A 104,644-nucleotide genomic window follows, 5' to 3' on the forward strand; every position below is an offset into this window, starting at 1 on the left:
GTCGACTTTATGCTGGCTAGTATTCAAGAAAACCTCCAAACTTTTCAGAAGATCCTATTTGTTTAAAGTTTACACAGCTTTCAGGAATTTCTAATTTGTGCGATCCTCAGACAACGACAAATGCATTTCGTTGTTTACGTTGTCAGTACGTACATGTACGAGTATTCAGTGGTTTCTGTTATCAGTAGCAGATGCAGATATAGCTTTAAACAGGAGGAGAGGTGACCTTGGGGTCATTGCCAAGGGTCGATCGTTGACCCATGGGTGTGTAGGGGGGTTCTTTTTTTCATTGCCCCAAATTATTTGATTAAAAAAATGTTAATTCAAAAATAGTTTGGTACAGGAAAAGGGAAAAATCTAGTTTTCGACGACCTCGAATACTTTCCTCCTGTTGCCAATGATCGGCAACGTTAACGATATGATACTGTGGGATTTGCGTCAAGCCTTATCTGTAACTTAACCATTGCCTGCCCCCCCCCCCCCCGCCCGCACCATTTTGTCCTTACAGCTCCCATCCCCGCCCGCTTCAGCTCTCGGACCCTTCAGCTATATGTCAGTCTCTGCTATATTTCTATGGTGCACAATCAGATAATCAATCGTTCACCTTTGTTCGGTTCGCATCATATGACTAAAGTCAATATTTACAAATTTATGAGTGTTAATTGTAACGTTACGGCCTACATAAATCAGTTTACACTTGAACTTGGCAAAAGTCTTGTCGGTGTAGCGGGTAAAACTACTGCAAAAACTCTGAACTTGAAGAGTCCTGCTTATAACCAGCGTGCATAGTTAGTTATCCACGCATGGACTTATTACTGATATTTTCCCTTCTATGAAGATTTATCAATTGGTTACATCAGGGTAATATGGAAGCTTCAATCGGAGAAGGGACAGTCTGAGGAGAGGGGAGGGGGAAGGGGTGAAGGATATATTTATTAAAAAATTATCAATTCACTGATTGAACTTAGAGGAAGGTGTTTAATAAGTCAGAATAACATGTACATACGGGCATCCTCCGCTAATTGGTCGTGGAACTTGACCCCTCGTATATCTCATAAAAGGAGCGCTATGAGATCTAGTAGTTATTAATGTTTCATTCGCACGCCCCAGTGTTAAATAGATAGTATTTCTTAAGTCTAATCTCGTGTCAGATGTGACTTCTGTAAAAAATATAATTATGACTGATATATCATTTCAGGGACCAAACAGTAGCAAAGTTGAAGATTTGTAGATGTAAGTCTGCCCCTGGAGTTTTATTGGCATTGGAAAAAAATTGAAAGGTTTCAAAACAATCACTAGTTTTGGTTTAGGTGTCTTTATCGACGAATGACTTGTTTAGTTCGTTACTTTCTATAATTTATGTTATCTTTTACATACTATCTGTTCCCCTTTTACTTTCGATGCCTTCCACTACCTCACATCAAAGGCTGCGTAAGAGGACAACTGTTAATGGATGAGATGGCTGGGTAGGTGACAACACTATGATTCTATCGCCCCGTCCGGCACCCTCTTACACGTATAAGGCAATGTATTAACAGACAAATCACACCCTCACATCATCCAACAAGCCTCCGCTGTAGACTATACGCCTGTGCTTCTATTTTGAAGTCGAAAGCACTGACAATTAAACGATTTTAATGATTATGTAAAATTAATGTCTTCATATTTGGGATATAACGTTAATACATGCACTTATATTTTGTAATGAATAGATAGGATGTCCTCTCTCAAAAGTAGCCGTGTAACCGGCAATAATTAGAATTAATTGTAATGTATGTATTCTGAAGAAAAAAGTCGTTTCATATGATACACTTACAATGACTTTGAAGCAACTGTTTTTCTTTGTTATAAACTTGTTTCAGCAGGGGTCCCTGATCAACTTTTACTACGGTTCGCCATTTCCATAGTAGGATTCTTGGAGAAAATAAAAACAGCATGCGCTGTTTTTTTGGGGGGGGGTTGGAGGGGGTGGGGTAGGGGGTTGGAGGCAGAAGCCTTTCTTTCTCTCTCACTCTCTCTCTCTCTTTGATGGAGTAGGGTACTTTAATTAAATGTATTTGACAAATAACTTGACTACACTGCGACCTGAGTTATATACAGACAGTCGAAACAAACATAAATCAAACCCTTTGGCAAGAGTTTTTATGAAAAATATTTACTACATATTGTATAATCTATTGTAATAAAAATGAGAATAAATTTACATTAAGAGGTTCTAAAGAGTTCGATAATTCACAGAAAAGTTACTTTCGCTTCCCCTTTTTCTTTTCTTTTTATGGTTTGGGGAGAGGTGGTGAAAATCTATTTCCCCTTCCACATTAAAAGAGAAACTTTATATATATACCTCAAAGTAACACTCAATTTCACATTTCATCATCATCAAAGCCCACCAGCTGAATCGTGCAGAAGTGTTATCTAATTTGATCGACTTGGGGTGAATACGAAATGATATCGCAAAGCATGAAGTGTTTCTTGACTATCGTGTTGTTGTATATGGGCCAAGCAGCCTATGCTACCAAGGCAACACCTGATCGATGCTGCATCCAAGCTGAACAGTTTCAGGCTAGTTTTGGTGAGTTTTAATCTATATCTTGTCGAAATAGATAAATATCCGAATCAATGTATTGACTCATCACAAAAGTTAGCAACGGTTTAGATAACCTAGTCTAGTGCTTATAATAGGGCGGAAACCGTTGCTGTCATTGTTGAGACAATAAATTATGGTTGCTGGTGCATTAATGGATAAAGCGGGAAAACCAAGCTTTTAAAACTAATACTACTGAATGATTCATAGCGCACTATAGATAATCTATCAATGACCAATGGCAAATAAACGATCATTGTGATAATTTGATAATCTCTCCAGTATGAAAAAAGAAACTTGCATAGTCATATTTTAAACAAGCAGAACAGAAAATTTACAATATCTTTCAAAATAATTCATGAATTATGTCGACAAGCTACAGTCGTTCTCGATTCCAGTGGCAAATAAATCATTGAGAAGAACGACAATGCCACCAATTGCCCTGCTGTGGCATTCGATAAACACCAACAACAAACCTTTACATCACGTGATCAGATTCGACCTCTGCAGGGCACAATTTAATGGACATACATGACACAGGAACTGGGCCTGCATTACACAGTATGCTGGGCCTCCAGAATAAAGCTTACTGGGCCTATAAGGCACATTTTACTGGGCCTACAGGACACGTTATAATGGGCCTACAGGACACAGTAAACAGAGCCTACAGGACACAGCATACTGGGACTATTGGACATAGTATACTGGGCGGACATGACACAGTATACTTGGCCTGCAGGGCACAAATTGCTGGGCCTAGGGACCCTGCTGGCCGTGACTCATGCAGCCATGGTCAGACACACATGTGTATGCTTAAATTGTTCTTTCAGGTGTATTAAGAACATATCATCAGTACGAAGAAGGACTTTTTACTTGCGCCTTTGATTTCAAGAGTAACCAGTTTGGGTGTGATGTGGACTATGGCTCTCACCGATACAAAACATATCTACTGGTAGATAAGGTAAGGAAAAACGTATTATTTGATCGACAATAAAAATCTCATTCAACGAATATTGAAGAAACTTGCTGGTAGACTTCAGTTCCTCGGATTCGTATCTGTTTGCTTTTTTACGTTTGAGCTATTTGCTTGTTTCACCATGAAGGTTTTAAGTAGGTCAAATAGGTTTATTTTGATCCGGTTAATAAGTCATGCCTAAAACATAAAACAATATCGCTATTTTTACATAGACATTGTCAGAAGGGCTTTGAACATTCTCAATCTAATTGCACAAGACATGTAACCACATAAGTTTTTTCTTAACATTGCTACAGTTTTGTGTAAGTGATTGCTTGTTTTACAGTCCGCAATTCCTAACAATCTGTAACTTTAATCAAGCGACATGTTGTTTGTATTTCTTTCTTCGGATTTGTTTGATCGATATATCAGAAATTGCTATCAGTATCAACTACCATTGCAGCGATATCTATACATTTTCTCCAATTAACTGAAATTTTGAATACATAAAACGTGTTCGATGCTTTCCTATAACTAGACTCTTTTGAATTGAAATTTATTAATTTAAGAACAATCTTTTATCTTACTTCGGTTTTTATGTTTCCAACTGCAAATTGATTTAAATTCAGATGTTTTAACGTCTAAAAAAATCGAACTAAGTTATCTGCAAACCAAACTAGAGAAATATTCCGAACAGAATCCATGCACTCTTCTGTACAGAGTCGGCGGAAAAGGTCAGGAACCCCTGGGGGTGGGGGGGGGGGGAATAAACGTCGGTGGGCACTGAGACTTGCGACTTTGCATTGAGGAAGCAAACCGCAACATCACCTCAAAACGCCCGGACCAAACGGAACCTTGGTAATTTCTTTACCTCAACTCATTTTTTGATATATTTTCAACAAAACAGCAGCCTTTCATTATTTCTTATTTAATTTCCAACAAAATACATTTTCTAATTATTTTTGCTTATTTTTCCGTTTGTAAACAATTTGGCACTTCTCCATTACAAAATGTGGCAAAAGTGTTTTCATTATCGCATGGGGCATTTATAATTTATGGAAAAGGGACATTTTTGAGCTTTTTCACAAAACATTTTTGAGCTTTTTCACAAAACATGTGAAAACTCCTCTAACATCCCCCATCCCCAACCAAATGGGCTCGGCCGACCATGGTTCTGTCTAATCTTGCCTGTACAGTCTTCGTATTGTTTTCTATTGCATAACCAGGACGTTGAGTACATCGTTGAGGAGGATTCAACATGCTATAAACATGGGGCCGATCCGGCTCCTCTCCGATGTGTTCCAGGTAGGAATATTTATAATCTAGAAAGATGTTCCGCAAACTTGAGATGCGGAAGCTTTCCAAACGTCCGAAATTTATCTATAGTTTGTAGTCAGCGGTCGTCGATATTAATTGACTTTTTGGGGAAAACAGATATAGTTCTAGGAGCTACATTCGCAAGTATGAAATGTAAACAACAACTTTTTGTCTAAAAATTCCTTCAAGTGGTCGTATTGCGTGTGAAATCGGTTTATTGGAACGTCCATTCGTTGTTTTCATGCAGTAAAGTTCCTAAACGTGGTACATCATGTGCATTATTATCCAAGCACGGATTCAGTGGGTGTGCCCCCCCCCCCCTTTTTCAACCCAACCACACACAAAGCACAATATTGCGTGTAGACCTTGCGTGTGCACCATTTCACGTTTAGAATTGTATCCATTTCTTTGAGGGGGGCAGGGTAGGACCCTAACATAGGGGAGTAGTTGGCTTGAACGAGCTCAGGACCATACCCCTTCCTTTGTTAAATCCTGTTATCCAGTATCGTCGGGCATGAGGTAAGTGTCTACAGGGACCCTTCGGTCAAGGGGCCAGGAAGGTCACGGAACCTTCGTGAACAACTTCAAGTTTCTGATTTCGTGTTGTGCATGCCAGGCAAACTTCATAGAGAGGGGAGAGGGCGGCGAGCAAGGAATGAAATGAAGTATGGCAAATCAAAGCCACAATTCGTTGCAAGTATACATAAATGTATGAAGAAGAAGCAATCCTGCCCTTCATTCTTGGAAGTAGCCTATAAGCTTGATTATGATATTATACAGGTGTTCTGTTTTCTACAAATAAAGAGGCGTGTGTGGTCATTTTCTCCCTCGCTGTTTATAGATACTTTAAACTACGTCACATCTTTCGCTCTCGGGAACCAAGCTTTACTCGTTGATTCATGGAAATTAAACAGCGATGGCGGGTATGTAACTACCGGAAGAAAAGACTGCACACCTGTTTCTGTGACTTCCATAATAAAGGACTTTCAAGAAGGTTGGTTCTGCACCACTCTTAGTTTTTCGAGAAAAAAAGAAAGAAAGATTAATCATCCAAGGAAACAGGATCAAACGTCGGTTGTTGTTTGGTTTTCTAACAGCAAACCATTCTGGTGAACACGTTTTATTAACAACTACTGTATTATGGACACAGGTTTAAAATTAAGAGAGGAAAAACAATATGAAGTTTACTAAAAAATATTATAACAGGTGCATATATAGTCTCCATCATATCAAATTAGAGAGAGAATTAAACTCTCATCTCTTGTTTCCTGAAAGTTTACTGCATTCGGGATTTTACAAACGACGATACTAACCGGTCTCCAATCACTTTCTGCGTCTAACTAAATGATGGGAAACGTTTTTGCACTGTTCCCTCTACTTCAATTTTAATGGGTTAGATCTATTTACCCTAGCCTACCTTCTACGTTCCAAGTCACGTGGTTGAGGGAAATGAGAATGTACATATGTTAATGGAGACAGGTATGAGAGGAACGAGGTTCAACCTACTATACACTGTTACAGTATTTCTCTACCGCTCTACTACTGTTACTGTAATCTACTATACCTCTGTTACTGTTATATAAATCATTCGTGATAATAATATGTAAGCAACGCAAACAAGTTGAATGAAGTTCATGATTTTTTTCAAATTTCTCTAACAGGGTTTTCCACAATTATTGTAACAGTCATGAATTTTACCGACTCTGTCAGTGATCCAGACTATTGGTTTGTACCTCCAGCGTCATGCTCTAATGCGACTCAACAGGTAAGTCATCTTATGAAATTTGGAGCCAATATCAAAGTAGTATCCACCAGACCACCCCTCCCACGGCCCCCCCCCCCCCCTCGAAAAAGTCTTCACTCGTCAAAGTCAGCCTAATATCGTGTAAAAATGCTTGTAACTAAAGCATTTTTGTTTTGTTTTTTATTTGAAGTTACACTTTTTATTTGAAATGTTTTGTTCTCTTCTCGTCTCTATAGGTACCAAAACCATTTCTCAAACGACTGAATGTCTTGAAACGGCTGCGGGCAGCTACCTTCTTCCTGTAAAAGACAACGAATTCTCATATCAACTTTGATTCGTTGAATCATTTATATCGTAGCTATTTTAGAGCGCAAAAAGAAAAAGAAAAAAAAAGCGATTAAAGTAAAGTTAAGTTTGATTATTCTAGTTTTTCTTCCCGCTAACCGTTGGTGTATTTTCATGTTTTTAGAAACATTTGATGATTTCACTTTCTAGTTTTGACATTCATTTTACAGATAACTCGAATACTTTGTTTTATATACTTTTTTAAATAGAAGAACGTAAAAGTGTTTGCACAACATCCCTTCCCGCTCCCTCCTGATCATCAACCTTTCTGGGGGGAAAATCCTGAATAGTCCCATAAAAATTGATTTTCTCTTTGAAAGCTATAGTGTAACTAACCTCCTCTTCCTTATCTGGGCATGTCCAGTGCTCTCGATCTTAAATTACGTTGAAAGTGATTCAAAGTAAGTCTTTAAATAATAATGAACTTTGATTCCTGACGATATGATTTCATTTTCACATTGCTTTCGATTTCTATTAAAGTAATGTATTCCTTTATCAATGGCTTACTCTTTCGATATACACGTTTTGCTTTTTTTCTTTTGGTTTCTATAGTTTTACTCGTGACTTTTAACCAACAGCTTTTCTTTGTGTGACGACCAGATGAATGATATCTATCCAAGAAATATTGCCTACTTCGCTCATGCCAAGTTTACTTTATAATTCCGCTGATTTGGTCGAATAAGAAAGTGTCTCATAATACAAAATGGATGTTTCCTTGTTTTCGTTAATGCTTGTGATTAGAAAAGATTACAATCTGACATTTCTTTCGATATCTTAAATGTATTGTCTTTCTTATAGTTATGGCTTACACTTTTCGTATATTCGTTTTTCTTTTTTCGGTTTCCTTATAATCTTACTCTTGATTTTAACCTATATCCTTTCTGTGTGTGAGTTCAGACACGAATGTTATAGTTTTCCAAATTCAGATGATTCAAATAAGTCTCTGATGAATCGTGTTCAACGTTTTATAACATTATGAATCTAAACTATAGCGCTCGTTATGACACATTCTCACTAGAACTGAGTGGCACAATATCCCATCAAGAAAGCTGTTCCAAAACAACACTCATCTAGGTATAGATATTAGACGTATATAAGAGTAAACAAGTACAGAAAAGTTCATGTAAACACAACGTCACTTATAGATCCTGATGGTTTTCTGCATAAAAGTTACCAAATACTAAAGTTCACAATAAAATTTACCAAGGTTACGAAATCTTCCGTCTCTTCTGTTATTTTATTTTAATGTTTTTGAATCGTATTTTTTATTTAAGGTCGACTAAATAAAATACCCATGCGTACACGACGTTAAACCACAGATTTTTTTACAGAAATTGCTCATTAAGAAGCCTAACATACAGCACGACAAAAGTCGTTGTACCCTCCAAGCAAATGACGATGAAGATTAAATGTTTGTGATAAATGATATGCATCCTGTTTGAGTTGATGTAGCCTTTGTCAAGGCCTATCGGCCAATTTTTCTTTGCCAAATGCGCTGGGACGATTTTTACTATTCATCACGCCATGAGCGATTCGTCGTGTGATTGCGCCGGCCTCTACGCCTTGGACAAGTGCTGTTATTCATACACACATGAATAAACAAACCTAGCATGGTGAATGGCGTAACATAAGAAAAAACGATGACAAATGAGAATGAATTTATATTTATATGAAATGCAAGAGTTGAGAATTCCATGAAAAGTTATTTCGCTTTCGTTTTCTTTTTCTTTATTTTTTGGGTTGGGGGGAGGTGACGAAAATCCATTTCCCCATCCACATTACAAGAGAAACTATATATATACATCAAAGTATCATTCAATATCACATTTCATCATCATCAAACCCACAAGCTGAACCGTGCAGCAGTGTTATCTAGTTTGATCGACTTGGGGTGAGTACGAAATGATATCGCAAAGCATGAAGTGTTTCTTGACTATCGTGTTGTTATATGTGGTCCAAGCAGCCTATGCTACCAAGGCAACACCTGATCGATGCTGCATCCAAGCTGAACAGTTTCAGACGAGCTTTGGTGAGTTTTAATCTATATCTTGTCAAAATAGATAAAAATCCGAATCAATATATTGACCTATCACGAAGTTATAGCAACGGTATAGATAACCTAGTGTAGTACTTTACATGTACGGATCGAGCGGAAGCTGTTGCTGTCATTAACTGTTGAGACAATAATTTATGGTTGCTGGTGCATTAAGGGATCAAGCTGGAAAACCAAGATTTTAAAACTAATATTACTGAATGATTCATAGCGCACGATAGATAATCTATCAATGACCAATGGCAAATAAACGATCATTGTGATAATGTGATAATCTGCCCAGTATGAAAAGAGAAACTTGCATATTCATGAAAAATTTACAATATCTTTCAAATACTTCATGAATTATGTCGACAGGCTATAGTCGTTCTCGATTCCAGTGGCAAATAAATCATTGAGATGAACGACAATGCCACCAATTGCTCTGCAGTGGCATTCGAAAAACGTCAAAACACAAAACAAACCTTTACATCACATGATCAGATTCGGCTTCTACAGGGCACATTATAATGGGCCCACAGGACACAATATACTGGGCCCAAAGGACTCAGGATACTGGATTTGCAGGACTATTATAATGGGCCTGAAGGACTCAGTATACAGAGCCTGCAGGACACTGTATACTGGACCTACCGGACACAGCATACTTGGCTTAGGACACAGTATACTGGGCCTACAGGACACATTATGATGGGCCCACATGACACAGTATACTGGGCATATAGGACACTGTGTACAGCGCCTACAGGGAACAGTATAAATGGCCTACAGGACACAGTAAACTGGGCCTCCAGGATACAGCATACTGGGCCAACATGACACAGTTCACTTAGCCTGCAGGGCGCAGATTGCTGGGCCTACGGACCCTGCTGGCCGTGAATCATGCAGCCATGGTCAGACACATGTGTATGCTTAAATTTTTCTTTCAGGTGTATTAGAAACATCATATGAACAGTACGAAGAAGGACTTCTTACTTGCGCCTTTGATTTCAAGAGTAACCAGTTTGGGTGTGATGTGGACTATGGCCCTTACCGATACAAAACATATCTGCTGGTAGATAAGGTAAGGAAAAACGTATTATTGGATCGACCAGAAAAATTTCATTCAACGAATATTGAAGAAACTTGCTGGTAGACTCCATGTCCTCGGATTCGTATCTGTTTGCTTGTTTACGTTTGAGATTTTTTCTTGTTTCACCATGAAGGTTTTAAGTAGCTCAAATACGTTTACTTTGATCCGGTTAATAAGTCATGCCTAAAACATTATCGCTATTTTAACATAGACAGTGTCAGAAGGGCTTTGAACATTCTCAATCTAATTGCACAAGACATGTAACCACATACGTTTTTTCTTAACATTGCTACAGTTTTGTGTAAGTGATTGCTTTTTTACAGTTCGCAATTCCTAAACATCTGTAACTTTAATCGAGCGACATGTTGTTTGTATTTCTTTCTTCGGATTTGTTTGATCGATATATCAGAAATTGCTATCAATATCACCTACCATTGCAGCGATATCTATACATTTTCTCCAATTAACTGAAATTTTGAATACATAAAACGTGATCGATGCTTTCCTATAACTAGACTCTTTTGAATTGAAATTTATTAATTTAAGAACAATCTTTTGTCTTACTTCGGTTCTCATTCGAATTCGAACTAAGTTATCTGCAAACCAAATTAGAGAAATATTCCGAACAGAATCCATGCACTCTCCTGTACAGAGTCGGCAGAAAAGTTCAGTCGCCTAGGAAGCGGGGGGGGGGGGGGAATAATCGTCGATAGGCACTACTTTGCATTGAGGCAGCAAGCCGAAAAATCACCTCAAACGTCCGGACCGAGGACACCGAGGTTTGAACCAGGGACCTCAGGTACTGCAGACGTGCACTCTCCCGTTCTGCCACCTCACCGCTCTAGTACTCTCATCATGATATGATATGATACACCTCGTATTACGCTTCCACCCGAAGGTGCTTCAGCAGACTAAGGAAATCCTTAGTCGGAAATTATTGAGGTTCCAAGTTTTTGGGCGTGGAAGGACACCGGCGAAACTCGCCTTCTCTTTTCGAATAGTGCCCTGAAGTAACGAGGCAGGGGTGTGTAGTCCTGCTCCCGGGACCGCAATTTAACGTCCCCTCCGAAGGACGTGAGTACCGCTTTCCACGTGTAGCCACTTTCCTACCACGAGAAAGGAGCGGGGTGAAAATTGGTGTCAGTGTACTCTCATCATAGATACATAGACTTGTCAAGTCATTTAATGGACCTGACAGAGAATACCCAAATCTGAGGACACTGATTGGTCAATTTTTGTATGCCACAGTGTTGAGGCACAGAAGTTATGCCTTATGTGTGCTAGTTTATATAGTTCTTTTTTCATTTTAAAGGCTTTTAGGTTCTCCCTAATAATGAAAAAAGAATTAATTGTTGTCTCCTCTCAAATATATCAGGGATTCCATGAAGGAATTCTCTATGTATCTATCCTCTGCTTGCTTTTTTTAGGAAAAGAGATGCATCATATAACTAAGAATAGCAGTTTGTCTCTCTTCTTTATTCAACTCCCCCTATCCACAGGTAATTTGAATTGCCAACATTAAGATATGAACAGAACAAAAGGTTTGTCATATCAGTATTGCAAAAATATGGGACAAAATCATGGAAAATTGCTGTAAATGTACCATCATGTTTCATAGTGTGACCCATATATGTTCTACTGTGGTAAAATCATGGTACAATTATGGTAAATTTACCATAGTATAATTGCACCTTATAGTTTTACCCTATTTTTACTGTGGTTAATCATGGCACAATTGTAGGAATTTCACATATGTAGTTTATGTACCATATAAACTTACTATACTTTTACTACAGTAATATCATGGTAAAACTATGGTAAATTTACCGTAGTAAATGTACCACGCTTTTACCCTACTTTTACCGCGGTAATACCATGGTAAAACTGTGGTTAATTTACCGTAGTAAATGTACCGCACTTTTACCCTACTTATACCGCGGTAATATCATGGTAAAACTGCGGTAAATCTACCGCGGTAAATGTACCACACTTTTACCCTCCTTATACCGCGGTTATATCATGGTAAAACTGCGGTAAATTTACCGCAGTAAATGTACCACACTTTTACCCTACTTTTACCGCGGTAATACCATGGTAAAACTGTGGTAAATTTACCATAGTAAATGTACCACACTTTTACCGCGGTAATATCATGGTAAAACTGCGGTAAATTTACCGCAGTAAATGTACCGCACTTTTACCCTACTTATACCGCGGTAGTATCATGGTAAAACTGCGGTAAATTTACCGCGGTAAATGTACCGCACTTTTACCTTACTTATACCGCGGTAATATCATGGTAAAACTGCGGTAAATTTACCGCAGTAAATGTACCGCACTTTTACCATACTTTTACCGCGGTAATACCATGGTAAAACTGCGGTAAATGTACCACGGTTGATTTTACCACAATTTTACCACACATTTACCCTATTTACCATACATTTACCATAGTTTACCGCGGTAAAATTAGGGTACATTTTTTGCTGGGCGTTGAGTACATCGTTGAGGAGGATTCAACATGCTATGAACAACGGGCCGATCCGGCTCCTCTCCGATGTGTCCCAGGTAGGAATATTAATAATTTAGAAAGATGGTCCGCAAACTTGAGATGCGGAAGGTTTCCAGACGTCCGAAATTTATCTATAGTTTGTAGTCAGCGGTCGTCGATATTAATTGACTTTTCTGGAAAACAGATATAGATCTAGAAAAAGCTACATTCGCAAGTATGAAATGTAAATAACAAATTTTTGTCTAAAAATTCCTTCAAGGGGTCGTATTGCGTGTGAAATACGGTTCATTGGAACGTTCCTTCGTTGTTTTCATGCAGTAAAGTTCCTAAACATGGTACATCAGGTGCATTATTATCTAGGCACGGATTCAGTGGGCGTGCCCCCACCCCTTTTCAACCCAACCACACACAAAGCACAATATTGCGTGTAGACCTTGCGTGTGCACCATTTCACGTTTAGAATTGTATCCATTTCTTTGAGTGGGCCAGGGTAGGACCCTAACATAGGGGAGTAGTTGGCTTGAACGAGCTCAGGACCATACCCCTTCCTTTGTTAAATCCTGTTATCCAGTATCGTAGGGCATGAGGTAAGTGTCTATACAGGGACTCTTAGGTCAAGGGGCCAGGAAGGTCACGGAGCCCTCATCAACAATTTCAAGTTTCTGATTTCGTGTTGTGCATGCCAGGCAAACTTCATAGGGAGGGAAGGAGGCGGCGAGCATGGAATGGAATGAAGTATGGCAAATCGAAGCCACAATTCGTTGCACGTATACACATATGTATGAAGAAGAATACAATCCTGCCCTTCATTCTTGAAAGTAGCCTATAAGCTTGATTATGATATAATACAGGTATCCTGTTTTCTACAAATAAAGAGGCGTGTGTGTTCATTTTCTCCCTCGCTGTTTATAGACACTTTAAACTACGACACATCTTTCGTTCTCGGGAACCAAGCTTTACTCGTTGATTCATGGAAATTCAACAGCTATGACGGGGCTGTGGCGTATGTAACTACCGGAAGAAAAGACTGCACACCTGGTTCTGTGGCTATCGTTAGAGAGTTGGCCTATGAAGAAGGTTGGTTCTACCCCACTCTTAGTTATTCGAGAAAAAGAAAAAAAGAAAAGAAAGATTAATCATCCAAGGAAACAGGATCAAACGTCAGTTGTTGGTTGGTTTTCTAACAGCAAACCATTCTGGTGAACAAGTTTTATTAACAACTACTGTATTATGGATACACAGGTTTGAAGTAACGAGAGGAAAAACAATATAAAGTTTACTAAAAAGTATTATAACAGGTGTAGGTATAGTCTCCATCATATCAAATTAGAGAGAGAAAAAACTTTCATCTCTTGTTTCCTGAAAGTTTACTGCATTTCGGGGTTTTACGAACGACGATACTAACCAGTCTCAAATCACTTTCTGCGTCCAACTACATGATGGGAAACGTTTTTGCACTGTTCCCTCGATTTCACTTTTACTGGTCTAGATCTATCTACCTTAGCCTGGCTTCAGTCACGTGGTTGAGGGGCATGAGAATGTACACATGTTAATGGAGACAGGTATGAGAGGAACGAAGTTCAATCTACTATACACTGTTACTGTATTACTTTATCGCTCTACTACTGTTATTGTAATCTACTATACTCTGTAACTGTTATATAAATCATTCGTGATAATAATATGTAAGCAGCGCAAACAAGTTGAATGAAGTTCATGATTTCATCAAATTTCTCTGACAGGGTTTTCCACACTTTATGGAACAGCCATGAATTTTACCGACTCTATCAGTGATCCAGACTATTGGTTTGTACCTCCAGCGTCATGCTCTAATGCGACTCAACAGGTAAGTCATCTTATGAAAGTTGGAGCAAATATCAAATTAATATTCAACACACCACCCCACCCCCCCCCCCAAAAAAACTGTAAATAAAATCGTCACTTGTCAAAGTCAGCCTAATATCGTGTAAAAAAGGCTTGTAAATAAAGGGGTTTTGTTTATTTTATTGAAGTGTTTATATTTGAAATGTTTTGTTCTCTTCTCCTCTCTATAGGTACCAAAACCATTTCTCAAACGACTTAATGTCTTGAAACGGCTGCGGGCAGCTACCTTCTTCCTGTAAAAGACAACGAATTCTCATATCAACTTTGATTCGTTGAATCATTTATATCGTAGATATTTTAGAGCGCAAAAAGAAAAAGAAAAAAAAGTTTTAAAGTAAAGTTAAGTTTGATTATTGTAGTTTTTCTTCCCGCTAACCGTTGGTGTGTTTTCATGTTTTTAGAAACATTTGATGATTTCACTTTCCAGTTTTGACATTCATTTTACAGATAACTCGAATACTTTTTTATATACATTTTTTTAATAGAAGAACGTAATCGATTTTGCACAACATACCTTCCCGATCCCTCCTGATCATCAACCTTTCTGGGGGAAAATCCTGAATAGTCCCATAAAAATTCATTGTCTCTTTGAAAATAATAGTGTAACTAACCCAATCTTCCTTATCTGGGCAAGCCCAGCCCTCTCGATATTATATTACGTTGAAAGTGATTCAAAGTAAGTCTTTAAATAATAATTTGCTTTGATTCCTGACGATATGTTTTCATTTTCACCTTGCTTTCGATTTCTATTAAAGTAATGTATTCCTTTATTAATGGCTTACTCTTTCGATATACGCGTTTTGCTTTTTTCTTTTGGTTTCTATAGTCTTACTCGTGACTTTTAACAAACAGCCTTTCTTTGTGTGACGACCAGATGAATGCTATCTATAAAAAAAATATTGTCTACTTCGCTCATGCCAAGTTTACTGTATAATTCCGCTGATTTGGTCGAATAAGAACATGTATCATAACACAAAATGGATGTTTCCTTGTTTTCGTTAATGCATGTGATTAAAAAAAGATTACAATCTGACAATTCTTTCGATATCTTAAATGTATTGTCTTTCTTATAGTTATGGCTTACACTTTTCATATATTCGTTTTTCCTAATCTTACTCGTGACTTAAACCTAGATCCTTTCTGTGTGTGAGTTCAGACACGAATGATAGTTTTCCAAATTCAAATGATTCAAATAAGTCTCTGATGAATCGTGTTCAACGTTTTATAACATCATGAATCTAAACTAAAGCGTTCATTATGACATATTCTCACTAGAACTGAGTGGCACAATATCCCCTCAAGAAAGCTGTTCCAAAACAACACTCATCTAGGTATAGATATTAGACGTATATAAGAGTAATCACGTACAGAAAAGTTCATGTAAACCCAACGTCACTTATAGATCCTGATTGTTTTCTGCATAAAAGTTACCAAATACTAAAGTTCACAATAAAATTTACCAAGGTTACGAAATCTTCCGTCTCTCCTGTTATTTTACTTTAATGTTTTTTAATCGCATTTTTTAGTTAAGGTCCACTAAATAAAATACCCATGGGTACACGACATTAAACCACAGATTTTTTTTTACAGAAATTGCTCATTAAGAAGCCTAACATACAGCACGACAAAAGTAGTTGTACCCTCCAAGCAAATGACGATGAAGATTGAATGTTTGTGATAAATGATATACATCCTGTTTGAGTTTATGTAGCTTTTGTGAAGGCCTATCGGCCAATTTTTCTTTGCCAAATGCGCTGGGACGATTTTTACTATTCATCACGCCATGAGCGATTCGTCGTGTGATTGCGCCGGCCTCTACGCCTTGGACAAGTGCTGTTATTCATACACACATGAATAAACAAACCTACCATGGTGAATGGCGTAACATAAGAAAAACAATGACAAATGAGAATGAATTTATATGAAATGCAAGAGTTGAGAATTCCATGAAAAGTTACTTTCGTTTTCGTTTTCTTTCCTTTTCTTTTTCTTTATTTTTTGGGTTGGGGAGAGGTGATAAAAATCCATTTCCCCATCCACATTACAAGAGAAACTATATATATACATCAAAGTATAATTCAATATCACATTTCATCATCATCAAACCCACAAGCTGAACCGTGCAGCAGTGTTATCTAGTTTGATCAACTTGGGAAGAGTACGAAATGATATCGCAAAGCATGAAGTGTTTCTTGACTATCGTGTTGTTATATGTGGTCCAAGCAGCCTATGCTACCAAGGCAACACCTGATCGATGCTGCATCCAAGCTGAACAGTTTCAGACTAGCTTTGGTGAGTTTTTATCTATATCTTGTCGAAATAGATAGAAATCCGAATCAATATATTGACCTATCACAAAGTTATAGCAACGGTATAGATAACCTAGTCTAGTACTTTACATATACGGATCAGGCGAAAGCTGTTGCTGTCATTAACTGTTGAGACAATAATTTATGGTTGCTGGTGCATTAATGGATCAATCTGGAAAACCAAGATTTTAAAACTAATATTACTGAATGATTCATAGCGCACGATAGATAATCTATCAATGACCAATGGCAAATAAACGATCATTGTGATAATGTGATAATCTGCCCAGTATGAAAAAAGAAACTTGCATATTCATGAAAAATCTACAATATCTTTCAAATACTTCATGAATTATGTCGTCAAGCTATAGTCGTTCTCGATTCCAGTGGCAAATAAATCATTGAGATGAACGACGATGCCACCAATTGCTCTGCAGTGGCATTCGAAAAACGTCAAAAAGCAAAACAAACCTTTACATCACGTGATCAGATTCGGCTTCTACAGGACACAGTATAATGGGCCCACAGGACACAATATACTGGGCCCAAAGGACTCAGAATACTGGATTTGCAGGACTATTATAATGGGCCTGCAGGACTCAGTATACAGAGCCTGCAGGACACTGTATACTGGACCTACCGGACACATTTTTAGCTTAGGACACTGTATACTGGGCCTACAGGACACATTATGATGGGCCTACATGACACAGTATACTGGGCATATAGGACACTGTGTACAGCGCCTACAGGGAACAGTATAATTGGCCTACAGGACACAGTAAACTGGGCCTGCAGGATACAGCATACTGGGCCTACATGACACAGTTCACTTAGCCTGCAGGGCGCAGATTGCTGGGCCTACGGACCCTGCTGGCCGTGAATCATGCAGCCATGGTCAGACACATGTGTATGCTTAAATTTTTCTTTCAGGTGTATTAGAAACATCATATGATCAGTACGAAGAAGGACTTCTTACTTGCGCCTTTGATTTCAAGAGTAACCAGTTTGGGTGTGATGTGGACTATGATTCCTACCGATACAAAACATATCTGCTGGTAGATAAGGTAAGGAAAAACGTATTATTGGATCGACCAGAAAAATTTCATTCAACGAATATTGAAGAAACTTGCTGGTAGACTCCATGTCCTCGGATTCGTATCTGTTTGCTTGTTTACGTTTGAGCTATTTTCTTGTTTCACCATGAAGGTTTTAAGTAGCTCAAATACGTTTACTTTGATCCGATTAATAATAAATGCCTAAACATTATCGCTATTTTAACATAGACATTGTCAGAAGGGCTTTGAACATTCTCAACCTAATTGCACAAGACATGTAACCACATACGTTTTTTCTTAACATTGCTACAGTTTTGTGTAAGTGATTGCTTTTTTTACAGTAAGCAATTCCTAAAAATCTGTAACTTGAATCAAGCGACATGTTGTTTGTATTTCTTTCTTCGGATTATTTTGATCGATATATCAGAAATTGCTATCAATATCACCTACCATTGCAGCGATATCTATACATTTTCTCCAATTAACTGAAATTTTGAATACATAAAACGTGATCGATGCTTTCCTATAACTAGACTCTTTTGAATTGAAATTTATTAATTTAAGAACAATCTTTTATCTTACTTCGGTTCTCATGTTTCCAACTGCAAATGGATTAAAATTCAGATATGTTTTAACGTCTGGAAAAATTCGAATTCGAACTAAGTTATCTGCAAACCAAACTAGAGAAATATTCTGAACAGAATCCATGCACTCTTATGTACAGAGTCGACAGAATAGTTCAGTCGCATAGGAATGGAGGGGGGGGGGGGGAGTAAACGTCGGTGGGCACTGAGACTTGCGACTTTAAAATGCAATTGCATTGAGGCAGCAAACCGCAAAGTCACCTCAAACGTCCGGACCATACGGAACCTTGGTAAATTCTGTATCTCTACTGATTTTTGATGTATTTTCATTATTTTTTATATAATTTCCAACAAAATACATTTTCTAAGTAGTTTTGCTCATTTCTCCGTTCGTGAACGATTTGGCACTTCTCCATAACAAAAAGTGGCCAAAGGGTTTTCATTATCGCATGGGGCATTTATAATTTATGGAAAGGGACACGTTTGAGCTTATTCACAATACACATGAAAACTTCTAACATCCCCCATCCCCAACCAAATCGGCTCGGCCGACCATGGTTCTGTCTAATCTTGCCTGTACAGTCTCCGCCTTGTTTTCTATTGCATTACCAGGACGTTGAGTACATCGTTGAGGATTCAACGTGCTATGAACAGTGGGCCGATCCAGCTCCTCTCCGATGTGTTCCAGGTAGGAATATTAATAATCTAGAAAGATGGTCCGAAAACTTTGAGATGCGGAAGTTTTCCAGACGTCCGAAATTTATCTATAGTTTTCGGCGGTCGTCGACTATTATTTGAGTTTTCTAGGAAAACATATTTAGATCTAGAAATAGCTACATTCGAAAGTTTAAAATGTAGAACAACAAATTTTAGTACAAAAAAAACTATTACTTGGTCGTACGATTCTTGTGTTGTATACGGTTCATTGGTACGTTCATTCGTTGTTTTCATACAGTTCGTGGTATAAAGTTCCTACACGTGGTACATCAGTGCAGTGCATTATTATCGAGGAACGGATGCACCCCCCCCCCCTTCTTTTTCAACTCAACCCCACACAAAGCAGTTAACACAACTTTGCGTGTAGACCTTATTTATAAGTATGCCACAGAGTGCAACATTTCACGTTTTGGTATTGTATCCTTTTCGTGGGGGCTAGGGGTGGGACCATAACATGGGCGCTTGAACAAACTCAGGGCCATACCCTGTCCATTGTTAAATCTTTTGTTAAATCCTGTCCTTTGTTAAACCTGGAGCCTCCGTGAACACTTCCAAGTTGATAAATACCGACATACCAAGTTTCTGATTCCGTGTTGTGCATGTCAGGCAAACTTCATGGGGGGGGGGGGGGGGGAGGCGGCGAGCATAGAATGCTCGCCGGCGTAGAGTCCTTGGCGTTTCAACACAGTGACCCAACCTATAAGAAGTATTATAAATCGAAACCACGGTTCGTTCCACATATGAAGAAGAAACAGTCATGCCCTTCATTCTTGAAATTAAGCTTATAAGCCTGTCTCTAACATAATACAAGTGTTCCGTTTTCTAAAAAGAAAGAGGCGTCATGTATGTGGTCATTTTCTACCTCACTATATAGACACTGCAAAGTACGTCACATCTTTCGTTCTCGGGAACCAAGCGTTACTCGTTGATGCATGGAAATTCAACAGCTATGACGGGGATGTGACGTATGCAACTACCGGAAGAAAAGACTGCACACCTGGCTCTGTGGCTACCATTACAAAAGAGGAGTACTATGAAGAAGGTGGGTTCTGCTGCACATTTAGTTTATCGAGAGAAAAAAGAAAGATTAATCATCCAAGAAAACAGGATCAGACGTCAGGTTATTGTTTGGTTTTCTAACAGCAAACCATTCTGCTGAACAAGTTTTATTAACAACTACTGTATTATGGACATACAGGTTTGTAGGAAAAAACAATGTAACTTTTTCTAAAACAATTATAACATGTGCATGTATAGTCTTCATCATATCAAATTAGAGAGAGAATAAAACTCTCATCTCTTGTTTCCTGAAAGTTTACTGAATTCGGGATTCTACGAACGACGATACTAACCTGTCTCCAATCACTTTCTGCGTCTAACTACATGATGGGAAACGTTTTTGCACTGTTCCCTCTATTTCACTTTTACTGGAATATACCTATCTAGCTAAGCCTGGCTTCTACATTCCCAGTCACGTGGTTGAGGGAAATGAGAATGTACACATGTTAATGGAGACAGGTATGAGAGGAACGAAGTTCAATCAACTATACACTGTTACTGTATTACTGTACCGCTCTACTACTGTTACTGTAATCTACTATACTCTGTTACTGTTATATAAATCATTCGTGATAATAATATTAAGCAACGCAAACAAGTTGAATGAAGTTCATGATTTTTTTCAAATTTCTCTAACAGAGTTTTCCACACTTTATGGAACAGCCATGAATTTTACCGACTCTGTCAGTGATCCAGACTATTGGTTTGTACCTCCAGCGTCATGCTCTAATGCGACTCAACAGGTAAGTCATCTTATAAAGTTGGAGCAAATATCAAATTAGTATTCCCCACACCACCCCCCCCCCCAAAAAAAATCTGTTATTAAAGTCGTCACTTGTCAAAGTCATCCTAATATCGTGTAAAAAGGGCTTGTAAATAAAGGGGTTTTGTTTATTTTATTGAAGTATTTATATTTGAAATGTTTTGTTCTCTTCTCGTCTCTATAGGTACCAAAACCATTTCTCGAACGACTTAATGTCTTGAAACGGCTGCGGGCAGCTACCTTCTTCCTGTAAAAGACAACGAATTCTCATATCAACTTTGATTCGTTGAATCATTTATATCGTAGATATTTTAGAGCGCAAAAAGAAAAAGAAAAAAAGTAAAATTAAAATAAAGTTAACTTTGAATATTGTAGTTTTTCTTCCCGCTAACCGTTGGTGTATTTTCATGTTTTCAGAAACATTTGATGATTTCACTTTCTAGTTTTGACATTCATTTTACAGATAACTCGAATACTTTGTTTTATTTACCTTTTTTTTAATAGCAGAACGTAATCGATTTCACACAACATCCCTTCCCGCTCCCTCCTGATCATCAACCTTTCTGGGGGAACTCCTGAATAGTCCCATAAAAATTGATTTTCTCTTTGAAAGTTATAGTGTAACTAACATCCTTTTCCTTATCTGGGCATGTCCAGTGCTCTCAATATTAAACTACGTTGAAAGTGATTCAAAGTAAGTTTTTAAATAATAATTAACTTTGATTCCTGACGATATGTTTTCATTTTCACATTGCTTTCGATTTCTATTAAAGTAATGTATTCCTTTATTAATGGCTTACTCTTTCGATATACACGTTTTGCTTTTTTCTTTTGATTTCTATTGTCTTACTCGTGACTTTTAACAAACAGCTTTTCTTTGTGTGACGACCATATGAATGATATCTATCCAAAAAATTGCCTACTTTGCTCATGCCAAGTTTACTGTATAATTCCGCTGATTTGGTCGAATAAGAACATGTATCATAACACAAAATGGATGTTTCCTTGTTTTCGTTAATGCTTGTGATTGAAAAAGATTACAATCTGACATTTCTTTCGATATCTTAAATGTATTGTCTTTCTTATAGTTATGGCTTACACTTTTCATATATTCGTTTTTCTTTTTTCGATTTCCTTATAATCTTACTCTTGATTTAAACCTATATCCTTTCTGTGTGTGAGTTCAGACACGAATGCTAGTTTTCCAAATTCAGATGATTCAAATAAGTCTCTGATGAATCGTGTTCAACGTTTTATAACATTATGAATCTAAACTATAGCGTTCATTATGACACATTCTCACTAGAACTGAGTGGCACAATATCCCCTCAAGAAAGCTGTTCCAAAACAACACTCATCTAGGTATAGATATTAGACGTATATAAGAGTAAACAAGTACAGAAAAGTTCATGTAAACACAACGTCACTTATAGATCCTGATGGTTTTCTGCATAAAAGTTACCAAATACTAAAGTTCACAATAAAATTTACCAAGGTTACGAAATCTTCCGTCTCTTCTGTTATTTTATGTTAATGTTTTTTAATCGTATTTTTTAGTTAAGGTCCACTAAATAAAATACCCATGCGTACACGACATTAAACCACAATTTTTTTTACAGAAATTGCTCATTAAGAAGCCTAACATACAGCACGACAAAAGTCGTTGTACCCTCCAAGCAAATGACGATGAAGATTGAATGTTTGTGATAAATGATATGCATCCTGTTTGAGTTTATGTAGCCTTTGTCAAGGCCTATCGGCCAATTTTTCTTTGCCAAATGCGCTGGGACGATTTTTACTATTCATCACGCCATGAGCGATTCGTCGTGTGATTGCGCCGGCCTCTACGCCTTTGGACAAGTGCTGTTATTCATACACACATGAATAAACAAACCTAGCATGGTGAATGGCGTAACATAAGAAAAAACGATGACAAATGAGAATTTATTTATATGAAATGCAAGAGTTGAGAATTTCATGAAAAGTTACTTTCGTTTTCGTTTTCTTTCGTTTTCTTTATTTTTTGGGTTGGGGAGAGGTGATAAAAATCCATTTCCCCATCCACATTACAAGAGAAACTATATATATACATCAAAGTATCATTCAATATCACATTTCAACATCATCAAACCCACAAGCTGAACCGTGCAGCAGTGTTATCTAGTTTGATCGACTTGGGAAGAGTACGAAATGATATCGCAAAGCATGAAGTGTTTCTTGACTATCGTGTTGTTATATGTGGTCCAAGCAGCCTATGCTACCAAGGCAACACCTGATCGATGCTGCATCCAAGCTGAATAGTTTCAGACTAGCTTTGGTGAGTTTTAATCTATATCTTGTCGAAATAGACAGAAATCCGAATCAATATATTGACCTATCACAAAGTTATAGCAACAGTATAGATAACCTAGTCTAGTACTTTACATATACGGATCAGGCGAAAGCTGTTGCTGTCATTAACTGTTGAGACAATAATTTATGGTTGCTGGTGCATTAATGGATCAAGCTGGAAAACCAAGATTTTAAAACTAATATTACTGAATGATTCATAGCGCACGATAGATAATCTATCACTTACCAATGGCAAATAAACGATCATTGTGATAATGTGTTAATCTGCCCAGTATGAAAAAAAAAACTTGCATATTCATAAAAAATTTACAATATCTTTCAAATACTTCATGAATTATGTCGACAAGCTATAGTCGTTCTCGATTCCAGTGGTAAATAAATCATTGAGATGAACGACAATTCCACCAATTGCTCTGCAATGACATTCGAAAAACGTCCAAAAAAACAAAACAAACCTTTACATCACGTGATCAGATTCGGCTTCTACAGGGCACAGTATAATGGGCCTACAGGACACAATACACTGGGCTCAAAGGACTCAGGATACTGGATTTGCATGACTATTATAATGGGCCTGCAGGACTCAGTATACAGAGCCTGCAGGACACTGTATACTGGACCTACCGGACACAGCATACTTGGCTTAGGACACAGTATACTGGGCCTACAGGACACATTATGATGGGCCTACATGACACAGTATACTGGGCATATAGGACACTGTATACAGCGCCTACAGGGAACAGTATAATTGGCCTACAGGACACAGTAAACTGGGCCTGCAGGATACAGCATACTGGGCCTACATGACACAGTTCACTTAGCCTGCAGGGCGCAGATTGCTGGGCCTACGGACCGTGCTGCTGGCCGTGAATCATGCAGCCTTGGTCAGACACATGTGTATGCTTAAATTTTTCTTTCAGGTGTATTAGAAACATCATATGATCAGTACGAAGAAGGACTTCTTACTTGCGCCTTTGATTTCAAGAGTAACCAGTTTGGGTGTGATGTGGACTATGGCTCTTACCGATACAAAACATATCTGCTGGTAGATAAGGTAAGGAAAAACGTATTCTTGGATCGACCAGAAAATTTTCATTCAACTAATATTGAAGAAACTTGCTGGTAAACTCCATGTCCTCGGATTCGTATCTGTTTGCTTGTTTACGTTTGAGCTATTTTCTTGTTTCACCATGAAGGTTTTAAGTAGGTCAAATAGGTTTACTTTGATCCGGTTAATAAGTCATGCCTAAAACATAAAACATTATCGCTATTTTAACATAGACATTGTCAGAAGGGCTTTGAACATTCTCAACCTAATTGCACAAGACATGTAACCACATACGTTTTTTCTTAACATTGCTACAGTTTTGTGTAAGTGATTGCTTTTTTTACAGTTAGCAATTCATAAAAATCTGTAACTTGAATCAATCGACATGTTGCTTGTATTTCTTTCTTCGGATTATTTTGATCGATATATCAGAAATTGCTATCAATATCACCTACCATTGCAGCGATATCTATACATTTTCTCCAATTAACTGAAATTTTGAATACATAAAACGTGATCGATGCTTTCCTATAACTAGACTCTTTTGAATTGAAATTTATTAATTTAAGAACAATCTTTTGTCTTACTTCGGTTCTCATGTTTCCAACTGCAAATGGATTAAAATTCAGATATGTTTTAACGTCTGGAAAAAATCGAATTCGAACTAAGTTATCTGCAAACCAAACTAGAGAAATATTCTGAACAGAATCCATGCACTCTTCTGTACAGAGTCGGCAGAAAAGTTCAGTCGCCTAGGAATGGGGGGGGGGGGGGTGGCGGAGTAAACGTCGGTGGGCACTGAGACTTGCGACTTTGCATTGAGGCAGCAAACCGCAAAGTCACCTCAAACGTCCGGACCATACGGAACCTTGGTAAATTAAGTATCTCTACTCATTTTTGATGTATTTTCATCATTTTTTATATAATTTCCAACAAAATACATTTTCTAAGTAGTTTTGCTCATTTCTCCGTTCGTGAACGATTTGGCACTTCTCCATAACAAAAAGTGGCCAAAGGGTTTTCATTATCGCATGGGGCATTTATCATTTATGGAAAGGGACACGTTTGAGCTTATTCACAATACACATGAAAAATTCTAACATCCCCCATCCCCACCCAATCGGCTCGGCCGACCATGGTTCTGTCTAATCTTGCCTGTACAGTCTCCGCCTTGTTTTCTATTGCATTACCAGGACGTTGAGTACATCGTTTATGAGGATTCAACGTGCTATGAACAGTGGGCCGATCCAGCTCCTCTCCGATGTGTTCCAGGTAGGAATATTAATAACCTAGAAAGATGGTCCGAAAACTTTGAGATGCGGAAGTTTTCCAGACGTCCGAAATTTATCTATAGTTTTCGGCGGTCGTCGACTATTATTTGAGATTTCTCGGAAAACATATATAGATCTAGAAATAGCTACATTCGAAAGTATAAAATGTAAAACAACAAATTTTAGTAAAAAAAACTATTACTTGGTCGTACGATTCTTGTGTTGTATACGGTTCATTGGTACGTTCATTCGTTGTTTTCATACAGTTCGTGGTATAAAGTTCCTACACGTGGTACATCAGTGCAGTGCATTATTATCGAGGAACGGATTCAGTGGGTGCACCCCCCCCCCCCTTCTTTTTCAACTCAACCCCACACAAAGCAGTTAACACAACCTTGCGTGTAGACCTTATTTATAGCTAAATATGCCACAGGGTGCAACATTTCACGTTTTGGTATTGTATCCTTTTCGTGGGGGCTAGGGGTGGGGACCATAACATGGGCGCTTGAACAAACTCAGGGCCATACCACGTCACTTGTTAAATCTGTTGTTAAATCCTGTCCTTTGTTAAACCTGGAGCCTCCGTGAACACTTCCAAGTTGATAAATACCGACATACCAAGTTTCTGATTCCGTGTTGTGCATGCCAGGCAAACTTCATAGAGGGGGGGGGGGGGGGCGGGGGCGTAGAGTCCTTGGCGTTTCAACACAGTGAACCAACCTATAAGAAGTATTATAAATCGAAACCACGGTTCGTTCCACATATGAAGAAGAAACAGTCATGCCCTTCATTCTTGAAATTTAGCTTATAAGCCTGTCTCTAACATAATACAAGTGTTCCGTTTTCTAAAAAGAAAGAGGCGTCATGTATGTGGTCATTTTCTACCTCACTATATAGACACTGCAAACTACGTCACATCTTTCGTTCTCGGGAACCAAGCGTTACTCGTTGATGCATGGCGAATCGCCAGCTATTTCGAATCTGTGACGTATGCAACTACCGGAAGAAAAGACTGCACACCTGGCTCTGTGGCTACCATTACAAAAGAGGAGGGATATGGAGAAGGTGGGTACTGCTGCACATTTAGTTTATCGAGAAAAAGAAAAAGATTAATCATCCAAGAAAACACGATCAGACGTCAGGTTATTGTTTGGTTTTCTAACAGCAAACCATTCTGCTGAACAAGTTTTATTAACAACTACTGTATTATGGACATACAGGTTTGTAGGAAAAACAATATAACTTTTTATAAAAATTATAACATGTGCATGTATAGTCTTCATCATATCAAATTAGGGAGAGAATAAAACTCTCATCTCTTGTTTCCTGAAAGTTTACTGCATTGGGGATGTTACGAACGACGATACTAACCTGTCTTCAATCACTTTCTGCGTCGAACTAAATGATAGGAAACGCTTTTGCACTGTTCCCTCTATTTCACTTTTACTGGTCTAGATCTATCTACCTTAGCCTGGCTTCTACATTCCCAGTCACGTGGTTGAGGGAAATGAGAATGTACACATGTAAATGGAGACAGGTATGAGAGGAACGAAGTTCAATCTACTATACACTGTTACTGTATTACTGTACCGCTCTACTACTGTTACTGTAATCTACTATACTCTGTTACCGTTATATAAATCATTCGTGATAATAATATGTAAGCAACGCAAACAGGTTGAATGAAGTTCATGATTTCTTCAAATTTCTAACAGGGTTTTCCACAAGTTATGGAACAGCCATGAATTTTACCGACTCTGTCAGTGATCCAGACTATTGGTTTGTACCTCCAGCGTCATGCTCTAATGCGACTCAACAGGTAAGTCATCTTAGGAAATTTGGACCCAATATCAAAGTAGTATCCTACAGACCACCCCTCCCACCGCCCCCCCCCCCCCCGAAAAAAAATCGTCACTTGTCAAAGTCAGCCTAATATCGTGTAAAAAGGCTTTTAACTAAAGCATTTTGTTTTGTTTTTTAATTGAAGTTACACTTTTTATCTGAAATGTTTTGTTCTCTTTTCGTCTTTAAAGGTACCAAAACCATTTCTCAAACGACTTAATGTCTTGAAACGGCTGCGGGCAGCAACCTTCTTCCTGTAAAAAACAACGGAATTCCCATATCAACTTTTATACGTTGGATCATTTATATCGTAGCTATTTTAGAAAGCAAAAAGTAAAAGAAAAAAGGAAAAAGGAAATTAAAATAAAGTTAATTTTGATTTTTCTAGTTTTTCTTCCTGCTAACAGTTTGGTGTATTTTCATGATTTTAGAATATTTGATAATTTCTTTTTCCAGTTTTGACATTCATTTTTACAGATAACTCGAATATTTTGTTTTATATACTTTTTTTTAATAGAAGAACGTAATCGATTTAGCACAACATCCCTTCCCGCTCCCTCCTGATCATCAACCTTTCTGGGGGAAATTCGGAATAGTCCCATAAAAATTTATTGTCTTTTTGAAAGTAATAGTGTAATTAACCTCCTCTTCGTGTTTCTTATCTGGGCGTATACAAACATGTCCAGTGCCCTTGATATGAAATGACGTTGACAGCGACTCAAATTAAGTCTATAAATAAAAATCAACTTTGATTCCTAACGATGTGTTTTCATTTTCACATTACTTTTGATTTCTATTAACGTAACGTATTCCTTTATAATGGCTTACTCTTTTTATATACACGTTTTCAAGAACATGTATCATAATACAAAATGGATGTTTCCTTGTTCTCGTTAATGCTTGTGTTTGAAAAAGATAACAATGTGACATTTCTTTCGATATCTTAAATGTATTGTTAATTATTTTTGACTTACACTTTTCATATATACGTTTTTCCTTTTCCTGTTTCCTTATTATCTTACTCGTGACTTAAACCTACATCCTTTCTGTGTGTGAGGTCAGACGAATGATAGTTTTCCAAATTCAGATGATTCAATTAAGTCTCTGATGAATCGCGTTCAACGTTTTATAACATCATGAATCTAAATTATAGCGTTCATTATGACACATTCAGACTAGAACTGAGTGGCAAATTATCCCTCAAGAATGCTGTTCTAAAACAACACTCATATAGATCGCAGACGTATATTGGAGTGAACACGTACAGAAAAGTTCATGTAAACGCAACGTTTTTATAGATCCTGATGGTTTTCGGCCTAAAAGTTACCAAATACTAAAGTTCAGAATAAAACTTTCCGAGGTTACGAAATCTTCCGTCTCTTCTGTTATTTTATTTTAATGTTTTTTAATCGTATTTTTTGAGTTAAGGTCCAGTAAATAAAATACCCATGCATACAAAACTTTCAACCACTGATTTTTTTCACAAGTAAGCCACTTCCGGTTTGTCGCTTACAGCAATTTGGAGATCAACAGCTCACCCAAAAGCGTCAACCTACACTGTTATTTTTACGTAGAGTCTTAACGTTATGCAATGAAGTGCCCAATTAATTTTCCAGATTGTAAGAAATTCTTCAAACCAAAAATACACAGAATTGTCAGCCATTCCTAATGGTATACGAGGGCGGAATGGAAAACACAACGGAATCTTTATCATGTGTGTATTTAATAAAAACTTGGTTCCACGGAACAGTTTCTCACTGCTCGATCTGTAATGCTGTGACGTAACAGTACCATCTACAGGAAAGCATTCTGCACGTTTAACGACGTTTCAAGGTTCCAAGAAATTGAAATGCGGCTTTTATCTGAGCAAATATACAACTCATATGAAGTAACCGAAATTTTCATTGGTTAGTATAATATCTCCGCAAGACTGCGTCTGTTGTTTGGCATTTCACTAGCAGTGGCACAGACGGGCGATAGCACCTGGCTTGCCTAGCCTAGCTACAAGTTAACTACTACTGACTACTACTAGTATAACTATAAAGATATCGTTGTATTAAAGTTATAGTAGTAACTAGGCATAGTCTAGGCTATATCCATTTGCTATGATAAGAAAGTAGAATTCAAATCAAGTCATGGTGATAACAAACTTGTTTTCTTTTTTCTGTTGGGACTGAGATGTAAGTCTGCTCTTACTGTTTACCTAGATAGGTCTAACTACATATTAAGAAATTGCTAATTAAGAAGCCTAACATACAGCACGACAAAAGTCATTGTACCTTCCAAGAAAATGACGATGAAGATTAAATGTTTGTGATAAATTATATGCATCCTGTTTGAGTTGATGTAGCCTTTGTTAAGGCCTATCGGCCATTTTTTCTTTGCCAAATGCGCTGGGTCGATCTTTACTATTCATCACGCCATGAGCGATTCCGTCGTGTGATTGCGCCGACCTCTACGCCTTTGGATAAGTGATGTTATTCATACACACATGAATAAACAAACCTAGCATGGTGAATGGCGTAACATAAGAAAAAACGATGACAAATGAGAATGAATTTATATAAATATGAATGCAAGAATTACTTTCGTTTTCGTTTTCTTTCGTTTTCTTTTTCTTTATTTTTGGATTGGGGAGAGGTGATAAAAATCCATTTCCCCATCCTCACCACAAGAGGAACTTTATATATACATCAAAGTAGCACTCAATTTCACATTTCATCATCATCAAACCCACAAGCTGAATCGTGCAGCAGTGTTATCTAATTTGATCGACTTGGGGTGAGTACGAAATGATATCGCACAGCATGAAGTGTTTTTTACTATCGTGCTGTTATATGTGGGCCAAGCAGCCTATGCTACCAAGGCAACACCTGATCGATGCTGCATCCAAGCTGAACAGTTTCAGACTAGCTTTGGTGAGTTTTAATCTACATCTTGTCAAAATAGATAGAAATCCGAATCAATATATTGACTCATCACAAAAGTTAGCAACGGTATAGATAACCTAGTGTAGTACTTTACATATACGGATCGGGCGAAAGCCGTTGCTGTCATTAACTGTTGAGACAATAATTTATATATGGTTGCTGGTGCATTAATGGATAAAGCGGGAAAACCAAGCTTTTAAAACTAATATTACTGAATTATTCATAGCGCACGATTAGATAATCTATCAATGACCAATGGCAAATAAACGATCATTGTGATAATGTGATAATGTGCCCAGTATGAACAAAAGAAACTTGCATATTCATGTTCTAAACAAGCAGAACAGAAAAATTTACAATATCTTTCAAATACTTCATGAATTATGTCGACAAGCTACAGTCGTTCTCGATTCCAGTGGCAAATAGATCATGATATGAACGACAATGCCACCAATTGCTCTGCAGTGGCATTCGAAAAACACCAACAACAAAACTTTACATCACGTGATCAAATTCGACTTCTACAGGGCACAGTATAATGGGCCTACATGACTCAATATACTGGGCCCAAAGGACTCAGGATAATGGGCCTGCAGGACTATTATAATGGGCCTGCAGGACACAGTATACAGAGCCTGCAGGATACTGTATACTGGGCCTACCGGTCACAGCATACTTTGCTTAGGACACTGTATACTGGGCCTACAGGACACAGTAAACTGGGCCTGCAAGACACATTATACTGGGCCTACATGACACAGTTCACTTGTCCCGCAGGGCACAGCTTGCTGGGCCTACGGACCATGCTGGCCGTGAATCATGCAGCCATGGTCAGTCACAATTGTATGCTTAAAATTTTCAGGTGTTTTAGAGACATTTGACTTTGGGTTCTATGAAGAAGGACTTCTTACTTGCGCCTTTGATTTCAAGAGTAACCAGTTTGGGTGTGATGTGGACTATGGCTCTTACCGATACAAAACATATCTGCTGGTAGATAAGGTAAGGAAAAACGTATTCTTGGATCGACCAGAAAATTTTCATTCAACTAATATTGAAGAAACTTGCTGGTAGACTCCATGTCCTCGGATTCGTATCTGTTTGCTTGTTTACGTTTGAGCTATTTTCTTTTTTCACCATGAAGGTTTTAAGTAGGTCAAATAGGTTTACTTTGATCCGGTTAATAATTCATGCCTAAAACATAAAACATTATCGCTATTTTAACATAGACATTGTCAGAAGGGCTTTGCACATTCTCAACCTAATTGCACAAGACATGTAACCACATAAGTTTTTTCTTAACATTGCTACAGTTTTGTATAAGTGATTGCATTTTTTACAGTTCGCAATTCCTAATGATCTGTAACTTTAATCGAGCGACCTGTTGTTTGCATTCCTTTCTTCGTATTTTTTGATCGATATATCAGAAATTGCTATCAGCATCACTTATCATTGCAGCGATATCTATACATTTTTCCCGATTCACTGTAATTTTGAGTACATAAAAAGTTATCGATGCTTTCCTATAACTACACTCTCTTGAATTGAAATTTATTAATTTAAGAACAATATTTTGTCTTAATTCGGTTTCATGTGTCCAACTGCAAATTGATTAAAATTCAGATGTTTTAACGTCTGAAAAAATTCGTAATTCGTACTAAGTTATCTGCAAACCAAACTAGAAATATTCTGAACAGAATCCATGCACTGTTCTGTACAGAGTCGGCGGAAAAGTTCAGTCGCCTAGGAACCCCCGGGGGGGGGGGATAAACGTCGGTGGGCACTGAGACTCGCGACTTTGCATTGATAAAGCAAACGGCAACATCACCTCAAAATGTCCGGACCAAACGGAACCTTGGTAAATTCTTTACCCCAACTCATTTTTGGATTTATTTTCAACAAAACATTCATTATTTTATAAACTTTCATTATTTTTTATTTAATTTCCAACAAAATACATTTTCTAATTATTTTTGCTTATTTCTCCGTTTGTAAACAATTTGGCACTTCTCCATTACAAAAAGTGACAAAGGGGTTTTCATTATCGTATGGTGCATTTATAATTTATGGAAAGGGACACGTTTGAGCTTATTCACAGTACACGTGAAAACCTCTAACATCCCCCATCCCCACCCAATCGGCTCGGCCGACCCTGGTTATGTATAATCCTGCTTGTATACTGTCCGTCTTGTTTTCTATCGCATAACCAGGACGTTCAGTACATCGTTTATGAGAATTCAACATGCTATGAACAGCCGCCCTTTCCGGCTCCTTTCCGATGTGTTCCAGGTAGGAATATTAATAATTTAGAAAGATGGTCCGCAAACTTGAGATGCGGAAGGTTTCCAGACGTCCGAAATTTATCTATAGTTTGTAGTCAGCGGTCGTCGATATTACTTGACTTTTTTGGAAAACAGATATAGATCTAGAAATAGCTACATTCGCAAATATGAAATGTAAATAACAAATTTTTGTCTAAAAATTCCTTCAAGTGGTCGTATTGCGTATGAAATACGGTTCATTGGAACGTTCATTCGTTGTTTTCATGCAGTAAAGTTCCTAAACGTGGTACATCAGGTGCATTATTATCCAGGCACGGATTCAGTGGGTGTGCCCCTCCCCCCTTTTCAACCCAAACACACAAAGCACAATATTGCGTGTAGACCTTGCGTGTGCATCATTTCACGTTTAGAATTGTATCCATTTCTTTGAGTGGGCCAGGGTAGGACCCTAACATAGGGGAGTAGTTGGCTTGAACGAGCTCAGGACCATACCCCTTCCTTTGTTAAATCCTGTTATCCAGTATCGTCGGGCATGAGGTAAGTGTCTACAGGGACTCTTAGGTCAAGGGGCCAGGAAGGTCACGGAACCTTCGTGAACAACTTCAAGTTTCTGATTTCGTGTTGTGCATACCAGGCAAACTTCATAGGGAGGGAAGGAGGCGGCGAGCATGGAATGGAATGAAGTATGGCAAATCGAAGCCACAATTCGTTTCACGTATACACATATGTATGAAGAAGAAAACAATCCTGCCCTTCATTCTTGGAAGTAGCCTATAAGCTTGATTATGATATAATACAGGTGTCCTGTTTTCTACAAATAAAGAGGCGTGTGCGGTCATTTTCTCCCTCGCTGTCTATAGACACTTTAAACTACGTCACATCTTTCGTTCTCGGGAACCAAGCTTTACTCGTTGATACATGGAAATTCAACAGCTATGACGGGAATGTGGCGTATGTAACTACCGGAAGAAAAGACTGCACACCTGTTTCTATGACTTCGATAGTAGAGGGCTATCAAGAAGGTTGGTTCTTCACCACTTTTAATTTTTCGAGAAGAAAAGAAAGAAAGATTAATCATCCAAGGAAACAGGATCAAACGTCGGTTGTTGTTTGGTTTTCTAACAGCAAACCATTCTGGTGATAAAGTTCTATTAACAACTACTGAACGGAGTGCCAATTGTTTCAAAACATAACCAAACTGAAATCAACATGTCCAAACTGAAATCGACATGTCCACACTGAAATCGACATGTACAAACTGAAATCGACATGTACAAACTGAAATCGACATGTCCACACTGAAATCGACATGTCCAAACTGAAATCAACATGTCCACACTGAAATCGACATGTACAAACTGAAATCAACGTGTCCACACTGAAATCGACATGTCCACACTGAAATCAACATGTCCAAACTGAAATCGACATGTCCACACTGAAATCGACATGTACAAACTGAAATCAACATGTCCAAACTGAAATCGACATGTCCACACTGAAATCGATATGTACAAACTGAAATCGACATGTCTATATTGATGTCGGTATATCCATATTGATGTCGGTATGTTCTTGCCGAAATTGAATTCATCATGTCCAAACTGGTATCAATATACCGAATATAAAATTGACGTATTGAAACTGAAATCAATACAGCCAAAACAAGAACGCATAACTCAAAATGTCACCGCGTTCACTGCTAGCTTCAAGTTCTGTTTTGATTCACTTGGCAAATTTACAGGTGCGCCGAATATGTCAAAACAACGAAACTGACGACAATATTTCCAAATGAGATAACGCTATGTCCAAATAAGATATTATAGGGAGGGCTGCCGGTCAGCGACGTAGCCAGGAATTTGAAAGGGGGGGGGGGCACATTTTGCGACTGATATGGATTTTCAAATTGTAGGCACGACTATCTGAGCGGAGCGCCACCATAGGTTGGCGCGGAGCGTACAAGAAAATTTTGGGTTTTACAAACCCCCCAGGTGGCCGGAAACGGCCCTTCCCGAGTGTTCATTCTGGTTCCATGGCCTCTTGCTAACTTGAGACACCTCATTCAATATCACTTTTAAACCAAAAAAACAAACGAGTTAAAATAGTACGTAATTCAATACTACATAATGTTCGGTATTTAAAATTAGCAAAGTACATGTACAGAGTAGTCTTACTTTTCAACTGCTGATACTTGTAGATACATATAAAGATAGGCCAGAAATGTCTTTGATACAACTATAGCCAGTAATTGTCTTTGATACAACTGTAAATGTTTAAGTTAGCCTAATATTAGAGAAGGCGAGAGCTATCCGACGATTGCCATCTGATGCAAATTTCTCAACTGTTTTTTCAACTGAAATATTATCTGCGTAAACGGGTTCTTAACTAGATGTTAAAAAAAACTGACAAGATCGGATTCTAGACTTTTTCGGCGGGTAGAGTGTTGAATGAAACGGCACGCGATAGAAATGACAGCCTAAATTAGAAGACTAGGTCACCTAATTTAGCCATATTCTTGCTACGTTCATTTCAATAGTTATTCCTGTCTGGACTCTTAAACTCGTCCAGCAAGCTTATGGATTTGAAATATGGGTGATTTTAAAAAAGATAACTTGGCCAAAAAAAGTGTAGGCCCGGGCCTACAGTTCTACATACTGGCCACGGATATCATATTATCAGCAGGTTTTGTTTCCTGTTTGAATTCTTTTACATGTTCTTTTACATAATATATCAGAAAGACAAACATAGTGCTCTTTTACAATTTTTCCAGTAGGATGATTCTTGTTTATTGTCCAATGTCTGGACTTTAACACATTTGACGAACTTAACTGATGGACAATATAAACCTTCATATTTTGTAATATAGCCAGATATGCAGTGGCCTAAAAACAAATATCGTTATCGTTAGCAGTGTAATAATTATTTAAAGGAAGTGCGTATCACGTACGATTGCTATCTTAGCTTCATAACATGCTGTTCGTGCAACAACTTAGGACGAATCATAGAAAGGATGAGAACGAACGTTGTCGACGTTGTTGTGCATACGGTTCGTGACATTCCATAGAGTGCGGTTAGGTAGGCAATATGTATTTTATTACGCAGTGGCCAACTGTAGGCTTGTAATAGGCTATAGCCTAAATTTAGCTAATTGCATCTGCCAAACTAAGTTAGTAGTTGAATCAGTAGGCGTGAATGTTACTACGATTATAACCGAGTTAACGGAGCTGACGAGTATTCAAGATCAAAAGAGCACTGACAAAATATCATGCTAAAAAAACAACAGTTTAAAAAAAAAAAATCGACACTGAAAGGGGGAGCGGTCGCTCCCCCTGCTCCCCCCCCCCCTGGCTACGTCCCTGCTGCCGGTTGTCATAGCATTTTGCGCTCAACTCATTAAAGTTGCATCGCATTTTTACACACGGTACGATAAGGTAGGCTTCCCAGTGGGTGGGATTTGGAAATATAACCAGCAACTGGATAGCAAGTAGTAATAGTTTACGATGGATCATGATTTCGAATTATTTTAACTTGCGCATATGGAATCACATACCTTTGTAGGTTAGCTGGACTAGCTAGCTAGCTAGTTACAAAGTACAAATAATAACATTGTCATAAGCCTACACCTGTACAAATAATACAAGATACGTACGTGTAGGGCCGATATATATGGCATGCAGCGTATACCATAACCAGAAAATAAAATGTTCCAGATATTATCTATGAAAGGTAGTCAATGGTTCACGAATAACAAGTAAGGTAAGGGGCCTAAATGGATTCATCAAAATAGCCAACTTGATGGAACTACTGAACTAGGAATATTTTGATCTCAGATTGGGCCTAGCTAGCTAGTACGTACTACTACTGTTGTCTACATGTCATGTCCAGCTCGGGCGCCGAGTACGAAACGCACGTGCTACAAACCATGGAGCTCGGCCCTATGCTATGTTACGTACGTACGACCGTGCCGTGCAGAAATATTTGCGCCCGGGTGCAAATTGCCATGAGAACAGACGTGTTTGGATACCTCGATTTATGTTTGGACACGTACGCTGCTATCGAGTTGGACTCTTGAAACAAATGGCACGCCAGGCTAGCGTGGAGTGGACTATACAGGAGATGTAGAAACTAGCAAGTATCCCCGTAATTTTTTAAAGTTCGTTGTCAATCTCGCTTTCACTTTTTGGACAAGCCGACATCGCTTTGAACATGTAGATTTCACTTAGGACGTATTGATTTCACTTTGAACATGTCGAACATGTCGATTTCAGTTTGGACATTTCGATTTCAGTTTGGACATTTCGATTTCAGTTTCGACATGTCTATTTCAGTTTGGACACTATTCGATTTCAGTTTTGAAACAATTGGCACTGCGTACTATGTATTATGATAACAGGTTTGGAGTTACGAGAGGAAAAACGATATAAACTTTCTAAATTAATTATAACATGTACATGTATAGTCTCCATCGTATCAAATTAGAGAGAGAAAAAAACTCTCATCTCTTGTTTCCTGAAAGTTGACTGCATTCGGGATTTTACGAACGACGATACTAACCTGTCTCCAATCACTTTCTGCGTCCAACTACATGATGGGAAACGTTTTTGCCCTGTTCCCTCTATTTCACTTTTACTGGTCTAGATCTATCTACATTTAACCTGGCTTCTACATTCCCAGTCACGTGGTTGAGGGAAATGAGAACGTGTACATGTAAAATTGAGACAGGTATGAGAGGAACGAAGTTTAATCTACTATACACTGTTACTGTATTACTCTACCGCTCTACCACTGTTACGGTAATCTACTTTACTCTGTTACTGTTATATAAATCATTCGTGATAATAATATGTAAGCAACGCAAACACGTTACTGTAACTGTAACGTTACTGTAATCTATTATACTCTGTTACTGTTATATAAATCATTCGTGATAATAATATTAAGCAACGCAAACAAGTTGAATGAAGTTCATGATTTTTTTTCAAATTTCTCTAACAGAGTTTTCCACACTTTATGGAACAGCCATGAATTTTACCGACTCTGTCAGTGATCCAGACTATTGGTTTGTACCTCCAGCGTCATGCTCTAATGCGACTCAACAGGTATGTCATCTTATGAAAGTTGGAGCAAATATCAAATTAGTATTCCCCACACCACCCCCCCCCCAAAAAAAAATCTGTTATTAAAGTCGTCACTTGTCAAAGTCAGCCTAATATCGTGTAAAAAAGGGCTTGTAAATAAAGGGGTTTTGTTTATTTTATTGAAGTATTTATATTTGAAATGTTTTGTTCTCTTCTCGTCTCTATAGGTACCAAAACCATTTCTCAAACGACTTAATGTCTTGAAACGGCTGCGGGCAGGTACCTTCTTCCTGTAAAAGACAACGAATTCTCATGGCAACTTTGATTCGTTGAATCATTTATATCGTAGATATTTTAGAGCGCAAAAAGAAAAAGAAAAAAAGTAAAATTAAAAAAAGTTAACTTTGAATATTGTAGTTTTTCTTCCCGTTAACCGTTGGTGAATTTTCATGTTTTTAGAAACATTTGACGATTTCACTTTCCAGTTTTGACATTCATTTTACAGATAACTCGAATACTTTTTTATATACTTTTTTTAATAGAAGAACGTAATCGATTTTGCACAACATCCCTTCCCTCTCCCTCCTGATCATCAACCTTTCTGGGGGGAAAATCCTGAATAGTCCCATCAAAAATTAATTGTCTCTTTGAAAATAATAGTGTAACTAATCCCTTCCTTATCTGGGCATGTCCAGGGCTCTCGATATTAAATTACGTTGCGAATGATTCAAAGTAAGTCTTTAAATAATAATTAACTTTGATTCCTGACGATATGTTTTCATTTTCACATTGCTTTCGATTTCTATTAAAGTAATGTATTCCTTTATCAATGGCTTACTCTTTCGATATACGCGTTTTGCTTTTTTCTTTTGGTTTCTATAGTCTTACTCGTGACTTTTAACAAACAGCCTTTCTTTGTGTGACGACCAGATGAATGATATCTATAAAAAAAAAAAAATATTGTCTACTTCGCTCATGCCAAGTTTACTGTATAATTCCGCTGATTTGGTCGAATTAGAACATGTATCATAACACAAAATGGATGTTTCCTTGTTTTCGTTAATGCTAGTGATTGAAAAAGATTACAATCTGACATTTCTTTCGATATCTTAAATGTATTGTCTTTCTTATATTTATGGCTTACACTTTTCAAATATTCGTTTTTTCTTTTCCGGTTTCCTTATTTTCTTACTCGTGACTTAAACCTACATCCTTTCTGTGTGTGAGTTCAGATGAATGATAGTTTTCCATATTCAGATGATTCAAATAAGTCTCTGATGAATCGTGTTCAACGTTGTATAACATCATGAATCTAAACTATAGCGTTCATTATGACACATTCTCACTAGAACTGAGTGGCACAATATCCCCTCAAGAAAGCTGTTCCAAAACAACACTCATCTAGGTATAGATATTAGACGTATATAGGAGTAAACACGTACAGAAAAGTTCATGTAAACACAACGTCACTTATAGATCCTGATGGTTTTCTGCATAAAAGTTACCAAATACTAAAGTTCACAATAAAATTTACCAAGGTTACGAAATCTTCCGTCTCTTCTGTTATTTTATGTTAATGTTTTTTAATCGTATTTTTTAGTTAAGGTCCACTAAATAAAATACCCATGCGTACACGACGTTAAACCACAATTTTTTTTTTACAGAAATTGCTCATTAAGAAGCCTAACATACAGCACGACAAAAGTCGTTGTACCCTCCAAGCAAATGACGATGAAGATTAAATGTTTGTGATAAATGATATGCATCCGGTTTGAGTTGATGTAGCCTTTGTTAAGGCCTATCGGCCAATTTTTCTTTGCCAAATGCGCTGGGACGATTTTTACTATATTCATCACGCCATGAGCGATTCGTCGAGTGAGTGCGCCGGCCTCTACGCCTTTGGACAAGTGCTGTTATTCATACACACATGAATAAACAAACATACTATCTGTTCCCCTTTTATTTTCGATGCCTTCCACTACCTCACATCAAAGGCTGCGTAAGAGGAAACTGTTAATGGATGAGATGGCTGGGTAGGTGACAACACTATGATTCTATCGCCCCGTCCGGCACCCTCTTACACGTATAAGGCAATGTATTAACAGACAAATCACACCCTCACATCATCCAACAAGCCTCCGCTGTAGACTATACGCCTGTGCTTCTTTTTGAAGTCGAAAGCACTGACAATTAAAAGATTTTAATGATTATGTAAACTTAATGTCTTCATATTGGGGATATAACGTTAATACATGCACTTCTATTTTGTAATGAATAGATAGGCTGTCCTCTCTCAAAAGTAGCCGTGTAACCGGCAATAATTAGAATTAATTGTAATAGTTGTATTCTTGAGGGAAAAAAAAGTCGTTTCATATGATAAATTTACAATGACTTGAAAACAATTGTTGTTCTTTGTTATAAACTTGTTTCAGCAGGGGTCCCTGATCAACTTTTACTACGGTTCGCCATTTCCATAGTAGGATTCTTGGAGAGGGGTTTTGTATAAAAACAGCATGCGCTGTTTTTTTGTTTTTTTGGGGGGGGGGTAATTTGGAGGGGGTGGGGTGGGGGGTTAGAGGCAGAAGCCTTTCTTTCTCTCTTACTCTCTCTCTCTCTCTCTCTTTGATGGAGTAGTGTACTTGAATGTATTTGACAAATAACTTGACTACACTGCGACCTGAGTTATATACAGACAGTCGAAACGAACATAAATCGAACCCTTTGGCAAGACTTTTTATGAACAATATTTACTACATATTGTATTATCTATTGTAATAAAAATGAGAATAAATTTACATTAAAAGGTTCTAAAGAGTAGATAATTCACAGAAAAGTTCCTTTCGCTTCCCCTGTTTCTTTTCTTTTTATGGTTTGGGGAGAGGTGGTGAAAATCTATTTCCCCTTCCACATTACAAGAGAAACTTTATATATACATCAAAGTAGCACTCAATTTCACATTTCATCATCATCAAACCCACCAGCTTAATCGTGCAGAAGTGTTATCTAATTTGATCGACTTGGGGTGAATACGAAATGATATCGCAAAGCATGAAGTGTTTCTTGACTATCGTGGTGTTATATATGGGCCAAGCAGCCTATGCTACCAAGGCAACACCTGATCGATGCTGCATCCAAGCTGAACAGTTTCAGACTAGCTTTGGTGAGTTTTAATCTATATCTTGTCAAATAGATAGAAATCCGAATCAATATATTGACCTATCCCAAAAGTTATAGCAACAGTATAGATAACCTAGTCTAGTACTTTACATATACGGATCGGGCGGAAGCTGTTTCTGTCAATAAATGTTTAGACAATAATCTAAGGCTGCTGGTGCATTAATGGATTAAGCGGTAAAAAACGAGCTTTTAAACTAATATTACTGACTTATTCATAGCGCACGATAGATAATCTTCAATGACCAATGGCAAATTAACGATCATTGTGATAATGTGATAATCTCTCCAGTATGAAAAAGAAACTTGCATAGTCATATCATAAACAAGCAGAACAGAAAATTTACAATATCTTTCAAAATACTTCATGAATTATGTCGACAAGCTACAGTCGTTCTCGATTCCAGTGGCAAATAAATCATTGAGAAGAACCACAATGCCACCAATTGCCCTGCTGTGGCATTCGATAAACACCAACAACAAACCTTGATATCACGTGATCAGATTCGACTTCTGCAGGGCACAGTTTAATGGACATACATGACACAGGAACTGGGCCTGCATTACACAGTATGCTGTGCCTGCAGGACACAGCTTACTGGGCATATATGGCACATTTTACCGGGCCTACAGGACACGTTATAATGGGCCTACAGGACACGTTAAACAGAGCCTACATTACACAGCATACTCGGCCTATTGGACACAGTATACTGGGCGGACATGACACAGTATACTTGGCCTACAGGACACAGCTTACTGGGCCTATATGGCACATTTTACTGGGCCTACAGGACACGCTATAATGGGCCTACAGGACACAGTAAACAGAGCCTACAGGACTGCAGCATACTGGGCCTATTGGACACAGTATACTGGGCGGACATGACACAGTATAATTGGCCTGCAGGGCACAAATTGCTAGGCCTAAGGGCCCTGCTGGCAGTGAATCATGCAGCCATGGTCAGACACATGTGTATGCTTAAATTTTTCTTTCAGGTGTATTAAAAACATCATATGATCAGTACGAAGAAGTACTTCTTACTTGCGCCTTTGATTTCAAGAGTAACCAGTTTGGGTGTGATGTGGACTATGATTCTTACCGAATCAAAACATATCTGCTGGTAGATAAGGTAAGGAGAAACTTTTATTTATTTGATCGACCAGAAAAATCTCATTCAATTAACATTGAAGAAACTTGCTGGTAAACTCCAGTTCCTCGGATTCGTATCTGTTTGCTTGTTTACGTTTGAGCTACTTTCTTTTTTTTTCATCATGAAGGTTTTAAGTAGGTCAAATACGTTTACTTTGATCCGGTTAATAAGTCATGCGTGAAACATATTTTATTTTTACATAGACAGTTTCAGAAGGGCTTTACACATTCTCAACTTATTTGCACGAGACATGTAACCACAAAAGGTTTTTCTTTACATCGTTAAGAGTTGTTGCGGCCACGTCAAGTTCATTTGTATTTCAGTTATATTTGCTTCTTCTTACCCTTACCATTTTAATAATATTCAGTAGTCTGCTTTAGGGGAAATGTTTTTGCTAACCTGTATGCTTCCCGTGCTTCCCTGGAAGGGGAGGTGATACTGATAACATATTCTGAAATTTCGATAAAAAATAATCATAGAAAGGAACACAAATCAACATGTCGCTCGATTAAAAAAAACAGATGTTTTCGGAATTGCTAACAGTAAAACAACCAAGTACTTTATACGATTTTGTTTTCATTATGGCATGGGACATTTATCATTTATGGAAAGGGACACATTTTTGCTTATCCCCACCCAATCGCTTCGGCCGACCCTGGTTCTGTCTAATCCTGCCTGTACAGTGTCCGTATTGTTTTCTATTGCATAACCAGGACGTTGAGTACATCGTCAGTGAGGATTCAACATGCCTTGTACTGTCGGCCGATCCAGCTCCTCTCCGATGTGTTCCAGGTAGGAATATTCATAATTTAGAAAGATGGTCTGCAAACTTGTGATGAGGAAGTTTTCCGGACGTCCGAAATTTATCTATAGTTTTCGGCGGTCGTCGACTATTACTTGAGTTTTCTAGGAAAACAGATATAGATCTAGATATAGCTACATTCGCAAGTATGAAATGTTAACAACAACTTTTTGTCTAAAATCTCCTCCAACTGGTCATGGTATCGTTTGTTGTATACGATTAAGTGGAACGTTCATTCGTTGTTTTCATGCAGTAAAGTTCCTACACGTGGTACATCAGTGGAGTGCATTATTATCCAAGCATGGATTCACGGGGTGTGCCCCCCCCCCCCTTTCAACCCAAATACACACAAATCACAATCTTGCGTGTAGACCTTGCGTGTGCAACATTTCACGTTTAGAATTGTCTCCATTTCTTTGAGGGGGGGGGGAGCAAGGTGGAACCCTTACATAGGGGAATAGTTGGTTTCAAAGAGCTCAGGGCCATACCCCTTTCTTTGTTAAATTCTGTTATCCAGTACATCGGATGAAGTAAGTGTCTACAGGGACTCTAAGGTCAAGGACTCAAGGGGGCCAGGAAGGTCACGGAGCCCTTGTGATCAATTCCAAGCTTCTGATTTCGTGTTGTGCATGCCAGGCAAACTTCATAGGGAGGGGAGGAGGCGGCGAGCAAGGAATGGAATGAAGTATGGCAAATCAAAGCCCCAATTGGTTGCTTTCATGCAGTAAAGTTCCTACACGTGGTACATCGGTGGAGTGCCCCCTTTTCCAACCCAAATACAACCCAAATAATATGTATGAAGAAGAAAAAACCCTGCCCTTTATTCTTGGAAGTAGCCTATAAGCCTGATTATGATATAATACAGGTGTCCTGTTTTTTACAAATAAAGAAGCGTGTGTGGTCATTTTCTCCCTCGCTGTCTATAGACACTTTAAACTACGTCACATCTTTCGCTCTCGGGAACCAAGCTTTACTCGTTGATACATGGACATTCAACAGCTATGACGGGAATGTGGCGTATGTAACCACCGGAAGAAAAGACTGCACACCTGTTTCTATGGCAACCATTACAAGAGAGGAAGGCTATCAAGAAGGTGGGTTCTGCACTACTTTTAGTTTTTCGAGAAAAAAAGAAAGATTAATCATCCAAGGAAACAGGATCAAACGTCGGTTGTTGTTTGGTTTTCGAACAGTAGACCATTCTGGTGATAAAGTAGGCTACTGTATGGAGTGCCGATTGTTTCAAAACATAACCAAACTGAAATCAACATGTCCAAACTGAAATCGACATATTCAAACTGAAATCAACATGTACAAACTGAAATCGACATGTCTATATTGATGTCGGTATATCCATAGTTATGTCGGTATGTTCTTGCCGAAATTGAATTCATCATGTCCAAACTGGTATCAATATACCGAATATAAAATTGACGTATTGAAACTGAAATCAATATAGCCAAAACAAGAACGCATAACTCAAAATGTCATCACGTTCACTGTTAGCTTTAAGTTCTGTTTTGATTCACTTGGCAAATTTACAGGTGCGCCGAATATGTCAAAACAACGAAACTGACGTCAATATTTCCAAATGAGATAACGCTATGTCCAAATAAGATATTATAGGGAGGGCTGCCGGTTGCCATAGCATTTTGCGCTCAAGTCCTTAATTAAAGTTGCATCGCACTTTTACACACGGTACGATAAGGTAGGCTTCCCAGTGGGTGGGATTTGTAATATAACCAGCAACTGGATAGCAAGTAGTAATAGTTTAGGACGTATTGATTTCACTTTGAACATGTCGAAAATGTCGATTTCAGTTTGGACATTTCGATTTCAGTTTCGACATGTCTATTTCAGTTGGACAATTCGATTTCAGTTTTGAAACAATTGGCACTCCATACTATTGAAAAACAATATAAACTTTCTAAAACAATTATAACATGTGCATGTATAGTCCCATCGTATCAAATGAGAGCGAGAAAAAACTCTCATCTCTTGTTTCCTGAAAGTTTACTGAATTCGGGATTTTACGAATGACGATACTAACCTGTCTCCAATCACTTTCTGCGTCCAACTACATGATGGGAAACGTTTTTGCACTGTTCCCTCTATTTCACTTTTACTGGTCTAGATCTATCTACATTTAGCCTGGCTTCTACATTCCCAGTCACGTGGTTGAGGGAAATGAGAACGTGTATAATTGAGACAGGTATGAGAGGAACGAAGTTTAATCTACTACACACTGTTACTGTAGCACTCTACCGCTCTACGTGCTACTGTTACTGTAATCTACTATACTCTGTTACTGTTATGTAAATCATTCGTGAAAATAATATGTAAGCAACGCAAACAAGTTGAATGAAGTTCATGATTTCTTCAAATTTCTAACAGGGTTTTCCACAAGTTATGGAACAGCCATGAATTTTACCGACTCTGTCAGTGATCCAGACTATTGGTTTGTACCTCCAGCGTCATGCTCTAATGCGACTCAACAGGTAAGTCATCTTAGGAAATTTGGAGCCAATATCAAAGTAGTATCCACCAGACCACCCCTCCCACGCCCCCCCCCCCCCCCCTCGAAAAAGTCTTCACTCGTCAAAGTCAGCCTAATATCGTGTAAAAATGCTTGTAACTAAAGCATTTTTGTTTTGTTTTTTATTTGAAGTTACACTTTTTATTTGAAATGTTTTGTTCTCTTCTCGTCTCTATAGGTACCAAAACCATTTCTCAAACGACTGAATGTCTTGAAACGGCTGCGGGCAGCTACCTTCTTCCTGTAAAAGACAACGAATTCTGATATCAACTTTGATTCGTTGAATCATTTATATCGTAGCTATTTTAGAGCGCAAAAAGAAAAAGAAAAAAAAGCGATTAAAGTAAAGTTAAGTTTGATTATTCTAGTTTTTCTTCCCGCTAACCGTTGGTGAATTTTCATGTTTTTAGAAACATTTGATGATTTCACTTTCCAGTTTTGACATTCATTTTACAGATAACTCGAATACTTTGTTTTATATACTTTTTTAAATAGAAGAACGTAAAAGTGTTTGCACAACATCCCTTCCCGCTCCCTCCTGATCATCAAACTTTCTGGGGGGAAATCCTGAATAGTCCCATAAAAATTGATTTTCTCTTTGAAAGCTATAGTGTAACTAACCTCCTCTTCCTTATCTGGGCATGTCCAGTGCTCTCGATCTTAAATTACGTTGAAAGTGATTCAAAGTAAGTCTTTAAATAATAATTAACTTTGATTCCTGACGATATGATTTCATTTTCACATTGCTTTCGATTTCTATTAAAGTAATGTATTCCTTTATCAATGGCTTACTCTTTCGATATACACGTTTTGCTTTTTTCTTTTGGTTTCTATAGTTTTACTCGTGACTTTTAACCAACAGCTTTTCTTTGTGTGACGACCAGATGAATGATATCTATCCAAGAAATATTGCCTACTTCGCTCATGCCAAGTTTACTTTATAATTTCGCTGATTTGGTCGAATAAGAAAGTGTCTCATAATACAAAATGGATGTTTCCTTGTTTTCGTTAATGCTTGTGATTAGAAAAGATCATACAATCTGACATTTCTTTCGATATCTTAAATGTATTGTCTTTCTCATATTTATGGCTTCCACTTTTCATATATTCGTTTTTCTTTTTTTCGGTTTCCTTATAATCTTACTCTTGATTTTAACCTATATCCTTTCTGTGTGTGAGTTCAGACATGAATGATAGTTTTCCATATTCAGATGATTCAAATAAGTCTCTGATGAATCGTATTCAACGTTGTATAACATCATGAATCTAAACTATAGCCTTCATTATGACACATTCTCACTAGAACTGAGTGGCACAATATCCCCTCAAGAAAGCTGTTCCAAAACAACACTCATCTAGGTATAGATATTAGACGTATATAGGAGTAAACACGTACAGAAAAGTTCATGTAAACACAACGTCACTTATAGATCCTGATGGTTTTCTGCATAAAAGTTACCAAATACTAAAGTTCACAATAAAATTTACCAAGGTTACGAAATCTTCCGTCTCTTCTGTTATTTTATGTTAATGTTTTTTAATCGTATTTTTTAGTTAAGGTCCACTAAATAAAATACCCATGCGTACACGACGTTAAACCACAATTTTTTTTTTACAGAAATTGCTCATTAAGAAGCCTAACATACAGCACGACAAAAGTCGTTGTACCCTCCAAGCAAATGACGATGAAGATTAAATGTTTGTGATAAATGATATGCATCCGGTTTGAGTTGATGTAGCCTTTGTTAAGGCCTATCGGCCAATTTTTCTTTGCCAAATGCGCTGGGACGATTTTTACTATATTCATCACGCCATGAGCGATTCGTCGAGTGAGTGCGCCGGCCTCTACGCCTTTGGACAAGTGCTGTTATTCATACACACATGAATAAACAAACATACTATCTGTTCCCCTTTTATTTTCGATGCCTTCCACTACCTCACATCAAAGGCTGCGTAAGAGGAAACTGTTAATGGATGAGATGGCTGGGTAGGTGACAACACTATGATTCTATCGCCCCGTCCGGCACCCTCTTACACGTATAAGGCAATGTATTAACAGACAAATCACACCCTCACATCATCCAACAAGCCTCCGCTGTAGACTATACGCCTGTGCTTCTTTTTGAAGTCGAAAGCACTGACAATTAAAAGATTTTAATGATTATGTAAACTTAATGTCTTCATATTGGGGATATAACGTTAATACATGCACTTCTATTTTGTAAAGAATAGATAGGCTGTTCTCTCTCAAAAGTAGCCGTGTAACCGGCAATAATTAGAATTAATTGTAATAGTTGTATTCTTGAGGGAAAAAAAAGTCGTTTCATATGATAAATTTACAATGACTTGAAAACAATTGTTGTTCTTTGTTATAAACTTGTTTCAGCAGGGGTCCCTGATCAACTTTTACTACGGTTCGCCATTTCCATAGTAGGATTCTTGGAGAGGGGTTTTGTATAAAAACAGCATGCGCTGTTTTTTTGTTTTTTTTGGGGGGGGGGGGTAATTTGGAGGGGGTGGGGTGGGGGTTAGAGGCAGAAGCCTTTCTTTCTCTCTTACTCTCTCTCTCTCTCTCTCTTTGATGGAGTAGTGTACTTGAATGTATTTGACAAATAACTTGACTACACTGCGACCTGAGTTATATACAGACAGTCGAAACGAACATAAATCGAACCCTTTGGCAAGACTTTTTATGAACAATATTTACTACATATTGTATTATCTATTGTAATAAAAATGAGAATAAATTTACATTAAAAGGTTCTAAAGAGTAGATAATTCACAGAAAAGTTCCTTTCGCTTCCCCTTTTTCTTTTCTTTTTATGGTTTGGGGAGAGGTGGTGAAAATCTATTTCCCCTTTCCACATTACAAGAGAAACTTTATATATACATCAAAGTAGCACTCAATTTCACATTTCATCATCATCAAACCCACCAGCTTAATCGTGCAGAAGTGTTATCTAATTTGATCGACTTGGGGTGAATACGAAATGATATCGCAAAGCATGAAGTGTTTCTTGACTATCGTGGTGTTATATATGGGCCAAGCAGCCTATGCTACCAAGGCAACACCTGATCGATGCTGCATCCAAGCTGAACAGTTTCAGACTAGCTTTGGTGAGTTTTAATCTATATCTTGTCAAATAGATAGAAATCCGAATCAATATATTGACCTATCCCAAAAGTTATAGCAACAGTATAGATAACCTAGTCTAGTACTTTACATATACGGATCGGGCGGAAGCTGTTTCTGTCAATAAATGTTTAGACAATAATCTAAGGCTGCTGGTGCATTAATGGATTAAGCGGTAAAAAACGAGCTTTTAAACTAATATTACTGACTTATTCATAGCGCACGATAGATAATCTTCAATGACCAATGGCAAATTAACGATCATTGTGATAATGTGATAATCTCTCCAGTATGAAAAAGAAACTTGCATAGTCATATCATAAACAAGCAGAACAGAAAATTTACAATATCTTTCAAAATACTTCATGAATTATGTCGACAAGCTACAGTCGTTCTCGATTCCAGTGGCAAATAAATCATTGAGAAGAACCACAATGCCACCAATTGCCCTGCTGTGGCATTCGATAAACACCAACAACAAACCTTGATATCACGTGATCAGATTCGACTTCTGCAGGGCACAGTTTAATGGACCTACATGACACAGGAACTGGGCCTGCATTACACAGTATGCTGTGCCTGCAGGACACAGCTTACTGGGCCTATATGGCACATTTTACCGGGCCTACAGGACACGTTATAATGGGCCTACAGGACACGTTAAACAGAGCCTACATTACACAGCATACTCGGCCTATTGGACACAGTATACTGGGCGGACATGACACAGTATACTTGGCCTACAGGACACAGCTTACTGGGCCTATATGGCACATTTTACTGGGCCTACAGGACACGCTATAATGGGCCTACAGGACACAGTAAACAGAGCCTACAGGACTGCAGCATACTGGGCCTATTGGACACAGTATACTGGGCGGACATGACACAGTATAATTGGCCTGCAGGGCACAAATTGCTAGGCCTACGGGCCCTGCTGGCAGTGAATCATGCAGCCATGGTCAGACACATGTGTATGCTTAAATTTTTCTTTCAGGTGTATTAAAAACATCATATGATCAGTACGAAGAAGTACTTCTTACTTGCGCCTTTGATTTCAAGAGTAACCAGTTTGGGTGTGATGTGGACTATGATTCTTACCGAATCAAAACATATCTGCTGGTAGATAAGGTAAGGAGAAACTTTTATTTATTTGATCGACCAGAAAAATCTCATTCAATTAACATTGAAGAAACTTGCTGGTAAACTCCAGTTCCTCGGATTCGTATCTGTTTGCTTGTTTACGTTTGAGCTACTTTCTTTTTTTTTCATCATGAAGGTTTTAAGTAGGTCAAATACGTTTACTTTGATCCGGTTAATAAGTCATGCCTGAAACATATTTTATTTTTACATAGACAGTTTCAGAAGGGCTTTACACATTCTCAACTTATTTGCACGAGACATGTAACCACAAAAGGTTTTTCTTTACATCGTTAAGAGTTGTTGCGGCCACGTCAAGTTCATTTGTATTTCAGTTATATTTGCTTCTTCTTACCCTTACCATTTTAATAATATTCAGTAGTCTGCTTTAGGGGAAATTTTTTTGCTAACCTGTATGCTTCCCGTGCTTCCCTGGAAGGGGAGGTGATACTGATAACATATTCTGAAATTTCGATAAAAAATAATCATAGAAAGGAACACAAATCAACATGTCGCTCGATTAAAAAAAACAGATGTTTTCGGAATTGCTAACAGTAAAACAACCAAGTACTTTATACGATTTTGTTTTCATTATGGCATGGGACATTTATCATTTATGGAAAGGGACACATTTTTGCTTATCCCCACCCAATCGCTTCGGCCGACCCTGGTTCTGTCTAATCCTGCCTGTACAGTGTCCGTATTGTTTTCTATTGCATAACCAGGACGTTGAGTACATCGTCAGTGAGGATTCAACATGCCTTGTACTGTCGGCCGATCCAGCTCCTCTCCGATGTGTTCCAGGTAGGAATATTCATAATTTAGAAAGATGGTCTGCAAACTTGTGATGAGGAAGTTTTCCGGACGTCCGAAATTTATCTATAGTTTTCGGCGGTCGTCGACTATTACTTGAGTTTTCTAGGAAAACAGATATAGATCTAGATATAGCTACATTCGCAAGTATGAAATGTTAACAACAACTTTTTGTCTAAAATCTCCTCCAACTGGTCATGGTATCGTTTGTTGTATACGATTAAGTGGAACGTTCATTCGTTGTTTTCATGCAGTAAAGTTCCTACACGTGGTACATCAGTGGAGTGCATTATTATCCAAGCATGGATTCACGGGGTGTGCCCCCCCCCCCCTTTCAACCCAAATACACACAAATCACAATCTTGCGTGTAGACCTTGCGTGTGCAACATTTCACGTTTAGAATTGTCTCCATTTCTTTGAGGGGGGGGGGGAGCAAGGTGGAACCCTTACATAGGGGAATAGTTGGTTTCAAAGAGCTCAGGGCCATACCCCTTTCTTTGTTAAATTCTGTTATCCAGTACATCGGATGAAGTAAGTGTCTACAGGGACTCTAAGGTCAAGGACTCAAGGGGGCCAGGAAGGTCACGGAGCCCTTGTGATCAATTCCAAGCTTCTGATTTCGTGTTGTGCATGCCAGGCAAACTTCATAGGGAGGGGAGGAGGCGGCGAGCAAGGAATGGAATGAAGTATGGCAAATCAAAGCCCCAATTGGTTGCTTTCATGCAGTAAAGTTCCTACACGTGGTACATCGGTGGAGTGCCCCCTTTTCCAACCCAAATACAACCCAAATAATATGTATGAAGAAGAAAAAACCCTGCCCTTTATTCTTGGAAGTAGCCTATAAGCCTGATTATGATATAATACAGGTGTCCTGTTTTTTACAAATAAAGAAGCGTGTGTGGTCATTTTCTCCCTCGCTGTCTATAGACACTTTAAACTACGTCACATCTTTCGCTCTCGGGAACCAAGCTTTACTCGTTGATACATGGACATTCAACAGCTATGACGGGAATGTGGCGTATGTAACCACCGGAAGAAAAGACTGCACACCTGTTTCTATGGCAACCATTACAAGAGAGGAAGGCTATCAAGAAGGTGGGTTCTGCACTACTTTTAGTTTTTCGAGAAAAAAAGAAAGATTAATCATCCAAGGAAACAGGATCAAACGTCGGTTGTTGTTTGGTTTTCGAACAGTAGACCATTCTGGTGATAAAGTAGGCTACTGTATGGAGTGCCGATTGTTTCAAAACATAACCAAACTGAAATCAACATGTCCAAACTGAAATCGACATATTCAAACTGAAATCAACATGTACAAACTGAAATCGACATGTCTATATTGATGTCGGTATATCCATAGTTATGTCGGTATGTTCTTGCCGAAATTGAATTCATCATGTCCAAACTGGTATCAATATACCGAATATAAAATTGACGTATTGAAACTGAAATCAATATAGCCAAAACAAGAACGCATAACTCAAAATGTCATCACGTTCACTGTTAGCTTTAAGTTCTGTTTTGATTCACTTGGCAAATTTACAGGTGCGCCGAATATGTCAAAACAACGAAACTGACGTCAATATTTCCAAATGAGATAACGCTATGTCCAAATAAGATATTATAGGGAGGGCTGCCGGTTGCCATAGCATTTTGCGCTCAAGTCCTTAATTAAAGTTGCATCGCACTTTTACACACGGTACGATAAGGTAGGCTTCCCAGTGGGTGGGATTTGTAATATAACCAGCAACTGGATAGCAAGTAGTAATAGTTTAGGACGTATTGATTTCACTTTGAACATGTCGAAAATGTCGATTTCAGTTTGGACATTTCGATTTCAGTTTCGACATGTCTATTTCAGTTGGACAATTCGATTTCAGTTTTGAAACAATTGGCACTCCATACTATTGAAAAACAATATAAACTTTCTAAAACAATTATAACATGTGCATGTATAGTCCCATCGTATCAAATGAGAGCGAGAAAAAACTCTCATCTCTTGTTTCCTGAAAGTTTACTGAATTCGGGATTTTACGAATGACGATACTAACCTGTCTCCAATCACTTTCTGCGTCCAACTACATGATGGGAAACGTTTTTGCACTGTTCCCTCTATTTCACTTTTACTGGTCTAGATCTATCTACATTTAGCCTGGCTTCTACATTCCCAGTCACGTGGTTGAGGGAAATGAGAACGTGTATAATTGAGACAGGTATGAGAGGAACGAAGTTTAATCTACTACACACTGTTACTGTAGCACTCTACCGCTCTACGTGCTACTGTTACTGTAATCTACTATACTCTGTTACTGTTATGTAAATCATTCGTGAAAATAATATGTAAGCAACGCAAACAAGTTGAATGAAGTTCATGATTTCTTCAAATTTCTAACAGGGTTTTCCACAAGTTATGGAACAGCCATGAATTTTACCGACTCTGTCAGTGATCCAGACTATTGGTTTGTACCTCCAGCGTCATGCTCTAATGCGACTCAACAGGTAAGTCATCTTAGGAAATTTGGAGCCAATATCAAAGTAGTATCCACCAGACCACCCCTCCCACGCCCCCCCCCCCCTCGAAAAAGTCTTCACTCGTCAAAGTCAGCCTAATATCGTGTAAAAATGCTTGTAACTAAAGCATTTTTGTTTTGTTTTTTATTTGAAGTTACACTTTTTATTTGAAATGTTTTGTTCTCTTCTCGTCTCTATAGGTACCAAAACCATTTCTCAAACGACTGAATGTCTTGAAACGGCTGCGGGCAGCTACCTTCTTCCTGTAAAAGACAACGAATTCTGATATCAACTTTGATTCGTTGAATCATTTATATCGTAGCTATTTTAGAGCGCAAAAAGAAAAAGAAAAAAAAGCGATTAAAGTAAAGTTAAGTTTGATTATTCTAGTTTTTCTTCCCGCTAACCGTTGGTGAATTTTCATGTTTTTAGAAACATTTGATGATTTCACTTTCCAGTTTTGACATTCATTTTACAGATAACTCGAATACTTTGTTTTATATACTTTTTTAAATAGAAGAACGTAAAAGTGTTTGCACAACATCCCTTCCCGCTCCCTCCTGATCATCAAACTTTCTGGGGGGAAATCCTGAATAGTCCCATAAAAATTGATTTTCTCTTTGAAAGCTATAGTGTAACTAACCTCCTCTTCCTTATCTGGGCATGTCCAGTGCTCTCGATCTTAAATTACGTTGAAAGTGATTCAAAGTAAGTCTTTAAATAATAATTAACTTTGATTCCTGACGATATGATTTCATTTTCACATTGCTTTCGATTTCTATTAAAGTAATGTATTCCTTTATCAATGGCTTACTCTTTCGATATACACGTTTTGCTTTTTTCTTTTGGTTTCTATAGTTTTACTCGTGACTTTTAACCAACAGCTTTTCTTTGTGTGACGACCAGATGAATGATATCTATCCAAGAAATATTGCCTACTTCGCTCATGCCAAGTTTACTTTATAATTTCGCTGATTTGGTCGAATAAGAAAGTGTCTCATAATACAAAATGGATGTTTCCTTGTTTTCGTTAATGCTTGTGATTAGAAAAGATCATACAATCTGACATTTCTTTCGATATCTTAAATGTATTGTCTTTCTCATATTTATGGCTTCCACTTTTCATATATTCGTTTTTCTTTTTTTCGGTTTCCTTATAATCTTACTCTTGATTTTAACCTATATCCTTTCTGTGTGTGAGTTCAGACATGAATGATAGTTTTCCATATTCAGATGATTCAAATAAGTCTCTGATGAATCGTATTCAACGTTGTATAACATCATGAATCTAAACTATAGCCTTCATTATGACACATTCTCACTAGAACTGAGTGGCACAATATCCCCTCAAGAAAGCTGTTCCAAAACAACACTCATCTAGGTATAGATATTAGACGTATATAGGAGTAAACACGTACAGAAAAGTTCATGTAAACACAACGTCACTTATAGATCCTGATGGTTTTCTGCATAAAAGTTACCAAATACTAAAGTTCACAATAAAATTTACCAAGGTTACGAAATCTTCCGTCTCTTCTGTTATTTTATGTTAATGTTTTTTAATCGTATTTTTTAGTTAAGGTCCACTAAATAAAATACCCATGCGTACACGACGTTAAACCACAATTTTTTTTTTACAGAAATTGCTCATTAAGAAGCCTAACATACAGCACGACAAAAGTCGTTGTACCCTCCAAGCAAATGACGATGAAGATTAAATGTTTGTGATAAATGATATGCATCCGGTTTGAGTTGATGTAGCCTTTGTTAAGGCCTATCGGCCAATTTTTCTTTGCCAAATGCGCTGGGACGATTTTTACTATATTCATCACGCCATGAGCGATTCGTCGAGTGAGTGCGCCGGCCTCTACGCCTTTGGACAAGTGCTGTTATTCATACACACATGAATAAACAAACATACTATCTGTTCCCCTTTTATTTTCGATGCCTTCCACTACCTCACATCAAAGGCTGCGTAAGAGGAAACTGTTAATGGATGAGATGGCTGGGTAGGTGACAACACTATGATTCTATCGCCCCGTCCGGCACCCTCTTACACGTATAAGGCAATGTATTAACAGACAAATCACACCCTCACATCATCCAACAAGCCTCCGCTGTAGACTATACGCCTGTGCTTCTTTTTGAAGTCGAAAGCACTGACAATTAAAAGATTTTAATGATTATGTAAACTTAATGTCTTCATATTGGGGATATAACGTTAATACATGCACTTCTATTTTGTAAAGAATAGATAGGCTGTTCTCTCTCAAAAGTAGCCGTGTAACCGGCAATAATTAGAATTAATTGTAATAGTTGTATTCTTGAGGGAAAAAAAAGTCGTTTCATATGATAAATTTACAATGACTTGAAAACAATTGTTGTTCTTTGTTATAAACTTGTTTCAGCAGGGGTCCCTGATCAACTTTTACTACGGTTCGCCATTTCCATAGTAGGATTCTTGGAGAGGGGTTTTGTATAAAAACAGCATGCGCTGTTTTTTTGTTTTTTTTGGGGGGGGGGGTAATTTGGAGGGGGTGGGGTGGGGGTTAGAGGCAGAAGCCTTTCTTTCTCTCTTACTCTCTCTCTCTCTCTCTCTTTGATGGAGTAGTGTACTTGAATGTATTTGACAAATAACTTGACTACACTGCGACCTGAGTTATATACAGACAGTCGAAACGAACATAAATCGAACCCTTTGGCAAGACTTTTTATGAACAATATTTACTACATATTGTATTATCTATTGTAATAAAAATGAGAATAAATTTACATTAAAAGGTTCTAAAGAGTAGATAATTCACAGAAAAGTTCCTTTCGCTTCCCCTTTTTCTTTTCTTTTTATGGTTTGGGGAGAGGTGGTGAAAATCTATTTCCCCTTTCCACATTACAAGAGAAACTTTATATATACATCAAAGTAGCACTCAATTTCACATTTCATCATCATCAAACCCACCAGCTTAATCGTGCAGAAGTGTTATCTAATTTGATCGACTTGGGGTGAATACGAAATGATATCGCAAAGCATGAAGTGTTTCTTGACTATCGTGGTGTTATATATGGGCCAAGCAGCCTATGCTACCAAGGCAACACCTGATCGATGCTGCATCCAAGCTGAACAGTTTCAGACTAGCTTTGGTGAGTTTTAATCTATATCTTGTCAAATAGATAGAAATCCGAATCAATATATTGACCTATCCCAAAAGTTATAGCAACAGTATAGATAACCTAGTCTAGTACTTTACATATACGGATCGGGCGGAAGCTGTTTCTGTCAATAAATGTTTAGACAATAATCTAAGGCTGCTGGTGCATTAATGGATTAAGCGGTAAAAAACGAGCTTTTAAACTAATATTACTGACTTATTCATAGCGCACGATAGATAATCTTCAATGACCAATGGCAAATTAACGATCATTGTGATAATGTGATAATCTCTCCAGTATGAAAAAGAAACTTGCATAGTCATATCATAAACAAGCAGAACAGAAAATTTACAATATCTTTCAAAATACTTCATGAATTATGTCGACAAGCTACAGTCGTTCTCGATTCCAGTGGCAAATAAATCATTGAGAAGAACCACAATGCCACCAATTGCCCTGCTGTGGCATTCGATAAACACCAACAACAAACCTTGATATCACGTGATCAGATTCGACTTCTGCAGGGCACAGTTTAATGGACCTACATGACACAGGAACTGGGCCTGCATTACACAGTATGCTGTGCCTGCAGGACACAGCTTACTGGGCCTATATGGCACATTTTACCGGGCCTACAGGACACGTTATAATGGGCCTACAGGACACGTTAAACAGAGCCTACATTACACAGCATACTCGGCCTATTGGACACAGTATACTGGGCGGACATGACACAGTATACTTGGCCTACAGGACACAGCTTACTGGGCCTATATGGCACATTTTACTGGGCCTACAGGACACGCTATAATGGGCCTACAGGACACAGTAAACAGAGCCTACAGGACTGCAGCATACTGGGCCTATTGGACACAGTATACTGGGCGGACATGACACAGTATAATTGGCCTGCAGGGCACAAATTGCTAGGCCTACGGGCCCTGCTGGCAGTGAATCATGCAGCCATGGTCAGACACATGTGTATGCTTAAATTTTTCTTTCAGGTGTATTAAAAACATCATATGATCAGTACGAAGAAGTACTTCTTACTTGCGCCTTTGATTTCAAGAGTAACCAGTTTGGGTGTGATGTGGACTATGATTCTTACCGAATCAAAACATATCTGCTGGTAGATAAGGTAAGGAGAAACTTTTATTTATTTGATCGACCAGAAAAATCTCATTCAATTAACATTGAAGAAACTTGCTGGTAAACTCCAGTTCCTCGGATTCGTATCTGTTTGCTTGTTTACGTTTGAGCTACTTTCTTTTTTTTTCATCATGAAGGTTTTAAGTAGGTCAAATACGTTTACTTTGATCCGGTTAATAAGTCATGCCTGAAACATATTTTATTTTTACATAGACAGTTTCAGAAGGGCTTTACACATTCTCAACTTATTTGCACGAGACATGTAACCACAAAAGGTTTTTCTTTACATCGTTAAGAGTTGTTGCGGCCACGTCAAGTTCATTTGTATTTCAGTTATATTTGCTTCTTCTTACCCTTACCATTTTAATAATATTCAGTAGTCTGCTTTAGGGGAAATGTTTTTGCTAACCTGTATGCTTCCCGTGCTTCCCTGGAAGGGGAGGTGATACTGATAACATATTCTGAAATTTCGATAAAAAATAATCATAGAAAGGAACACAAATCAACATGTCGCTCGATTAACAAAACAGATGTTTTCGGAATTGCTAACAGTAAAACAACCAAGTACTTTATACGATTTTGTTTTCATTATGGCATGGGACATTTATCATTTATGGAAAGGGACACATTTTTGCTTATCCCCACCCAATCGCCTCGGCCGACCCTGGCTCTGTCTAATCCTGCCTGTACAGTGTCCGTATTGTTTTCTATTGCATAACCAGGACGTTGAGTACATCGTCAGTGAGGATTCAACATGCCTTGTACTGTCGGCCGATCCAGCTCCTCTCCGATGTGTTCCAGGTAGGAATCTTCATAATCTAGAAAGATGGTCTGCAAACTCTGCAAACGTCCGAAATTTATCTATAGTTTTCGGCGGTCGTCGACTATTACTTGAGTTTTCTAGGAAAACAGACATAGATCTAGATATAGCTACATTCGCAAGTATGAAATGTTAACAACAACTTTTTGTCTAAAATCTCCTCCAACTGGTCATGGTATCGTTTGTTGAATACGATTAAGTGGAACGTTCATTCGTTGTTTTCATGCAGTAAAGTTCCTACACGTGGTACATCAGTGGAGTGCATTATTATCCAAGCATGGATTCACGGGGTGTGCCCCCCCCCCCCCCCCTTTCAACCCAAATACACACAAATCACAATCTTGCGTGTAGACCTTGCGTGTGCAACATTTCACGTTTAGAATTGTCTCCATTTCTTTGAGGGGGGGGGGGAGCAAGGTGGAACCCTTACATAGGGGAATAGTTGGTTTCAAAGAGCTCAGGGCCATACCCCTTTCTTTGTTAAATTCTGTTATCCAGTACATCGGATGAAGTAAGTGTCTACAGGGACTCTAAGGTCAAGGACTCAAGGGGGCCAGGAAGGTCACGGAGCCCTTGTGATCAATTCCAAGCTTCTGATTTCGTGTTGTGCATGCCAGGCAAACTTCATAGGGAGGGGAGGAGGCGGCGAGCAAGGAATGGAATGAAGTATGGCAAATCAAAGCCCCAATTGGTTGCTTTCATGCAGTAAAGTTCCTACACGTGGTACATCGGTGGAGTGCCCCCTTTTCCAACCCAAATACAACCCAAATAATATGTATGAAGAAGAAAAAACCCTGTCCTTTATTCTTGGAAGAAGCCTATAAGCCTGATTATGATATAATACAGATGTCCTGTTTTCTACAAATAAAGAGGCGTGTGTGGTCATTTTCTCCCTCGCTGTCTATAGACACTTTAAACTACGTCACATCTTTCGCTCTCGGGAACCAAGCTTTACTCGTTGATACATGGACATTCAACAGCTATGACGGGAATGTGGCGTATGTAACTACCGGAAGAAAAGACTGCACACCTGTTTCTATGGCAACCATTACAAGAGAGGAAGGCTATCAAGAAGGTGGGTTCTGCACTACTTTTAGTTTTTCGAGAAAAAAAGAAAGATTAATCATCCAAGGAAACAGGATCAAACGTCGGTTGTTGTTTGGTTTTCGAACAGTAGACCATTCTGGTGATAAAGTAGGCTACTGTATGGAGTGCCGATTGTTTCAAAGCATAACCAAACTGAAATCAACATGTCCAAACTGAAATCGACATATTCAAACTGAAATCAACATGTACAAACTGAAATCGACATGTCTATATTGATGTCGGTATATCCATAGTGATGTCGGTATGTTCTTGCCGAAATTGAATTCATCATGTCCAAACTGGTATCAATATACCGAATATAAAATTGACGTATTGGAACTGAAATCAATATAGCCAAAACAAGAACGCATAACTCAAAATGTCATTACGTTCACTGTTAGCTTTAAGTTCTGTTTTGATTCACTTGGCAAATTTACAGGTGCGCCGAATATGTCAAAACAACGAAACTGACGTCAATATTTCCAAATGAGATAACGCTATGTCCAAATAAGATATTATAGGGAGGGCTGCCGGTTGCCATAGCATTTTGCGCTCAACTCCTTAATGAAAGTTGCATCGCACTTTTACACACGGTACGATAAGGTAGGCTTCCCAGTGGGTGGGATTTGTAATATAACCAGCAACTGGATAGCAAGTAGTAATAGTTTAGGACATATTGATTTCACTTTTAACATGTCGAACATGTCGATTTCAGTTTGGACATTTCGATTTCAGTTTGGAAATTTCGATTTCAGTTTCGACATGTCTATTTCAGTTTGGAATATGTCGATTTCAGTTTTGAAACAATTGGCACTCCGTACTATTGTATTATGATAACAGGTTTGGAGTTACGAGAGAGAGGAAAAACAATATAAACTTTCTAAAACAATTATAACATGTGCATGTATAGTCCCATCGTATCAAATTAGAGAGAGAAAAAACTCTCATCTCTTGTTTCCTGAAAGTTGACTGCATTCGGGATTTTACGAATGACGATACTAACCTGTCTCCAATCACTTTCTGCGTCCAACTACATGATGGGAAACGTTTTTGCACTGTTCCCTCTATTTCACTTTTACTGGTCTAGATCTATCTACATTTAGTCTGGCTTCTACATTCCCAGTCACGTGGTTGAGGGAAATGAGAACGTGTATAATTGAGACAGGTATGAGAGGAACGAAGTTTAATCTACTATACACTGTTACTGTAGTACTCTACCGCTCTACGTGCTACTGTTACTGTAATCTACTATACTCTGTTACTGTTATGTAAATCATTCGTGAAAATAATTTGTAAGCAACGCAAACAAGTTGAATGAAGTTCATGATTTGTTCAAATTTCTATCAGGGTTTTCCACAAGTTATGGAACAGCCATGAATTTTACCGACTCTGTCAGTGATCCAGACTATTGGTTTGTACCTCCAGCGTCATGCTCTAATGCGACTCAACAGGTAAGTCATCTTAGGAAATTTGGAGCCAATATCAAAGTAGTATCCCCCAGACCACCCCTCCCACAGCCCCCCCCCCCTCGAAAAAGTCTTCACTCGTCAAAGTCAGCCTAATATCGTGTAAAAAGGCTTGTAACTAAAGCATTTTTGTTTTGTTTTGTTATTTGAAGTTACACTTTTTATTTGAAATGTTTTGTTCTCTTCTCGTCTCTATAGGTACCAAAACCATTTCTCAAACGACTTAATGTCTTGAAACGGCTGCGGGCAGCTACCTTCTTCCTGTAAAAGACAACGAATTCTCATATCAAGTTTGATTCGTTGAATCATTTATATCGTAGCTATTTTAGAGCGCAAAAAGAAAAAGAAAAAAAAAACGATTAAAGTAAAGTTAAGTTTGATTATTCTAGTTTTTCTTCCCGTTAACCGTTGGTGTATTTTCATGTTTTTAGAAACATTTGATGATTTCACTTTTCAGTTTTGACATTCATTTTACAGATAACTCGAATACTTTGTTTTATTTACTTTTTTTTAATAGCAGAACGTAATCGATTTCACACAACATCTCTTCCCGCTCCCTCCTGATCATCAACCTTTCTGGGGGGAAATCCTGAATAGTCCCATAAAAATTGATTTTCTTTTTGAAAGTTATAGTGTAACTAACCTCCTCTTCCTTATCTGGGCATGTCCAGTGCTCTCGACCTTAAATTACGTTGAAAGTGATTCAAAGTAAGTCTTTAAATAATAATTAACTTTGATTCCTAACGATGTGATTTCATTTTCACATTGCTTTCCATTTCTATTAAAGTAATGTATTCCTTTATCAATGGCTTACTCTTTCGATAGACACGTTTTGCTTTTTTCGTTTGGTTTCTATAGTCTTACACGTGACTTTTAACATATAGCCTTTCTTTGTGTGACAACCAGATGAATGATATCTATCAAAAAAATATTGCCTACTTCGCTCATGCCAAGTTTACTGTATAATTCCGCTGATTTGGTCGAATAAGAAAGTGTCTCATAATACAAAATGGATGTTTCCTTGTTTTCGTTAATGCTTGTGATTGAAAAAGATTACAATCTGACATTTCTTTCGATACCTTAAATGTATTGTCTTTCTTATATATATATGGCTTACACTTTTCCTATATTGGTTTTTCCTTTTCCGGTTTCCTTATTTTCTTACTCGTGACTTAAACCTGCATCCTTTTTGTGTGTGAGTTCAGATGAATGATAGTTTTCCAAATTCAGATGATTCAATTATGTCTCAAATGAATCGTGCTCAACGTTTTATAACATCATGAATCTAAACTATAGCGGTCATTATGACACATTCTCACTAGAACTGAGTGGCACAATATCCCGTCAAGAAAGCTGTTCCAAAACAACACTCATCTAGGTATAGATATTAGACGTATATAGGAGTAAACACGTACAGAAAAGTTCATGTAAACACAACGTCACGTATAGATCCTGATGGTTTTCTGCATAAAAGTTACCAAATACTAAAGTTCACAATAAAACTTACCAAGGTTACGAAATCTTCCGTCTCTTCTGTTATTTCATGTTCATGTTTTTTAATCGTATTTTTTAGTTAAGGTCCACTAAATAAAATACCCATGCATACACGACGTTAAACCACAATTTTTTTTTTACAGAAATTGCTCATTAAGAAGCCTAACATACAGCACGACAAAAGTCGTTGTACCCTCCAAGCAAATGACGATGAAGATTAAATGTTTGTGATAAATGATATGCATCCTGTTTGAGTTGATGTAGCCTTTGTTATGGCCTATCGGCCAATTTTTCTTTGCCAAATGCGCTGGGACGATTTTTACTATTCATCACGCCATGAGCGATTCGTCGTGTGATTGCGCCGGCCTCTACGCCTTGGACAAGTGCTGTTATTCATACACACATGAATAAACAGACCTAGCATGGCGTAACATAAGAAAAAACGATGACAAATGAGAATGAATTTATATTTATATGAAATGCAAGAGTTGAGAATTCCATGAAAAGTTACTTTCGTTTTCGTTTTCTTTCGTTTTCTTTTTCTTTATTTTTTGGGTTGGGGAGAGGTGATAAAAATCCATTTCCCCATCCACATTACAAGAGAAACTATATATAAACATCAAAGTATCATTCAATATCACATTTCATCATCATCAAACCCACAAGCTGAACCGTGCAGCAGTGTTATCTAGTTTGATCGACTTGGGGTGAGTACGAAATGAAATCGCAAAGCATGAAGTGTTTCTTGACTATCGTGTTGTTATACGTGGTCCAAGCAGCCTATGCTACCAAGGCAACACCTGATCGATGCTGCATCCAAGCTGAACAGTTTCAGACTAGCTTTGGTGAGTTTTAATCTATATCTTGTCAAAATAGATAGAAATCCGAATCAATATATTGACCTATCACAAAGTTATAGCAACGGTATAGATAACCTAGTCTAGTACTTTACATATACGGATCGGGCGAAAGCTGTTGCTGTCATTAACTGTTGAGACAATAATTTATGGTTGTTGGTGCATTAATGGATCAATCTGGAAAACCAAGATTTTAAAACTAATATTACTGAATGATTCATATCGCACGATAGATAATCTATCAATGACCAATGGCAAATAAACGATCATTGTGATAATGTGATAATCTGCCCAGTATGAAAAAAGAAACTTGCATATTCATGAAAAATCTACAATATCTTTCAAATACTTCATGAATTATGTCGACAAGCTATAGCCGTTCTCGATTCCAGTGGCAAATAAATCATTGAGATGAACGACAATGCCACAGGACACAGTAAACTGGGCCTGCAGGATACAGCATACTGGGCCTACATGACACAGTTCACTTAGCCTGCAGGGCGCAGATTGCTGGGCCTACTGGCCCTGCTGGCCGTGAATCATGCAGCCATGGTCAGACACATGTGTATGCTTAAATTTTTCTTTCAGGTGTATTAGAAACATTATATGATCAGTACGAAGAAGGACTTCTTACTTGCGCCTTTGATTTCAAGAGTAACCAGTTTGGGTGTGATGCGGAGAATGGCTTTGACCGATACAAAACATATCTACTGGTAGATAAGGTAAAGAAAAAACTTGTATTATTGGATCAACAATAAGAAAAATCTCATTCAATTAACATTGAAGAAACTTGCTGGTAGACTCCATGTCCTCGGATTCGTAATTGCTTGCTTGTTTACCTTTGAGCCATTTATTTTTTTTCACCATGAAGGTTTTAAGTAGGTATAATGAGTTTACTTTGATCCGGTTAATAAGTCAGGTCTGAAACAAAACACATTATCGCTATTTTATCATTGACAGTGTCAGCAGGGCTTTGCACATTCTCAACCTATTAGCACGAGACATGTAACCAAAAAGGCTTTTTTTTACATCGTTAAGAGTTGTTGTGGCCACCTCAAGTTATATTTGTATTTCAGTTATATTTGCTTGTCTTCTTACCCTTTGCCATTATAATAATATTCAGTAGTCTCCTTCGTTATCTATAATTCTTGCTCTCTGTGGTGACACAAGAGATCCAGCTGAATGGAGTGCCAATTAGGCCCGACGAAAAGGGGTCAGGGTCAATCAGGAGGCTCGGAGAAATATGAGTTGAAATAATAATTTATTCTATGCTCACAGACTAATTTACAACAAGTAAAGTTGCAGTGTTCAGTGAGCCCGGGACATTTCTCCCAGGGCCCGAAACGGGCCAGACCGTGCGTTCGACCCCCCGAAACAGCACAGCTGCAGTGGATGTATCCCTTCTTACAAAAGTAAGATGACACAAATGTGCTCTTTCTACCATTAAAATGGGGAGCCAGCCAGCTGCATATTCAACCCCTCACCCCACTCTTCCACCCTCTATTAGTTCTAACAGTTATGTGTAAGTGATGGCAATTCCTTAAATCTGTAACGTTAATCGAGCGACATGTTGATTTGGGATCCTTTCCTCGGATTTTTTGATCGATATATCAGAAATTGCTTTTAGTATCAACAACCATTGTAGCGATATCTATACATTTTCCCAGATACACTGTGAGGTTGCATACATACAAAGGCTCGATGCTTTCGCATAACTAGACAACGCTAACAAATGACTAAAATTCAGATATGTTTCAACGTTTTAAATTCGAATATGAGTTAAGTTATCAGCAAACCAAACTAGAGAAATATTACGAACAGAATCCATGCACTTTTCTGTAAAGAGGCGACGGAAAAGTTCAGTTACCTAGGAAGGGGGGGGGGGTTGAACGTCGATGGGCACCCGGAATTGCGACTATGCATTGAGGATGAAAACCGCAAAATCGCCTAAACATCCGAACCAAATGGAACCTTGGTACATTTTGTACCTCAACTCAGTTTTAATTTAATGTATTTCAACAAGACAGTCCCTTTCATATTTTTTTATTTAATTTCCAACAAAAGGCATTTCTATTTAATTGTTTTCGTTTGTCTCACCATTTGTAAACAATTTGTCACTTCTTCCTTTCTAAAATGGGGAAAATATGAGTTTCGTTTTTATTATCGCATGGGACATTTCTAATTCATGGAGAGGGAAACGTTTGATCTTATTCGCAATACATGTGAAAACCGCTAACGTCCTTCATCCTCCCTCACCCCCATCGCCTCGGCCGACCCTGGTTCTGTATCATCCTGCTTGTACAGTGTCCGTCTTGTTTTCTATTGCATAACCAGGACGTTGAGTACATCGTTTATGAGGATTCAACGTGCTATGAACAGCCGGCCAGACCGGCTCCTCTCCGATGTGTTCCAGGTAAGAAAACTTATAATCTAGAAAGATGGTCCGCAAACTTTGAGATGCGACGTCCGAAATTGATCTATATAGTCGGCGGTCGTCGATATTGCTTGACTTTTTTGGAAAACAGATATCTAGAAATAGCTACATTCGCAAGTATGAAATGTTAACAACAAATGTTTTTTTTATAAATTACTCCAACTGGTCGTATCGTGTGTTGTCTACGATTCAGTGGAACGTTCATTCGTTGGTTTCATGCAAGAAAAGTTACTACACGTGGTACATCAGGTGCATTATTATCCAGACACGGATTCAGTGGTTGTGCCCCCCCCCCTCCCCCCCCCTTTCAACCCAGTCACACACAAAGCACAATCTTGCGTGTAGACCTTGCGTGTGCATTTCACGTTTAGAATTGTATCCATTTCAAGGGGAAGGGGGATATGGGTAGGACCCTAACATATGGGAGTGGTTGGCTTGAACGAGATCAGGGACATACCCCTTCCTTTGTTAAATCCTGTTATCCAGTACATCGGGTGAGGTAAGTGTCTACATGGACTCTTAGGTCAAGGGGTAGGAAGGTCACGGAGCCTTTGCGAACAATTCCAAGTTTCTGATTTCGCATTGTGCATGCCAGGTAAACTTCATAGGAAGGGGAGGAGGCGGCGAGCAGGGAATGGAATTAGGTATGGCAAATCGAAGCTACAATTCGTTGCACGTATACACATATGTATGAAGAAGAAAGCAACCCTGCCCTTCATTCTTGGAAGTAGCCTGTAAGCCTGATTATGATATAATACAGTTGTCCTGTTTTCTACAAATAAAGAGGCGTGTGTGGTCATTTTCTCCCTCGCTGTCTATAGACACTTTAGACTACGTCACATCTTTCGTTCTCGGGAACCAAGCTTTACTCGTTGATACATGGAAAAAAATCAGCAGCTATGGCGGGGCTGTGGCGTATGTAACTACCGGAAGAAAAGACTGCACACCTGGTTCTGTGGCTATCGTTAGAGAGGAAGGCTATGAAGAAGGTGGGTTCTGCACCACTTTTAGTTTTTCGAGAGAAAAAAAGAAAGAAATATTAATCATCCAAGGAAACAGGATCAAACGTCGGTTGTTGTTTGGTTTTCTAACAGCAAACCATTCTGGTGAACGAGTTTTATTAACAACTACTGTACGGAGTGCCAATTGTTTCAAAACATAACATTTCGATTTCAGTTTCGACATGTCGATTTCAGTTTGGACAATTCGATTTCAGTTTTGAAAAAAAATTGGCACTCCGTAGTACTGTATTATGGACACAGGTTTGGAGTTACGAGAGGAAAATCAATATGAAGTTTACTAAAAAATATTATAACATGTGCATGTTTAGTCAAATCAAATTAGGGAGTGAATAAAACTCTCATCTCTTGTTTCCTGAAAGTTTACTGCATTACGAAGGACGATACTAAACTGTCTCCAATCACTTTCTGCGTCTAACTAAATGATGGGAAACGTTTTTGCCCTGTTCCTCTACTTCACTTTTAATGGGTTAGATATATTTACCTTAGCCTTCCTTCTACGTTCCAAGTCACGCGGTTGAGGGAAAGGAGAATGTACACATGTTAATGGAGACAGGTATGAGAGGAACGAAGTTCAATCTACTATACACTGGTACTGTATTTCTCAGGCTACCGCTCTACTACTGTTACTGTAATCTACTATACTCTGTTACTGTTATATAAATCATTCGTGATAATAATATGTAAGCAACGCAAACAAGTTGAATGAAGTTCATGATTTTTTTCAAATTTCTCTAACAGGGTTTTCCACAATTTATGTAACAGCCATGAATTTTACCGACTCTGTCAGTGATCCAGACTATTGGTTTGTACCTCCAGCGTCATGCTCTAATGCGTCTCAACAGGTAATTCATCTTATGAAAGTTGGAGCAAATATCAAATTAGTATTCCCCACCGCACCCCCCCCCCCAAAAAAAAAAAACTTTAATGAGAGCCGTCACTTGTCAAAGTAAGCCTAATATCGTGTAAACAGGTTTGAAAATAAAGGGTTTTTGTTTATTTTATTGGAGTATTAATATTTGAAATTTTTTGTTTTCTTCTCGTCTCAATAGGTACCAAAACCATTTCTCAAACGACTTAATGTCTTGAAACGGCTGCGGGCAGCTACCTTCTTCCTGTAAAAGACAACGAATTCTCATATCAACTTTGATTCGTTGAATCATTTATATCGTACCTATTTTAGAGCGCAAAAAGAAAAAGAAAAAAAAAGAGATTAAAGTAAAGTAAAGTTTCATTATTTTAGTTTTCTTACCGCTAACCTTATGTGTATTTTCATATTTTTAGAAACATTTGAGAATTTCCCAGATAATTTTCTCGAAAACTTTTTTTTTGTATACGGTTTTTTTTTTAAAGTAGAAGAACGTAATCGATTTTGCACAACATCCCTTACCGCTCCCTCCTGATCATCAACCTTTCTGGGGAATAGTCCCATATAAAATTAATTGTCTCTTTGAAAGTAATAGTGTCGTGTTTCTTATCTGGGCGTAAACAAACATGTCCAGGGCTCTCGATATTAAATTACGTTGAAAGTAAGTCTTTAAATAATAATTTACTTTGATTCCTGGGGATATGTTTTCATTTTCACATTACTTTCGATTTCTATTAAAGTCATGTACTCCATTATCAATGGCTTACTCTTTCGATATACAATTTTTGCTTTTTACTTTTGGTTTCTATAGTCTTACTCGTGACTTTTAACCAACAGCCTTTCTTTGTGTGACAACCAGATGAATGATATCTATCAAAAAACTATTGCCTACTTCGCTCATGCCAAGTTTACTGTATAATTCCGCTGATTTGGTCAGATAAGAAAGTGTGATTGAAAAAAGATTACAATCTGACATTTCTTTCGATATCTTAAATGTATTGTCTTTCTTATATTTATGGCCTACACTTTTCATATATTCGTTTTTCCATTTCCGGTTTCCTTATAATCTTACTCGTGATTTAAACCTATATCCTTTCTGTGTGTGAGTTCAGACACGAATGATAGTTTTCCAAATTCAGATGATTCAAATAAATCTCTGATGAATCGTGTTCAACGTTGTATAACATCATGAATCTAAACTATAGCGTTCATTATGACACATTCTCACTAGAACTGAGAAGCAAAATATCCCTCAAGAATGCTCCCAAAAACAACACTCATCTAGGTATAGATCTTATACGTTATAGGAGTGAACACGTACAGAAAAGGTCATGTAAACGCAACGTAACTTATAGATCCTGGTAGTTTTCGGCCTAAAAGTGACCAAATACTAAAGTTCAGAATAAAACTTTCCGAGGTTACGAAATCTTCCGTCTCTTCTTTTATTTTATTTTAATGTTTTTGAATCGTATTGTATTTAAGGTCCAGAAAATAAAATACCCATGCATACACGACTTTCAACCACTGTTTTTTTTTTACATAGAAGCCTCTTTCGGCTGGTAGCTTACATCAATTTGAAGATCAACAGTTCACCCAAAAGCGTCAACGTACACTATTATGTTTACGTAGAGTCTTAACGTTATGGAATGAAGTGCCTCATTAATTTTCCGGATTATAAGACATCCTTCAAACTAAAAATACACAGAATTGTGAGCCATTTCTAATGGTATACGTGGGCGGAATGGAAAACGAAACGGAATCATTATGCATGTGTCTATTAAAAAACAACTTAGTTTCACGAAACAATTTCTTACTGCTCGATTTGTAATGCTGTGACGTAACATTGCCATCTACAGGAAAGCATACTCCGCACGTATAACGACGTTTTCAAAGTTCCAAGAAATTGAAATGCGGCTTTTAACTGAACAAATATACAACTCATATGAAGTAACCGAAGTTTTCATCGATGATCAGTATTAGATTACAGCAAGACTGCGTCTGTCCTTTGGCATTTCACTGGTAGTGGCACAGACGGGCGATAACACATGGCTTGCCTAACCCAGATACAAGTTTACTAGTACTAACTGATACATATTATAACTACAAAGTTATCATTTTATAAAAGCTATAGTAAAAACTAGGACTAGCCTAGGCTATATAGCCTAGGCTAGTCCTAGTTTCAATTGATATGATAGGAAAGTAGAATTAAAATCAAGTAATAGTGATAACAAACTTTTATTGGTTTTATCTGTTGGGACTGAGATGAAAATCTGCTCTTGCTGTGTACCTATATATGCCCATCTACATATTAAGACACTGCTAATTAAGAAGCCTAACATAGACCACGACAAAAGTCATTGTACCTTCCAAGATAATCAAATGACGATGAAGATTAAATGTTTGTGGCATATGTAAATGCAACCCGCTTGAGTTTTGTAGCCTTTGTTAAGGACCATCGGCCAATTTTTCTTTGCCAAATGCGCTGGTCGATCCTTACTTTACATCACACCATGAGCGATTCGTTCCTGTGATTGCGTCGGCCTCTACGCCTTGGACAAGCGTTGTAATGTAAACACACATGAATAAACAAACCTAGCATGGTGAATGACTTAACGTAAGAAAACCGATGCCAAATGAGAAAGGATTTACATTAATATGAAATGTAAGAGTAGACAATTCAATAAAAAGTTACTTTCGCTTTCGCTTCCTTTTCTTTTCTATTGTCTTATGTTTTTGGTTGGGGAGAAGTGAAGAAAATCCCCCATCCATATTACAAAACAAACTTTATATATATATATACATCAAAGTAGCACTCAATATCACATTTCATCATCATCATCATCATCAAATCCACCAGCTGAATCGTGCAGCAGTGTTATCTAATTTGATCGACTTGGGGTGAATACGGAATGATATCGCAAAGCATGAAGTGTTTCTTGACTATCGTGTTGTTATATGTGGTCCAAGCAGCCTATGCTACCAAGGCAACACCTGATCGATGCTGCATCCAAGCTGAACAGTTTCAGACTAGCTTTGGTGAGTTTTAATCTATATCTTGTCAAAATAGATAAAAATCCGAATCAATATATTGACCTATCACAAAGTTATAGCAACGGTATAGATAACCTAGTCTAGTACTTTACATGTACGGATCGGGCGGAAGCTGTTGCTGTCATTAACTGTTGAGACAATAATTTATGGTTGCTGGTGCATTAATGGATCAAGCTGGAAAACCAAGATTTTAAAACTAATATTACTGAATGATTCATAGCGCACGATAGATAATCTATCAATGACCAATGGCAAATAAACGATCATTGTGATAATGTGATAATCTGCCCAGTATGAAAAGAGAAACTTGCATATTCATGAAAAATTTACAATATCTTTCAAATACTTCATGAATTATGTCGACAGGCTATAGTCGTTCTCGATTCCAGTGGTAAATAAATCATTGAGATGAACGACAATGCCACCAATTGCTCCGCAGTGGCATTCGAAAAACGTCAAAACACAAAACAAACCTTTACATCACGTGATCAGATTCGGCTTCTACAGGGCACAGTATAATGGGCCCACAGGACACAATATACTGGGCCCAGAGGACTCAGGATACTGGTTTTGCAGGACTATTATAATGGGCCTGCATGACTCAGTATACAGAGCCTGCAGGACACTGTATACTGGACCTACCGGACACATTTTTAGCTTAGGACACAGTATACTGGGCCTACAGGACACATTATGATGGGCCTACATGACACAGTATACTGGGCATATAGGACACTGTGTACAGCGCCTACAGGGAACAGTATAATTGGCCTACAGGACACAGTAAACTGGGCCTGCAGGATACAGCATACTGGGCCTACATGACACAGTTCACTTAGCCTGCAGGGCGCAGATTGCTGGGCCTACGGACCCTGCTGGCCGTGAATCATGCAGCCATGGTCAGACACATGTGTATGCTTAAATTTTTCTTTCAGGTGTATTAGAAACATCATATGATCAGTACGAAGAAGGACTTCTTACTTGCGCCTTTGATTTCAAGAGTAACCAGTTTGGGTGTGATGTGGACTATGGCTCTTACCGATACAAAACATATCTGCTGGTAGATAAGGTAAGGAAAAACGTGTTATTGGATAGACCAGAAAAATTTCATTCAACGAATATTGAAGAAACTTGCTGGTAGACTCCATGTCCTCGGATTCGTATCTGTTTGCTTGTTTACGTTTGAGCTATTTTCTTGTTTCACCATGAAGGTTTTAAGTAGCTCAAATACGTTTACTTTGATCCGGTTAATAAGTCATGCCTAAAACATAAAACATCGCTATTTTAACATAGACATTGTCAGAAGGGCTTTGAACATTCTCAACCTAATTGCACAAGACATGTAACCACATACGTTTTTTCTTAACATTGCTACAGTTTTGTGTAAGTGCTTGCTTTTTTTACAGTTCGCAATTCCTAAAAATCTGTAACTTTAATCGAGCGACATGTTGTTTGTATTCAAGGGCGTAGGAACCGGGGGGGCTGGGGGGCGCCAGCCCCCCCGGTGAAAAATGTGGAGGGGCGGAAGTATCATTCCGCCCCCCCCCCCGCTTCGCAAGTCAGAAAACCCCTTTTTCATTTCCAAATGAGAAAAAAATCTCATTTGGAGCACCAAATTGCATCTAAGGCCAGGTGAAAATGCAAAATTATATACAAAATGGAGTGGGTGGGTTGAAGTGTGCTATATTGCACCAAATTGCATCTGAGGCCACCTGGAAATGCAAAAAAAATCCAAAGGGGAGGGGGACACCCCCTCCTCTTAGACCCCTCCCCCAGGCCGGCCATCAGTCTTCAGCCCCCCCCCCCACTCAAAAGTACCTTCCTACGCCACTGTTTGTATTTCTTTCTTCGGATTATTTTGATCGATATATCAGAAATTGCTATCAATATCACCTACCATTGCAGCGATATCTATACATTTTCTCCAATTAACTAAAATTTTGAATACATAAAACGTGATCGATGCTTTCCTAAACTAGACTCTCTTGAATTGAAATTTATTAATTTAAGAACAACCTTTGTCTTACTTCGGTTCTCATGTTTCCCACTGCAAATGGATAAATATTCAGACATGTTTTAACGTCTGGAAAAATTCGAATTCGAACTAAGTTATCTGCAAACCAAACTAGAGAAATATTCTGAACAGAATCCATGCACTCTTCTGTACAGAGTCGGCAGAAAAGTTCAGTCGCCTAGGAAGGGGGGGGGTGGGAGTACACGTCGGTGGGCACTGAAACTTGCGACTTTGCATTGAGGCAGCAAACCTCAAAGTCACCTCAAACGTCCGGACTATACGGAACCTTGGTAAATTCTGTATCTCTACTCATTTTTGATGTATTTTCATAATTTTATATATAATTTCCAACAAAATACATTTTCTAAGTAGTTTTGCTCATTTCTCCGTTTGTGAACGATTTGGCACCTCTCCATAACAAAAAGTGGCCAAAGGGTTTTCATTATCGCATGAGGCATTTATAATTTATGGAAAGGGACACGTTTGAGCTTATTCACAATACACATGAAAACTTCTAACATCCCCCATCCCCACCAAATCGGCTCGGCCGACCATGGTTCTGTCTAATCTTGCCTGTACAGTCTCCGCCTTGTTTCTATTGCATAACCAGGACGTTGAGTACATCGTTGAGGAGGATTCAACGTGCTATGAACAGTGGGCCGATCCAGCTCCTCTCCGATGTGTTCCAGGTAGGAATATTAATAATCTAGAAAGATGGTCCGAAAACTTTGAGATGCGGAAGTTTTCCAGACGTCCGAAATTTATCTATAGTTTTCGGCGGTCGTCGACTATTATTTGAGTTTTCTAAGAAAACATATATAGATCTAGAAATAGCTACATTCGAAAGTATAAAATGTAAAACAACAAATTTTAGCAAAACAAACCCTATTACTTGGTCGTACGATTCTTGTGTTGTATACGGTTCATTGGTACGTTCATTCGTTGTTTTCATACAGTTCGTGGTATAAAGTTCCTACACGTGGTACATCAGTGCAGTGCATTATTATCGAGGAACGGATGCACACCCCTTCTTTTTCAACTCAACCCCACACATTATAGCTAAATATGCCACAGAGTGCAAAATTTCACGTTTTGGTATTGTATCCTTTTCGTGGGGGCTATGGGTGGGGACCATAACATGGGCGCTTGAACAAACTCAGGGCCATACCCTGTGCCCTGTTCAATCTTTTGTTAAATCCTGTCCTTTGTTAAACCTGGAGCCTCCGTGAACACTTCCAAGTTGATAAATACCGACATACCAAGTTTCTGATTCCGTGTTGTGCATGCCAGGCAAACTTCATAGGGGGGGGGGGAGGCGGCGGCGTAGAGTCCTTGGCGTTTCAACGCAGTGACCCTACCTAAAAGAAGTATTATAAATCGAAACCACGGTTCGTTCCACATATGAAGAAGAAACAGTCATGCCATTCATTCTTGAAATTTAGTTTATAAGCCTGTCTCTAACATAATACAAGTGTTCCGTTTTCTAAAAAGAAAGAGGCGTCGTGTATGTGGTCATTTTCTACCTCACTATATAGACACTGCAAAGTACGTCACATCTTTCGTTCTCGGGAACCAAGCGTTACTCGTTGATGCATGGCAAATCGCCAGCTATTTCGGACCTGTGACGTATGCAACTACCGGAAGAAAAGACTGCACACCTGGATCTGTGGCTACCATTACAAAAGAGGGTTACTATGAAGGAGGTGGGTTCTGTTGCACATTTAGTTTATTCGAGAAAAAAAGAAAGATTAATCATACAAGAAAACAGGATCAGACGTCAGGTTATTGTTTGATTTTCTAACAGCAAACCATTCTGCTGAACAAGTTTTATTAACAACTACTGTATTATGGACATACAGGTTTGTAGGAAAAACAATGTAACTTTTTATAAAACAATTATAACATGTGCATGTATAGTCTTCATCATATCAAATTAGAGAGAGAATAAAACTCTCATCTCTTGTTTCCTGAAAGTTTACTGCATTCGGGATTTTACGAACGACGATACTAACCTGTCTCCAATCACTTTCTGCGTCTAACTAAATTATGGGAAACGCTTTTGCACTGTTCCCTCTATTTTACTTTTACTGGTCTAGATCTATCTACCTTAGCCTGGCTTCTACATTCCCAGTCACGTGGTTGAGGGAAATGAGAATGCACACATGTTAATGGAGACAGGTATGAGACGAACGAAGTTCAATCAACTATACACTGTTACTGTATTACTGTACCGCTCTACTACTGTTACTGTAATCTACTATACTTCTGTTACTGTTATATAAATCATTCGTGATAATAATATTAAGCAACGCAAACAAGTTGAATGAAGTTCATGATTTTTTTCAAATTTCTCTAACAGAGTTTTCCACACTTTATGGAACAGCCATGAATTTTACCGACTCTGTCAGTGATCCAGACTATTGGTTTGTACCTCCAGCGTCATGCTCTAATGCGACTCAACAGGTAAGTCATCTTATGAAAGTTGGAGCAAATATCAAATTAGTATTCCCCACACCCCCCCCAAAAAAATATCTGTTATTAAAGTCGTCACTTGTCAAAGTCAGCCTAATATCGTGTAAAGAGGGCTTGTAAATAAAGGGGTTTTGTTTATTTTATTGAAGTATTTATATTTGAAATGTTTTGTTCTCTTTTCGTCTCTATAGGTACCAAAACCATTTCTCAAACGACTTAATGTCTTGAAACGGCTGCGGGCAGCTACCTTCTTCCTGTAAAAGACAACGAATTCTCATATCAACTTTGATTCGTTGAATCATTTATATCGTAGATATTTTAGAGCGCAAAAAGAAAAAGAAAAAAAGTAAAATTAAAATAAAGTTAACTTTGAATATTGTAGTTTTTCTTCCCGCTAACCGTTGGTGTATTTTCATGTTTTTAGAAACATTTGATGATTTCACTTTCCAGTTTTGACATTCATTTTACAGATAACTCGAATACTTTTTTATATACTTTTTTTAATAGAAGAACGTAATCGATTTTGCACAAAATACCTTTCGGGGGGGGGGGAATCCTGAATAGTCCCATAAAAAATTAATTGTCTCTTTGAAAATAATAGTGTAACTAATCCCGTCCTTATCTGGGCATGTCCAGGGCTCTCGATATTAAATTACGTTGCGAATGATTCAAAGTAAGTCTTTAAATAATAATTTACTTTGATTCCTGACGATATGTTTTCATTTTCACATTACTTTCGATTTCTATTAAAGTAATGTATTCCTTTATCAATGGCTTACTCTTTCGATATACACGTTTTGCTTTTTTCTTTTGGTTTCTATAGTCTTACTCGTGACTTTTAACCAACAACCTTTCTTTGTGTGACGACCAGATGAATGATGTCTATCCAAAAAATATTGCCTACTTCGCTCATGCCAAGTTTACTGTATAATTCCGCTGATTTGGTCGAATAAGAGAGTGTCTCTAATACAAAATGGATGTTTATGTGTTTTCGTTAATGCTTGTGATTGAAAAAGATTACAATCTGAAGTTTCTTTCGATATCTTAAATGTATTGTCTTTCTTATATATATGGCTTACACTTTTCATATATTCGTTTTTCCTTTTCCGGTTTCCTTATCTTCTTAAACCTGCATCCTTTTTGTGTGTGAGTTCAGACACGAATGATAGTTTTCCAAATTCAGATGATTTAATTATGTCTCAAATGAATCGTGTTCAACGTTTTATAACATCATGAATCTAAACTATAGCGGTCATTATGACACATTCTCACTAGAACTGAGTGGCACAATATCCCTCAAGAATGCTCCCCAAAACAACACTCATATAGGTATAGATCTTAGACGTATATTTGAGTGAACACGTACAGAAAATTTCATGTAAACGCAACATAACTTATAGATCCTGATGGTTTTCGGCCTAAGAGTTACCAAATACTAAAGTTCAGAATAAAACTTTCCGAGGTTACGAAATCTTCCGTCTCTTCTCTTCTGTAAGTTTATTTTAATGTTTTTTAATCGTATTTTTTAGTTAAGGTCCAGAAAATAAAATACCCATGCATACACGACTTTCAACCACTGGTTCTTTTTTTTTACATAGAAGCCTCTTCCGGCTGGTAGCTTACAACAATTTGGAGATCAACAGCTCACCCAAAAGCGTCAATCCTACACTGTTATGTTTACGTAGAGTCTTAACGTTAAAGCAATTAAGTGCAATTAATTTTCCGGATTGTAAGACATCCTTCAAACCAAAAATACACAGAATTAAAATCAAGTAATAGTGATAACAAACTTTATTTGTTTTATCTGTTGGGACTGAGATGAAAGTCTGCTCTTGCTGTGTACCTATATATGCCCAGCTACATATTAAGACACTGTTAATTAAGAAGCCCAACATAGAGCACGACAAAGTCCTTGTACCTTCCAAGATAATCAAATGACGATGAAGATTAAATGTTTGTGGTATATGTAAATGCAACCCGCTTGAGTTTTGTAGCCTTTGTTAAGGACCATCGGCCAATTTTTCTTTGCCAAATGCGCTGGTCGATCCTTACTTTACATCACACCATGAGCGATTCGTTCCTGTGATTGCGTCGGCCTCTACGCCTTGGACAAGCGTTGTAATGTAAACACACATGAATAAACAAACCTAGCATGGTGAATGACTTAACGTAAGAAAACCGATGCCAAATGAGAAAGGATTTACATTAATATGAAACGTAAGAGTAGACAATTCAATGAAAAGTTACTTTCGCTTTCGTTTCCTTTTCTTTTCTATTGTCTTATGTTTTTGGTTGGGGGAGAAGTGAAGAAAATCCCCCATCCATATTACAAAACAAACTTTATATATATATATACATCAAAGTAGCACTCAATATCACATTTCATCATCATCAAACCCACCAGCTGAATCGTGCAGCAGTGTTATCTAATTTGATCGACTTGGGGTGAATACGGAATGATATCGCACAGCATGAAGTGTGTTTTGACTATCGTGTTGTTACATGTGGTCCAAGCAGCCTATGCTACCAAGGCAACACCTGATCGATGCTGCATCCAAGCTGAACAGTTTCAGACTAGCTTTGGTGAGTTTTAATCTATATCTTGTCAAAATAGATAGAAATCCGAATCAATATATTGACTCATCACAAAAGTTAGCAACGGTAAAGATAACCTAGTCTAGTACTTTACTTATACGGATCGGGCGGAAGCCGTTGCTGTAATCGTTGAGACAATAACTTATGGTTGCTGGTGCATTAATGGATAAAGCGTGAAAACCAAGCTTTTAAAACTAATATTACTGAATGATTCATAGCGCACGATAGATAATCTATCAATGAACCAATGGCAAACAAACGTTCATTGTGATAATGTGGTAATCTGCCCAGTATGAAAAAAAGAGAAACTTGCATATTCAAAAAAATTACAATAGCTTTCAAAATACTTCATGAATTATGTCGACAAGCTACAGTCGTTCTCGATTCCAGTGGCAAATAAATCATTGAGATGAACGACAATGCCACCAATTGCTCTGCTGTGGCATTCGATAAACACCAACAATAAACCTTTCCATAAGGTGATCACATTCGACTTCTACAGGACACAGTTTAATGGGCATACATCACACAGGAACTGGGCCTGCATTACACAGTATGCTGGGCCTACACGACACAATTTACTGGGCCTACAGGACACGTTATAATGGGCCTACAAGACACAGAAAACAGAGCCTACAGGACACAGCATACTGTGCCTTTTAGACACAGTATACTGGGCGGACATGACACAGTATACTTGGCCTACAGAACACAGCTCACTGGCCCAATATGGCACATTTTACTGGGCCTACAGGACACGTTATAATGGGCCTACAGGACACAGCATACTGGGCCTATTGGACACAGTATACTGGGCGGAAATGACACAGTATACTTGGCCTGCAGGGCACAAATTGTTGGGCCCACGGGCACTGCTGGCCGTGAATCATGCAGCCATGGTCAGACACATGTGTATGCTTAAATTTTTCTTTCAGGTGTATTAGACACATTATATGGTGTGTACGAAGAAGGACTTCTCACTTGCGCCTTTGATTTCAAGAGTAACCAGTTTAGGTGTGATGTGAAATATGATTTTAACCGATACAAATCATATCTACTGGTTGATAAGGTAAGGAGAAACTTGTATTTTTGGATCGACCAGAAAGGTCTCATTCAATTAACATTGAAGAAACTTGCTGGTAAACTCCATGTCCTCGGATTCGTATCTGTTTGCTTGTTTATGTTCGAGCTATTTTCTACTTTTTTACCATGAAGGTTTTAAGTAGGTCAAATGAGTTTACTTTGATCCCGTTAATAAGTCATGCCTGAAACAAAACACATTAACGCTATTTTATCATTGACAGTGTCAGCAGGGCTTTGCACATTCTCAACTTATTTGCACGAGACATGTAACCAAAAAGGTTTTTCTTTACATCGTTAAGAGTTGTTGCGGCCACGTCAAGTTTCATTTGTATTTCAGTTTTATTTGCTTGTCTTCTTACCCTTACCATTATTATAATATTCAGTAGTCTGCTTTAAAAATGTTTTGCTAACCTGTATGCTTCCCGTGCTTCCCTGGAATGGAAGGTGATACTGATAACAACTTCTGAAATTTCGATAAAAAATAATCATAGGAAAGGAACACAAATCAACATGTCGCTCGATTAAAAAAACAGATTTTTAGGAATTGCTAACAGTAAAACAACCAAGTACTTTATACGCATAGCTGTAGTAACGTAGATGGTGAGGAAAGGAGGAAGATGGCTAGGGAAAACGTAAACGAGCACACAGATACGAATCTAAGAACCTGGAGTCTACCAGCAAGTTTCCCTCAGAAGCTCGGTCAGACTTGCCACCCCCCCCTCACCCCACCCTGACACTATGCAGTTTCATCGTGATTCGTTATATTAATTCTTGCTCTCGGTGGTAACACAAGAGATCCAGCTGAATGGAGAGCTATAACTATGCCAGATGAAAAGGGGTCAGGGTCAAACAGCAGTCCCGGAGAAATATGGGTTGAAATAATCATTCATTCTATGCTCATAGACTAATTTACAACAAGTATAGCTGCAGTGTTCAGTTGGCCCGGGGACATTTCTCCCCGGGCCCGACCTTGCGCTCGACCTTACCCAGAAACAGCACAGCTGCCGTGGATTTATCCCTTGTTTCAAAAGTACGATACCACAAATATGCTCTTTCTACCATTCAAATATGGAGCCAGTCAGCTCCATATTCAACCCCCCCCCCCTCCACTCTTCCAACCTCTACGTTCCTACAGTTATGTGTAAGTGATTACAATTCCTTAAATCTGTAACGTTCATCGAGCGACATGTTAATTTGGGTTCAATTTGGCACTTCTTCATTACAAAAAGTAGGAGTTTTGTTTTCATGATCGCATGGGACATTTATCATTTATGGAAAGGGACACATTTGTGCTTATTCACAAAACATGTAAAAACCTCTAACATCCCCAATCCCCACCCAATCGCCTCGGCCGACCCTGGTTCTTTATAATCCTGCCTGTACAGTGTCCGTATTGTTTTCTATTGCATAACCAGGACGTTGAGTACATCGTTTATGAGGATTCAACATGCTATGAACAACGGGCCGAACTGGCTCCTCTCCGATGTGTTCCAGGTAGGAATATTAATAATCTAGAAAAATGGTCCGCAAACTTGAGATTCGGAAGTTTTCCAGACGTCCGAAATTTATCTATAGTTTTAGGCGGTCTTCGACTTTTATTTGAGTTTTCTAGGAAAACAGATATAGATCTAGATATAGCTACATTCGCAAGTATGAAATGTTAACAACAACTTTTTGTCTAAAAATTCCTCCAACTGGTCGTATCGTTTGTTGTATACGATTAAGTGGAACGTTCATTCGTTGTTTTCATGCAGTAAAGTTCCTACACGTGGTACATCAGTGCAGTGCATTATTATCCAAGCATGGATTCACGGGATGTGCCCCCCCCCCCCTTTCAACCCAAATACACACAAATCACAATCTTGCGTGTAGACCTTGCGTGTGCAACATTTCACGTTTAGAATTGTCTCCATTTCTTTGAGGGTGGAGCAAGGTGGAACCCTTACATAGGGGAATAGTTGGTTTCAAAGAGCTCAGGGCCATACCCCTTCCTTTGTTAAATCCTGTTATCCAGTACATCGGATGAAGTAAGTGTCTACAGGGACTCTAAGGTCAAGGACTCAAGGAAGCCAGGAAGGTCACGGAGCCTTTGTGATCAAGCTTCTGATTTCGTGTTGTGCATGCCAGGCAAACTTCATAGGGAGGGGAGGAAGCGGCGTGCAAGGAATGGAATGAAGTATGGCAAATCAAAGCCCCAATTCGTTGCTTTCATGCAGTAAAGTTCCTACACGTGGTACATCGGTGGAGTGCCCCCCCATGGGCGGCGATCATGGGGGGACGGGGGGGACATGTCCCCCCAATATTTCAGGTGGGGGGATATAGTATCTAATATCCCCCCCCAATATTTGGTGGCATAGTTTTTTTTATGCATATGTTTTGTATTTTTTATGATATCGCTAGTAATTTCAAAATAGAAAATGCTTAGATGCAACTTACAAGGCCTGGGAAGTGCCATTTCCAGCGATCTGGGAGGCATTTTCGGCCAAATTTTTCTTTTGCGTTTCGCGCCAACTTATGGCGCTACAATGGCGCTACAATTAGAAAGTCTGGGTACAAGCTTTGCCCCTCCCTTGGCAAATTCCTCGCAAGGCGCCTGTCTAACCGTGTCACAATGTGTTACTATATATGACCGAAAGTAGTTTTTACTTTTTTCTCTCGAAATGAATAGCTAGACACACCGCATCCGTAATGAAATTTGGTTTGCATCTTGTGTACGAGTGTAGGTACGTACAATCATATATATGATCCACATCGATATGGGTTCACTGGGTTTCCATTTGGCCTGTTTCTTACAAGATTTCTAACCGCAGGTGCCTAGCCAAGGGCGGGAGGGGGTGAAGGGGGAGACCGCCCTCCCCCCTCGAGCATATTTTTTTGGGTATTTTGAATTTCTATGATATCGAAGTTTTATAGTAGCCGTTATAAGAGGTTTTAATATTTGTACACCAATAATTTAACTGTGTCTGAATTTTCGAAAATTCCTTGACCAACATTCTTCATCATACTTCCCTCTACTCGTGCAATTTTGACCGGTCTGTTAGGGGTTGAGGGGGGGTTTTCTATATTGGTTGTCCATTAGAGGAAATTTTGTGCAACATTATGGGTATGTTTTGAAGTGAATTTATTATTCAAATTCTGAACAAATAATGGGCTTAAAACCTTGAAAAGTGGGGCTGACGGATATTGTGGGGCGTTACGTAGAATTACCTACAAAAGCAATGATCCACAGGAGATGCAATGAGGTCGAACATGATGTGTGACTGGTGACAATCTTGAAAAAAGTTTATGAATGAAAAAAAAACTATTAGGAAAAACTTGGTTCTCAGGCAAAAGTGTACATCTGGTTGGTCATTTTCAAGCCCGAGAAGTGCCATTTCCGGTGATCTGAGGGGCTATCAAAACCAAAAATTTTCTTGTACGCTGCGCGCCAACCAATGGTGGCGCTCCGCTTTGATAGTAATTCGCCCGCATCCAAGCAAATATCCCCCCAATATTTGAAACAGATCGCCGCCCCTGCCCCCCCTTTTTTCCAACCCAAATACAACTCAAATATTATGTATGAAGAAGAAAAAACCCTGCCCTTCATTCTTGGAAGTAGACTATAAGCCTGATTATGATATAATACAGGTCTCCTGTTTTCTACAAATAAAGAGGCGTGTGTTGTCATTTTCTCCCTCGCTGTCTATAGACACTTTAGACTACGTCACATCTTTCGTTCTCGGGAACCAAGCTTTACTCGTTGATACATGGAAATTCAACAGCAATGACGGGAATGTGGCGTATGTAACTACCGGAAGAAAAGACTGCACACCTGTTTCTATGGCAACCATTACAAGAGAGGAAGGCTATCAAGAAGGTGGGCTCTGCACCACTTTTAGTTTTTCGAGAAAAAAAGAAAGATTAATCATCCAAGGAAACAGGATCAAACGTCGGTTGTTGTTTGGTTTTCGAACAGTAGACCATTCTGGTGATAAAGTAGGCTACTGTACGGAGTGCCGATTGTTTCAAAGCATAACCAAACTGAAATCAACATAACCAAACTGAAATCGACATGTCCAAACTGAAATCAACATGTCCAAACTGAAATCGACATGTACAAACTGAAATCGACATGTACAAACTGAAATCGACATGTCTATATTGATGTCGGTATATCCATATTGATGTCGGTATGTTCTTGCCAAAATTGAATTCATCATGTCCAAACTGGTATCAATATACCGAATATAAAATTGACGTATTGAAACTGAAATCAATATAGCCAAAACAAGAACGCATAACTCAAAATGTCACCACGCTCACTGCTAGCTTCAGGTTCTGTTTTGATTCACTTGGCAAATTTACAGGTGCGCCGAATATGTCAAAACAACGAAACTGACGTCAATATTTCCAAATGAGATAACGCTATGTCCAAATAAGATATTATAGGGAGGGCTGCCGGTTGTCATAGCATTTTGCGCTCAACTCATTAAAGTTGCATCGCATTTTTACACACGGTACGATAAGGTAGGCTTCCCAGTGGGGGGGATTTGTAATATAACCAGCAACTGGATAGCAAGTAATAATAGTTTACGATCGATCATGATTTCGAATTATTTTAACTTGCGCATATGGAATCACATACCTTAGTAGGTTAGCTGAACTAGCTAGCTAGCTAGTTACAAAGTACAAATAATAACATTGTCATTAGCCTACACCTGTACAAATAATACAAGATACGTACGTGTAGGGCCGATATATATGGCATGCAGCGTATACCATAACCAGAAAATAAAATGTTCCAGATATTATCTATGAAAGGTAGTCAATGGTTCACGAATAACAAGTAAGGTAAGGGGCCTAAATGGATTCATCAAAAAGCCAACTTGATGGAACTACTGAGCTAGGAATATTTTGATCTCAGATTGGGCCTAGGTAGCTAGTACTTACTACTACTGTTGTCTACATGTCATGTCCAGCTCGGGCGCCGAGTACGAAACGCACGTGCTACAAATCATGGAGCTCGGCCCTATGCTATGTTACGTACGTACGCCCGTGCCGTGCAGAAATATTTGCGCCCGGGTGCAAATTGCCATGAGAACAGACGTGTTTGGATACCTCGATTTATGTTTGGACACGTACGCTGCTATCGAGTTGGACTCTTGAAACAAATGGCACGCCAGGCTAGCGTGGAGTGGACTATACAGGAGATGTAGAAACTAGCAAGTATCCCCGTAATTTTTTAAAGTTCGTTGTCAATCTCGCTTTCACTTTTTGGACAAGCCGACATCGCTTTGAACATGTAGATTTCACTTAGGACGTATTGATTTCACTTTGAACATGTCGAACATGTCGATTTCAGTTTGGACATTTCGATTTCAGTTTGGACATTTCGATTTCAGTTTCGACATGTCTATTTCAGTTTGGACACTATTCGATTTCAGTTTTGAAACAATTGGCACTCCGTACTATGTATTATGATAACAGGTTTGGAGTTACGAGAGGAAAAACGATATAAACTTTCTAAAACAATTATAACATGTACATGTATAGTCTCCATCGTATCAAATTAGAGAGAGAAAAAAACTCTCATCTCTTGTTTCCTGAAAGTTGACTGCATTCGGGATTTTACGAACGACGATACTAACCTGTCTCCAATCACTTTTTGCGTCCGACTACATGATGGGAAACGTTTTTGCCCTGTTCCCTCTATTTCACTTTTACTGGTCTAGATCTATCTACATTTAGTCTGGCTTCTACATTCCCAGTCACGTGGTTGAGGGAAATGAGAACGTGTACATTTATAATTGAGACAGGTATGAGAGGAACGAAGTTTAATCTACTATACTCTGTTACCGTTATATAAATCATTCGTGAAAATAATATGTAAGCAACGCAAACAAGTTGAATGAAGTTCATGATTTCTTCAAATTTCTAACAGGGTTTCCCACAAGTTATGTAACAGCCATGAATTTTACCGACTCTGTCAGTGATCCAGACTATTGGTTTGTACCTCCAGCGTCATGCTCTAATGCGACTCAACAGGTAAGTCATCTTATGAAATTTGGAGCCAATATCAAAGTAGTATCCCCCAGACCACCCCTACCACCGCCCCCCCCCCCCGACTAAAAAATCGTCACTTTTCAAAGTCAGCCTAATATCGTGTAAAAAGGCTTGAAACTAAAGCATTTTGTTTTGTTTTTTAATTGAAGTTACACTTTTTATTTGAAATGTTTTGTTCTCTTCTCGTCTTTATAGGTACCAAAACCATTTCTCAAACGACTTAATGTCTTGAAACGGCTGCGGGCAGCTACTTTCTTCCTGTAAAAGACAACGGAATTCCCATATCAACTTTTATACGTTGGATCATTTATATCGTAGCTATTTTAGAGCGCAAAAAGTAAAAGAAAAAAGGAGATTTAAATAAAGTTAATTTTGATTTTTCTAGTTTTTCTTCCTGCTAACCGTTGGTGTATTTTCATGATTTTAGAATATTGGATAATTTCTTTTTCCAGTTTTGACATTCATTTTACAGATAACTCGAATACTTTGTTTTATATACTTTTTTTTAATAGAAGAACGTAATCGATTTTGCACAACATCCCTTCCCGCTCCCTCCTGATCATCAACCTTTCTGGGGAAAATTCGGAATAGTCCCATAAAAATTGATTGTTTTTTTGAAAGTAGTAGTGTAATTAACCTCCTCTTCGTGTTTCTTATCTGGGCGTATACAAACATGTCCAGGGCCCTTGATATGAAATGACGTTGACTCAAAGTAAGTCTATAAATAAAAATCAACTTTGATTCCTAACGATGTGTTTTCATTTTCACATTACTTTCGATTTCTATTAAAGTAATGTATTCCTTTATCAATGGCTTACTCTTTCGATATACACGTTTTGCTTTTTTCTTTTGGTTTCTATAGTCTTACTCGTGACTTTTAACAAACAGCCTTTCTTTGTGTGACGACCAGATGAATGATATGTATTTTAAAAAATTGCCAAGTTTACTGTATAACTCCGCTAATTTGGTCGAATAAGAACATGTTTCATAACACAAAATGGATGTTTCCTTGTTCTCGTTAATGCTTGTGATTGAAAAAATTTTTCTTTTTTCTTTCGATATCTTAAATGTATTGTCTTAATTATTTTTGGCTTACACTTTTCATATATACCTTTTTCCTTTTCCTTTTCCTATTTCCTTATTATCTTACTCGTGACTTCCTTTCTGTGTGTGAGGTCATGCAGACGAATGATAGTTTTCCAAATTCAGATGATTCAATTAAGTCTCTAATGAATCGTGTTCAACGTTTTATAACATCATGAATCTAAACTATAGCGTTCATTATGACACATTCTCACTAGAACTGAGTGGCAAATTATCCCTCAAGAATGCTGTTCCAAAACAACACTCATATAGATATAGATCGCAGACGTATATTTGAGTGAACACGTACAGAAAAGTTCATGTAAACACAACGTCACTTATAGATCCTGATGGTTTTCGCCCTAAGAGTTACCAAATACTAAAGTTCAGAATAAAACTTTCCGAGGTTACGAAATCTTCCGTCTCTTCTGTTATTTTATTTTAATGTTTTTTAATCGTATTTTTTGAGTTAAGGTCCACTAATTAAATACCCATGCACGCACGACGTTCGACCACAGAAATTTATGCATATAGAAGCCACTTTGGGCTTGTCGCTTACAGCAAATAAGAGATCCGAACTGCTCACTCAAAAGCGTCAACCTACACTGTAATTGTTACGTATGAGTCTTAACGTTATGCAATGTAGTGCAATTAATTTTCCGGATTGTAAGAGGTTCTTCAAAAAAACAAATTTAAAAAAAAGGGGAAAAAAGTGAGCCACTTCTAAGGGTATACGTGGGCGGGATGGAAAACGAAACGGAACCTTTATCATGTTTCTATTAAAAAATACTTGGTTCCACGAAACAGTTTCTTACTGCTCGATCTGTACTGCTGTGACGTAACATTGCCATCTACAGGAAAGCATACTCAGCACGTATAACGACGTTTTCAACGTTCCAAGAAATTGGAATGCGGCATTTAGCTGAACAAATATATATACAACTCATATGAAGTAACCGAACTTTTCATCGGTTAGTATTATATCACCGCAAGACTGCGTCTGTCCTTTGGCAGGCCACTAGCAATGACACAAACGGGCGGTAGCACATGGCTTGCCTCTGCTAGATACAAGTTAACTATAGTACTGACTGATACTGTTATAACTACAAAGTTATCGTTGTATTAAAGTTATAGTAGTAAGCCTAGGCTATATCAAATTGATATGATAGGAAAGTAGAATTCAACTCAAGTAATGGTGATAACAAACTTCGCTTTTTCTTATCTGTTGGGACTGAGATGATTTTTTTTTTACTGTTTACTTTTGTAGATCTAACTACATCTTAAGAAATTGCTCATTAAGAAGCCTAACATACAGCACGACAAAGTCCTTGTACCTTCCAAGCAAATGAAGATGAAGATTAAATGTTTGTGATAAATGTATGCATCCTGTTTGAGTTTATAAAGTGATAAATTGTTCTTGTGACCTTGAATCACCGAAGGCATGTTAGAGTAGTACAGGGTTGTCCAACCTTTTACAGAGGAGGGCCACATGGAATGATTATGATGAAGGAGAGGGCCGCATGAATCCTACAGTACGCTAGATTTTTAGATTTTTTGCCCGAAGCCCAAGGCAACAAAATGTAAGCACTGCGCGCGGAGCGCACTGATTTATTTTCCTTCCTGATAAAACAGATGAATAAAGTACAACCGCCCCCCCCCCCCCTCCGCTGAGAGTGTCACACAAATTAACTGACCTGTATGCAGTTTTTTGGACCCAGAAGGTTCGAATGATTGATTATATAGCTTCAAATTGTTATCAATAAATCTGCTCACTAAAATTTCGTACCGTACAAGCATCTCTGGCGGGCCGGACGCAACCCTGCGGCGGGCCGGACTGTGGCCCGCGGGCCGTAGGTTGGACAACCCTGGAGTAGTACAATATGCAGGGAGACTAATTTACAAACTGAAAACAATATAAACTTGTATAAGTCACAACAATGTACTGTGGTAGACTGCTAAAAATGCTGCAATACACGTTTTGTAGGCCTACGCATCTATGATGGTGCCGTAATTGTCCCATTATAACTTTAAGATTCTTCAATAAAAGCATGCACAGTGTAAAACTTAGAACAGCATGTCAATCACTTTTATTTAAAAGCCTTTACCATTTTATTTGGGGAGGGGGGGGGGTCTGGTTGAGTTGAGTTGGATATTTTTGGAGAGATTATCTATTTCATATTGACTTTTAGTATGTATATACTGTACCAGTTTCCACTTGGACAATCTGATACGTCAATTGAAAGCAACCAGAAAGTATCCAAAGACATACGTTTTGGAAGTCTATCCAAAATTGTTTTGTGTGTTGACCTGTTTTCCAAGCACCTGCATCATCAACATATACACAGGTTGTTCATTACTGTGAGGTACATTTCAGTTACAAATGCAGCGATTTTTCGAAGATCTTTCACTGTGTTTCAGCTTTTGAAGACTTAAAGGCACTGAAGACTCGCCCCAAACCGCGTGCCGCGCTCTGAAAAGGTTAACTTTCCGTTGCTTGCAAGTGAAGTTTTCTGCTTATCGCTACAAAATGCAGACGGTAATGAAACGTGATACCTTGTTATCATTTATCTAGACCTGAGATGACCATTGCTGCTATGTACACTGTGTTGTGGGTATTGACCGCCGCTGTATGAACCGTACGCTAGTGTATAATTACCGAAGGTAGAAAGCTGTGTGCGTATTTTCTGGGATCGATGGTGGTGTCTAACACTTCTGTTACACCTCATTACTAGGTCAACTAGGTCAGATTACCGGCATGAGACGTTTCTTTTTGCGCGAGTCTTTACACCCTTTAAATTGCCATAAAAATGTTCAGGATATTTTTTACCTCAACAAAATCAAGTCGACTTGCAGTGTATATCAGTCTTTATCATTCACTGATCATTAAATTTTGTCTAAGGTGGATATGTGACTCCATTTGAACCCTTCCCCAGCAGTCCGGTATCCAGGCAGGCCCGGGGCCCATATGCCCCTCCGCTTTCAGGCTAATGTTCTCCCACTCCACCCCTTAATTTGTCCCACTATCATGTGAACAAAAGCTTCACAAATCATACAGCACATGAGTATATTGTGCAGGGTCCTTTAATAAACTGTCTGCTACCCAGGGGCTCGATCATTTCTGCATCGGCGTCTCTCCAACTTTTCCCTATAATCAAAATTCGAGTGGTGAACGATGTAGAACGCGGTTGGCCTAACGTAAGATTGTACAACATTGGCGAACATGCTAGGATTTTTCTTTATCAACAAGTAAGAACAATTTGTAAACAGCGGCTAAATAACCGAGAGTTGTAATTCGTTTCAACTAGTATATCTAGTTTCCACAAAATTCGAGCCAATCTGGTGCATCAACTGTTTCTATATGTGAAAATGAAAGATCTTTTGACGATAGATCAGGATTGATCCGTCGTTACCTCGTTACTATAACGAAGTACATACCCTTTGCATTGTTTTGGGTGTACCAAGATGGCGCGAGCGACCTACAAATAGCTGCAACGCGTACCGTTGTCAGCAGGTGCGATATTGCTTCTATATGTATACATTTCTGTGCGTTCAACTTGACTACGTCACTGAGTGGAATGAATTAATACTGCGGTTGATCTATTAACAGGCGCGTAGCCAAGGGGGGGGGGGCGAAGGGGGCAGCCGCCCCCCCCCCCCCTTGAGCATATTTAAAAAAACATTTTTTTAATGTTTTTATGATATCGCTAGTAATTTCAAAAGAGAAAATGCTAAGATGCAACTTAAAAGGCCTGGGAAGTGCCATTTCCAGCGATCTGGGAGGCAATTTCAGCCAAAATTTTCTTGTACGCTTCCTGCCAACTTATGGTGGCGCTACGCTTAGATAGTATGAAATGCCGTATCTACGGCTCTGAAAATTTTTCGACATTTTCGCCCCTCCCTTGGCAAATTCCTGGCTACGCGCCTGTCTATTAATATACACATAAGGAAGGCTTTCGACCTGCTACAATGAGTTTTGAAAACAACCTGAAAACGACGAAAGTCCATTACCCATCATCAATTTGTTATGACACATTATTCATTTTTAAAACTATTTATTAACTTATCATAAAAAGTAATGTTTAATTCCTTTGACCATAATAAGCTTACGTAGAAAACTTTCATACACCATACGGTACAGTCAGTCCCAGCGCGCGAGTTGATGAGCTCAGAGAGCAGTTTTCTTGTAGCTCCGCCCCCAAAATTTGGCCAGACGTATGAATTTCGCGAATCTGCTTGAGACCTACCCCTCTGGTTTAAGTGTTTGAATAAGGCAAAAGAAGGCGTCTCTAGCCACCATGACGCGGTAAGTTGAATCTCACAACTTTTATTTTCGTAATAAAACAGTAAACAATTCTATTTTTTGTCGTACTTGCTTATAAATCTCCATTGTATTTGGCGCCTTTTAACATGGCTTCAAAAAAGTGCGGTTAAACTTGCCGTGAACTTGACTTCGTTACAGGAGAAAAATGCACATATTTGGCAAAATTGGATAGATTAGACAATGTTCTTTTCATTGATACTAAATTCGCGAGTGGAAATGCCCTATTCTTGTCAATAATCAACGTATAAACTTACGGCAAAACACAGCGCTATATAATACACATGTTAGGACTTTGTATTGGACCTGCGTGTACACGTAATGATGTACATTGCTTTAGTTCGTGACAAACGCTCATGTCAACCTATAGTGTACACAACTCATACTTCATAGTCATTATTTTACTACAGCCCTGAAATATAGAGCAGAAAATGCTCATCTTCTTTCAACACAGTATGCAAGCTCTGAAGATGAAGTGTAGCCTAGAAAAAAATAACCCCACCCTAACCACGGCAAAATACCACCATATTTCAATGTTAATCTGTGGTACACTACCAAAATTTGACGGGTATTTTGGTCCTATGGATGAGGTTTACCACAGGATTTCCATAGTTTCATACCACAATTTTACCATGGTTTTTTTTTCTATTTCATCTTCACCATGGTTTTATCTCAAATTTACTCATGTGGACAATGGCATTACCATAGTTCTACCCAAATTAACCACAATTTTACCCTTAAGCTGTACTAATTAGTTTTACCCTAATTGTACCATGGATTTACCTTAATTGTACCACAGGTTTACCCTAAATTTACCAGAGTTGTTTCCCTGCTTGTCTTAATTATAATCAGTACATCACAAATTACCTTACATTTCACCCATTGGTGGAGTGTATCATAATTGGCCTATTTGATATATTATTGTATTCAGGCGCGTAGCCAAGGGGGGGCGAAGGGGGCAGCCGCCCCCCCCCCCCCCTTGAGCATATTTTTTACAAATTTTTTTAAGGTTTTTATGATATCGCTAGTATTTTCAAAAGAGAAAATGCTAAGATGCAACAAACAAGGCATGGGAAGTGCCATTTCCGGCGATCTGGGAGGCATTTACAGCCAAAATTTTCCTTTACGCTTCGCGCCAACATGGTGGCGCTACGCTTAGTTTGCAATGCCGAATCTACAGTTTCGCCCCTCCCTTGGCAAATTCCTGGCTACGCGCCTGATTGTATTCAAGTACTTTTTAACTGTTTGACAAAATTTTCCTGCCATTCCTGGACTTGCCGTCCTACTGCTTTACCTCAAGTCTTTACATAGTGTTTAAAAAGTTTTATGTTATATGAACGAGGAATAAAGAGACCAAAAAATGTTTTGTCATTCTTAAAAAAAGAAGTCCCACAAAGCTGACCTCATCGTCAGGCGCGTAACCGCCCCCCCCCCCCCCCTTGAGCATATTTTTTATTTTATTTTTCAATGTTTTTATGATATCGCTAGTAATTTCAAAAGAAAAGATGCTAAGATGCAACTTAGAAGGCCTGGGAAGTGCCATTTCCAGCGATCTGGGAGGCATTTTCAGCCAAAATTTTCTTGTACGCTTCGCGCCAACTTATGGTGGCGCTACGCTTATATAGTTTGCAACGCCGTATCTACGGCTCTGATAGTTTGCCTAGACAGTTTCGCCCCTCCCTTGGCAAATTCCTGGCTACGCGCCTGCTCATCGTGCCGGTGCCAGAGTGGCAACCACTGTTTTTCAGTGGGTGAATTAGAGCTTTGTGTGGCCATTTGTAACCAAAAATGCCCTCTCAGGTGTCATATTTAATTGCCTGTTGTATAATCTGCATGTTTCCACAAAACTAGTTATATGCTTGAAAATATACCCAGTACAAAGTGCCCTGTCTAGATACAATCAAGGCTCCATAGGCTGATTACTATATAGCTACCCCATATACCATTTCAAGAGGGTGAATTTGAAGGGGCACTGGCAGGGATTGTATTCTTTGCAGTGGCAGGGCTTGTACTTGGTAGAGCAGCAGGATGGGTCCATCTTCATGAGAGTCTCTAAATAAAATTACTGCTGGTGATAAATGCAAACCAGTGTGGAGTGTCTGGTTGTACAGCTAGTACTGAGTACTGCAAGTAGCGATTGTTACGACATGGCATTGCTTGCATGTGTTGGCAGTGGGTATTTCATGATCTGCAGGCGTTCTTAGTGCCCCTACCCACACAGCAAAATAATTTCACTGCCATGAGTAGTTCCACTTATCCATGGGCGGCGATCATGGGGGGGGGACGGGGGGACATGTCCCCCCCAATATTTTAGGTGGGGGATATAGTATCTAATACCCCCCCAATATTTGGTGGCATAGTTTTTTTTAAGCATATGTTTTGTATTTTTTTATGATATCACTAGTAATTTCAAAATAGAAAATGCTTAGATGCAACTTACAAGGCCTGGGAAGTGCCATTTCCAGCGATCTGGGAGGCATTTTCGGCGAAAATTTTCTTTTGCGCTTCGCGCCAACTTATGGTGGCGCTACAATTAGAAAGTCTGGGTACAAGCTTTGCCCCTCCCTTGGCAAATTCCTCGCAAGGCGCCTGTCTAACCGTGTCACAATTTGTTACTATATATGACCGAAAGTAGTTTTTACTTTTTTTTCTCGAAATGAATAGCTAGACGGACTGCATCCGTAATGAAATTTGGTTTGCATCTTGTGTATGAGTGTAAGTACGTACAATCATATATATATATATGATCCACATCAAAATGGGTTCACTGGGTTTCCATTTGGCCTGTTTCCTACAAGATTTCTTAACGCAGGTGCGTAGCCAAGGAAGGGGGATGAAGGGTGGAGACCGCCCTCCCCCTCGAGCATATTTTTGTGGTATTTTCTATGATATCGAAGTTTTAAAGTAGCCGTTATAAGAAGTTTTAATATTTGTACACCAATAATTTAACTGTGTCTGAATTTTCGAAAATTCCTTGACCAACATTCTTCATCATACTTCCCTCTACTCGTGCAATTTCGACAGGTCTAGTAGGGGCTGAGGTTTTTTTTTATACTTTTTATATTGTCCATTGATGAAATTTTGTGCAACATTATGTGTATGTTTTGAAGTGAATTTATTATTCAAATTCTGAACAAATAATGGGCTTAAAACCTTGAAAAGTGGGGCTGACGGGTATTGTGGGGCGTTACGTAGAATTACCTACAAAAGCAATGATCCACAGGAGCTGCAATGAGGTCGAACATGATATGTGACTGGTGACAATCTTGAAAAAAGGTTATGAATGAAAAAAAAAACTATAAGGAAAAACTTGGTCCTCAGGCAAAAGTGTACATCTGGTTGGTCGTTTTCAAGCCCGAGAAGTGCCATTTCCGGTGATCTGGGGTGCTATCAAAACCAGAAATTTTCTTGTACGCTGCGCCCCAACCAATGGTGGCGCTCCGCTTAGATAGTAATTCGCCTGCATCAAAGCAAATGTCCCCCCCCCCCAATATTTGAAACAGATCGCCGCCCCTGCACTTATCATTCGATGTTATCAATTCAATTCCATTAGTTCTATCACGCTTAGTTAAAAAGCATTTCGAGCAACGCGTACCAACGTGGAACGCGACATTCACCACTTTACTCGTAACCTGTATTCGTAACCTAAATTCGTGTGCGCATATATTTGCTGTGAACTTGCAGACTCCGTTACAGAATGATTTGAAGAGAAATGGATACTTATTCGTGATAATGAAGTTTTTCCAGCGTATATATTAGTTTTCAAAATTGGAAATGGTGATATCATGTCAAAAAAAAGCATTTTTCTAAACAGTTCGAAAGTGGTTAATGTACGTTCGAAAAATACGGCCAAATTCCCTTTCCACTCCTTTTTTGTGTCTTTTGTCGATAACTATTGGATTAAACATCTTTCCTTCATCAAATTCAATTATTACCAGACCTATACATTGGTATAATGACTGAGAAATTGACCTTCGAAAATGGTAAGCTTTACCTCATTAAATATTAACGAGGAGTGACGTCTAGAAACGCCGTGCATATTCTACAAGAAAAGAAAGCACTTTTCGCACCTTTGGGGACTGACTGGGTAGTCATGTGAGTAAACGGTGTTGTAATAGTTTCATCTATGGATGCCTTTACACGCGGCTAGAAGTACCATTTTCCAATAATTAATCTTCACCATGCCAGTTTTTGTGTATGGAATCATTGGGCCGATCGAAATTAAATACACAGAGAAAATTCATTATTCGATCATTTTGAAATTCGTAACCATGTACCAAAATAATTACAATGGGTAGGCCTACGTACGTAACACTTAATTGAACGAGCGACGGAAGGGTCTTTGTTAAGAAATGAAACTAGCGCGCAAAGTTATATCGATCTGAAAGTTGCAAAAGAAAAACGCACGTCAAGCACATGTTAGCGGTATGCACGATTACGGAAAAGCTTTTGACATTGCAAATGTTTGGTATGGGACTAAATTCAAGCAGCCACCCCCCCCCGCCCGCCCCCACGCCTCCCCTCCGGTCTAGTCATTCCGATTATGTCCCGGACTGTCATGAAGAGCCGTAGCCACAGTGGAGATGGGAAGATGTCCCCATCCCCAATGAAAATATTTAAAACATTTTATTCCAACTTTTGGCCTTTAAAAATTAAATACTTGGTACTATACGTTATAGTTAAAAATCTGAAAATGATAGCACCATTTTGCATCTAATAAATTTTTCATTGACCCCTCCACGGACACACATCAACCAAAATCTGTGTCTGTCAAAATCGAATTGAATACTGGTTATGAATCTGATGGAAACTAGGCCTTTTTACTAAAAGAACTGATAATAACTCAATTATTCACATCCTTCAAACATAAGCGGAGCAGGAAACCTTCACATGTCACTCACAGGACACCGTATACTGTCATTGGCGTTATCCATCAGCGATCAGGGGTTACAGCGCTAGCTCCATCCTCAGCGCACTAAATATTCATATATCATAGGGGGGTTAACACCTATGTATTTCTTTATCCAGCTCCATCCTGAACGCACATTAAACCCCACCCACATTATTTAAACCACGCCTATATCTCCAGTCTCAGCACACTCCTTATGTCACTCAAAGGTTTCCCCCGCCTTTATATGTTAATTTCACCTCTCGCGCTCACTTCAAAAAGTGGCAGACGACCAACTGTTCAACGCACAACCAATTAGCCTAACGGTACACTTCATCGCTCGCTGCTGTACAAACCATATACAGTATCATTAGACCTACGATGTGAAGAGGCCTAAGTTAGATAATAATCTTTGCTAGTTACGAGCTTCGCTTTACCTGGGGATACGCAGAAGTTGGACAAATATCATCCAGCAAGCCCCATACGAAAAGTCCAGATGTTAAGAGGTTGTACTGTAAGTACAAGGCCTAAGTAGTACAATTCAACTCGGTGGGTTACAATTAATAACATAGCCTAGGCCTAGCCTATGCCAGGCTAAGTTAAGTTTAATTAGTCTTACTCTTAGTAACAGAAAACTAATACTGAAATCAAATTTATGCTAGCCTATTACTACTACTAGTAGAGGCCGGCCCCCTATCAACAATACTACTTTCATTTCTCCAGTGAGTCCAGTCCCAAGATTAGGCTTATGAAATATGATAATAGTCCCAACTTCCCCAATGTTATGTTATATTGTGTCAGACTTAGCTTTACGTTTTTGGTAAAACTAGTCATCAACTAGGCCTATTGCTATTGTCATACTCATACTGGGCCACTTATGTTACGTTAGGGCCTGCCTTGATTAGGACAGGATTGTGCACTCCATTTCACAGCCCACAAGGGCTGTGAAAATTTTTCCACTATTTAATAAATGGCACAAGGCCAACAGGTGGTTTAAGGCTATATTCACTGGTTTCCAAATTTTCAAGTGTGATCAGAGCTAGCACAATGTAAAGCACTGCAATAATGCTTAGGCCTATAGGCCTATGTGAAGTCCAATTTGAAATTGGTTGTTCTCAGAGCCAATACCCAAATTAACCATGTGTATCACTTCTGATGAAGATGGATTTATTTTGGCCTTACTGCCAAGGTGAATGTGCTGCTGCAATTATCATCATCAAATAAAGATATCAACTTCATTGGCACTTGGTGCTTTCAAGAGTTTCTTAATAATCATTAATTACTCTTACCACAGTGGTGGAACCGTTGATATTTCTGAGGACTCACCTACAGTAAAGTGGTAATAATGTATTTAAATTTACATTGCACCTTTCTTTCCCATTAGAGTGTGTGCAAGTTTTTATAGGCTCTATGTATTTTACCACACACCAGTTTTTTTTTATATCATAGATAGAAAGATAATTATCAGTTGTAGATATCCTGCAACAAAAATGTTGATGAAGGTAATGTTATGTTACCTTCACTTTGAGACCTTCACAGCCAGCGGTGTAGATCTTCACTTATTGGTGGTAAATGGAGTACTGGCAGTGGCGGACCGGCCACACAGGCATTTGGGCAATGCCCGGTGGGCTGGGGAACCTGGTAGAAATTACAGCCCATTTTCACACTTAGCTAACAGAATACAGATGGGCTGTGTCAAAAAATATTTTTTAACTTTGGGAATCAGCTCATGAAAAATTATTTTTTGGTCATTTTAAAAGGATTATTGTAACCTACAAAATTGAGAAATATAGCAACATTTTGCAACTTCAAAAACCTTTCAATGGGGAGGGTTTCCCCCTCCCCTTAGACCCCTCCCCAGGAAAGCAATCACTATGTATTCAGCATATCAATAAATAATGGGCCGGTCTAGGTGGAAAATGCCCGGGAGGGGGGGGGGGCGGTTAAGACCCAGTCCGCCCCTGAGTACTGGCATACTGTACCTTGGGATACATGCAGCACTTGATGTGGCAACAGAGTTTAGATATATTCGTGCAGTTCGAAGACATTTTGTATGGAAAGCAGTGTTCAAATTTACACATGCATCAATCCCCCTTCCTTGGCACGATGTGTTGAATTTAACTTAACCAATTTCTGCTCTCCTTTATTTGTGTACCCCGTAGAATCATGGATGATGACCTGCAGCTGTTCGCATGTTCTTTGTGTGATGTCACCACTCTGACAAGAGCGTCTCTACTTTGGCATAATCGATGCTGTCATTTGCAACCATCAACTGCATATCAAGGTACTGATTGTTAGTTATTTTCACTCTTTAACATTGAGTTATTGAAATTGAATGTGTCTTGAGTATATTACAGTAAGTAGAATTACACATACAATTTTAATAGGTGAACCATACAGTAGGATCACTAATGATCCATTCTCTGTGGCGGGTGTCCCAGTCAGAGCCACAGTACCTTGCACAAAGGATTTTAAACCAGGTCTCACACTCCAATTACGTTTGATACAACCAAGAAGCAGAGAGAGGGGAATTTCCAGAGAGTTGGCTGTTAATACAATTGAGCAATGAAAGTACAATTAGGGCAGATTTATGACTGTACAGGTCAATAACATATCAGTAGATTGTCCACAATGGTGAAATTATTTTATGATTTTCACATGCTTTGTCACCTCCCACAGAGAAAACGTGCAGAGAGTCGAAGTTAATTTAGTAATAAAGAAGGAAAAATTTGTTTTGTTGAACATGTTGGTAAGAACAAGTTTGCTTGTGGAAAGCATCAATGATGTTCAAAACTTGTTACAATTGTTCATTACAAGAAATATTGGGAGTCAAGAAAGAAACACATACTGACTTTAATGCATTGGATACTTTATTTGCTTAATGTAAGGAACCGAAAAAGGTGTAGCTGGTTTGATGAAAGTAAAAGCTGTAAGTTATCTGGTTACTCCTCAAGTTGTATCAGTTATGCCATAACAATCTGTTCTGGTGATGTAGCTTATCCTACAGGTGGTTCAATTCCACTGGCAGATCATTGACTGAGGCTTTCTGTATACTTCAAAGGGCAGTTTAACCTGTGTTAACAATTTTGTTGCTTTATGAAGAACATTATTCACTAGCTACTTTTAAAATTCAAAATGTTATTGAAGCTTTCATATCTCTTGTGGATAACTTATTAAGCACAACACTGCAAAAAATCAAATAAAATTATGTTGAAAGGTCAATAACGTATCTCACGAAGGTTATGACGTTGGTCTTCATTCAGGAACTACATTAACCCTCCTCTGTAACAGATCCATTACAATGGAAACCGCCTCTTGGTTCAAATATAAGATAATGTATTTTTATTTAATTTCTTAAAATCAGTACTCACTGTTTTCATGTCTCTTAGTAGTCGGAGAAACTGTCTCTAATTACAGTATATATGCTATAGTTGAGGTCACTACAGCAAATCTTTAAACTCTGCAGTGTTACATGGACAGAGGTCCTGGTTTGGGGTGGGTTGGGCGGGATGAGTTTGAATGACCAGAGCCTGCTTTTCTCTCTAAAGCTATTGCTTAATTATATTAATAAAGTTCAGTAGCAAAGTGCTAAGAACCTACAGTAAGCAACATTGGCAATGTTGCCATCAATAGTTATTTGGGAAGTATGAAGTAGATTGTTCATTTGATTCCAGAGTTATCGATAAATGGAGGGGAAAAAATAGTTATTTTGGTTTCCATTACAATATTAGTTTGCATGAAAAATGAAACTGGGCCATATGTTATACTGGACACTCCTGCTGCAACGGTCACCCTTACATGTGTAGTTTTGTACGTAACGTGAATGCGTGAACCATGACTTTCATGCAAGTTGAACTGAAGATTATTTTTTCACATGAACTATTTTTCACAAGCCAAGGCTAATCTTTCCTTGTTCAATAATAGATAATTTATCCCCTTTAGAAGTGCCAACTGGATGACAAATTAATGTTTAAGGAGCTAAAAAATATGTGGATGTACATGTATCTTGCCCATTTTATTGGTTTTGATGATATTCCAAACCTTTGCATTCATGATGGCGTATGTGTGCGTATTTGTGTGTGCGTTTTTGATGGCCAGCTTGTAAGCACAGTATATATCTGAAGAAGGGAAGGTTGAACCAATTTCATATTGAGTGTGTGAAAGTACCACATTAAATACAAGAAGCCTATTATTTCTTATGGAGGTCCAAGGTCATTTGGGGTCACCAGGGGTCAAATTGTGAAAATCTTGTGAACATGATATCTCAATAAGAGAAGCTTGGGCAGATCTCATTTCAGGACAGCATGTGTCATTGTGAATGTTTGGTTGTCACATCACACTGCTTTTCACTGTATTACTCAGATCAAGTATGTTGTACACCCTCACTATACCCTCAGAACACAAAATTGGATAACTTGTATGAATGAAACTAATTATGTTTGACAGTTTCATATGATTGAAAGAACATATAAAGGAATTAGGAAAAGGTGTATGCGTGTCCCTTTAACTCAGTTATGTTTCTCTTACACTGAAATATATACAGTTATAAAATCAAAAGTAAAAATCATGGGTACTGTTAATGTAGTCACTTTTCAATCATGTACGTCAAGGTTACTTCATCACAAGCCTTGCACTGAGTGACTTGAGAATTGGGCTCAATGACTTGGGACTTGCCTTTATAAAGAGCTTGTTGACACCTCTGCCTATGAGTACTGTTTCGACCAAAAGAAACGGTAAACACTCATAGATAAACTTAAGAAAATCCAAAATGCTGCTGCCAGACTTGTAACAGGTATATACTTCCAAATATGATCATATAAAACCCGTCTACATAACTTGCATTGGCTTCCAGTTAGAGATCGAATATCTTATAAGATTTTTTACTCACTTTTAAATGTATTTACAATATTGCACCGCAGTACCTTTGTGATTTAATTTCATACACTCCCTCTAGACCGTTGCATTCCTCGTCCCGTCTGCTTTTAACTGTCCCTAACATAAGAACTGCAAAATTTGGACTGAGATCTTTTAGCTATGCTTCACCAGTTTTATGGAATTCACTCCCTGAGGTTTTAAGAAAAATTGAATAACCCTTTTTAAATCAAACTTAAGACTCATTTATACTTCAAAGCTTATAATATCTGAATTCTTTTATGTATTATTATTTCTGTGGTTTGTCCATGGTTTTATATTATTCTTATTATATTCTTACATATTATTGTTTTATTCTTCATTGTGTAAACTGCATATGAATATATATATTTTATAATATTTGCGCTGTATAAGGAACCATAATAATAATTATAGTAAACTTGTACTGATGTGACTACCTAATCATCCGTGACCAAAAAAAAGAATAGGTTGTTACTACATAAACATGCTACCTTAGTGCAGGGCGAGATGGCGAATAAGGAGGCTATAGGTGAAGTTGCATGGCAATAACATAAATGATTGATATTGTGATATATGAGCAAGTTATATATATTACCAATATGTTATGATGAACATTTACACTGAACAACACTATCACAAGTTTTAAATTAATGTGTACATATCATCTTTCCAGATTCTACAGTCAGTTCCAAAGAAGAATTTGGTGAAAAATGTGCTGTTGCTAAAGACGATTGCTTCCTGTGCCAATTCAGTGATGGGAGGCCCTCAAGACAAAAAAGACACATGTTGTGTCACTGGATGAGTAAAAGTAACGTAATTTTCAATGGTATTACCTGTTTCCTATGTAAGAAAAATCACAACCAATCAAATACTGCTTCAGCAAATATTCATCATTTTCATTGCTTCATTTGTGACAAGACAATTCAAAGAAGAATAGACTTTGAGAAACATTTGTGTAAGTGCTGGAAAGAGTTTGGGTACCCAGCAATCATAGAACATGCAAGACAAAACACTTTCTCCGAAGTCAAAAACTCAGAGATAAGAGGAAGTACTGATAATTCTCCTAAACAATGTAATGAACACATGCCAACGATACAGCACACACAAACAAAACGATCTCAAGTGCAATCCGAGGACATCCTTGAACCGAAATGGAACCAAAACAAAAAAGAAACTGAAGAAGTCAAAGAACCCAAGAAGACAGTCAGAAACATCCAAGAAATTATATCATGTGATATTTGCCAAGGTAAAATTCAACGATGTAGTCTCAATCGCCACTTGCGTACCAAACACAACACTGACACCACTATCTATGGAATTTGTGTAGACAGTGCATCTGCACTATATATGGTGCGTAAAACAACCAAGGGGTTAAACTTCCCCTGCCATGTCCAAAAACAAGCATGTGGTACTGAGAACGCATTGAGGTGCGAGTTAAACGACTGCATCAGTGCAGCAGAAGTTGCCTCCAGATCTGGTTACCAGTCCTTTGAATGTCAACATCTAGAAAGAGCTTCCAAAAGTCTACCGGAACCATCACCACTTTGCCTTGAAGACGACTCGTTAATGTTGCTGTCCAGTACAGGAAAATACAAACTTTTTACAGATTCATCAGTCAAGGAAGCAATCAAATTGAGAGACAATGCCACAAGAAGTCATTGTCAACCAGTCATTCAGTTCCCTTGTCAACCCCGAGATAGATTCCAACATTTTTCAGTTTATGAAGGGCATGTGCACAATTATTGTCGTCTCAAGCGATGCGTTGTCTCAGTAAATACGTGTGATCATACACTAGACTGTTCCTGTTGTCGACGTAAGCAGTCCTGTTTACACAAGTGTATGGTGTTATGGTTCCTAATGCAAAAAGGATCAGGTGAACTGCCTATATTCAGTGATGTAGCTCAAGATGATGAAACCAACATTCCAGATTTTGAAGATGAGAATGTATCTCTACCTTTGGGTATTTCAAAAGTTGTGTACCCCCCTGATGATGAGGATCTGGTCAAACGGATGACTTCATATTTACTTCAAAAGAAGAAGTGTCCACATCCACTACCTGCAGATTTAAAGAGAAGAGAAAACATTCCACAGCTTTTTGTACCATCCGAAACAATTTGTCAGTTTTGTAATGTGCCTTTGACACAACCAATTCTTGTCACAAATAAGGCAAAAGTTTTTACACTACGTGGACTTAAGTTAAATGTATCAACCTATGTGAAGTTGTGCTCTAAATGCAACTTACCTTACAGATATCAAGAAACAACAGATGGCATACATAATTATAACGATTTATTTCTCTTGACGTATGAAGTTCTTGACATTTTGGAGCAAAGCATCTCCTGCCATATTGCGATTGGCAGTCAGGTAGAGTGTCTTAATAAAGCTCTAAACATTAATCTAAATTCTGCAACTGTACTAGGGGCCTATTTACACTTTGCTGCCATGTGTGAAAGAAAATATGACTTTTTCTGTGTAATTTGTGGTCATCATCCACCAATACTCATCATGGATTTGGACAAAAAAGGAGCATTTCACTGCGACAACAGCCAAATGAACCTTCCTGAGGAAACTCCAGAAAGTGATGTGGTGGATGCAGATGCATTCTGGCAGAATGTTGACATGCACCAAGTTGCCAGCGGTCTTTTAAAAAGTGGAGTAAAGAATCCCTTTCCAGTCATTGCAGGATATGAAAATTGGGCTCCCTATATATCTCCACACAGCAGGAAATCTAATATAGTAAACAATACAGAGCATCAGAAGGTTTGTAGATCAACCGGCCAATTGGAAGAAGAGGCTCACAACATGCCTGAAGAACGTTTACTTGAACTGATGTATAATAGCACCACCAAAACTGTCAAAGACCTAGGGAAGGGGTTGGGCATTAACGGCATAACACGAATGTCCAAATCAGATGTCATACAGAAAATACAACAGGCAATTACAAATGATGAGTCCAAGTTCAACAAGCTGTTTACAAAAGCCTGGGGGAGTTCTGGTGGCTGGGCCTCAATCGTTTGCCCCCATGGTATTGTATATGCTGTTAAGTTTATTGTAAGGGCAGAAAGCCCTAGAGATTATGTCGATATGTTGTCAAGTATGAAGTTCCTGCCAAACATTGTTATTGTTGATATGCCACATATGGTGGTTGCACATGCTAAAAAGAGATACCCGGCTATGTTTCATCCTAATGAAGGCCGATTAGCCCCTTTCACAGAAACAAACATGAAATGGGCCAAGAAGCGGGAGCTGGTGGTAGACTTACCTTGGTTACAGAACAACATGTGCCTTTCAGATCCAAAGAATGGTCAGCACCCTGTGACAGGATCTACCGAGCACTACTGCTTATTCGACAGGCTGCATGAAAATAATTCTAAGAAAGAAGCAGAAATTTTGAGAAGAATCACACATGTGCCACAACTAAATGGTTACATCAACACACAAGTTGTTGAGCAGCTACATCAGGAGCTCAACAGGAATAATCATTTTCTCACACAAATGAATGCAGCGAGACACATTTTTATGTTTCGCAATGCTTTGGATCTCCACAATAATGAACTGAATGAAAAGAAAGCAAGCATGGTACAGCAAAAGACAGGTTACAATTTACAGTTGAATGCATTTGGGAGAGTGGAGCTTAGTAATCACATTGCAACAACCACTCAAGAGGTCAGATGTTCAAATGTTTTCCATCAGGCATTTACAGGTGATAACAACTCAGATGTAGAATCTTACAGTGGAGACATACCTTCAGTGACAGGCACAGCAGCTGCACAAGAATCAGTGTCTAATCATACATCATCATCAACCTCAGCAAGTACTTCAGCTGACCAACCAAAAGATTCTTCGACTGAAACCTCATCAAAACAACCTTCCCCATCACATATCTCCCAGTCGCATACCAAAGACAGCTACACGTACACCGTTGAGGCCGATGAACTATCTGTCATAGATTTGACTGGTCCAGAGGCATCTGAGCTTCCAGATGACACAAGTTATCGCAGTGTGTGGATTCCCTCACTGTATCTTACCCAAGTTGAGCTAGGAATTCTAAACAGAAAAGAGTGCTTAACAGACACAGTAATAGAAGCAGGCCAGATCCTACTTAAGAAGCAGTTCTCATATATCTGCGGTTTACAGCCACCATGCTTGTCTCAGTCGCCATATGGATTTGATGTTCAGCCAGGGGAATTTGTCCAAATAATCCACCTTCATTTCCATTGGTTGACATTGTCGACCATTGGGTGTCAACCGTCAGAGATTAACGTCTATGACAGCATGCAGTCCAACAATTATTCTCAAGTGTTGAAGAAGACAGCGGCATCATTAATGCTAAGCAAAGAGAACCAGATAAAGTTCAACATCATTAATGTTACGCAGCAGAAGGATGGCACATCATGTGGAGTTTATGCTTTGGCATTTGCATCAGCGCTGTGTCTGAAAATAGATCCATCAGAACTAATTTTTGATCATGCACGCATGTATTGCGATTTGAAAAAATGTCTTGAAATCGGACAAATGGGCTTGATTGGAGCGGATAGAAATCGAAGGAAAATTGTTAAAGTAATCCGATCTTTTACTACGAAGATATTCTGTACTTGTAGATGTCCAGACGACGGAAATCTGATGATGGAGTGTATTGCTTGCAAAGAATGGTTCCATGAAGAGTGTGTTGGCCACATACCACTTGGAAATTTCATCTGCAGACTTTGCCGGAAACGTAGAGTTGATGCAAAAGAAGACAATGCTGTGAAGAAAAGAAGAAAAATTCAAGAGACCAATCAGGAACTGGACACTCTCAAGAAATAAAATTGCATACTGTCAACTAAACAGAAGATTGCAGAT

The 104,644-nt window shown here is 38.4% G+C and overlaps 9 protein-coding genes across 12 annotated transcripts; all 9 read left to right on the top strand.

Moving 5' to 3' along the window:
• The first annotated feature begins 2,355 nt into the window (after window positions 1-2,355).
• Window positions 2,356-8,161, top strand: LOC139975385 (uncharacterized). The gene is made up of 6 exons (XM_071983320.1): window positions 2,356-2,572; window positions 3,415-3,545; window positions 4,766-4,844; window positions 5,698-5,850; window positions 6,518-6,621; window positions 6,837-8,161. Exons 1-6 carry the CDS (start codon window positions 2,446-2,448, stop codon window positions 6,903-6,905), a joined length of 663 nt encoding a protein of 220 aa, XP_071839421.1. The 5' UTR covers window positions 2,356-2,445; the 3' UTR covers window positions 6,906-8,161.
• Window positions 8,162-8,305: 144 nt separating this feature from the next.
• Window positions 8,306-28,841, top strand: LOC139975377 (uncharacterized). Of its 4 annotated transcripts, XM_071983311.1 has the most exons (9): window positions 12,543-12,638; window positions 13,495-13,659; window positions 14,325-14,428; window positions 14,637-16,758; window positions 17,709-17,842; window positions 19,030-19,105; window positions 20,009-20,176; window positions 20,833-20,936; window positions 21,141-22,460. In XM_071983311.1, the coding sequence occupies exons 4-9, from the start codon at window positions 16,632-16,634 to the stop codon at window positions 21,207-21,209; spliced, it is 678 nt and encodes a 225-aa protein (XP_071839412.1). In that variant the 5' UTR covers window positions 12,543-12,638; window positions 13,495-13,659; window positions 14,325-14,428; window positions 14,637-16,631; the 3' UTR covers window positions 21,210-22,460. The 4 variants fall into 4 exon arrangements, with proteins under 4 accessions (XP_071839409.1, XP_071839410.1, XP_071839412.1 ...); XM_071983308.1 differs by lacking the exons at window positions 12,543-12,638; window positions 13,495-13,659; window positions 14,325-14,428; window positions 14,637-16,758; window positions 17,709-17,842 and adding exons at window positions 8,306-8,974; window positions 9,928-10,061 and having other exon boundaries at window positions 20,009-20,254; XM_071983309.1 differs by lacking the exons at window positions 12,543-12,638; window positions 13,495-13,659; window positions 14,325-14,428; window positions 14,637-16,758 and adding an exon at window positions 8,306-8,974 and having other exon boundaries at window positions 20,009-20,254.
• LOC139974976 (uncharacterized) lies at window positions 28,609-39,306 on the top strand. Its single transcript, XM_071982550.1, has 7 exons — window positions 28,609-28,749; window positions 30,279-30,390; window positions 31,265-31,401; window positions 32,610-32,688; window positions 33,542-33,703; window positions 37,677-37,780; window positions 37,987-39,306. Exons 1-7 carry the CDS (start codon window positions 28,609-28,611, stop codon window positions 38,053-38,055), a joined length of 804 nt encoding a protein of 267 aa, XP_071838651.1. The 3' UTR covers window positions 38,056-39,306.
• Window positions 39,307-40,672: 1,366 nt separating this feature from the next.
• On the top strand, window positions 40,673-46,926 carry LOC139975381 (uncharacterized). Its single transcript, XM_071983315.1, has 6 exons — window positions 40,673-40,919; window positions 41,933-42,066; window positions 42,801-42,879; window positions 43,816-43,983; window positions 45,284-45,387; window positions 45,604-46,926. The coding sequence occupies exons 1-6, from the start codon at window positions 40,793-40,795 to the stop codon at window positions 45,670-45,672; spliced, it is 681 nt and encodes a 226-aa protein (XP_071839416.1). The 5' UTR covers window positions 40,673-40,792; the 3' UTR covers window positions 45,673-46,926.
• Window positions 46,927-48,299: 1,373 nt separating this feature from the next.
• LOC139975121 (uncharacterized) lies at window positions 48,300-54,546 on the top strand. The gene is made up of 6 exons (XM_071982752.1): window positions 48,300-48,542; window positions 49,556-49,689; window positions 50,424-50,502; window positions 51,440-51,607; window positions 52,908-53,011; window positions 53,224-54,546. The coding sequence occupies exons 1-6, from the start codon at window positions 48,416-48,418 to the stop codon at window positions 53,290-53,292; spliced, it is 681 nt and encodes a 226-aa protein (XP_071838853.1). The 5' UTR covers window positions 48,300-48,415; the 3' UTR covers window positions 53,293-54,546.
• Window positions 54,547-55,922: 1,376 nt separating this feature from the next.
• On the top strand, window positions 55,923-61,776 carry LOC139975380 (uncharacterized). The gene is made up of 6 exons (XM_071983314.1): window positions 55,923-56,161; window positions 57,175-57,308; window positions 58,042-58,120; window positions 59,047-59,214; window positions 60,573-60,676; window positions 60,890-61,776. Exons 1-6 carry the CDS (start codon window positions 56,035-56,037, stop codon window positions 60,956-60,958), a joined length of 681 nt encoding a protein of 226 aa, XP_071839415.1. The 5' UTR covers window positions 55,923-56,034; the 3' UTR covers window positions 60,959-61,776.
• Window positions 61,777-62,357: 581 nt separating this feature from the next.
• LOC139975383 (uncharacterized) lies at window positions 62,358-68,877 on the top strand. Its single transcript, XM_071983318.1, has 6 exons — window positions 62,358-63,030; window positions 63,631-63,764; window positions 65,377-65,455; window positions 66,298-66,465; window positions 67,237-67,340; window positions 67,548-68,877. Exons 1-6 carry the CDS (start codon window positions 62,904-62,906, stop codon window positions 67,614-67,616), a joined length of 681 nt encoding a protein of 226 aa, XP_071839419.1. The 5' UTR covers window positions 62,358-62,903; the 3' UTR covers window positions 67,617-68,877.
• A 1,301-nt stretch (window positions 68,878-70,178) lies between these two features.
• Window positions 70,179-76,371, top strand: LOC139975382 (uncharacterized). The gene is made up of 6 exons (XM_071983317.1): window positions 70,179-70,399; window positions 71,350-71,483; window positions 73,039-73,117; window positions 73,964-74,131; window positions 74,788-74,891; window positions 75,092-76,371. Exons 1-6 carry the CDS (start codon window positions 70,273-70,275, stop codon window positions 75,158-75,160), a joined length of 681 nt encoding a protein of 226 aa, XP_071839418.1. The 5' UTR covers window positions 70,179-70,272; the 3' UTR covers window positions 75,161-76,371.
• An 833-nt stretch (window positions 76,372-77,204) lies between these two features.
• LOC139975384 (uncharacterized) lies at window positions 77,205-86,118 on the top strand. The gene is made up of 6 exons (XM_071983319.1): window positions 77,205-77,483; window positions 78,431-78,564; window positions 79,994-80,072; window positions 82,267-82,434; window positions 84,499-84,602; window positions 84,816-86,118. The coding sequence occupies exons 1-6, from the start codon at window positions 77,357-77,359 to the stop codon at window positions 84,882-84,884; spliced, it is 681 nt and encodes a 226-aa protein (XP_071839420.1). The 5' UTR covers window positions 77,205-77,356; the 3' UTR covers window positions 84,885-86,118.
• Window positions 86,119-104,644: the final 18,526 nt, after the last annotated feature.

The sequence above is a fragment of the Apostichopus japonicus genome, chromosome 10, assembly GCF_037975245.1.
Source record: "Apostichopus japonicus isolate 1M-3 chromosome 10, ASM3797524v1, whole genome shotgun sequence".
Taxonomy (NCBI): domain Eukaryota; kingdom Metazoa; phylum Echinodermata; class Holothuroidea; order Aspidochirotida; family Stichopodidae; genus Apostichopus; species Apostichopus japonicus.

Bases quoted from the DNA above. Each gene is read 5' to 3' on its own strand.
- LOC139975121 (XM_071982752.1), top strand. From the start codon at position 48,416: ATGATATCGCAAAGCATGAAGTGTTTCTTGACTATCGTGGTGTTATAT. The intron at 48,543-49,555 runs GTGAGTTTTAAT...TTTTTCTTTCAG, and splicing joins ACAGTTTCAGACTAGCTTTG to GTGTATTAAAAACATCATAT. The intron at 53,012-53,223 runs GTAAGTCATCTT...TCGTCTCTATAG, and splicing joins GCTCTAATGCGACTCAACAG to GTACCAAAACCATTTCTCAA.
- LOC139975382 (XM_071983317.1), top strand. From the start codon at position 70,273: ATGATATCGCAAAGCATGAAGTGTTTCTTGACTATCGTGTTGTTATAT. The intron at 70,400-71,349 runs GTGAGTTTTAAT...TTTTTCTTTCAG, and splicing joins ACAGTTTCAGACTAGCTTTG to GTGTATTAGAAACATCATAT. The intron at 74,892-75,091 runs GTAAGTCATCTT...TCGTCTCTATAG, and splicing joins GCTCTAATGCGACTCAACAG to GTACCAAAACCATTTCTCAA.
- LOC139975381 (XM_071983315.1), top strand. From the start codon at position 40,793: ATGATATCGCAAAGCATGAAGTGTTTCTTGACTATCGTGGTGTTATAT. The intron at 43,984-45,283 runs GTGGGTTCTGCA...AATTTCTAACAG, and splicing joins AGAGGAAGGCTATCAAGAAG to GGTTTTCCACAAGTTATGGA. The intron at 45,388-45,603 runs GTAAGTCATCTT...TCGTCTCTATAG, and splicing joins GCTCTAATGCGACTCAACAG to GTACCAAAACCATTTCTCAA.
- LOC139975385 (XM_071983320.1), top strand. From the start codon at position 2,446: ATGATATCGCAAAGCATGAAGTGTTTCTTGACTATCGTGTTGTTGTAT. The intron at 2,573-3,414 runs GTGAGTTTTAAT...TTGTTCTTTCAG, and splicing joins ACAGTTTCAGGCTAGTTTTG to GTGTATTAAGAACATATCAT. The intron at 5,851-6,517 runs GTTGGTTCTGCA...TTTCTCTAACAG, and splicing joins AATAAAGGACTTTCAAGAAG to GGTTTTCCACAATTATTGTA.
- LOC139975384 (XM_071983319.1), top strand. From the start codon at position 77,357: ATGATATCGCACAGCATGAAGTGTGTTTTGACTATCGTGTTGTTACAT. The intron at 80,073-82,266 runs GTAGGAATATTA...CGCTGTCTATAG, and splicing joins TCCTCTCCGATGTGTTCCAG to ACACTTTAGACTACGTCACA. The intron at 82,435-84,498 runs GTGGGCTCTGCA...AATTTCTAACAG, and splicing joins AGAGGAAGGCTATCAAGAAG to GGTTTCCCACAAGTTATGTA.
- LOC139975377 (XM_071983308.1), top strand. From the start codon at position 8,848: ATGATATCGCAAAGCATGAAGTGTTTCTTGACTATCGTGTTGTTATAT. The intron at 10,062-19,029 runs GTAAGGAAAAAC...TTGCATTACCAG, and splicing joins CATATCTGCTGGTAGATAAG to GACGTTGAGTACATCGTTGA. The intron at 20,937-21,140 runs GTAAGTCATCTT...TCGTCTCTATAG, and splicing joins GCTCTAATGCGACTCAACAG to GTACCAAAACCATTTCTCGA.
- LOC139975383 (XM_071983318.1), top strand. From the start codon at position 62,904: ATGAAATCGCAAAGCATGAAGTGTTTCTTGACTATCGTGTTGTTATAC. The intron at 66,466-67,236 runs GTGGGTTCTGCA...TTTCTCTAACAG, and splicing joins AGAGGAAGGCTATGAAGAAG to GGTTTTCCACAATTTATGTA. The intron at 67,341-67,547 runs GTAATTCATCTT...TCGTCTCAATAG, and splicing joins GCTCTAATGCGTCTCAACAG to GTACCAAAACCATTTCTCAA.
- LOC139975380 (XM_071983314.1), top strand. From the start codon at position 56,035: ATGATATCGCAAAGCATGAAGTGTTTCTTGACTATCGTGGTGTTATAT. The intron at 58,121-59,046 runs GTAGGAATCTTC...CGCTGTCTATAG, and splicing joins TCCTCTCCGATGTGTTCCAG to ACACTTTAAACTACGTCACA. The intron at 59,215-60,572 runs GTGGGTTCTGCA...AATTTCTATCAG, and splicing joins AGAGGAAGGCTATCAAGAAG to GGTTTTCCACAAGTTATGGA.
- LOC139974976 (XM_071982550.1), top strand. From the start codon at position 28,609: ATGAATCTAAATTATAGCGTTCATTATGACACATTCAGACTAGAACTG. The intron at 28,750-30,278 runs GTAAACGCAACG...GATATCGCACAG, and splicing joins ACACGTACAGAAAAGTTCAT to CATGAAGTGTTTTTTACTAT. The intron at 30,391-31,264 runs GTGAGTTTTAAT...TAAAATTTTCAG, and splicing joins ACAGTTTCAGACTAGCTTTG to GTGTTTTAGAGACATTTGAC.